This window comes from Myxocyprinus asiaticus, chromosome 4, assembly GCF_019703515.2.
Source record: "Myxocyprinus asiaticus isolate MX2 ecotype Aquarium Trade chromosome 4, UBuf_Myxa_2, whole genome shotgun sequence".
Lineage (NCBI taxonomy): Eukaryota > Metazoa > Chordata > Actinopteri > Cypriniformes > Catostomidae > Myxocyprinus > Myxocyprinus asiaticus.
The window spans coordinates 27045639-27189817 of record NC_059347.1 but is presented as its reverse complement, the minus strand read 5'-3'; the positions used below and the strand labels follow the sequence as shown (position 1 = coordinate 27189817).

General features: G+C 39.7%; 1 protein-coding gene across 7 annotated transcripts; it reads left to right on the top strand.

The window, feature by feature from the left end:
• The first annotated feature begins 50244 nt into the window (after positions 1-50244).
• On the top strand, positions 50245-140216 carry LOC127434769 (probable global transcription activator SNF2L2). Of its 7 annotated transcripts, none has more exons than XM_051687735.1 (34): positions 50245-50355; positions 51854-52096; positions 53593-53722; positions 55280-55615; positions 56418-56516; positions 67979-68246; positions 69317-69443; positions 71776-71949; positions 78862-79035; positions 79669-79836; positions 80087-80137; positions 80284-80414; positions 82545-82602; positions 82848-82948; positions 89373-89520; positions 89976-90139; positions 90810-90876; positions 90998-91108; positions 91421-91663; positions 94135-94248; positions 100704-100811; positions 100910-100996; positions 104135-104181; positions 104367-104533; positions 105006-105169; positions 105851-106078; positions 110605-110682; positions 110898-111110; positions 126257-126474; positions 133954-134059; positions 134435-134536; positions 137138-137261; positions 137584-137726; positions 138885-140216. In XM_051687735.1, the coding sequence occupies exons 2-34, from the start codon at positions 51869-51871 to the stop codon at positions 138918-138920; spliced, it is 4713 nt and encodes a 1570-aa protein (XP_051543695.1). In that variant the 5' UTR covers positions 50245-50355; positions 51854-51868; the 3' UTR covers positions 138921-140216. The 7 variants fall into 7 exon arrangements, 6 of the variants coding, with proteins under 6 accessions (XP_051543695.1, XP_051543702.1, XP_051543713.1 ...); XM_051687742.1 differs by lacking the exon at positions 50245-50355 and adding an exon at positions 52937-53430 and having other exon boundaries at positions 51963-52096; XM_051687753.1 differs by lacking the exons at positions 50245-50355; positions 51854-52096; positions 53593-53722; positions 55280-55615; positions 56418-56516 and adding exons at positions 64754-66967; positions 67681-67821.
• The last annotated feature ends 3963 nt before the right edge of the window (positions 140217-144179 follow it).

The following is a 144179-nucleotide window of genomic DNA, read 5'->3' as shown; positions in this document are numbered from 1 at the left end:
CTCATGCATTTAACATTTTGAATATATTCAAAAGGCTTAAAATATCAAAATATAATTATTTAAGTTATATCCCTCAGATCTAGATGACTAAACAAACCAGGAGAAGCTGCTATCTACCATCTAACTAAATTATACATATTAATATTCATTATCTATTTTTACATAGGTGAAGTTTTGAGTGAAATTTGGAGTTAAAATAATGGTATTTAAAGGTAATTTTTGATTATTTCAAATTTTCTGTACATGTCATTTACTATCATATTACATTGTGTAATATTATATTAATTTGCATTACATCTGCCTATCATCCAAAATTTGTTGAGCGGGTCCTTTTTTGCATGTCGCTGCCCCCTTCGGCATATTGCGGCGCCATTTTGTGGCCTGTTCTGCATAATGCGGCGGCCCATTTCAGCTTATCGCAGCCCATTCGGCCCATTCACTCCCGGTTCTCCTGATGGCCAGTCCGCCCCAGTATGTCCCCTTTAACACAATTATCTTTGTAAAACAACTCCCTTAGGTTAAACATGTTATATTTATACATGTTTTGTACATGTTATATTAATCATATACATATTGAATAAATGGCTTACCGATTGAGATGGGTATGCTAGATATGATGTAACTAACTTGAAAACTTCCCCCTCACTGCATCGCAGTACGCAAGAATAGCGTTCGGTTCTGTACCTGGAATTGCGCATTACAATTTCGAGCATTATGGCTAAGAATCTCTTTGCAATTGCGTGGTCAGCTCAAGGTGCTTTTTTATGTCACATTTTACACTGTTAGCAAGTTTGAGCTCATCTGCTGAAAAAAACATCATGCAACAATGTAAAAACAGGTCTCTAGCATGCGAGCAAATGTGAGTGAAAATTACTGCATGTGAATGTGGAAAATTATTTGGCCGCACCAGATGTCTGACACCTGTCATCAAAGCTTATAAACTTATACCATCAGAATCAAACTCCCTACGCATCTAACCTTAAATACAAATTATGTATTAAACTGCGAAGAATAAAAACAAACAAACTAAAATTGTGGACAACTGACGTGTGAGTCTGGTAAAACAGTGAAGTATCAATTTAACTTAATATCACCAAGGTACATCACCTAGCAGTGTGCTGGGCTGGCAAAAACAATTTTGTGTGCCCCTAGTGTAGAAACACCAAAATGGTTGTGTCAAAGGTCAGATAAATATGCAAAGAAATAACTGCAATGCATCTACTCATGCACCATACATCACTCAAGTACCTTTTTTGCCGCTCCAGTTTAGAGCAGCATTAATTCTCATGCTTGTCCAGGCTGGTTTATACTGGTCAGTGCTAGTTTGATGATGGATGGTCTAGCTGGTGGACAAGCATAACCAAACTTAGCAGGTGAAGCTGGTCATCCAGCATGTTTTTTTTTTTCTGGTGATGCTGGTCTACCAAGGATGTCATGATGGTAAAGCTAGTCAAGAAGCCTTGTGGTCCCATATAAGACCAGTGTCCAAAACACATTATATGCTGGTGACCAGCTCTGCTGTTTATTTCAGCAGGGTGAGGGTGCACCTCAATTGCTCAACCACAACAAGTAGTTTAGCGATGACTAAGCAGACTCTGCACACCCACTTTGTACACAGGTCTGTCAGGCCTTGCCTCAGCACAGGAATAGCTGTGGAAAAGAAATTGGGCATCTGAGATTGACTACTATTGTTAAGGAACTGACAGCTCTTGCTTTCTAAGCAGGAGGTTAAACAAGGATCCTGGTATTGAAATACTCATAAAGTTCTGTGAACGCAAAACACTCAACCTCCCTGTAAAAACCTGCCCTAGGAAAAAGAGAAGTGTGAGGCAGTGTCCCTGACCCTACATAAACACTTTCCATAAACTTAACACAGAGCATTTGAAAAGCCACAGGCCTTGAGCTTTTTGTGAAGATGAACTCGCCAGATCTTCTTTGTTTGAACAAGAGCTGATTCAAACAGACTGCCTGCATTGACTGAAACACCCTGCTCAACAGGGTGATGTGGCTATTTCCGTGAGTGTACAATACCAAAGGAATGCTCAGAAAACCATAAAAGTGAAGTGGATCTGGAATCTAGATTTGAATATATAGAGGAGAACATTAATCTCAGCAAGAGATCTTCCCTTTGTTTCTGGAAGACTCTTTTCAAGCTGGACAATTCTGCCCTTCATTTGTCCACCTCTTGTATTTTTTCCACCTTTCAGGCTTTTGTAAAACATTTCAGGAGGGAAGCAAATCTGTAACGTGTATGGGGTGATGTGATCTACCGAACTGATCTTGTTCTTAGATACACTAACCTTTAAGGATTAGAATAAATCAGTGAAGCTTCAGTCTAAACCCTCCACCCCACCTTCTTCTTTTATTCTTTTCTCTCTCTCTCTGTGCAATCCCACATGTGCTCAATATATCACTTAAAGTATATCACCTTTTCCTTTTGTTTATCATCTCCTAGGATAACCGTGTGGAATCCTCATGCTTTCCATGTCTATTGTATTTCCAAGCATACTTTAAAAAAGATTGGTTACTGAGCATAATGCGTTGCAGCAGCAGAGCTGGTAGCACACATGATATCTTAAATGTAACAATCAAAGAAACATGCATATTTCGGTATTTCCACTGGACTACAGATGTGCCGATGATTCTCCCACCCCACCTTCCAAGAGCTGTATGTCAGTTTTGGGAAAGAAAAAAAACTTCAAACAAACTAACATCTTATCACCATGTGTCAATATGAAGACAGATGAGCTGGGGTTAAAGCTGAATACAGAGCAGATACCTGTTTTTTTGTTTTATTTTTCTGAATTCCATTTAAACAGTTTATTTATATGTTATCATCAAAATGGTGACTAAATAAATGAATTCATTAAAACTTTATTCAAATAAAAATAGAACAATTAATTTTCATCATATTAATTGTATTATTTTTATCAAATGAAGTGGTTTTATACAGAACCTCACAGCACGAATACAACATTGGAGTTATTTTTGTCAAATAAAGTGCGGCATAACAAAGCATCACAAATGTGAGGAATTGCTTAAATATAATACAATTTATATTGATTGATTATTAACATTAATAGTAATAGTTTTATAGTACAAATTACATAACTATACAGTAGTCATATATTTGTTTCATATTTTTTTTGTTTCAGAAAACAGCAACAAAGGGGCCTGGGTAGCTCAGTGGTAAAAGATGCTGGCTACCACCCTGGAGTTCGCTAGTTCACTAGTTCGAACCCCAGGACATGCTGAGTGACTCCAGCCAGGTCTCCTAAGCAACCAAATTGGCCCGGTTGCTAGGGAGGGTAGAGTCACATGCGGTAACATCCTCGTGGTCGTTATAATGTGGTTCGCTCTCAGTGGGGCATGTGGTGAGTTGAGCATGGTTGCCGCGGTGGATGGCGTGAAGCCTCCACACGTGCTATGTCTCTGTGGCAAAGCGCTCAACAAGCCACGTGATAAGATGTGTGGGTTGACAGTCTCAGACGTGGAGGCAACTGGGATTCATTCTCCGCCACCCAGACTGAGGCAAATCAATATGTGACCACAAGGACTTAAAAGCGCACTGGGAATTGGGCATTCCAAATTGGGAGAAAAAAAAAAAAAACAGCAACAAAAATGATTGTCAGGGACTAAATCTGATGTTCCACTATTTTCAGAGTATGGGCATGAACTTTATTACCATCTGCTGGTAGAATCTCCAAACTACAGATGTAGGAACTGAATTTAGACTTTGCGTTGAGATAAGATGTGGTTTTAAAACGTCTTAGCGCAATGGCCTATTACTCAGGAAAATAGCAAATTGCGCTTTGTGCCACTTCATTAACATAAAATACATCCACAGTTTGCGCAAATACTCCCATCCATGGCCACTTGCGCTTTGCGCTGTCACAAAAATTGCACTTAGAATTAGCGCTCTAACAGAAATTGGATAGGACGTTGCGCACAGCCACTGCACATTGCACAATCACGAAAATAGAGCCCTGTATGTGCCTCACACAATTCATGCTACAAAGTGAATTAGAGCTCTGCTCGCTGTCATCTGCTCCAAACAAAGCACGCAATGATGGAGTTTTTCATGTATGAACCAAGGAGCTAGATGTGTGAGCATCCGCCATCAACACAACACTGGCTCCACGCATTCACATGCGTTCACATTTGAAGCGCGCATCACATGCAATCTATAAATTTATCTCATTACATCGCAGCCTTTGCAGTTTAATAAACACACTAGGACAGCATGATTTTACTTTGTGCGCTGAATATCTGAGCATTTTTACGTTTGATCTCTAAATCCTCTAAAGAAACATTTATGAACCATGGCATTTTCTAAAATAGAATCTTTTTTGACTTATGAATGAATGAAGGCTTCCGATGACTCACGCGGCTGTGTGTGCACAAACAGAGCCAAAGAAAATGAAGGAATAAAAAAAGAAGGGAACAGTGACACTGGAGATAAATGAGCTTCCCCTCTCTAGGCTGAGAAATGAATGTAGAGTCATAGTAGAGTAAACTATGCACTGTCAGTTTCTGTAGGCCTGGCTGATGGGACAAATTAGTTTTTGACTGATGACGCTCAAGTGTAAGACACCTTCGCACTGAATCGGCTCCTGTCCAAACTGTGCCTATGCAGTGCACCTTAATACTATTTTAGCTATGCTAAAATCAGCTAGCTGTTCGTCACTGTAGTGACGAATACCTGGATAGTTAAAAAAGAGCATTATATAGCAAGTAGTGAAGTCCTTCACATAGTAAAGGACAGATCTCGTTTTCAAAAGCTGATAACAGAGGAACTCGACATGTTGAAACCAAATGTTCCAGTACCCTGACATCGACCTCATTCTACCGAGTTACTAAATGCCATCCCCCATCAGACATTTTTGCATAATTTCAAAGGTGTTTACCTTTTCCTGTGGTGCTACTAATCACTAAGCAGCCTCAGCATCTTAGGGGTTCTGGCCCCATGAATTCAGTGACGCACGATTCAAATGTTGCATTTTCCCTCAAAGATTACACTTTTATTTCACTGATGGTTAGGTTTAGGGTTAGAGCATATGGGTAATAAACACATTCTGGTTGACGGAATTAGATCACTTACAGCTGTAAACAACTTGCTTTACAATTCGCTTTTGATGCCACTCTGTGGACATTGTACCCAGAAACAATAGCTCACATGTGCTCATACGTTCATAAACACTACCAGCATAGGCCACTGGGGGCAATAGTTAGAATTTCAGTGAGCAAAGACTGATTTTAGCTAAAGAACTTTTGACCTACTGTCGACGAATTTACAGTGAGATCAGTCTGTAACATTCACCTCTGGAGATCCGATTGGTCATCATATATACAGGTGTAAATTAGTTGTGATCAAACCATATTTGAAAGTAATAACACTTTGCATTTGTAGTGTAAATGCTAATCCGTCCTGAGTCAACAGAGAAGGACTCCCAACTCACATGTCAATGAACCACTGTGCTACAACAAAGGTTTTAAACATTGCCAGCTTTGTACAGCTTTAAAAATAAAATAAAATAAATAAATAAATAGCCATCTGATTGAAAAAAAAAACAAAAACAAAAAACAACAACAACAATGATACATGTACATGCACAAGACCTCAAAGAATTTCTATTGGTCTACCTGACTGACACAAACATGCAGTTACTCATATACTGTGAAATTTATTATGATATGGTCTATATTAGATATTTTTTGCCCTATCTGCTAAAATCATATAATTTATGGGTAATGGTGTGTATGTAGTAAGAGAAGCTCATAAAGTATAAAATTTCAATACCTTCTTAAGCACAGAGGAAGGATTTTGTTTTACAAATGCTGTTCAGTGTTTGACCCAGATTTGGGTTACACTTGCACACACTTCAGTAGAAGTGTCTCCTAAGTATTTAGAAAATACAGGGAAAGTTAAGTATTTTTATCTAAAATACCAACAGATCAAGAAGCGGCAGCCAGCTTTGGTGTTAATGTGACCTGGAAAATGGGAATTCGTTTAAATGTTTCACATGCTAATATTTTTATAGTCTCCCACAGTTTTGTGTTACATGACGATGAGGAGAGGGAGAACCTTTCAGATATTGAAACCTTATGAACGCTGCTCTCGGTGTTCCAGTTCTATGAAAGTGCTCCCTCTCTCTCGCTGAATGGTTAGTTTATATCCACATTGCACCCAAGAATGCAAATGTGTTACGTTTGCAGAAAACAAAAGGTTGTTTAAGTGCTGATATGAACTGAAGGCAGTATTAACAGAGAAAAAGTGAATCATTTAGGAAATTTCCATGGGCCAGAAGGATAGGCGTGACATCTTGAGATGGAAAATGCTAGCTTTGTTTAGATGTTAAACAACAAGTTTTGTGTTCCCTCTCTCTTGCTGAATGGTTTCTTAATATCAGCATTCCACCCAAGAAAAAATTTTAATATGATTTTGAATGCAGAAAAAGGAAGAAGGATGCAAATGTGTTTTGTTTGCAGAAAACAAAAGGTTGTTTAAGTGCTGATGTGAACTGAAGGCAGTATTAACAGAGAAAAAGTGAGTCATTTAGGAAATTTCTAAGGGCCAGAAGGATGGGCTTGTCATTTTGAGATGGAAAATGTTAGCTTTGTTTATGTTAATCAACAAGTGCCATATAAGATGGGCTCTTAAGATGTGACATTTTGCATTGAAATATCATCAGTATATAGTCAAATCCTCACAAGCAAATGCATTCAGCTTTTAATGAATTGGTGCAATTCCCTAAGACATCTACTTTGTTGTAGCAGTATACAAAATTGTGTAAGTACTTGAAGGTGAAGTGTGTAATTTCTGCATACCCAAATATAATTACAAGAACAATTACTGTTTTCAAACAGGTTTCCCAAACACCCCCCTCAGCAGTTGGTTGTAGTAAAACAGCTGGTGAGAAAATAAGAAAAACAAAAGAGTGAAAAGGGGAAAGAAAGGTGAGAGAGAGCAAGAGAAATTGGCTAATAACCCATCTATCCTATTCTGAACCTCTTAATGCTCCAGCAGCTCAAGAAAGCAGTCAATCATGTAAACAGATAACTATGCATCAGTGAGGTCTGTGAGAATTATCTTCATGCATACCTTTCTCAGTGAGATAACACAGCAAAGCACAAGACAAGTCCTGTCTGTTAAGTATGATTTGTTTAGAGAAATATATGTAATATATTCAATGACCAGTTATTTAGCTATTCATCTATTCTGGACTTTGAACTTTTTTTGTGTTAGGGTGTGAGGGCAAATTAGAAATGAATTCCATTTATAACATTTTACATTTTACATGACTAAATATTAATTTTATCCTTCTGCACACAGAACACATTAATTTGATTCATTATAAACTGCAATAGCTTACACTGAGAATAAAAGCTTGTGTCCACACTAAGTCCTTAAAAAGCTGATCCATGTTTGAAAGCTACAAAGCAGCTCCAGTTCACCAAACGCTGACCATCAGATTAGACACATGTTGAAGTCATTGCTGTTGACTTCCACTCCATCCAAGAGTTGCATCAAAGAGACACTGACAGTCCTCATATAACATAATCCTTGGCAGGTGGAAATAAAACAACAGATCTGGCTCAGCTGCATGACTCCTTTGGGGTGGAAAATGAAAAAGAGAGGAGAAGAGAAGAAAATAGAGATGGTTTGGAGGGAGAAAGAATAAGATAGTTTAAACAACATGTTTTGTATTCAGGATCCCAATGGAGATGTTAACTGAAATCTAAATGTGCAACCTGATCTAAACTCTTGGGCTCTGGGTTGATGGAGAAAATCAGCTTGGATGTGCAATGCTAAAGAAATTTACATATTATATATTTTTATCTGTTTATTACAGTATATAAAGCTGAAGTTTGTTATTTCTGTAGACAGAATTGCAAAAATAATGACTCATTGTTTGGGCAAACAGATAGTCCGCCAAAGGTCATACTATTGGTTGAGCCAGTTTTGCGATGCCAGGCCTTTTTGTGGGTTAATTAACCTAGAGTACGAATAGCTTACTACTAAGCTGGGACAGGAGAAAAAGTATTTTAACATCCAAAATATTACACACTTCAGCTTTTATTAATTCTGATGGAAATATAATAATACAAATAGTTCTTGGCTCAAAATATTCTCAACAGAATTTCAAATGGATTATCAATATGTAATATTTACCATATAAACTGGGTTGTAGGGGCACATTAGTTTATGATAGATCACATTGCTTTGTGGAGAGTGTCTGAGTATAATCATTGTAAATCTGCATTCATCACATAATAGAAACAGATAAACTGTACAGTCACGAATGTCAGACCCCCTTGTTTATAAACCACATGATAAAGGAGTAGGAAAACTAATTATGAAATGGGAATGAAAGGTTATGTTGAAGTAATTAGGCCTTGCTGGTGGTCCTGGAGTTGCCCCATAAACAAAAGATCTAAACCAGACACACAGGCAGGGCACTGGGTTACAAAAAGGAGGAAAGACAAGTCATTGTTGAATCCCATTATGTTAAGGAGGGTGTCTTGTTATCGCCAAAAAGTGCAGTATTCCTGTCTTGTTGGTGAACATTTAGTACAAAACCAAACCAAACCAAAAACAAAACAAAACCCTTGCTAATCTGTGGAATTTTAGCATTAAATTGTATTAGCCACTGTAATAAAATACAAAATTATTGGTCCAAAACATGTCATGTGCATTTGATTACATGCTAGGTACTTTAGGATTAGAGTATCAAAGTTACTGCCAGTTATCTAGCTTGTAATTGGAAAACCATGTTCCTGGAGGAAGTGAATTGTATCAAAGCTAACTGAACAAAACTACAGAATCAAGACATATCTTGGAGTCCAAAATGACATAATGGCACAGACCTTATAAAATGTTGACATTTGGCAATAACAAAAATTTTTTATGACCATGGTATACAGTGTTTCAACAGGACTGAAGAGCAATAAAAGAATTAAATCATTCATGTCCTTTTCTTGACATAGACATGGTTTCTCAAAATATTGTGTGGAAATCGTGCTTTCCACCATGACATTCATCAATTTTGAGGCATATCCAATATTTTATCTACCCATCCATCCATTTATTTATTTATCTTTTCTTTTTTTTAATCTCATCTCAAAGAGTAAACGGAGTGGAACTTTTAGTCTTAGCGATTTATAAAATACCGCTCAGTTGAAGGAAACAAATGAGACTTGGATGTAGAACTTTAGGGACATGCTCTCAATGGAAAACATTCATCACATCGTTCCATTATATCCTTAATTTGGGTGTAAAACTGACAAAGCTACTTTTGAGATTTATGTGCTTCTTTGTACTGTTGACTCTCATGTCTGTAGCATGTTAAGTTGGTGACTGGACAGGCTAGCTAAGTCTTTTTAACACAGACCACAGACACCTTTAATCTTCCCCACAAAAACCCTTCACACTCACTTGTTTAGATTAGAAGTGGCCTCCACACATGGAGAAAGCATAGAGGGCAATTAGAAACACACTGTATCCCTGACGGTGGCCTTTTGCACTGGCAATGGCTTCCACACTTTTGAGAAGGGCGTGTCTGCTAAAGAGATAAAGAGTCGTTTAGCTCCTGTTACACTTTGCCCACCATCAAGCAGAAGTTACACATCCGTCCACTTTAAGCTGCCCTCTGTTTATTTGCTTATACAGCTTGGTACGAGGCCATACGTTTGGTCGTTAAGACTTTGATTGCCACCTGCACCTGTCTTGGACTACGCAGTTTGTTACAAAGTCTGCTACTTCATTCTGAGCAGCAGGGAAACATGTGATGGGTGGGGAAGCCTATAGGCAGGAATGAATCTGTGTTCCACTGCTTTCGCACATAATGGTCTGTTTGAATCTGCAGTTGGACCAAAGATGGAGTGAGTAGCTAAGAGGTAATTCTATAATGCATATACCTCCAATTAAAGCAGCAGGATAAAGAGTCATTTGGTTCAGATAAACACATTTTCCAATCCTCAGCTCTGCAAGGCTCTAACCTCAAATGTGTCTTACAATGCAGTACAAGTACCATGAGACGACATGTAGTAAACTACTGGTAGATAATCTGGTACTATTTATGTGAAGTATTTTGAGAGAATTATTTACACTGTGCAAACCATTTAAAAGTACTTTTCTTTTTTTTCTTAATTATTTGTGTTTAATCCTTAGTTCTTGGTCCTAATTGTGGTTTCTAATCTTAGTCCAGTTTATGACATACTGTATATGCATATACATAACCTTAATGATACATACAAAAAATAAATAAATAAGATAATCTGGTCTTGAAATGGATTATTTCCAGAAACTCAAAATTATTTTCCTTTTTTGTCCTTTCTTTTTACCTTTTATGTTTACATATTTTTCTACAGTATTTGTTTTTAGCTGTCTGACAACAATGTCAGACAAAATTTGCAGAGGGCCATTTTTTATAGCCAAAATATGTATTGAGGCCGCAAAAAGTGGTTATTTTTCTGCCAACTTATTTTCATATTTTAATGGAATGCATGTAAGAACAGGTCTGTTTTGTTTCTTTCATGGTAAGCCACGCCATACTTGAGTGTGCAAATCATTATGATCTTCCATGAGAGAGCAGCCATCGAGTGTAGGATGAAGTTATAATGACATCTAAATCAGTGATTCTCAATGACTGCTGTTGTTATAGCATTTGACTTGCTTCTGTTTTACTGCCAAGCCGCTTTTGGCTCCAGATCTTCCTCTTCACAGGCCAAAAACATGCACCAAATGTTTCACATTATCGGTGTGAAAATCCCCCGATTATTTTGCTTTTTTTCTTTACAAGTCCATGCATCCGTGGAAACTTGATATTTCATATTTCATTCTGGTTTGCGGATGTCATCACGAGAGATGTTGGTTCACATGCAACCGCCCGCCCGAGTCCTTTGATCAGCCTGACCACGACTAATTACGAATGGAGAACAACTGAGAGAAATATCAAGAGATTTCATGGGAGTTGGCAACACGGCCTGAGCTTCCTAATTCTGACATTAGTAGCAAATGGTCACTGAATGTTCACTGAAGAATATTTTATTTTATTTTAAGACCTAAAATGAAAGTCATCTTACTAAGTTGGTGACCTGTCTAGTGTGACTATTTAAGCTTATAACAAATACCATGTTAAAATATAAAACTTTGACCAGGAGAGGCCAACATATGTGGTTCAGCGTGTTCAAAATAAAGACTTCTAGCTCTGGAAAACAATATCCCTAGGTTGAGATAAAGGGGAAAATGTAAAATGAAATTTAAAGCAGCATAAATGTTCTGAGTGTTTAAGAGTGGTGCAAAGGTCCCAAGGGTCTCATCTGGCAGAGGTCTTTGTTCGCATGGCAGGATGTATCCAGAAAGATAGTTTCCTTTCCATATCTTGTCTCAGATGTGTTCCATATTATGTTTTAGTTTCCTACCAACTTACTAAAAAATTATGTTCTTCATCTTTATCTTAACACATTTGGGATGTCAAGATTCCTTGCAAAAAATTTATGAATGAACAAAAGACAAAACTGCTAAAGCTAAATACAAGAAGCCACTCAAATGGCATTTTGGTCCACATAGTTTCTGTAAGGCATTTCTAAAAGGCTACAGATTTTTTCCCACAAGATATGCCAGGTCAAGCCTGGTCACATCAGCAGGTGACTTAAGTGAGGTCAGTATGTGGTCGTTAGGGTGATTTGAAACCACTGAGCAACTGCTGGGTTCGGAGGTGAGAGCTATCACACATCCTCCAAGAGTGTTTTGTTTTCTTTTTTGTCTTCTTTTTTCCAGGGATGCTGTCTCACACCAGGCTTTTATTTTTCCTAACAAGCGTAAAATGCACATCATCTTCAAAAAGAAAGAAATTAGCTAGACAAAATACTGGACCTCAGGGTAAGCGTCTGGCCCCTTATTGACAACTGTGATTCATGCTGTTTCAAAAACCTCAACTTTGGAAGGGGGATTTTTCACAGACGTCTTAATCTGTGCAGCTCCACTGCTGCTTTTGTCATCAGGGTTTCCGTAATAAATCAGAAAATTACAAATGTATGTCGTAGTTTTGTTTCAGTTGTTCACAAGGCATTTATTGATCCTTGAAACCATTCTCCAGTGTTCTGACTCACTTTCCCAGGCCATATTGTGTTCTGCTTGGATTCATCTTACATCTCTTTCTCCACTCTGCTTGCAACAGGTACACTGCCATAGAAAGCAAAACTGTTTTGCATTAAATCCTCCCAACTACCTGTCTCACAGTATGCCAGCTGCATCCTTCAAGTTCGGACAGTCCTTCCATGCAGGGCTGAAGAGACCATAGAATCTTGGCCTTCATTCATCCTCATAATGATTCTGGAACACAATGGTGTGCTTCTTTCCATCTACAGTTATTATTGTTAGACCAACCTTTGAAGACACAAGTGTTTTTCTTTTCTGTTCTCTGATATAATTGGGTATGATAAAATCCTCAGTGTGTGATCCATTCGATTCCTGTTATAGCTCTCTTGTACTCTGGGGAGGAAGATGAATGGATTTGGTGAGTCTCCTAATTTCTTATGTCTGGGCCTTGAGAACGTTCCACCACCCAAAAATGGCTTTGCTAGGACTTCCTTTGAGCTGAATGTGAAATGAAGAGAAAGATTTGTAATAGCTCATAAGTTACAGTTTTTATGAAATGCCATACTTTGCTGTGGATGTCAGCTCTAAGTGTTTGGAAAAGCCTGAGCCAATGCATTCTCCAAGGACATTATCCTGCAGATGAGGCTGTGTGTTTCCTAAATGGAATGGGGTTTGCTTAAGAAACTGGATTAAAACTTTAGAAATGTAAATTTATATTACTAAATTTGTTTACTTGTAAATGCTAAAGTCTCTTGATATACTTCATAGACTGATTGCAATGGATGCTGCACATCTCTTTGAAAAATCCTACTTGTCTTACATAAAAGGAGGGATCCAATCCATATCCAACATAAGCAATCACCAAGCAACCACCCAGAACACCATAGCAACTACATAGCAAGATGCTAAAAACCACTGAGAACATTTAAGCAACTTCCTAGAAACACCCTTGCAACCACTTACAACACCCCTTGCAACATGGCAGCATGTTTAGTACAGCCAAGCACCAATCACATTTTCTGCAGTAAATGTAAAAGTTTAATGAACAATTAATTTCTGAATTTGTCATTAGAAAAACTAAAACACTAGCAAAACTACATAAAAACAATATAAACAATTTAAACTAAATTTCAGACATAACTGCCATGTATATTCTTCTTGATCATCATGATATCCTTCACGGCATTTTTTAAGCATCAACTTCTTTTGGTTGCTCAGCTTGCTCTATCAAACGGGACACATTGTCCCAGAGTACAACTGACATTGCTCAGACAAACATCTGTAAAAGCTTCTTAAACAAGTACAGCCGTCACATACCAAAAGTATGTAACTATTGAAACCAAGTCAGAACACATGGGCCGATGAGAGCACTCTGGATCTGACAATAGCAAAGCAATAAAGTTTGTCATGCTGGAAGATTATCAGTTGGGGAGCAAAACCACATGTGGACTATGATAGTCAAGGAGAAACAAAAATGTTGATCGATTTATAACACTGCAAGTGATTTATTCAAAGGTAAATTACTTGAAATGCCAAAACCATCTCTTTTTTTTTCTTTCTTTTTCTTTTTTTTTTTTTGTATGTTATATTGCCTTTAGATTTATTTATTTATTTATTTATTTTAAGAAAGTTTGTTGCGATGTCAGAAAAAAGAAAAAAACCCTGCTGTATAGGTGTAGAAAATGAAAGAATGATTTGCCAAGTGCTTCAGACAGATGAGTGAAAAATGCACATCTGTTGACAGTTCACATTAAACGTAGCAGCCATGGTTTGAGGTAAAAAATTACTTGTGTTCAAATTTCCTCAAGCTTGCCTCAAGCATTTCAGTCCACAGACATGCAAACTGATTTAGTTCTACACCGTGTGGTCATATAATGGTGAGCCACTTGGTCTTGGTGCTTTTAATGTGGGAAATTTCAAACTAATTCCACTTCAGTTCCACTAGTATCACCTGATACTAAAAAAAAAAACTTCACAAGACTTTACCGAAAGACAGATAGCTCCCGTGAGGATGAATCTCACTATCCATCTACAATCCACTTCCCCCTATATAATCTCATATGGACAGTTGGCACCTCTTGGATGGACACTCACTTTGTCTCTTCAAAGCTAGGTGGGTTTAGGCACATTATAGATCGAATAGTTGTGCCAATTGTCTACACTCTGGCTCTGTTTCGACTAGTTACGTTTATTCTATTTGGCGACAGCAGGAGGAAAATACTGGATAATGGGGGCAGAGGGTTTCAAAAAGCACACACTGGGATCAGGGTACCTATCTTGGCATGCCTGTGTCAAAATTCACAGTGAACACTGTTTTGAATGTGGTTAATAATGGAGAAATATGGCTGTTGTACTCTCTACACAAGCCGTGTAACTTGAGGAGGGTGCCATTTCTGCCTGGAGACATGTTGAATCGTGGCCATAGGGTACTCGACTCTTTTAGGGCAGTGCACAGAGTCACCATGTAGGTAGCAGCCACCTCCTGGGTCCTTCAATTTCAGTTCTGAACTCAAAATATAATCTTTCATGTGTGGGAGATACCCTGCTCATTTCTGCAACCCTTAACACCTATGAAACCAAACAGCCTGGACACCTCAACAGACCTTTATTACTGCTCAGTTTTACAAAGATTTGACACAAAAGAGTCATAAAGATTACAAGATCTATACACCTTTCCATAAAAAGGTGGCAACCAATCTAAAAGTCAATGCTATTATTTCAGCAGGTCTTGCTCATTCCTGCAGTAACATAACACTCTTTTATACAACTGCTTAGTGGAAATGCAGAGCACCTGCTCACTAACAGAGTGACCAATCTGGGATATGGTCAGCCACAAAGGAACTACAGTGTGTCTTTAATTATACAATACACAGTCACATGCACTCTCACCACATTCTCATGTCTTAGAATTTGCCTGAATATTCAATTTGTGCAATGTAATGATTAAGGAATATCACACAATCAAGAGTGCTGCTGTACTGAATATTAGCACAGCTGTGATGTGACCAAAGGTAATGACAACAGAACAATTGTGAGTGTGCTTCTATAACAGTTCTATAAACAATAGGTTAATACTGAGTAACTTTCAACATTTTAAACAAAATACAGCCAGTTATTTTGTGTAGTTTTTCTCTGACAGTGAAAAAAGTGGCATCAAAAGCTGAATCAACTGTTGAGAGTCAACTAACAGCCTATCTGGATTCTGGAACGATGCAAACACAGACAAGTGGAGTGATACAAACAGTAAAGCTATAAAGTGAAGTCATTATTATCAGCACTCTTGGAACACCGCTTGTCTGATCAGATTAGATGACCCGAACTTACTATTGTATAATTTTATGACTAATGTTATGTTTTGAGTTGAAATAAATGTTTAAAATAAATATGCAATATATAAAGGAAAATAACATTTCTGTGGCAACACTTTTGCAAAATGATATTATGTGGCTCCTTACATGTATCGCTGCAGTACCGAGGTGATATTTCCACTGTGTGGTGCTAAAAGTGAGTTATTTTTTCTCCCAAACAGATCAGGTTTAAAAACTACCTACCTAACCTCACCGATAGTGTCATAAAAAAAAATGTGACATGAAAAAACAATTGCTGAAGCAACCATGTTTTTGGTGCTTCATTGACACTTTCGGTTCATGTTTCAACTCTTTAGCACCCTGGTCCATTGCATCGCCAGTGCAACACTCTATCAGTTGAGTTATACTGCACAATTTTTTCACACTCAAACAAGTTTCTAAATGTATTTGGTTATGTAGTGCAAACGTTAAAATGTATTGGCTTACAAGTCACGCACTATGTAACAAATTGGGTTTACCCTTATCAATAAACTCAATAGTCATCTCAAAGGTTTGGAGAATCTGGGGTAGTGCAAACAGTTCCAAATTGTTCAAACTTAGCAAACACCACACATGAGGCGGCACATAAGAATGAACAAACATGCATTATGATGCTGCAACAAACCTACAAACACACAGCAACATAAACCAAAACAAGGGTATATATTTATAAATATCCCATAGAGTGAGTCCAATTGAGTAATAAATGATTAAATCCCAGAGTCCAACAAAAATCTCAGTTCTTCTCAAATTGCATAATAATAATAATAATAAAAAATAAAAAAATAGTTTCAACAAGGTCCAAATGCAAATGTGTTGGCCAACAACAAAAATAGAAAAATAGAAAAAAAAACAGTCTCACCAAAAATTGTCTTCTCTTGGAAACAGGGTCTGCTTCAAGTAATCCACAAAGCTTAATCCACAAGTCAATTCCAAGAAAGTGAAAAGTTGTTTTTACTGGTAACAGGCCCCAACACAGTTAATCCTCCAGTTTCTTTTGACTCTCTCCTCAAAATGGCTACCCCATGTCCCGATAAGCCATGAGGCTGTTTGAAAATAAGATAAATTAACAGTTTTAACTTGCATAGAGCAACGACTTTAACATGTATTTACACTTTTCTCTCATTGACTCTAGCAAACATTTGTGTGTGCATGTAAGTAAATAGCCCTAATGTAGCAGTGTTTTGATGTCAGAAGATAGCATTGTGTGTGGAACAGGGTGAAACTTAAATGTTTAAGAACTGTTGATCTGCCCTTTTACTCGTGATTTGTGTGAAAGGAAATAAAAATAATTGTTTTAGCACCTCTAGATTTTTTATTTCACCAAGAAAATGCAGCGATATGTACAACGAGTCATGTTAAAAAATGTTTTGCAAAAATCTAGGAATAATAACAAGTTTCTTTGAGACCAGGCTGGTGTAAAGTATAAAGAATAGAATAACAGACCGTAAGGTGCGAGCAAGTATGCCTACTCATGAGTCATGACGCAGTACTGAGGAGGGGGAAGAGCACCATCAACCCATGAATAAAATGCAGATCTTTCACATGTAGAAATACCAGACTATCAGTCACACAGCAGGCAGTCAGGACTCATGTGCTTGTCTTCTAAACCAAATCACACATCCATACAGAACATGTGTTCTCAAAATGTGACATCTTACCCACACTGCTCCTCAAAGGGCACAATTTCAAAGGCGCGCTGCAGCATATATTGTGTCTACCAGGACTGTATATTTTTTGCAAACAGTTTTGTTTTTGTCAGGTTGAAAAGCAGTTTAGATTGTTGCTGTTCATATCACACACAAACTCTTTGTTTAAACTGTAAATGTGTATGTGTTTGCTGTGTCCCGTCACGTTACAGGTGTGTGACACATCTCACACTTCAGCTCTTTTAGATGAAGGTGTGATGATTTAAAGTAGTCAGTGGTATTGAGATAACATCAACATAAGTGAGTCAGTTGCAGACTGTGTCTTTTGGAATCACATCAAAACTACAGAATGTTATAAACTGCAAGATCGTTAGGCAAGATTATGCTGAATTTCCCCAGATGTGAATATGAGTGACCATTGCAATCTCTAAAATATACGGGCATCAACCCACATTGTATGAAACTGGAGATAAGAGTTCATAATATAACAGAGCAAAGATACAGAACAGAGATAATGCAATGTTAGATGGCCACTTTCATTGATCACACAGATCATGGGTGACTGGAATACACTGCAAAAATGTTCATATACACATAGAAAGTCAATGTGTTCAACCAAAATTTCAGATCAAAATGCCACCATCTTGTTAATAGAGGCATGAATGTAATCATTGTCTCTGATAAAAATTCCCTTATGGTCAGAATCTTGCGTTTGATCAACAGTTTCACAGGTATCCTCTTAGATCTGGCAAAATGCAGCAAACAACACCTGCATCAAATACGTATTTTGCCATGCTCCATTGCTGCGACAGGTACACCACCATTGAAAGAATGCAGGGACTTTTTCAAAAAGAAATGACCAATCAGACTCAAGGAAGTACATGGAGACCAGCTCCATCTGTCAAGTCCATGGCCGAGTCATGAACCCTCCACTTACTCGAGCTCTGTGCACTGAATGTAAGATCTTTTAAAGATTGTCTGCTGAACAGCAGCACTGATTAATGGCCCCTGGCCCTCGACAGGCTTTGAAGATCTCTACACCGTAGCATGGGTCAGTGGTGTGGGCAATGTGGTTGTGTGATGTAATTTTGTTTGTGGATGTTATATCTGTCCACATGTCATGTGATTTAGTTTACTTTTGCGATTGCCCCGATAGACGTTCTGGTACAGGTGCTAAATGTTATTCAGGATCAAGGCAGAAAAGACAATTTGAGGATAAATACAGGTGGTATTCTGTAGTGTTCTGTCATCTGTTAGAAAAGACACATTAGAGGTTTACAAGCAAAACATTGAACATTAAGCAACCTCAGCTCTTTGTGGCAATTTCACAAACTGATTCAATCAATAACGAACATACAAAATTTGAAATAAGATAATACGCAATTATATTTCGTGTAAATATTATTACTAATAAAAATAAATGACATGTATGGTTTGAGTAGCACAATGAGAAAAGCTGGTCTGGGATTAATGGTACAAAAAATGTTAACAGAATATCAGCCATAAATGTGACACATATGCTAAAGTACTTGAGGAATTATAGAGCATGCTCTCATTCCTCAGTGGGAGCGCAAACTCTGGGGAATTATTAAGACATCCTAAAATTCATATTTGGGATTGAAATGGCCTATAAAGGGCCACATTATATCAAGCTGTGTTGAGGTGCATTTTGTGGCATTCAAATTGTTGGAATATACAGTATCCATGTAATGCAACTACATGCATGCAAAATGTACTATTATTTTAAGATCCTACAGAACATGGTCAGAATGAAGTCGCAAAGATTTTTTAAATGAGACAAGCATTTGTAGACATTTTTTCCCACAGATTAATGGACAAATTGATGAAATTGATAATTGCATTTTTTAAATGAAACTTCACAATATAGTATGTGAATAGAATAGAAACTTTCACTGCCACAAAGCATGGCTAGTAAAAATTTGTGGAGGTACAGCAATGTAAAGTGCATACTACACTATACTATACTATATTTTACTATACTATACTATATTATCCACAATATTCTCATCGAGTCCACCTTATTTCGCTAGGTGGGCGGAATTCTTGCTTTTTAAATGTTGTAAGATGTCTTATAAATTTCAATGTTATGATCAGAAACAGAAGGATTGACTTAGGAACATCTGTTTGAAAAAGCTTGGAATAATTTTTTTGTGTGCTCTTTTCATTTTATTGGCAAGAAGTCAACAGCGGGGATTACATAAATTATCCACCGTTACGGTCCAGCTACAATAGACGTCCAGAAATGGAGTGCAATGAATTACATATAAATTATAGCATTATTGTGCTAACAGGTGTGTATATGCTGAAAGTTCATTAGATATTTTGAGAGTTCATTCATTTCTATTTAGCATCATTTTTTGTGAATGCTTTACGTGTTTTGAAATGGCATTATTAGTGAGTATAAAAAGGAACTGTGTTCATGCTGTGATGCTAACTGGATAAATTCCACAGTGGAAAAATATAATTATTAAGATGAGACGTACAGTAGTGAGATGTTTTATCACATTTGAATTTAATTGTATTCTGATTTTCCTCTTTTCTGCATTTTTCCTGCCTGAAATTCACTTTCTTTTGCGTGTCTTTGCAGAATGTGCTTGTCTTCCTTTAAGGGGAAAAGGTGATTTGGAAAACAGTGTGGACATTAATTCAGTATCATGTAATTAATTTGTACAGCTAGCGGTTTTAATAATGCATACTGTTTTATAGTTGCTTTACAGAGAACACTGAACTTTTGTGTACAATGTTTATAATGTATGTCCAAATAAATATGTTTATTTGTATTGCATGTACTGTAGTTCTTTTTGTATGGTACAATTTATTGTGTGGCTGCTAATACAACGTTATTTCCTACACAAGAACAATAAAATAAATCTATCAACAGGATTCAGTTGTTCAGTCAACACTAAAACATTTCATGTAGGTTATAGCATTTAGATACAGAGATTATGTATATAAACTAACAATTATAAAGCTAGATTGAGCTTACTACACATTCATCAAAATAATTATATTTTATCCAAAAAACAGGAGCATGACTGTATCATCGCCTGAATCCTGAAATACAAGAGAATCCTGTTGTCTGGACCTCCCATGTATCTGCAGTAAGTACATAATCTCGGTACAACAAACTCTTCAGGTTCTGACTAGACTCAGTATATGCTTTAAAATAACCATAATTATCTACAGTTCTCAAAACATGTCCAACTTCACAGCTGTGAATGCGTTAATAGGCTACATAGCTTTTCAGGTTAGTCTGTTTAGGTTCTTCCATCGATGGATAAAGACTCAACAAAATAACTAAAATGCTTTTATTTATGATATTTGGCCATCATCCTCAAACCCATAATCATTAACAGATAGGTGAGGAAGAACAATATCGCCTTGCTATAATTCTGTGATCATTTGTTCTCAAGTTTCTTTCATTTTTAATGCTGCGGTAGTACATAACAACGATTGTTTACGCTTAACCGGAAGTTCCACCCACATCGCCCGCAAAGCATCATGGGACTCAGGAATATTGTGGATACTATACTATATTATACTACACTACACTATGATATGCTAGGCTATGCTTCACAGACAAAAAGCAAGACTGGTGGAAATTTTTGTAGGAACAGCAATGTAACAAATGGAATAATGTGTGAATGTGCATGCTATTCTGTACTATACTACTGTAACAAGGTAAAAGGGAAAGGAGGAGGCGAGAACCGGCTTGACAATATAAATAATAGTTTAATAATAAACTTATACAAAAAGACACAAACATAAACACATGCAGGGCAGCTGCCTGTAGTTCTCTCTCTCTAGAACTGCCGACTCCGACTATACTAATGTAACAAGGTAAAAGGGAAAGGAGGAGGCGAGGAGGCGAGAACCGGCTTGACAATATAAATAATAGTTTAATAATAAACTTAAACAAAAAGACACAAACATAAACACATGCAGGGCAGCTGCCTGTAGTTCTCTCTCTCTAGAACTGCCGACTCCGGTCGCCTTTATCCCTCTCAGGCTTGATCAGCCCGATTAGGGGCCGGGTGTGCAGCATCATGGCCCAGCCCGGCCGTACAGCATCACGGCCCAGCCCGGCCCTCTGCCCTGCCACAACTACATTATGATATGCTATGCTATGTTACACTTTACAGGCACAAAGCAAGACTGGTGGACATTTTTGGAAGAACAGTAATGCAACATAAATGGAATAATGTGTGAAAGTGCATGCTATACTATACTATACTACAATATACTACATTACACTACACTATAATATGCTATGCTATGCTACACTTTACAGCCACAAAGCAAGACTGGTGGAAATTGTTGGAGGAACAACAATGTAACATAAATGGATTAATGTGTGAAAGTGCATACTATACTATACTATACTCAGTGCTGGGTAGTAACAGATTACATATAATCTGGATTATGTAATCAGTTTATAAAATCAAGTACTTGTAATTGGATTCAATTACATTTTAAAATACTCAGAATCTTATTACAGTTTTACTTTTTATAGATTAAATGATTACATATTAACAAGGCAACGGCAGTAAATTGTTAATAATTTATTGATCATCCTAATCATTCTCTTTTTTTAATCTTTTACATGTTTAATTCTAAATTCAGCACACAGCTGACATACGTTCGGTAAGTCTTTGAGTGTTTTTGGTAGAGAGGGGGAGGGTTGTGTGTATTGCACTCAGAACTGATACTCGCTACTAGCCAGCCAGGTGAAGATGGAGCTGTTTATCTCATTATTTAACCATGGATCTATAGAGATAATTTCATTTTTAAGAATGAAATTACACCAATGGTATGCAGCTCACACACTGAACTTAATTGCTTCAAAGGATCTAGTGGATGCCATCTCTAAGGGTCCTGCTAGCAGGGTACACTATAGTTCAACTGCAAAATGTGCAGAAATATGAAACAAAGCCCATCACTCTACTGTTGCTGCTGGTGCAGCAGAGTCCACTGCATGAAACTTGACACAATTGTTCCTTGTGGGAACTCCGCTGTTTTAAAATATTCTGCTCTTTTAGAACATACTTGCAGTTCAAAATATAACTTGCATCTCAGCTCAGGAAAGGTGTTGGACTATCAGTAAGCAGTAAGGGCAAAAAAGTGTTTGTGTTTTTAGATTTAAGCTTTGATCTAACAACGTCATTGCTGTTGATTTTATGGTCATTAACATTTGTAAAAAGTTAATTTTTTTACGCACTTAAAATTAACTTGATGTCTCAGTGTTTTAAATAACATTTGGCCATGCAGTGTAATTGCTGATAGATTTAATGTTAAACTGATGATCCTACTCAAATACATGTGACATAAAATAATAGAATTAGGTTAAAACTAAACTTCCAGATTATATTACCTCAAAATGTAATCTACAAGATTACATTACTGAATGCATTTTTTGGTCATGTAATTTGTAATCAGTACCTAATAACTCACAAATAATCCACCCAGCACTGACTACACTACACAATAGTAACATTGGGGCAAGGCAGGACAGGCTGAACAGAACAGATGATGAGAGAACCCAAGTTCAGTTTTAATTACAAAGCACTGGTAGCCAAAACTACGACTCCAATGACTCAACTCATAAAAACTAGCACAACATTACACCAACACAATACTAGACAAAGACAAAGGCAAACATGAGGGCTATAAATACTCTGACATGGGTAACAAGTTAACAAGACCACCAATGAAAATACAAGACTGATAACAAGATAACAAGACAATGAAACATGACAAGACAATAATCCAATGAAAACAAGACACGACAATAATCCAATGAAAACAAGACACATGAACATGGAGGGAAACAGGATATCACATGACCTACATTTTCAAAATAAAAGACATGAACACAAAACATGAACAAACACATTTAAATGCTATGCTATGCTGCCACAAAGCAAGACTGGTGGAAATTGTTGGAGGTACAGCAATGTAACAATTCAAATAATGTGTGAAATTGCATACTATACTATAATATAATATACTAAACTATATTATACTACTGTATACTATACAATGTGTGAAAGTGTTACTATCCAACATTATATAAAATGCTATACTGCTTAGTATCATTGTTGCTATAAAAATTTTACTATACTTTAAAAATGTGTGAAATTGCATACTATACTATACTATAAAAAATCTGACATGATTTTAAGAATCTAGAAAAGGGAAAAACACCCACAAATGTTAGACTGGAACCACCTGTTATGCATTGTTTTGTAATCGGTTACAGTTTATCTTTGAAACAAGATTATAAAGTTTGTCTATAGTAATGCAGGTAACCCTTGTTTACGTAACAGACATTTTTTAAGAGGTAGAGTTTCTTTTTATCAGAAATCAGTATTTAACAACAAACACTGTTTAGCTGTTTAGTTCAATGTTCATGCTATTCAGCTTTTGTTATGGATGTTTAAATACAAGGTCAAGGTGTCTGACAGCTTTCTGAGAATTTTACATCTGCTCTATTGGTAGTTGAAATAAACAAAAACAATCAGTAAATAGTTATCATGAAACCAACCTGCTTTAACAGATTAAATCAATGTATTCATTTTCTTAATTCCTAGAAGATTTATCAGATGATCCATTTTAACTACAACTGTCAAAGCTAAAAAAGAAAACATTTATATATAATTTACCCCCAAGAAGTCTGTTCCTGATAACAGTTTAGTGAGCAATTACTTGAAGAAACCCTTACCCCAGTAATGTAACATGAGATTAAGCATTTACAAAATAACACATTTAATGATTTAACAAATAAAGGCAATTACCAATACTGTTAATGTGACGAGTATGTAATTGCACTACACTGGCTGTTTTTAAAACACATTCATTTACTGCAAGATTAAGGTGCTAATAAGGACCTTGAAGATAATTAATGTTTGAACATCTGAGCTGCAGGTTGGATTCCATGTAATGTGGATCCAGGAATTGGCCTTGTGTACTTGAGTAAAGTATGGGACTCCCCCAGTGATTAGTGCCCTTTAAGCCACTTTGAATATATACAAAATAAAACATCACAAAAAATGTCTGCTAAATGGCAAGCAAAACATGTAGCCAACATTATGTCAGTGTTTTTGGGGAAATAGCTATGCTTTCTTCTAATAATATGAAGTGATATTTTGTTGTAGATACTTATTCACACTTGTCAAAGGATTCAGTTTTCATAGAAATTCACTTAGTAATACAAACTATCTTTTTAAACTCAGTTAACTAAGAAATAACTCATGGCAACAACATGGAAGTTGATTGTACACTTACCTTATTTGTGTATGTTTTAATGATTATATGCTCTGTGATTTCTTTAAAATGCATTACAATGGCATAGGTATTATTTATGTAAAAGCAATAAACATTGTGTTCATAAAATTTTGTTATTCAAAGCATTTCTTGATACTGTCTAAAACAATCCACCAACTCACATACTCCTAAAAATAAGTTAACATGCCTTAAAAACAGAAGAAAGTACAGTACACATTTACCACAACATCCACCTCAAGTTTAAGGACAAAAGCTTGTTATGCCTCTTCTAAAAGCAAGTGCATCTAACATAGCTCAGATGTACAGTACATTGTATAGAATTGCTGTTGACATGACAACTTATCTCTTTGACAATGAGCTGAAGAGGCTTGTTACATGCTTCTGTGACACTTCCAATCAGCACTAGTACTAAACTGAGGCAGAGGCCCAGACCAGTCACTTTGCCTGGGCCCATTCATCACAGGCAGCGGGAACTACATCATGCTTTATTCCAATAAAGCCTTGTGCAATGAAAGCTGATTTCTTGCTAAATTCCAACATTGGTCACAGGCCCATATTTCATGATTAGTAAAGTCTTTGGGGAGTAATTGTTGTCAAAGGAACGAATGAGGCCTGCATGGGTTACCGAACCACTCCATTTAAAAGCATTTGTTTAGACATCACTTTGCAAAAAGTTACTGTTATGCTACTGGATCAACTGCCTCAAATTCCAGCCTTTGTAGCTGTCAGTGAAACCTCATGAGTGATGCCTGAGGGACAAAAAAAAAAACAAAAAAAAAACATCAAAACCCTGCAGATCACTGATTGGTCAGAGAGAATCGTCACTGCCAGCATCACTGGATTTGCGACACAGGACATGAACCCGCTAGTTTTAAAGTTAGCAGCAGCGATAGCAGTATCATTTGTTCACGCGACTTTCAAATTGTAAAAAGAAATGGCTGTGCGCAAAACCACGTCATGGTCAATAAACGAAGTGCGGATGTTCCTCTCTTTAGTGACGAACGAAACGGCACGAAACGAAAAAGTCTTTCAGGAAGTGTCTCAGCTGTTGGCCGCACACGGAACACAACAGCCAGAGTGGTTCAAACAGAAGAAAGTGGAAGTGGTTCGACCAAATGAATGCTATCTATGGCAATAGACCGGCGAGCAATGGGAGAGTACCCTGGACTCGGCCATGGTGTTGTTGGAGTCCACGATGGAGGATGGTACGTTTTGTTACGTTAACTTTATATTCTGCTTGAAAGCTTCACTTTATTTAGTTGACGAGCTACTGGAAAGCTTGCTTCTAAAACAACCAGGCCAATTTAACTGTTACACTTGTGTAAAATCACCATGCAACCAAGGCTTTATGCAGCACAATGAGCTAGTAGCTAACAGCTAGCGGTAGTGTTATTGTTTATGGTCAGTAATGTTTGTGTCGCGTTTAAGATGATGTCACGGCAGTAGAGGAGGCGCAACTATGATGATCAGCCTATAATCCCACCCACATTGAGGTGGCACTAAACTGCAGTGGAAAAGCAAGCTCAGAAAAGTAAAGTGAGCAGAGTCGAGTCGAGCCAAACCATAACGTGTAGTGGAAAAGTGCCATTGATGTCCCTCTAGAAGCTGACATTCTTCACAATGCTTATCTAGAATTCCAGTACCATCCACACTCACATGCTTACATTCCCACTGCACAAGAACTTCAGTCCAAAGCATGTTAACCATAATAATTATTCAACCCATCTTTTGTGGTTTAACTGAAAATCAACTCCTGTGGCCCCTGATTCCACTGTTCTTTCTCAGCACAGTGAACTCTGTGTGAAATGATTGTTAATGAATACAATCTACGGGTAAAATGTGAATGTGACTGCTAGAGAAACTCAAAGGGCCTTGTTACGATATTCCACACATTAGAATCTCAAAGGTCCACAAGAATGGAGTCACGTGGCGCCATGCGGTGGTCAGACGTGTGAACGGCGAGCTCTGCGCACTTTGCTAGTTTTTAATTCTTTTTGTGTGAGATTCAATACACCCTACTACATAACTCTTCTATGAAGTCAACATGTCAAAGAATTCAAAATCCTCAGGCTCTGGAGATTTTAAAAGACACTTACGTGCTCAAGCTGATACCCCAGACAGGGCCGCAGACCAGGGACTCAGTTTGGATGGTGAGGCAGGAGAGATACAACGTCAGCTGTCGAGCATGTCTGTAATGCTGGCGAAGGTCGTGGTGGACTTGGAGGATCTTGCTGTAATACGTCGATCGATCACTGCGATGGAGACTAAATTCTCTGAGTTGGTTACAAGAATCGGGGACGTCGAGAAACGGATAGATTATCTGGAGTCATTGGAGAGTGAATTAGCTGCTAACCCGCTAGCGACCAAAGTAGATTTGGAAAAAGCTGGAAGACCTTGAGAATCGTAATCGGTGTAACAAAGTTTACTGACAAATTCCAACATATTGTTGGAATTCCTGAGCATGAGGAAGGCCAAGATATGGCAAAATTCCAAGACGAGCTCTTTCCGAGTCTACTCAACAGGCCATCAGCTGGAAATCAAGTGAGCTCACAGAGTTCCGGCTCAGAGATCCGCGGAAAGAGACAGGCCCCGATCAATTCTAGCCAAATTTCTAAGATCATCCTATAAAGATCTTGTATTATGTGAGGCGAGGAGTAAAGGAAGGCTTTCTTGGAAGAACCACAACATTTTCTTTTTCCCAGACTTTGCGAATTTGACAAGAGAGAAATGTGATCGATTCAAGGAATGCAAGAAACTCTTACATCAATGGAAGGTTGCTTCTGCACTGATGTTTCCAGCAAAATTGAGTATAGATACTAAGGATGGCCGCAAAATATTTACATGCCCACAGCAAGCATTGTCCTTCATAGAGACAATAGGGTGAGTAAGCCGTTTGGTGATTTTCATGTTGCTGCCTAGTGGGCCTGACTCACTAAATTTGTACAGAAGCACCGGACTTGAGCAATCCGATGGCAAAGTTGTCGCAAGGATTCTCGTAGACATACATGGACTGTTTGAGTTTAGAGGGATGGACACCGGTTGGCGCTGTTGTGCACGGGGTTAATGTGCACGTTTTTCTTTTTTCTGTTTGTTTGGTTCGGGGGCAAGTTCGGGGTTTGACTGATGCACTAATGCTGGAATGTGGTCTTTATAATTTTATTTTTGACACACAATCTATTTTTTCTCATATGTCAAAATGTCAGTTGTTAATATGAGTGGATTATCTCTCTCCATGTGGAATGTGAATGGGTTGGGGCACCCCATAAAAAGAAGGAAGGTTATTTATTTTCTTAAACAAAGGAAATATGATATAGTGTTTCTTCAAGAAATGCACCTTTCCCCGCAGGAAGCTGAACAATTTGGGAAGATATGGGGTGGACAATTTTTCTATAGTGCTAGTTCAAGTAAGAGCAGGGGAGTCATTACACTGATAAGTAAACATCTACAATTCAAATGTCTCAAACAGATTAAAGATAAATTAGGTCATTATTGTTTTAGCAGAAATTCAGGGGCAAAGGTTGATTTTGGCTAATATTTATGCACCTTACGCTGATGATCAGGTCTTTTTTATAGATCTTGAAGGGATATTGCAAGCCGCTGGCACCCCTCATGTTATAATACTGGGAGGAGACTTTAATCTTTTGATGGATTCAGTCCTTAATCATAGTCTTAGATCATGCCCTGGTGAGTTTAGACATGTTGCCACATATGGAGAAAAATAAAACATATAGTTGGCACTTTAATGTACCCTTTTGCAAAATCCTGATTTCCAACAAATATTAAAGGCTGAAATCAATGTTTATATGGAGACCAACTGGTCCTCCGTGTCCTCTGTGGGAGTGGCTTGGGAGGCACTTAAGGCAGTTCTTAGGGGTCGGATCATACAGTATGCCTCATTCTCATGGAGTTGGAAGGGAATATTAAATGTACAGAGACAGAGCTGAAGTGCTGAATGTCGTCTGATGGCCTCAGAGAATTGACCAGATTGAAATACAGATATAATACTATTTTGTCACGGAAGGTGGAGTTTTGGTTATTTACGGCAAGACAGTCATACTTTGAGTCGGGGGACAAAGCAGGGAAGATTTTGGCTAGATATATTAAGCAGAGAGAGTCTTTTTCTACCATTCCCTCAGTGTAATCTGATGGTGGTGAAATTTTTACCATCAGCCACTGATATTAATAATGCTTTTAAAGAATTCTATCTTGATCTCTATAGTTCCACATCTTCGTCTACGGATGAAGATATTAGGAATTTTGTGGATCCCTAAACTGATGACTGAGCAAAAAATTATCTTGATTCTGAGATAACCTTGGAGGAGTTTGGCCAGGTAATTAAGGCCTTGCCTACAGGCAAGGCTCCAGGGCCAGTTGGTTTGCTGCTGAGTTTTTTTTTAGATCTTATGCTACAGAATTGGCTCCACTTTTGTTAGAAGTTTATACGGAATCATTCAAGAATGGAAAGCTTCCGCCAACCATGACGCAAGCCCGGATCAGTTTGATTCTTAAAAAAGACAAAGATCCAAGCGAGTGTAGGAGTTATCGTCCAATTTCCCTGATCCAGCTAGATGTAAAAATATTGTCAAAAATTTTGGCTAACCGATTAAGTAAAGTTTGACATCTCCTATACATATAGATCAGGTGGGATTTATTCGGGGCCGCAGCTCTTCTGATAACATTAGGCGTCTCATCAGTATTATGTGGTCAGTGGCGAATGATCAGACTCTGGTCGCGCCCATCTCACTGGACGCTGAAAAGGCATTTGATATGGTAGAATGGGATTAAATTTTTATGATTTTGGATATATACGGGTTCGGGAATACTTTTATTGGATGGATTATGTTACTTTATAGACACCTGGTAGCGGCGGTACAAACAAATGGATTAATTTCAGATTATTTTACTCTGGATAGGGGCACCCGGCAGGGTTGCCCTCTTTCCCCATTATTGTTCTGTCTTTCCCTGGAACCATTAGCAGCCACAATAAGAAGGGAAGAGGATTTTCCAGGGGTGGTGGCGGGAGGTGTGGCGCATAAGCTGTTGCTTTATGCAGATGATATTTTATTATGCGTTTCCGACCTCACTAGATCTATGCCTTGCCTCCACAGAATTATTAATTCCTTGCTAAGTTCTCAGGATACAGAGTTAACTGGTCTAAATCCTAAGCTTTGTCTCTGACAGCGTATTGCCCAGTAATGGCTTTCCAGCCGGGTGCCTTCCAGTTGCCCAAACAAGGCATTAAGTATTTGGGCATTTTATTCCCAGCAAATTTGTCTGATTTAGTAAAAGTTAATTTTGATCCCTTATTAAAAAGATTTTCGAGCGATGTGGGCAGGTGGGCTTCATTACAGTTATCTATGACTGGGAAGGTTAATGTTATTAAAATGAATTGTATTTCAAAATTTAACTACCTGCTACAATCTATCCCTGTAGATGTCCCCCTCTCTTATTTCAAGCAATTTGATAGCATAGCGAAGTCCTTCATTTGGAATGGTAAGCATCCCAGATTTCATTTTAATAAGTAACAGGCCGATTGACAAAGCTAGGCTAGGCCTACCCAAGATTTTGTTTTATTTTTATGCATTCGGTCTCAGACATTTGGCTCATTGGTCACTGAGAGAGCCCCTCCCTGGTTTTGTATTGAACAGGAAGTTCTTGCTCCTATTTCGCCATTGAAAAGCCTTTCTATCAAACGAATCGAAGAAGTTAAGTTACACCCCATTATCTCGCATTTGCACTTGGTATGGACAAAAGTGTCCAGAGTGTTTAATTCTGTAATGAAGCTCAGCAGGCAATGACAGGAACAGATGATGACAATGAAGTGAGAAACCCAAGTGCAGTTTATTTCCATACATGATAACCAGTAACCCTAACACGTGAACAAAACAAAACATAAACATGAAGGACTTAACTAAACTTGACTTGATGTGACATGACTTGACTATAGACTTGACATAAACATAACATGACTTGACTTGATCATAGACTACACTACACCAAACATACAATACTTAACCAAGGACAATGGAAAACGTGAGGGTTTAAATACTTGGATATGGGAGAACAAACCAATGAACAAACAGAACTCTAAACAAGATAACAAGACAATCAATCAATGAAAACAAGACACATGAACATGGAGGGAAAACATGAACAACACATGACAAGGGACACATGACATGAAACAGGAACTAAACTTTTCAAAATAAAAGACATGAAAAACATGAATCAACAAAATACACATGACATATCCCCCCCCACAAAGGGGCGGCTCGCGATGCCCAACACATGAACAAAACACATAAAACATGACATAACTTTCAAAGTTCAATGGGGAGCTGGGGGGTGGTCTTGAGGCATGGCTTGGCAGGGCGTGGAGAATGGGATCAGGGCGGAGCCCATGGGGGGTGGAGCCATGAGGGGCTAGAGGGGCGGTGCCATGGAAGGCGGAGCCGTGAGAGGCTCGAGGGGTGGAGCCATGGAGAACTGGATACCCAGAGAGTAGCCGAAGACTCAAAGGGTCAGGGTGGAGCCGGAGGCAGGGAGGACCAAGGCAGCACCGGAGCAAGGCGGAGCTGGGGGATTGGAAGACTGAGGCGGAGCCGGTGGGACTGAGGACCAAGGTGGAGCCGTAGGGAAGGAGGTCCCCGGTGGAGCTGATGGATCAGCGGGACGAGGTGCAGCCAGAGGATCGGAGAGCCAAGTTGGAGCTAGGTGACCGACAGACCAAGGAGGAGCCGTAGGGATGAGGGACCCCGGCAAAGCCGACAGGCTGAAGGACCGCAGTGGAGCCGAGGGAACGCAGAGCTGAGGCAATGTCAAGGGACCGACAGGCCAAGGCGGAGTCCAGGGCTCGGAGGATCCAGGCGGTGTCGGAGGGTTGAAAGTTCCCCTTGCTAGAACTAAGGGTGGGTACAAGGGTGGGAACCATCTCCAGGTCCAACTGCTCAGATGTGGCCATGACATGGCGTGGAACAGACTCAGGCATGGTTGTGACGTGGCATGGAGCAGGCTCAGGCGTGGCTGTGACATGGCATGGAGCAGGCTGATGCATGGCTGTGACATGGCATGGAGCAGGCTGAGGCATGGCTGTGACATGGCATGGAGCAGGCTGAGGCATTGCTGTGACATGGCATGGAGCAGGCTGAGGCATTGCTGTGACATGGCATGGAGCAGGCTGAGGCGTTACTGTGACATGGCATGAAGCAGGCTGAGGATCCGGGGCAAAAGATGGCGCTAGCTCAGTAACCATGATGAGGAACTCTGGCTCGGCGGCCATGACGTGGGACGCTGGCTCGGCGGCCATATTGTGGAACTCTGGCTCGGCGGCCACGTCATGGAACTCTGGCTCGGCATCCGCCTCCCCCACAGTGAACGTAGAACCGGTGATCTGCAGGGCAAGGTCGATACACTGAGTGAGGCTGAGGGAACTGCGACCGCCAGGCATCAAAGTGGAGATTGGCTCACTTAGTCCAAAACGGAAAATGTCTTTTAGGGCAACCTCATTAAAGTTCACCTGGCAGGCCAGAGTGCATAAGTCCTCGACACAATCCTCTAGGGGACAACTACCCTGACGTAGGCGTAGGAGTAGAACTGCTGGGTTCATGGTTGGGTCAAGTATTTCTGTAACGAAGCTCAGCAGGCAATGACAGGAACAGATGATGACAATGAAGTGAGAAACCCAAGTGCAGTTTATTTCCAAACGTGATAACCAGTAACCCTAACTATAAACATGAACAAAACAAAACATAAACATGAACGACTCAACTAAACTTGACTTGATATGACATGACTTGACTATACACTTGACATAAACATAACATAACATAACATAGCATAGCATAACATGACTTGACTAGATCATAGACTACATTACACCAAACTTACAATACTTGACCAAGGACAATGGAAAACATGAGGGTTTAAATACATGGACATGGGAGAACATACCAATGAACAAACAGAACTCTAAACAAAATAACAAGACAATCAACCAATGAAAACAAGACACATGAACATGGAGGGAAAACATGAAATCACATGACAAGGGACACATGACATGAAACAGGAACTAAACTTTTCAAAATAAAAGACATGAAATACAGGAATCAACAAAATACACATGACAAATTCGGACATTTATTTAAATGTTGCATGATCAGATCTTTTGAAAATTTGGTTCAACATTTTGGAATTCCCAGATCTCAGTTCTATAGGTATATACAGCTGCGCCACCTGCTCTGTATTGTTTTTGGGAGTAGCATACACCCCCCTAACACATCAGGGGTTGGGGATGGGGAGGGGTGGTAGTGGGAGTTAAATGTTGAATTTGTGTATTTATGTTTTGCTTTTCTGTGTTCAAATAAAAAATGTTAATCATAAAAAAAGGAATATTTCACCCCTAAATAAAGATTCTATCATCATTATAAAAAATAAAAAATAAAAAAAAAAGGTCCACAAGAATGATAAACCAAACATAATGACTTTTTTTTTGTCAAATAACCGAGCACAGCTAATTTAAAGCTGTGTAATTTGTTTGATGTAAAAATACTGTTTTCTATCCTAGCTTATACAAATAGTTCACGGTGAAATGAACATTTTGTCATAATTTACCAGCTTGGTCTCAGTTTTTTTTCATAAGTATTAGTATGTAACATTTACACGTACATTTCTGTATGTTTTAACTAATGCTGAAACAAAATATGGACGTCTTTAGAAACGACAACTTTAGAATGTATTTATTTTTAATTTACGAATCCTTTATATTATAAATACAGTATATTTGTACACTTACATTTTTACTATTTAAAGCTGCACTTTGTAAGATTATATTGGTTATATTTAACGAAAGTTTATTATTGAGTGAGTACATGAAAAAAGTCGATGTTCAAAAACCTGTGCTCGTCTTACCTCTATTAACTCCGGAAAGCCTACAATAATGATTTTAATTTAGAACTGTCGTGTCGAGTCCTTGCGTGTTTATGTCATGTCCGTAAACTCAGAAAAAAGGGCAGACTGTATCGTGAGTGTCTGGGAAGCAGGAAGCAAGAGCAACGATTGTTCAGTCGGTCGTGGTTTCAAGACAGCAGGCATGACATTACTCTCCTAATGGATTTTAACTGTTTGGTAAAGTTACCAGCTTTAATGCTGAGATGTGTTTTCTGGTAGGATTGCTAAAGCTAAAATTGGTTGTCATGCTTTTATGAATCAAACATTACTCATGTGTTTACCGATTGAGATGTGTTTAGTTTTCAGGTGAAGATACTGCAAAATGTTTACTAATATTCGTAACTTCTGAGTTTTTTATAGCATAGCTGCACATTCAAGACTCTCTAAGTGTGTCTCTACGTATTTGTGTGCCACTCTTTTCTTAATTATTTTACCTCAGTCACAGAAATGCACAAATTGTTGTCACTTTCCATAAAAGCAACTATAGATACAAGGTAGTTCCCTATGAATGTATGCTCTTCTCATGCTGTTTATAATGTACCAATGTTATAGCACAGTAACAAATATAAAACAAATTTTACTGTGTAAAGCTGGCACCACACTTGCTGACTCCAAACAACTTGATTTTGGCAGGTGGTGTCACACATGCAGACTGTTTTGCTGAGATCTTCCACTCTTTAGTTGGAGGTATGACACACTTGCCGATACGAAATGGTGGAGTGGTGACAAACATACCAACTCACATCAACTCTCTCTCTCTCTGTCTGATTCCCTGTCACGTGAAGCTCACCAAAATAACAACAGGAGTACCATGTGAGAATAAACAATTGTAATAAGAGTGATTTAGGGTGTTTTCAGACCTGCAGACCTTGATTTGTTTCCAAAACGGGTTAAAATAGTTACAGTGATGCATTTTCTTAATTTAGAAGATTTAGCTTATACATTGATATACTGGTTACAATGAAAAGGAAAAATGCTTGGTGACAGAATCACTATGGATTACAATCAGCATTTGTAATGATATGCAGCTGAGTGCGATGAAAATGTTCAAAACAGCTTGACTTCTTGTCAGTTCCTCTGTAAAAGTAGAAACTCATCGGTCACTTTACGAGAACACAAGATCCCAACTCGGCGACAGAATTATTTTTTTTAAGAAATCCGGATGTGTGTTGTTTTTTGTTGTTGTTTTTTTTAGTTTATGAAGCCATTAACTCAGCAGGGATTCCAGACGGTCAAGTGATTATTAACCTCCTATGGAGAGCCGCTAATGCACGCTTCGTCTTTCTCCACCTGGCAGGCGATTATGTTAATAAAGCTCTCACCTGAAAATCACTGGAAAAATCTGCACCGGCTTAAACATCTCTCTTTTATTACTTTACTTTCAAAGAAACAATTAAAAGTTTACTATTGTAATTGTTATATTGCATTTTTATGCATATTTTTTTCATGTTTGATAAAGTATATTTCATCCACATCATTACTGAATCCTTGTTTTGTGTTTATAAATTACTTACTTATTTTACTGTTTATTGTTACTGTTTATTATTTGTCTTATACTTGTCTAACTGTTGCACTGCATAGACCTATTGTAGTATTACAGTTCACTTGCATTGTCCACTGAGGCTGTAGATTATAATATAAAAATGTAGAGGTGAGTTTCACCTCTTAAATTGATAGAACAATACAAACATTAATGTGTATTGTGTGGATACTAACTTGAATAATTATATTAAAATCTGTAATTAAGTGTGTTGTTTATCTTCCTCAAAGTAAGTAATATTTTGGTTGTAAATGTTTAAATGAATAACATGTGCATCTGTGCAGCTACCTGTGCATCTGACCTTAACTTGTAAAACTGTGGCTCTGTGGCACATTACATTTTGTCTTCTTTGTCTGTTTTAGTATCCCAGCCTGACAAAGCAACTTTGATTCGACAAATGGTGTGAGTTTAGGAGTGAGGCTAGCTTTTTTTATTTGTCCAACCAATTCAAATACTTTCAAATCATTATTTGTGCAATTTTGTTTGGAGACGCTAGTGGTGCAGACACTTCAATAAGGTCTTGACAATCTGTATTATTTCATAATTCAGTTTTGGAAGATAACCCATTAAAATCTGTATCTGATATCTGTGGGCTAGAAAATAAGCCAAGTACAACCCTGTTCAGCAGGTGTGGGTGGGTGAACAATATAAAAAATTACAGATGGAGTGTATCTGTTTGTGAGTGCTTTTAAACACCTCTGAGAATTTAACATTTAAAAAAAAAGTGACTTGGATTAGTGATTGGGAAGCAACAAGTCAGCGCAACCCTGAAGTTGCAGCCTGTAATAACTTGTGAATAGGATAGGAAATGAAAGTTATGTGTGTGATGGGCAATATGATTAATGAGAAAAACTTGACAGTGTAAACTCTGCGTGTACGGATTCAAATATCTGTGGAGTGCAGGCCTGTTGTTATCAGACAATCGGGGGAAGTTTCTCTCTGTGTGTCTGTGCACACTTACCAGGTGAAGTTGAGACTTGTAGAGAGCCACAGCCATTGAAAGACAGATGAAAAGCTCATAACTGTGTTTGGAGTTTGGACACGAGATTTTGCTGTTGAGGTTATGTACTGTTTGGTAGGAGAGGAGAGGAGAAGATAATCAGCTTCAGCAAGATAGGGGTGTACGTTTTGCAGTTGGTGACTTTGTGGATTTGACCTTGACCAGTAAACCTGCTGTTTTACCATCAAATTGTTTTAAGCACAGACAACAATTGCTATTGTGTCTTCATATCCTCAATCACAGATTAGTGATTACAACTACTATTGGTCAGTAGAACAGTCTGGTTCAGGAAGTAAAAATCCTTATTTTCAAAGCAAACTTATAAATCTCTATGGACAGACCTTCCGTGAGCTCAAAGGTTTGTTGATCAATGGTATATGCTTCTATTGAAGTCATCAGTCTGTGTTAATTCAACTTAATTTGTTAAAAATAGCTTAATAAGTGTTAAATAGCCAAATTCCAGATAAAGAACTAGAAAAATAAACTTCCGGAACCAAGGTGGCTGAAAAAGTGTGCGGGCACTGTTGCGCTCTATAAATAGATTCAAATGAAAAGCACTAATTGAGAGGTAACACGTTTTAAATGCTTCAAACAGGAATGAAAGTGTGCCAATGAAATAGTTACAATGCCTGTATTTCAAAGAATTAAGTGTTCCAAATCTCCATACAATATAACCAGTTAATTTATTTTTAGGTAATCAACCAACCAATCAGGGAGACACATACTTTAGATTGAGTTGATAATAATAAACTGCACATGTGCGCCCACAGCTTGTATTTAGGTCAACAACTAAAGTAACAACTGTGAACTCTATTTAGATGTGTCAATCAGCAGAGTGTGGTAGAGAAAGTATTAACTTTGTAACACCTTCCATCAAAAAACCCAAATCACTCATATCTGTCATTTTCCATTTGTGTCCAATTTGTTTCAAGAGGGTGTTGTTGATTTAACAGTACGGAAACACCCCTCTTTTTGTATGTAAAGGGTGGACAGGTTACCACTAGTTAGTACATACTTCTCTTTTTAAATGTTTTTATTATTAATATATTTTTTTTTTTTTCAAAAAAAGGAAAATGAATCATAAATAACTAAATACCAGCACTTCATCCTATACATAGCCTGCATAGCAACAACCTGCTGATCCAGTGCGGGTTGTTACAGAGATATTATGCTTGGGTCAATCCTATTTAAAGGGGCATTCAGTAGTTCTCTAGTTAGCCTTAGCATTGCTCTTCCTTGTGTACTTCAAGGGTGTGTTCACACTTGTAGTTCGGTTCTCTTGGTCAGGACCAAAAAAGAAAATGATACATTTAGTATCACTTGGTTCGCTTAGCATTCACACTGGCATTTTTAACACCGAACCTAAAGATACGAAACAAAAGGCATCAAGAAAAAGTCACAACCTGATTGGACAGCTTTTATGATGTATATTTTGCGATGGAACTTGCCGACCATTCAAAACAATGCTGGCTGCTGGGCTAAATGTGCTTGTTGGATTTATATATGTATATATGGTGGTATTTTTACCAGCGGAGAACAAACGAAGAACTAATAAAATGTGTAAAGGAGTCAAAACAGCACCAGGAATTCCTCCGTTGCACACACAAACGAAGATATGCTGCAAGGACGGCTGACGGCAGTTCCGATGCCTGTACCGAACTGTAATGGGCAACATAGCTCCTATGATGAGAAGAACCAGGTATGTTTGAGGTCAGTATTGGGCAAATTTCTTCCTGTTTTTGGTCCATTTAGATGTCTTTGGTCCATGTTGCATTCATATATCAATCGAACCGCACCAGAGTTCGTTTGAAGGCGGACCGAGACCCACTATTCAGGCGGTCTCGGTCCGCTTGTTTGGTGCGCGCCAAGGTTCGGATGGCAGCGTTCACACTTGTTCAAATGAACCGCACTACCAGAGCAATCGCACCAGAATTCGTTTTAATCGAACCAAACCTGCCAAGTGTGAACACACCCTAAATACTGCTGTTAAAGTGGTGTTAGATGCTGTACTGCCATTTTTTGACATGGATCAGTATGATCATCTCTGCTGCCCCCGTCAGCTCTGGAATATCATTTGCATCTGGAAAATGTCTGCGTTTGAGGTAATTTCTAAAGTTAATTATTACTCCTATAATATAATTGCTTTGCCTAAAAACAAATGTCAAAAATGAAGTGAACATGCGTCTACTGTTAAGGACAGATTATTATTGTCCCTCATATCAATAATCTTTGGAGTCTGTCTACATTTCACGTTATTTCTAAAGACAGTTATTACCTTTATTAAAGAACTGCTTAGCGTTAAATAAACCTCAATTATCTAGCAATACAGAATGTTATGGTAAAGGAAAGATTATAATTGTTTTTGATGATCAAATTTAGTATGTCCATGAATACTGTATTTGAAGAACTCATTTTATTTCCAAGCAACCAACATCATGGTTTACACAAAATCCACAACAATCGCTGTACCACGCTACTTTGCACTAAATGAAGACGTAGATGCCTTATCATTACCGTTTTTTTTACTTTTCCGGTCTTTCTGTCTTCTTGCCATGTTTTGCTACTGAAATCGATCACCGAAATTCAAATCACTGCCCCAGTGGCCAAAGCTGGAAGTGCTTTTAAATGTATGTGCATGTGTCAACTCCAGTTTCAGGGTGAAATGTCCACAAAGTAGCACCGAAAGCGAGTTGTGTGAAGTGGGTTTTATTTTTATTTTAGTAGATTATGTAATACAGTCAGCATGAATGCATATCATATTAACAATACAACCTAATCCAAAACCCAACCTAACCGTCAGTTGAGTAAAAATGAAATTTTAGAGTGAAAATGCAACCTCTGAACCATGCTCACCATTGTTTATGTGAATGCAATTACTTTTTGATTACCACAGGACAAAAACACGTCTTTATGGCTGCCCACAACGTGCAATAAGTAGCACCACAGGAACCAAGGTAAACACATTTGAATTGATGCAGAAATGTAGAATGGGAAATTATCAGTAATTCAGCAGAATGAGGTTGACCTCATGGTAGCAATATATCAATTTCCTGTGTGATCATGTTGGCTCAGCCATGGTGTTTAAAAATGTCTACAAATTAATGTTTATAAACAGTACCATCATAATCTGCATTGGCTTCATGTATTGAAATTAACTGAAATGTATGTCACACATAAGTGAAACATTATGTCAGCTGTACAACTGTAACTGATTTACTGATTTTTTGACTTGCCGATGCGTTGGCCCATGGCAAACCCAAAGCCATTTATCTATCAGAACCATACAGCAAACAGAGCCTAACCACAGCACACCATGCTTGAACTCTGTCAGAACCTCCAATGTATTTATGGCAAAGAGTATATGATTACCATTTGTGCCAGAAAGGTTTTATTATTTAGCACAAGTTAGAGACTGGACCACTCGCTTTATTGGAAACAGGTGTCACCTTTTACTGTTACTTTCCATTGAGGGGCAGCTGCCCTGGAAATACTGTTCATCTAACAGATTAAGAACATTCATGTGTTTGATTTATTGACGAGACATTGAGCAATACTGGGAAGCAACACTGAGTACCCTTTACAGAAATGCTGCATTAATTCTGACCCCATCGGATGAACTCAACTATCAACTAGCTTAGTTAATTGTATTAAATGGACAAAATCTCACTCAAATTTATCAGCGAATAAAGAAACAATATGATATTGAGGAAGAAAGAAACATATGATATTCATTAATGATTAAAAAATTTAATGGACACAAACAATTATTCAAGCCCATTTAAACTTAAATAAAAATAAAACAAAATAAAAGTTGAATCGCTACTTTAAATTTTAAAGTAAAATTGTCACGGCTCCGGTGAGTTTGTCAGTTTTTTCTGTGTGTTTTGCTATTTTCTCACCCTCATGTTTCGCAGGCGCTGCCGGCATGCATGATCAGTGTTTCCATGGGAACATTGATTGTTCCCAGGGTAACGCTGATCATGCCACTAATTAGCATGCTAGCAGCACCTGGTTCTCCACTGATTCACTCCCTATTTAATCCCTTTGTGATCTCACTATCTTTGCTAGATTATTGTTTGGTGTGAAGTAATGTACCTCACTCTCTCTGCCTAGTTGGTCCTGTCTTGTGTATCTGTTTGGTTGCCCATGTCGGGAGTGTGGTTGCCTTCCAGTTTTCTGTAGGCGTGTTCTCTGCGCTCACGAATCTTCAAAAGAGGATTCCTCATCTCTGCCTGCATGTCGGGAGAGTGACTGCCTTCCAGTCTGCTGTGCACTGTTCTCTGCACTTCACTACGCTTCAGTGGAGGATTCCTACGAATCTGCTCCTGACTTCCATGATGCGCACACTCCTATGAACCCCCTATTCACGGATTTGCCCCTTGCACAGCCACGGCACTGCAGCCAGTGCCAGGATCATCAGTCTTTGCCAGCACAATTGAAGTGAATATTTATTAATAAATCCTTTGAACTGTTCCTCTGCTCTTTTGTCTCACTCTTACTGTCTAGACATGTGACAAGTAAGGATATGATCAGTTCATCAGACTTTTTTTTTTTTTTTTTTTCCAAGTGGTACATATTTCATACTTTAACAAAGTACAAATAATGTTAATTGGTTACTTAAGCAATATCAAAGGTGTGCTCTTTCACCACTTCATGATTAATCCATTTTTTTTTTACTTTATCCTGAATGGAGAGGCTCAATCATATACTAGTTGTTGCAGGTAAGTGTTTGCTAAGGCCTTGTATCAACTGCCATTTACCTGATGACTTCTCTTCCTGCAAGTCATCAAGAGAATTAAACAAGGTGAAAAAGTTACACACCTGTACAGCGAAACCGAAAATCTCTCATTGTATTACCAGACCTAAAAAATGAAAAAAAAAAAAAAAATAATAAATAAATAAAATTGCCTTCTAAATACCAACGTGAGAGGGCAGGGTGTCTATGTACATAGGAATCAGAAATTAATTACAGATGGGGCAGCTGTCATTCTGCCAGTGGTAGGCTTACAAAGCCCAGCGGAATACCTGAACCATGAGTTTAGAGCAGTAAACACTTCTTATTCATTGTGCCTTCAAATGGCATCTGAACTTCTGTCCGAAAAAGATGAGTGTGCTGTTATGTCTACAGTCAATTGAGAGGCAATTACATAGAACTAATCTGTCATTACTGCTAAAACGTACTAAGCCCAGAGACATTGTATCAAATCACATGGGTTTGACAAAGCATGCCTGTCAGATAAACCTGTTGCATACCGATGATCGCAGAGCTTGTATGCTCAAGCATAGCATGAAAGAGGGAAAAGGTCAATGTTTATTGTATGTGGCATGTGAAAGGCAGAGGAGCTCAAGTTGTCGATGATACAACTGATCTGTAGTCTTCCTTTCAAAGTGGTTTTAGTTTACTCAACTGCTTGTCACCAGAACACAATCATTTATGAATTGTATTTTACTGCCATCCATTTGGTGCCTTGATAATTCAATAGACTCCTTTATGGCTGTAGAAGTCACTGGCCCCTGAGAATATGAGACTGACAAATTAAGATGGAAAGTCAGGCCAAAACAATTTCTCACATACCACAAGCTTAATGTCATGTTAAAGTGTTTTGAAAACTTGAGATCTCTCCTGATATGACTAGCTAATGGATGAAACCCCTCCTCTTCTGCCTGTATACATTACATGGTTAAGAATAGCCAAAGACACTGACCGGTCCTCTACTATCTTACACTCTAAAAACAATATCTTAATCCATCAAAAGTCTTCAGAGTGTCTGACTGGACAAATTGTGTTTGTGTGTGGGAAATGCCCATAAATGTTAGATAAATCTGACAAAACCACCCATTGGGAATATTTGGGGAAGTCCTTTATTCAGAAATAAAGCAAAAAACAGTATATAGCTTTATAAACACAAAAGAAAGATATTCATAAAGATATTCTCAATGTACACAGTCTTATACAGTATGCTTCAATAGAACCCCCCCCCACACACACACACACAACACACACACTTCACACTCTTGAAGAATGAGGGTGAGAGAATAAAGTAGCTCTAACTGCTCCCAGATGTTAGTAGGTCATCGGTGGTAGTCAGGTATTCTGCTGACATCATCCCCCATGAGTTGAAAGTATTCAGTGTGACAAGTTAAAAACACATTGTGAGCTTAAATTGCCAGGCTCATCTTGATTTGAGGCAAGACAGTGAAGCCAACAAACCCTTTTTACTTAAATAGTTTATTATATTATTGTGGCAGACTAGTAAATCATTGAATAGACATTAAATAAAGCTGCTTTAGAAGTCAGTGTATTGTTTGTTTCATTTCAGTAATTCTATAAAGTGTTATTTTTTATATAATTAATTAACCTAACTAACCAATTAATGTGTTAAATTATTATTTCTAATATAATTAATTCACAGACCTATTAACCTGTTTGGTGCTTAACTCCACAGCCCTCAGACCAAATTTTGTTAGTTCTCTATATTTTACTGCAGAGTCTCTTTCCTGATTGTAATGTGCCTTAGCTTAGCAGATGTCATGCAGGTAGAGATGATGAACAGACGGAAGTGGATAACAGTGAATGGCAGAACACCTGCAACAAAGAGAACTACAAAGAGGCCTCACTGACAGCGCTTCCTTCCCCCCAGCCTCCATCTTGACCCCTCTGGAATACTGCACCATATTGGAAAAAGATTTCCAGTGCTGCTCTTTATCAGATGGTGGTCCCAAGAATCTGTTAAAATCCCCAGGTTTGCAAATTGAGATCTGGTGTGGTGAAAATTAAAGGGTCAAGTAATGGAAGGTGTAAACCTGGCCTAGTTCCACTTTCAGGGGGATGACAGAAAAGCAGATAAACACTGACCGGGTTTGCAAGATAAAAAGGGAAAACATAGCCAGCTGGCCAAAATGGATCTTTAAGAAACCGGTTATTGCAATGAGGTGGACAAAATGGACACATAGATTGAAGAAGTCAGATTTAGCGGTGCTTGACAGGTTTTTTTCTTCAGATTTTTATTTTCACAGGAACAGACATATATTACCTGTATCTGTACTACAGTAAGAACTCTGGTTCACAGGGCATAATTTATCCCTGGAAAACAACAGGGCCTGGAACCATGGGGTGTCGTTAATAGAAACATGACCCAACTATATTCAAACTTTTAAAAGTCCTCCACAACTGATATTTGTTCCAAAAGTGCAATGGTTCGTGAGCCTGTCACCCCTGCTGTGTAGCTTCATTTAAATACGAAAGGCTTACTCAGGAAAGTTATCCACCTGGGATGCACAAAATGTCAACAGCACCACTTACAAAACAAACAAGCCCTCGCACAGATGTCACATGTAAAACTAAATATAACGTGCCTTTGGTAGGTCACACCTGGAAAACACAGGCAATTAGCCAAAGTAGCCTATGAAAGCCGCTCCAAGCCATGATATATATAGCTGTGTTCGCTGTGCAAACACAGAACGTGGTGAATGCCAATACTGCCATAGCGACTGCAATAACCGATGAACTAAGGCACAATGCAAAAAAGTTTAAATGGTCTTTTTGTAAATATGTCAGATTTGTAAATAAATAAGGCTAATTGCTATGTATATATAAGATACTTAATCTTACTGCATCATAATGGTATATACAGATTTCAGACAGTTTTAGATTTTTCAGATGGTAGTCTGAAATCAGGTTTGAGATGTAATCCCTTGCCTAAATTGAAGCCAGCATCAAGTTGCTAAGTGTCATTCAGCCTATTTGACTAATTCAAATATGTATATTGACACTGTACTATAGGATGAGTGTAGGTTACGTGACTATGTATGCCCTAATTGGGATGGTGAGCAAATTTCATGGTGGGGAGACTGAGGAGGTAAGGGTTTTAAGGCAAATTGATTTTGAAACCACTGTCCACTGTCATTTTCCATGTCAAATGAACGCTGGTCTGGCCTTTCCTGACCAGTGAATCTGAAGTGGAGGCACAAACCATTCAGGTTATTTGGAGGTTTTATTTGGATGAATTTACATTCAGGAACCTTGCACACATCCTTTCTCAAAATGGCAAGAAAAGAAAGGATTACTGAGGAAAGGAAGCAGAGACGGAACCAAAACCATATACTTTGTTTACCTGTCCAAAGGTTATTCAAATACAGCCTATAGGCTGCACTGTGTAGTCCAACCTGATTTGATTCAATTGATTTATTCATTATTAGAAAACATGTTGATTAGAATAGCTTACCAGGAATTTGGCAATAGTAAAGGATAGTTTATAGTAAATCACAGAAATATAAATATAAATGGAGTTCAGTGGAGTTAAATTAATGGTTTCCTTTTAACAACAATATTTGTCCCACACAAACTAATGTCATACCACATATTTTTGTGATTATTAGGCACTTATCTGTAGCATTAGGCCTATCCCACACTAGTGATAAAAAAAACAAAAAAAAAACAAACTTACTGTATGTGCAGTATATTTGACAATCATATACATTTTACTTTGATGTTTATTTCAAGTTTTCTTCTTGTTCCAAATGTTAATTTAAATGTATTTCTTGTTATTTTATTATTGCTATTATTTAAAGAATATTATATTCCATTTTGTTTATGCGGTTTGGCAAATATTCAAAATCATATCCTGTGCTCAGTGTGAACAGTGGACAAAAAAAAAATAAAATAAAAATCAGTCCACCTGTGTGACAAGGAGTCATTTATTTTACCAAGTGGTTAGAATGGACTTGATAAGAGAAACCACCACAAGAAAACAATCTGTCATTCCAACACTGAGGTCACAATCAACAGCATGCCTATCTGACCTGATAGCATCAGCCAGGTGTCAGAGGAAGCTTACAGGCGATAAGGTTACACTGCAACCCAAATTACATTTTGTCAGGGCTGCATGTGTTACAATTTTGAAATAAGTTATTACAATAATTATTTAAAAAAAAGCTAATATAAAATTTTAGTACATTTCAGGCACTTTTAATTAATTGAATAATTGAAGAGGCAGTTCTTCTTTTAATTCTGTTAATCAAACAATCTGCTGAATTTTTTTCATCTTGATTACTTACTGAATAAAGGTCACACATAGAAGCATGGTAAACAAATCAAAGTTTTGCATTAAACATGATTATGTTTTTTCTGTGTAGAACCTTTTCTGAAATTTGACTTTTTTAAATGCTTCAAGTTTGGACTTCCCAAAAGCATTGCAAGCTTAAGTTGATCGTAGAGACCATTGGAGCCAATGGTTTCAACAATCTATTTAGGCTTACGATGCTTTTTGGGAAATGCAGCCCAGATTAGAATGTTGATGTCATCATATATGAAACCTGTTATAAATGCGCTTTTGTAAACACTCTGGAAGATATAATCATCACTTTTTGGCTTATAAAAACTAACACAACCTTCTATCTTCATTGATATTTACATTTTGTATCAACTAAATATAACTTTATATATGCTAATGCTAGCTATGTTTTTGGGGCACCTAAAACACATAATGTAAGTCTTGAAAAAAGTGAGATAAAGGACAACAACCTCAGTAATAACGCAACAGAACTACTATAGAGCAGATAGCTCACTCAATCTGTGTCCAAATAAAGCCCCTTTAACCTTTCCAAAGTACATATCCCTCTCATTTTATGTTAATTTCACAATTAATAATATTATGAATATAAGAACATGATAATGTACTCAGGTAGTAATCTATAAGTATTTCCCCTTATAGATTAAAACTATTTCCATTCAGAACAATAGAATTCAAACTGTTTTGCATATGTTCCTCAGGGACAATTGAGGGACAATCATGGATTTTTGTGAAAGCATCTTTGTTTTATCTTGGCTTACCTTTGTTGTTGTCGTTTCGAAGGGCAACAGTAGCACAGTTTTCCTCATTTGCTTGTATGAATAACACCTGTGATCAAAACAAAACGAAAACAAAAAGCATAATATTTTATATGTTTGTATATGTAGAAACAATTTCCTAAATGAATCAGAACATTAGTTCTAAAGAGAAAAAGACAGACACCTATATTCAAATCTTTAAAAAAGCTTAACCCTTTATATGTAAGCAGTCCTCTCATTCTTCTAAACAGCAGTGCATTAATATTGTGACAGTGTTGCTTTTAGAAGTCTGTGGTTTAACTGCTATTCTCTCAAGCACCACTCTATACCACTTGTATCTGTAATGTACTTGTACTGATTTCACTTGAAATAACTGTGTTCTTGATGACATTTGAGACTTAATCATATCTCCAGATTTATGTCCAGTACCTGCAAAAGTGCATTCTTGCTGCTTTGGTATAAGAAAGCATCAACCAAGAATATGAATGTCAATACAGATTATTATTAGGCTATTATTTTACATAGTGCTGGTAAGTTAAAATGATGGGCAGTTTGATAGCACCATGGCTATAAATATTCCAATATTCAGTAATTCTGAAAACTACAAATCCTGACAAATAAAAAATAAGTTTTTTTTTAATGATTTTTTAATGCTTTAGTGCAATACATTCGCAACTGAACAGGACCAAAACAGGTTTTTTGCAGGCAGCACAATGTAACCAATGCGTGTAAACAATGTAAAGGCCATTGTTGGAAAACACAAATTTTTAAACAGCAATTTTAAAAAGGATTTAAAATGTTTGTAAAGTTTTGCAATATATTTATGAGTAAATATAGTATATATACACTGGCGGCCAAAAGTTTGGAATAATATACAAATTTTGCTCTTATGGAAAGAAATGGGAACTTTTATTCACCAAAGTGGCATTCAACTGACTATTGTCAGGACATTAATAACATGAAAAATTATTATTACAATTAAGAAAAAATCTTCTTAAAACTACTTAAAAGAGTTCTCATCAAAAAATCCTCCACGTGCAGCAATGACAGCTTTGCAGATCCTTGGCATTCTAGCTGTCAGTTTGTCCAGATACTCAGGTGACATTTCACCCCACACTTCCTGTAGCACTTGCCATAGTTGTGGCTGTCTTTTCGGTCACTTCTCACACACCTTACAGTCTAGCAGATCCCACAAAAGCTCAATGGGGTTAAGATCCATAACACTCTTTTGCAATTATCTGTTGTCCAATTCCTGTTTCTTTGCACACTTTGTTTCAAAAGTGGCTTTTTCTTTGCAATTCTCCCCATAAGGCCTGCACCCCTGAGTCTTCTCTTTACTGTTGTACATGAAACTGGTGTTGAGGGGGTAGAATTCAATGAAGCTGTCAGCTGAGGACATGTGAGGCGTCTATTTCTCAAACTAGAGACTCTTATGTACTTATCCTCTTGTTTAGTTGTACATCTGGCCTTCCACATCTCTTTCTGTCCTTGTTAGAGCCAGTTGTCCTTTATCTAAGAATTTAGTGCAGTGTTTCCTAGCACTGTGCCGCGGCACACTAGTGTGCCATGAAAGATTGTCAGGTGTGCCGTGGAAAATTATCAAATTCCACAAAATAAATAAATGCATGAAAAAATATATAATTTCAGGGATCCAGACTCCTCACCTTTCAGAGAAATTCGCCGTTTTGAAACCATAATCGGTCACTTTTGTGATTGTGAAGAGCAATGATTAATGTGCAAAAGTGACTGATATTTATACAAGTTAAGGGTCTTTCACATGACTCGCATCAGCGCTGCAGAATACACTGAAGTCTATGAAGTCAAAAAGTGTTTTCACACTCACGTTTTTGCTTCACCAATAATGTCTTTGAGAGGACTAAGCAACAAGAAATATTTAAAAACTGTCCAAATTTGTGAAGAGACATTGAATGTCTCATAATTTCTTTTAATTAAATATTACCTTATCGTTTACGAATATCAGAGACCCCAGTTATTGAACTAATTTAAATTCACCAAGAAAATGATTAGACCTAAACATAAACGAGTCCTTTTATTACTTTCTGCTATCAAAGCAACAGCAAGTTTTTTTTTCTCTCTTCCAAATACACGTTTTCAGTGTTTATTGTGCACACCTCCCACTTTTTTACTCCTAAAATCGCCCCTCTGTGACGCTTTCTGCAACTCTTGTCATGTGGAGGGCAATACGCTTTACAATGATGAAAAAACACTATTGAAACTCAATAATGACTTTCTGATAAAAGCCATGCTCAGCAGTTTAAATCTGTAGGAAAATGATACCGTAGATCTGCATGTGTTTATAATTCTTATCCTCAAATCAGTAGATTTGTAGCCATGCAAATTTTAATAAAGGAGAAGGTAAGGACGTTATTGAAACTCATTATTATTAGACTATTATTGTTGTCTTTTTGGATGAAGAATAATGCTCAGAATGAAGACTATAGATCTGCTTTGTTCTTTTAATGCTTAAACACTATAAAGTCTCTTGGTAGATTTCGGTCATGAACGACTCAAAATGATTCACTGACTCACTCATAGCACATAAGACGCTCATTTGTCGCCACCTAGTGACATTTCCAGAAGGGGTCACTGAACTAATCAGTTAATAAATTTGAACAAATGTGTGAAACACAAGCAAGCCTCACCAAAATACTCTTTATTTTGCAGCTAATTCTGCACAATTGTAAACTTGAATAAACTTGAATCACTAAAATAGCTGGAACTGGTGCTTTTAGCTTATTCTTTAAAACAAATATCCCCAGAAAAAATGTTCGTGGACCAGTTATTCTCTTATCTATTGTTATTCGCCCCTCATGAGTTTGCATCCCTGTAATTTGTTGTGGCATTGCAAGAACAAATCTACAAATAGCAAATAGCAAATTTGTTGTTTTTTCATTACCCATTTAGCGCTCTTGCCACCTGTGACCTCACAGAGCGTAGCCTACCTATGTGACTTGTTTTTGTTTTTTTTTTGCATAGCCAAATTTCAAACATTACAAGTAAACACACTACTAAGACGGACAGAAAACATGGTCAAGTTCTTGCAAAGGAAAAATATTGACGATGGTTAGCCTATGTGGGATAGTGGTGTGCCGTAGAATTTATTTGTCGTAAAAAGTGTGCTGTGGCAGAAAAATGGTTGGGAAATACTGATTTAGTGTACACCTTTGTATGAAATCTTAAATTTTTTGGCAATTTTAAGTATTCTTCATTCCTCAAAACAATAATTGACTGACGAGTTTCTTTTTTGCCATTTTTGATCTAATATTGACCTGAAGACATGCCAGTCTATTGCATACTGTGGCAGCTCAAAAACAAACACAAAGACAATGTTAAGCTTCATTTAATGAACCAAATAGCTTTCAGCTGTGTTTGATATAATAGCAAGTGACTTTCTAGTACCAAATTAGCAATTTAGCATGATTACTCAAGGATAAGGTGTTGGAGTGATGGCTGCTGGAAATCAGGCCTGTCTAGATTTGATCAAAAATAATCAAATCTATATAATAGTGATGGTGCTGTTTGTTACATCAGTAATGTCCTGACTATACTTTGTGATCAGTTGAATACCACTTTGGTGAATTAAAGTACCAATTTCCTTCGAAAACAGCAAAATCTGTACATTATTCCAAACTTTTGGCCGCCAGTGTGTGTGTGTGTGTGTGTGTGTGTGTGTGTATGTATGTATATATATATATATATATATATATATATATATATATATATATATATGTACACACACATGCACACACACACACACACACAGCACATGAATATTATTTATATAAATAGATTTTATATCAACTACTAATAACTACTATTATTATTATGCTTATTAACACTACTTACCCTTCACAACTTACAGTTGAGTAACTTATCGATGCATTGCGCTTCATTGAATTCTTTTGCACTGACTCCCCCGTGTGGTGAGATTCCAAAACTACAGTTCTGCCAAAGTGACGCTTCAGAGCTATTTACAAGATAAAATACAATAAATAAATAAATGACAAATAGCATCTATCTATCTATCTATCTATCTATCTATCTATCTATCTATCTATCATGAAGCATCAGCTATATTTGAATTTTTTGTTTTGTTTAATGAGTTAATAGAACGCCTTTACTCAACAAACTAAACATTCTTGTTGTTGTGTATCAGGCATAATATGTCCCTTTGGTTTCGTTTCCATGCTTTTAACTTTTAAAACCTTTTCCCATTCTGTTTAGGCTCATCTCGCCTCTTTCCCACAGATGCTTGTTAACTCATACAGGCATGAAAACAAGACAAAAACAAACAATTCAGTCAACATTTTCAAGCGTGTAACCCCAAACCTCCGGACAGACAAGCGACTGTTCCAACACGTTCGGCGCGACGATTAAAAGCGTTTTGAAAGGCCCCGCCCCCAAATACATTACTACGTGATTGACGTATTCCTCAGCCAATCACACAGCAGGAATGACTGCTTTTCCTGCGCTCTCAACAAATAAGAAAAAAAACACACGAATTTCAACTTGTCAGCAATACAGTGAGGGGAGGGGACCAACATATGGCAGTCATATTTTTGAAGCTGAAATAATGTGTTAGACCTTTTATTGGGGTTTTACCTCGCAGAAGGTAACTAAGTTAAATACGCTTTGCTTGGACATTTATACTAATGTATATATGTCAGTGGGTAGCATTTATGGCGTTTTTTGTTGATAAAATGTAGCGGGCTAGCATGCTAACATAACTGTAACATAACATAGCTGGATTATATTCGACAGGGGGCTTTACTACTTGCTTGCTTTGAACTTTGACAAAAGAGGAAATCAGGTTAATGAACCGCACCTCTATGAAATGGCAAACTTGTTTTCTAATGTCAGGTAACCGAAAAGCAGGTATATTGTACATTAGTTGTTCGCCATGGTCGGTAGGTCCCAGAAAGTTTGTTGAGATTGAAGAAACCTGCAATGGCGTGAGGGGGAGACAGTCAGGACAGCAGATAGAGGAAGCCATGATCCGATCGATCAGCGCAACTCTCTCCAAATGTCATTCCTGCACTTTAAATGCGCGATAAACGCATGTGATTATCGATCAAATGCATTAATCATTTTTAGAAACATTTTTACTTACAGTATTATGGATGACGCCGACTTTCCCAAATAGTTGTCTTTTAAAGTTTCTAGACACCAAACATAGGCCTGCACGGGCGTATTTGTGCACTCAACTGTGAATAAATTGTTTATTCATAGTTCTTCTCTTAACTTCTGTTAATTTTTGCGCGAATGAACTTGTTTACAGTAATTTTACATTGAATGGTTAGATTATTTAATGTTTTATTAAATAGTAACATGCCTTTACATGATAAATGTTTGCTATTCACCCTATGCACATTTTTACCCTTGATCCGATGTCATTGACCTCTTAAATAGTAGGCGTGTCCGAGACAACTTTCGCGGGTAACTTTTATGCAAATGACCCGGGAAGAATTTGCGTAAAAACAAAATCTATTTAAAGGCTCTCTGTCTGTCTTTCCTTTATATATTACTTTGTGGGTGATCAAATGCCTTTCTCCTGTTTATTTTAATAAAATAAGAAACAAACAAATAAAGTAATCAGCCCTTACCATAATAACAATAAAGCAATAAACAGTGTTAGAAAATACATGTAACATAGTAAATAAAAATGGTTTTGAGACAGACTTTTTATTTCCTCATGGTGCTACCTCTTATATCAAGCATTATGCTATTATGCGTATGATACATATTGCATCATTATTCTAACAGGACTTGTCATGTCATTGTCATTGCTTCGGTATGTTGATTTTACCAAGGCCCAAAACTTTGTAAACTGGTAAAATCACTGTAACGTACAACCTCAAGTAGCATATTGCTTTTATAAATTGGTGCAGAATGATTATATAATAATTATTCCAATAAGTAATATAGTTCATTAGCCTGTAGACCAGGGGTGGGGTACCTTTTTTCTATCAAGAGCAATTCGAGTATTTACGAAATGATTTGCGGACCATACAATTGCTTGCAATATCTGATTGTGGGTTGAAATTATCGTACGCATGAACACAAACGCTTTTTGTTATTTTGCTTCTTACTTTTGTCCAACCTTCCCACAGGTTTTCAGTTAATAGATGTCCACCCCCATGGAGCCACCAATTGGAATGTCGCATGCTGGTCCTTCACCAGGCGTTGGCCTGTCCCCTGGGCCCATCCTTGTGCCCAGCCCTGGACCCGGCCCCTCTCCTGGCTCTGTACACAGCATGATGGGCCCCAGCCCAGGGCCCCCAAGTGTCCCACATGTTATGCTGGGCCAAGGACCTGGAGAATATTCTCAGGACAGCATGCACCCAATGCATAAGGTAGAGCAAGGGTCTTCAACAGGGGGTCCGCGGTGGTACCGCAGGGGGTCCGCAAATTATTATTTTATCCACCATTGGCATTTGTAATAATCACTCACTCGCACGCAAGTGACAGCGAGAGAGAGGAGTATGAATTTTAGTCTATCCACATGTTGAAGTCCTTTGCAGCTGCATGCCAAATCTTAAAGTGTGACTAAACAGCACTAGTCAGTAGAAGCACACAGCCTGGACAGACCCTTCACAGGACCACTACTCATCACGAGCTGCTCAGTGCATGACACATGAGGTTTAACAGTGCTGCAGTGGAGGGTCGCGTGAGTAAAGGCATCTGCTTTGCATTGGTCGTGTTGTGCAGTTGAGCAGATGACATCCTACAGTTTCTTTTATTATTAGTTGCCTTTTGTTTTCAGAACAATAGCTTACTTGCCTGATGTAAATAAATAGTTACCGCTGAGATTATCAAGATGGCATACACAGTCCTTAACGTTCCACACACACAAGACGGTGACTCCCAAGTCAACATAATTCAAGGTGCACTCAGTCATTGTTTTCCTCATTACAATTTTTACTCAGTGAAATGAACAGTAATTTTGAAATATATGTATAAAATCGATCACTCAAGACTCCTTTATAATAACCTTATAAAGGTTATTTTATTCTGCATGGACTGTTTCTGTCTGTTTTTCTTTCTTTCTGTCTGTCTTTCTGTCTGTTTGTCTGTCTGTCTGTCTGTGTCTATCTACTGTATCTGTCTGTCATTTTCTTTCTTTTTGGAGGAGGTTTGGCATAGGGACTAACAAGGAAAATTAAAAATGTCACTTCATGTCAAAAATGTTGCAGACCCCTGCTGTACGCCCTTCTGAAAAACCAACCTAAGCTGGTTGGCTGGTTTTAGCTGGTCGCCCAGCCTTGCTAGGCTGGTCAGTTAGCTGGTTTCAGAGGGGGTTCGAACACTTTTTAGCTGGTCAGGCTGGGAGACCAGCTAGCCTCCCATCTTAAACCAGCTTGGCCAGGCTGGGAGACTAGCTAAGACCAGCCTGACCATCCAAGACCACCCTGACCAGCTAAGTCCAGCCTGACCAAGTAAGACCGCCCTGACCAGCCTGATCAGCTATGTCCAGCCTGACCAAGTAAGACCACCCTGACCAGCTAAGTCCAGCCTGACCAAGTAAGACCACCCTGACCAGCTAAGACCAGCCTGACCGGCTAAGATCAGCATAATCAGCCTGACCAGCTAAAAAAAAGTGTTCAAAACCCCTTTAAAACCAGCCTGACCAGCTATGACCAGGCTGGGCGACCAGCTAAAACCAGCCAACCAGCTTATCTCCCATGAGGTAGAGGATTACTTTTGACATTCATTCATTTACAATAGTCCAATAGTTATACAATAAATGCAAAATCAGAAGAAATACATATAAATAAACTTAAAAGCACTTGTAGTGTTTGATGTAACTAGTATGACAGTAGTATAAATTGACTAATCTGCCTCTGTTCAGCCTATGGAAGGAATGCACGAGAAGGGGATGGGTGAAGATATGCACTATGGGCAGATGAAAGGGGTGGGGATGAGATCCCTGCACAGTGGCATGGGTCCTCCACAGAGCCCCATGGATCAACACAATCAAGGTACAATTACATATACACTACAATGTAATAACAAACAAAACAAAACAAAAAACACATTTTAACCTTAATTATAGTTCAGCTCACTAAAAGGTGCTCTTTTCCTTACGCACTTTGAAGGATGGTAGGTTGAACTTGTTCAGAACAGTAAACTAAGAGGTAATTAAAGGTAATTATCTGACAGAGTTTATTTATTGTGCACTTATCATGGGGGTGCCTTTATGTTCTACTAGTAATTATCCTTTTATCCATGATCTTTCATACTCTCTTCATTACTAAGGACATCACATCTATGGCCTTTACAGTTCTATTTGACCTGGAACATCTTACAAAATATTAATAATTAAAGAGATACTTCAACCAAAAATGAAAATTCTCTAATTTTTTACTCACCCTCATGATATCCCAGGTGTGAATGACTTTCTTTCTTCACCATAACACATCTAAAGAAAAATTGAAAAATATCTTAGCTCAGTAGGTGCTTAAAATGCAAGTGGATGGTGATCCGATTTTTAAAGCTCCAAAAATCACAGACAGTCAGCATAAACGTTATCAATACGACTCCAGAGGTTAAATTAATGTCTTCTAAAGAGACATGATCGTTTTTGGTGCGAAAAAGATCAATATTTAAGTACTTTTTTTTAACTCTAAATCATGCTTCCATTCTACAGTGGTATGCACATGTGACGTAATAGCATTAGCATTTGAAACACGTGAGAACTGACGCATGTGAGTCACAGCCGGAAGAGCAGCGCTGTTTACAAGTGAGAAGGAGGAATGCTGTACAGAAACTTGGTTGGTTTTGGTTTAGATCTGTATTTATCTGTTTCTTCACTCACAGTGTTGCATTTGTGTGCTTATCCTGGATGTCTCAACCAAGTGGAAAATGTGAGATTACCTTTGTATCATGGCAACGCAAATAAAAGTTCACTATTTAAAAGACACTTTGCAGAACAGCCAGCTTCAAAACAGGATGTTTCTTCATAACTATGGGCACTTTTGGCACATTTATTTTCTTCATACATCACATCTCGTATTTCATCTCAAGCAGACTCTTCACTGACACTTTTGATAAAAAATTGGTAACCAAGTATACAACTTTTGATAGAAGTGGTGCAGTTGTTGGTCATGAAAAAAATATTGGTCATGAAAAAAATAAAACCACAATTGAGCGACAGTCGTAATATGTGTAAAAAATGCATATGAACAATTATCACACAATAAATATTGAAATGGCTTATTATTTTTTCACTCTGTTTTTAAAAATGAAATAATTAATATTTTTATGATGGATTGAAAGATTGAAAATCTGGGTCAGGGACAATGATAAAACAATAATATCTATACAATAGGGTATTTGAAAGGTGGCAACCATAAATGATGAAGGCATTGTTTTATTGTGACCTTCATATAACAAAAAGAAGAAAAAAAACCTTGAAATGCTGGTTTGAATAAAAATCAATCCCTGTGAAATAAGTACCCATTGTTGAAGAAACACCCAACTACAGAATAAAACTTTTCTTTTCACAATTAATTTAGTGTTTTGTTTATGTCTGTTAGGATACATGTCTCCTCATCCCTCGCCAATGGGTCAGGTTCCTGAGCACGTGCCTAGCCCCATGTCAGGAGGAGGGCCAACACCACCGCAAATGCCTCAGGGTCAGTCGGGCCCCATGATACCCATGGATCCTCAGGGGATGGGACAGCAGGCCAGGGGTCAGTCTGCCTTCAGCCCAGTCCAGCTGCAGCAACTCAGGGCTCAGATTCTGGCTTATAAGATCCTAGGGCGTGGTCAGCCCCTTCCTGAGAATCTTCAATTAGCTGTGCAGGGCAAGAGGAGCCTCCCCACCATGCAGCAGCAGCCCAACAACAGCGGCCTCTACAACAGACCTCCAGGTGAATGCCGGAATTATTTGTAGAATTGCTTACAGGGAAGTGAATGAGTCAGGAATTAGTCTTATGGCTGTAGCAAACTAGTTTTGTTACCCTGAAAGTCAGGCTCAACAATATGGATTTTTAATGCTATGCTGGTTGGGCCAGTGGTTCTGATATTTTTTGTGCCTTGATGACATTTGTATGGACCCCAACACAAAAAAATTATACTATTTATACACAACTTTTTATACAGAAATAATGAGTTTATTTTTTAGCAAAATAAAACATTCTCATTAAATATTAAGTTTTCATTGAAAAAGAAAATGACAACTAATGATTTGTTTTGTTTTTACTCTGGAACAATAGCTAGAACTAATACAGCTGTAATGTACCTAAATGACAGCTATAAATTCATAAACACACTTACTGTGCAAAACATTACTGATTGGTTTATGCAAATTGTAATCAACCCATAAATTATACTTCCAACACTATTACATCTCATTATTGTTATTTCTGTCCTTGCAAAATTTGTGTTAGCCAGCTAGATAATGTTACCTTAGAGACATTTAACAATATTCTGTACAGTAACAATGCAGCAATGGCCTGATTAGGCAAGCGACAGTTCTGTCAACTGGTCTGAAACTTTCTCACACTGGATGTTTGGGCCATTCTTATTGTTTTAGTGTGAAAACTGATTATATTAAACAAATGAATAAATGTAGATATACAGTATTGGTCAGCTGAATATATATATATATATATATATATATATATGTACTATAGCTCTAACTGTTATTTTTAACATATGCTTTTTTGCTAGGTATGCCAATGCCTCATGGAGGGCCTGCAACTGGACCCCGTCCCACTCTAGCCATGCAGACTCACACACATAGTTCTGTGCCAAAACCGTGGCCTGAGGGTGGGATGTATTTATTCTCAAACAGTGGCTTCTATACATTAGGCTGTGGTATCATCAAATAATTTTAAGGAATACAATTTCAGTGTTTCTCCTAGGATTTCTTTCCTGCAGCGGTGCTGTTGTGCGTGGGTCCATGAGCCCGTAACGCCAGACCCGTATTTATGCACATCGTTGAAGGAATTGCTTGAAACGACCTTAGAATCATTGATGGGTTATTCACGTTCGGCTTGTCATGTGTGTGTTTATTTACTGGGAGCTTTTGAAGCTTGAAGGGCTCTGGAAGCCCAGATATCTGTAGTAAATCTGTCAAATAATGAAATGCCTCAATGCAGAAAATGACTTGCACAATTTTTAATAAACATGAATACAGGTAGATAGTGTAAACTTATTTACAGAACATACAAATATAACAACTATCAACACTGCTGAATCACTACATTAGTGGATCTCAACTGGTTTTGCTATGGGACCCAGATTTTACATTCGTGTCCCAACACAGTAAAAAACATTAACTGTATTTACTGTAGCCTGGGTGCAATTTTCTTTGATCTTTTATAGTCTTGTTCATGGTTTTGATTAGTATGTGTGCATCAAGTGCCATTATTTTTGTTGTTGATGTCAACAACAAAAGATACAGGAAGTTTTTCTCTCCCCCTTTTAAAAGTGGATTAGCCTATTTATTTACTGTATATGAGCCTATAATTATTCTGTTTATTTCCTAATATCAAATGTAATTTAAACAGAACATATATTAACAGGAGGAAAACTTTGTCCATATTTTGTCCATAACTCTTGGAGGTCCAGACTTTAAAGCCCTTAATGAACTTGCCCTTATATTTACAGTGCAAAGCCATAGAAGCACTGGTACATAGATGGCTCCTCATTACCATGGTTAGGTCATTGTAGCTAGTCTTTCTAAAATAATAATAATAGTAATAATAAATATAGCTTTAAGCAGCAATACCGTGGTCAAGCCAATTATCGGCAGCATGAGCAGCGAAAGAAGCATCGTGACACATAAGTTAGAATTCTGATGAATGCTGTAGGAGTTAAAGATAAAAAAACAAACCTCTATGGCCATGTTTCTCAAGATACACTACTGTTCTATTTGTGTGTACTAGTTGCACATGAAAATCTCTGTCATCGGCAGAACAAAAGTGCTTGCTCTTTTGGCTGTTATTACATTGATAAATACTTAAGTTTGTGCAGAGGGTGTTAAGTGCAACATTGCACACTATACATTGTTTTGTGTATTCTCAAGCACTTTGTAGGATTTTTTGGAAAAAATTGGAAATGAGTTATGTGCAATACATTTATAGACATCTATGTAATATTTAGTTTAATCCAATTTAAAAAAAAAAAAAAAAAAAAAGTTAATGTTCATGTTGATTGGACAAATGTTATAGGAGTAATAGCAACAACAAAACGTTTACATAAAATCAAATCATGGCCAACCATGGTATCATTGTTCTCTGCATGACCCACACAATCTAACAAGACCAGTCTCACAAAAATGCAAACATACAACCTCAAGTCCATTTTGGTGTGCTCAATGTCAAATTTGTTGATGATTGGCCAATGGCTGCCATGTTTCACAATATATGCAACTGTCCTCATGATCAATGATGGCAACTCCCACAAAGACACTGAATGCAAAGACACTGCATGCAAATTTTGAAATTAATCGGACCAGTGTTTCTATATTTATAGCCACTTTCATATTGTTCCCTGATATAGCGCACCAAATGGCCAAACCCTACAACTTTTTCTGTGTGTTCTCAGGTTGAGCCCTTATATAAGTGTGTCAAGTTTGGTGGATATATCTCATTTTACTTAAGAGTTTAATCAATTTACGTAAAAGCAGAGACCACTTTTAAAATTCATCAGCCTGTTTTTGTCATTTACGAACAAAATTTTGCCATGTTCTCTTTTAACTTAAGAAATTTACTAATGATGCTTCTTATTTTGGTGGTTTCGTTCCAATCGAACGAACAGCTTTGAAGCAGTTCACTAAACTATTTTTGGAACTATTTTCGAAGTGGTAACAGGCCATAAGGCAAACCATAGCAAATATGGTATTGTTGCGCTTGGCAAGTCCTCCTGAACTTAACGAGACCAGTCCTGTGAAAACAGACCAACGCCACTAAAAGTTATAATCTCACAAAGTAAAAAAAAAAAAAAAAAAAGATTTTTTCCACCACTAGGTGGCGCCGGATCCAAACTTTTCAGGCACCTTCAGGGCATGGTCCTGATAACACTTACAAAGTTTCGTAACAATACGCCAATGCGTTCATAAAATACAGTGTTTTGCAACAAAATTTAAAATGGCTGACACCCAAAATGGCCTACATGGGAAAATTGGGTATCATTTGACTCGGAATGTTTCACTGAATATAAAGAGACCAGTTTTATAATTTGTGGCCAAAGCGTTCAAGAGTTATAAACCAAAATAGCAGTTTTTTCTATCTCTTGACCAGTAGGGCGCAGTGTGGCAAAACGCTGCAGGTGACCTAAAGGCATGATGGCGATGACACATACCAAGTATTGTCACAATCCATCAAAGTGTTGCGGAGATACAGCATGAAGTCCATTTTGGCGTGCTAGCCATCAACTTTGTGAAACCATTTCTCAGGAACAATTTCAAACATAGAAGAAAAAGTGCTAACTTTTGTGTAGCTCTATCTCATGATCGCTTTAAAATTTTTTGGTGGAAATCGGACAAAAATTGTAGGAGGAGTAGCGAAGTTATTAGCATAAATGTGTGAAAATTTGACCTGTTGGTGGCGCTAAAGGGTTTGAGTTACAGACTCCAAATTTGCTGTGGTATCAGTTCAGTCCTCTAGCTGTGTGCAAAATTTCATAACTTTCCTGCAAACAGTTCTATGGGCTGCCATTGACTCCCATGGCAGGAAAAAAAACGTCATGGTTACTTTCGTAACCTCCGTTCCCTGATGGAGGGAACGAGACGTTGTGTCGATGTAGTGACACTAGTGGTCACTCTTGGGAGCCCCAAACACCTCTGATCTTTTTTTTAAAGGGCCAGTGAGAATTGGCGAGTGGAATTTGCATGCCGCTCCCCCGGACATACGGGTATAAATGGAGCTGGTATGCAACCACTCATTCAGGTTTTGTGCTGAGGAGCCGAGATAGGGTCCCGGCCATTTCAGCAGGTAGTGCAGCATTGTGGCAAGAGGGACACAATGTCTCGTTCCCTCCATCAAGGAACGGAGGTTACGAAAGTAACCATGATGTTCCCTATCTGTCACTCACTCGACATTGTGTCGATGTAGTGACACTAGGGGTCCCTATACAAAATGCCACAACTAACTGAACGGTATAACGTGAAGTGGCGGTATGTGACGGGCAGACTGCTGTGTGACTCGTGGCCAGCGCACCAGGTTGTCACGTAACCTTCCCCAACGCTCTTTTTGAGCATCGAACAGTCCTTCAGGAACAAGTCGACTGCCCAACGAAGAGGTGGACAGGCTAGCCCAGCCGAGGCCTCTTTTCCTTATCTTTTCTCCCAAAAAGAGTGGAATTTGTTAACTGACTGGGAGCCCTAAGTGTCTATGTTGAGGGGGTGTCACTCCCAAGGGGAAGACACCGCGGAGACCACACCCCGCCCAAAAAAGGGGGTGGGTGTATTTTGAGTGGAAATACGTCACATGGTCTTTACCGAGCCTTGTCGGAAGTATGTCATGTGGAGAGGTCCCATGGTGGGTCCTATCCAATGGGGGAGTTCTACAAAGCATGGTGACCGAGGGCAGAGGGGCCCCTGCCAAAGGAAGACGCAGTTTACCGACAGAGAAACGATTTTGCGGAAAATATCACATGGGGTTGCCTTCGGGGAAACATTGCATGCGGAGCACCTACCTCAGTACAGGGCCTCATTAGCGCACTTAATGAGCCGGCAGCGAGTTTCTCCGCAAACTCGATTGCCACAGAGCTAAGGAGGAAAGTCATCCAGGGATCACAGTCTGTGAACACTACTAGGAGTCAAGAGCGCACGTCTTCCCCTCAAAGGAGGGGAAAGGCGCTATGCGCAAGCGGTACACCAGGCCAGTTGTCCCGGAACTTACCTGCTCGTGCCTGCCACTACTCAGGATGAGACCGGCTCAACCTGGAGATTGTAGAACCTCGCAAAGGTGCTGGGTGCTGCCCAGCCCGCTGCTCTGCAGATGTCTGCCAAAGAGGCCCACTGGCCAGGGCCCAGGAGGCCGCCACACTCCTGGTAGAGTGGGCTCGTAACCCCTCAGGGGGTGGCATGTTCTGAGCCTGATATGCCATCGTGATGGCGTCAATGACCCAGTGGGTGATCCTCTGTTTGCAGACAGCTCTTCCTTTTCGCTGTCCACCAAAGCAAACAAAGAGCTGCTCGGAGCTTCTAAAGCTTTGCATGTGATCCAAATAGATGCGTAAAGCTCGCACTGGACACAGCAACGCCAAGGCTGGGTCTGCCTCCTCCTGGGGCAGCGCTTGCAGGTTCACCACCTGATCCCTAAAAGGGGTCGTAGGAACCTTGGGCACATAGCTCGGTCGGGGTCTCAGTATCACGTGAGAGTAACCCAGACCGAAATCCAGGCACAATTCGCTGACAGAACGCCTGCAGGTTCCCTAGCCTCTTGATGGAAGTGAGCGCAGTCAGGAGGGCAGTCTTCAAAGAGAGCGCCTTAAGCTCAGCTGACTCCAAGGGCTCAAAGGGAGCTCCCCATAGACCCTGAAGGACTACAGAGAGGTCCCACGGGGGGACGAGGCGCGGTCTAGAGGGGTTCAACCTCCTAGCGCCTCTCAGAAACCTGATGATCAAGTCGTGCTTCCCCAAGTACTTACCATCTACCGCATCATGATGAGCCGAAATAGCGGCTACATACACCTTCAAGGTGGAGGGGTATCTCTGGAGGTCTTCGCGTCGGGAAGAACACCACTTAGTGAACAGACGCCACTTCAAGGCATACAGGCGCCTCGTAGAGGGAGCCCTAGCCTGAGTGACCGTGTCTACCACCGTGGGCGGTAGGCCACTTAAGTCCTCCGCATATTGTCCAAGGGCCAGACGTGGAGATTCCAGAGGTTTGGTCATGGGTGCCAGATGGTGCCCCATCCCTGAGAAAGAAGGTCCTTCCTCAGGGGAATTCGCCGGGGGGGGGTCTGTCACAATGAGCGTGAGATCCGAGAACCATGTCTGGGTGGGCCAGTACGGTGCTACTAGGATGGCCTGCTCCCTGTCCTCCCTGACCTTGCACAGGATCTGTGCAAGTAGGCTCACTGGGGGAAATGCATACTTGCGTAGTCCAGGGGGCCAGCTGTGTGCCAACACGTCTATACTGAGAGGTGCCTCGGTCAGGGCGTACCAAAGCAGGCAGTGGGAGGATTCTGGAAGCAAACCGGTCTACCTATGCTCGACCGAATCGACTCCAAATCAGCTGGACCACCTGAGGGTGGAGTCTCCACTCTCCCCTGAGGGTAACCTGACGTGACAGCGCGTCCGCTGCAGTGTTGAGGTCGCCCGGGATGTGAGTGGCTCATAGCGACTTGAGGCGCTGCTGACTCCAGAGGAGGAGACGGCGAGCGAGTTGTGACATGCAATGGGAGTGTAGACCACCTTGGCGGTTGATGTATGCTACCGTCGCTGTGTTGTCCCAAGGCAGTTGATGTGCCAACGCAGCCGTGGGCCAGTCCAAGAGCCGGCAGCTGTGTGCCCGTTGCATACGGTGCCCCAGCCCGTCTTAGAGGGGTCTGTTGTAACCACGATGTACCTGGAGACCTGCCCTAGGGGAATTCCTGCCTGTAGAAATGCCAGGTCGATCCAAAGGCTGAAGAGGCGGCGATAGACCGGCGTGATGATCACGCGATGTGTCCCGCGGCGCCATGCCAATCTCGGGACTCGAGTCCAAAGCTAGTGCTGAAGCGGTCTCATATGCATCAACCCGAGCAGTGTGGCCGCCGCTGAGGTTGCCATATGCCCTAGGAGCCTCTGAAAGTGTTTCAGTGGAACCGCTGTTTTCCATCTGAACGCCTTCAGACAGTTCAGCACCGACTGTGCGTGCTTGTTCATGAGGCACGCTGTCATCGAGACTGAGTCCAACTCCAAACCGAGAAAAGAAATGCTCTGAACCGGGGAGAGCTTGCTCTTTTCCCAGTTGACCTGAAGCCCCAGTCGGCTGAGGTGCCGAAGCACACGGTCCCTGTGTGCGCACAGTGACTCTCGAGAGTGAGCTAGGATCAGCCAGTCGTCGAGATAGTTGAGGATGCGGATGCCCACTTCCCTTAGCAGGGCAAGGGCTGCCTCTGCGACCTTCGTGAAGACGCGAGGGGACAGGCCGAAGGGGAGGACCTTGTACTGGTATGCCTGGTCTTTGAAGGCAAACCACAGGAAGGGTGTGTGTCGAGGTAAAATTTACGCTTTTGCATCAGCATCTCGAGTCTGTGCAAAGCCCGGTTCAGTACTTGCAGGTCCAGGATTGGTCGCAACCCACTGCCTTTCTTTGGTACGATGAAGTAAGGGCTGTAGAACCCTTTCTTCACCTCGGCTGGAGGGACAGGCTCTATCGCGCCCTTGCGCATAATGTTAGCGATCTCCGCACGCAAGGTAGTGGCATTCTCGCCCTTCACCAAGGTGAAGCGGATGCTGCTGAACCTGGGCGGGCGCCTGGCGAACTGAATCATGTAGCTGAATCGGACAGTCCAGGACAGCCATCGCGACGGGTTGGAAAGCGCGAGCCACGCGCCCAGACTCCGGGCGAGGGGGACCAATGGAATGATCACGTCGGACGTACCGGCGGGTGGGGCCTTACGGCGGGGCGGATCTCGAGGTGCCACGTTGAGGGGATTCGAGCCCCGTGGCCGTGCTGAGTCCAGGGACATCGAAGCACTTACCTGGCTCCTGTCGCTCACCATAAGATTGGCCGGGGGGGGGGGGGGAGGAACATCGTCCCTGTAGTCCACCGGAACCAACCCTGTGTGGGCTTGTTTGTGCCACAGCTGGGCGCACAGGGGCGGGGGGTCCGCCGCTGGAGCACCATACCTGCAAAACCAGGATGGTGGATGGTGGTCGTGACGACGGACTTGCGCACCGGATATGTGACCCAGGAAATGAGAAAACCACTCTTTTGTCAAACTTCTGGGTACAGCAGCCTCTGGGGCGTGCAGCGACAAAAGATTCTCCTCCCGGCCCTCCAACGGGGGATGGAGTGGTCTGTTCGCCAACTCTAGAGAAGTGGATCTCCTCGCCCCTGGGTCGCCTGTCTCGGGGGTGCTTCGAAGCCTTTCTCGGGTTCTTGGCCGGCTGCGAGATGGGCGGCGTCTGTTTCCTGCATAGGGCTCCACGCCGGAGCCAGGCCACAGGAGCGGGCTGCGGCGGAGCCGGTGTTATTGCTGCTGCATGATGACGCCCTTGGCGACAAGCAGACGGGGAGCGGGGTCTTAAGCTGCACTGGGGCAGGATATGTTGTAAGGCCTCTGTCTGCTTTTTCACCGCCGAAAACTGCTGGGCAAAGTCCTCAATGGTGTCGCCAAACAGGCCCACCTGGGAAATGGGGGCATCAAGGAACCATGCCTTGTCTGCCTCTCCCATCTCAACCAAGTTGAACCAAAGGTGGCACTCCTGGACCACCAGGGTGGACATCGCATGCCCAAGAGAGTAGCGAGAGCGGGGGAGCTGAAAGATCGGGACCGGGCAGTAAAAGGTGCCTCCCACGATCTTGTCAGCTCCTCATGAACTTCGTGGAGCGGGGTGTGGCTTCGTGGGCGGTGCCCTGAGCCCAGGAACCAATCGTTGAGTCACGAATGCAAGCCGCGACCGCAACGTTGCCATGGTTATGTTCTCGCAATGAGGACATGATCCATTCACGAACGATGTCTCCGCGTGGGCAGCGACCGCAACCTGGAATAACACACATACGGAAAGGCATCTTTAAAAAGACGTTCCGTGTGTGCCACTCTTTTAGAAAGAAAATATACTCTATTAGAATATACTCTTTTAATATGTTCTGCCGAAGCACCCAGGGGCGTTCTCTGCAAACCACAGATGCAGAGGGGGAGAAGCCGCTGAAATGTGCCGTAAAATCCAGCAGAGAGAGGTGAATGAACTCGGCGGATGAATTCAGTTCAATTAATAGAACCGCTCGGCTCCGAAGAGAAAATCTGAATGAGTGGTTGCATACCAGCTCCTTTTATACCCGTATGTCCGGGGGAGTGGCATGCAAATTCCACTTGCCAATTCTCACTGGCCTTTTAAAAAAAAAGATCAGAGGTGTTTGGGGCTCCCAAGAGTGACCCCTAGTGTCACTACATCAACACAACGTCGAGTGAGTGACAGACAGGGAACAGAATAATAAGAACACTAACGATTACAATATCGTAATAAAAATGAGGTCTAATAGATTGTAGCTAATTTATTTTATATGAAGCTGTAACATTTTTGTCAAAATATCACAGTTACTGTAACTACTGTAAAATTGTGATACATTTTAGTAAGGATGATGATGTTTAGCCTAATTTGAAAAACCTTTATTTTAGCGCATAGCACAGTGTTGCTGTTTTCCTCCTCAGTGCTGTTTGGCATGTTGGGGCTGTCTACTGTTTGAGGTGTTTAGCTTCCTCCATAGTGCTTTAAACTAGAAAATTCTCTCTAGAATTCAAATGGGTCGCATCAGTTTTGTGGTCTGCGGCACAATATCAAGGGAAGTCGGAACGCTCGATACGTGCGCTCCAGAGTTATCAGTAGGCTTTAATCGCACCATGAAAATACCGCGCCAAAACTGAGATTATCATTAAGGCAGCCTGAAATTTCGCTTGGGCGGCTGCCGAAAATTTTTCAGTGGAGGGATAACCATGGCATTGTTCTTTCCCTGCTTATGAACCATGTGAAATTTCAGCAGCAGCGCTCATAATTTAGCAGTGGCAGTGTGCTGCTGAATGCATATATAGGGGAAACACTGAATTTTCCTGCTAACTAAACTTGTTTTACATTCTTTGCACATGACAACGGAAGGGTTTATTGTAAAATTCTGCTGTCTGTTGAATAAACTCTTTCAAAGATCTTACTCCAAAAATGCATGCTTGACACTGACCAAAAAATAGCAAATTTGGACTCAATCTTATATTCAGCAAATATATATGTCAGCAAAGTGCTCTTTAATAGAAACTTTTAAAAGAATTACAACTTTTAAATGAAATGTCATGGGTCAACAGAGGTTAAACGACTTCCCCATCTTTATAGATGAAAATTAACTCTTGCATGAACTGCCATATCTCGGCAGGAAGGTCACTTATTTCTTTTCCATTGAGCTTCATTGGTGTGTCAATCTGATTGAATTCCAATGCGCTTTGATTGTCTGTACTTAAAGGTCAATGTTCAGTTGATTGAATTGTAGGATTTTGCTGTTCAGGTGTTGCTGATTTGACTTGTAGTAAACCTCAATAATTGTGCAGTATTCATTATAATTAATTTGGGATTAGTTGTTCATGTGGGAGATAATCCAATAAGGCCAACCAGTGTTTTTAATTCATTTTTGCTTGATATAAATAGACTTGGAATGTTTGCGTGTGCCCTCATTATGTTTACATGCACAAATTTTTGTAAATCCGAATAAATTCAGTCCGATTGCTGATTCCGAATGTACTGTTTATATGTCACCTAAATTTTGCAATCCGATACAAATATCCGTTTACATGTGCATTACATGTATTCCGAACAAAACTTCTGTGTGTGTGAAGAGCGTCAGTCGTTGCGTTCTGGAGAAGCAGAGAAAGGATAAGAAAGTGAGAATGGCACCAAAAGCTGTAATTAGCATTTTTGCTATGTTGAGATATCTAAAAAATATGCCAGAAAAGCTTTCTTCTTATGTTACTCACTCTACTTGGCAAACGAAGAATTAGAAGCAGCGTCTAATGTTGTAACGTTGATGGGAAGGACGAGACGAGAGAGTGTGGACCCCCCCCCCCAAAAAAAAGGGGCGGGTCCTGAAGCCCAAAATTAAGAGGATGACACCGAAGGCCAGGGAGGAGCCAGTGGACGATCAGGAGGCCTGGGAGGGGCCACAAGTCAGGGACAGGGTCAGGAGGCCTGGGAGGCGGCCACAGGGTAGGGACAGGGTCAGGAGGCCTGGGAGGCGGCCACAGAGCCACAGTTGGTTCAGGAGACAGAGCTAAAGATGGAGCGGGCAGAGCCGAAGGAGGAACAGGGAATTGAGTTCCAGGAGGAGGGTCCGGAGGTGGAGCGGGTGGAGCCACAGGAGGAGCAGGGAATTGAGTTCCAGGAGGAGGATCCAGAGGCGGAGCGGGCAGAGCTGCAGGAGGAGCACAGGTTTGTGTTTCAGGAGGAAGATCCGGAGGCGGAGCGGGCAGAGCCACAGGAGAAAGAGGCTCTGGGATAGTGGATGGAACCACTGGAGGAGTTGTCTTTGGAAGAGCGGATGGAAGAAATGCTTTAAATATGGTTTTGACATCAGGAAGTGAGTGAACACAGCAATACAACACAGAACACTGTAAAGCTGCACCTGCTGCTTAAAGTCCCAATAAAGAATGACACAACGTTCTTTTTTGCTTTATGTGATGTCATAAAAGAACATATGTGCCCTACAGAATATTTAGTGCGAGCCCGCATACACTTAATAATGCGTTTTGTCATTGCTTTGCATAAATTAGTTTCCCGCGAAGAGTATCATGTATAAACATACATACGCACCACATCTCTGCGCATGAGCGCAAGGTATTTTAGAGTAACATTGAGAAAGTAGTCGGATTCAAATGTTTACATGGCTAATATTTTTCTTTTAATAAGAATATTTTAGGTCTACACAACCGTCTTCAATCAGACTGAAAATTTCATTTGGATCCAGCTCAATCTGAAAATTTTTGTGTTTACATGAAGGCTTTTCTATCCGATTGAACTATCAGTCGGATTATAAACGGATCATTTGATTGCATGTAAACGTAGCCACTGTAGGTTTGGTAACAGATTGATTGTGCTATACCAGAACAAAAGAGCCAGGGACACCACTGTTCTCTTTCTTTTGAACTGAGCCTCTTGTATCCATCTCTTCTCTGAATGCCCTCATTTAGCTTGAGAATTGACTGCTCTTTCTGAAGTTTGTTTAAAGGTGTTGAACTTAGCTTGAAACAGCTCATACGAGTCCTTGTAAAGTTTTTTTTTTTTTTTTTTCAGGGGTGGACGTCAATTCACACTTCTTTGAACTCTCTCAAAACCTGTCAGCAACAGCTTTGAAGAACTCTTTGAATATGATCAAACATTCTAACGACAATGGGCTACTGATATAGGCAACATTACTTATGCTGTTTCATAATGGTGCATTATATTGATATGTACTGTTACTGTACTAACAATACTGTATTGATTGCTGCAAGCATACTGCTTGTTTGCATTCATGAACATACCATAGGTAGACGTGACATTTTGATAAATCCCTGAAGACTTTCATGAAGTACATATCCTTTCTTTTCAGGTCAAGGGGCAGAGACTCCCAGTGCCTCACAGAAGCTGCCAATTCCAACTCCCAGCGGCAGACCATCTCCAGCTCCCCCACTGGTCCCCGCTGCCACCCAACCTGTCCCCAGCACCTTCCTCACCCCCCAACCTCAACCTCAGTCGCAGTCAGTACCAGGCCAGCCCTCACTCATCATACAGCTCCAGCAGAAACAGAACCGCATCACCCCTATTCAGAAACCTCAGGGTCTGGACCCTGTGGAACTCTTACAAGAGAGGGAGCACCGGTATGTGACAAGTAATCTGCATTGCCTTAAAGGGATTGTTCTGCTTTTTATTATGAATAATTGAAATATTTTGCCAGTAGTTTGGTAGTAACACTTAATTAAATAAAATCAAAGCGAACAAACATTGCTCTCCATTTTTACCATTTGGATTTCGAGCTTTGTTGCCTGGCAACAGTGATAAATAGGTTCCCATGACACTAAATTAATGACAATTGCATTTTATAAACTTATCACAGTTTGAATAAACATTACAATGTGTGAAATCAGACCAATGAGGGCAAGGGAAGGGAGTACAATCAAATTTGGGTTTAAACTTGAGCAAACATTCTGCATGTGTGAAAATATATGTATATGTGTGTAAACCAACCCATTGCTCTGTCATCAGCACTTTCATTGTTTTTGTGTGCTGTAATTAATTTTAGAGGAGGGTGAGGAACTTTAATGTTTCTGGGGTTTGTGAAGTTTTTCAAAAGTTGTTTGATTACATGGTCTTGCACTAAGCAACGAACATGTGTTGATTGTTTGGTGCTGATGTACCTTGAAGACACTCTTTCCTTTGCTGTCGGGGCTATACATTTTTTAAAGAGTGAAAGGTTCAGATCTTTCTGTTAATTTATACTTCTTGAGAGGTTGAGAAGTACTAGAAATTATTAATGCCTGGAAAGTGCATGTCAGTTCACCTTCAGGGGCCTCTGTCCAACAATACCTTATGATCTGTGGTTGATTGACAGTTTTTGGTTTCATTAGTGCACTGAATGTCCATGGTACATCTCTATCATTCTGGGGGGAAAAATAAAACTTTTTTTGGTCTACAAATAGCTAGACAATGCAGGTATCTTGATACATGTTTGAAGTTCTTTTTAAGTTTTTTTTTAAGAAAAAACAGCGAGATGTGATGTAACGGTCAAAGACATCCGTCTAGTACATGTTTACCAAAAAATAAAAACAATTGAAAAACAACACAGATGACGTAAAATGGGTTCAGTGTGAACCTCCTCCAAAAAAGGATTAAATAGTCATGTCCTTGTTGTTTCCTCAGTGATAAACCATGTTTGTCTATCTGTTAAAAGGCTCCAGGCCAGGATTGCTCACAGAATTCAGGAGCTGGAAAATCTTCCAGGGTCATTGCCACCTGATCTACGGACAAAAGCTACCGTGGAACTAAAGGCCTTAAGATTACTCAACTTCCAGCGGCAGGTACAAATTACTTAAAAGAGCCCCTTGCCCAACGAGTACTGAACACGTGGTTTTTCATGGTTTGGATTAGTATATGCATCAAGTGCCATTATTTTTGTTGTAGATGTCAACAACAAAAGATACAGGAAGTTTTTCTCTCACCCCTTTTAAAAGTGGATTAGCCTATTTATTTACTGTATATGAGCCTATAATTATTCTGTTTATTTCCTAATATCAAATGTAATTTAAACAGAACATATATTAACAGGAGGAAATATTTGTCCATAACTCTTGGAGGTCCAGACTTTAAAGCCCTTAATGAACTTGCCTTTTATTTACAGTGCAAAGCCATAGAAGCACTGGTACAAAGATGGCTTCTCATTACCATGGTTAGGTCATTGTAGCTAGCCTTTCTAAAATAATAATTATAATAATAATAATGATAATACATTAAGTATTTGTTCTGAAAAAAATTATATCCTAAACACATTTAGAAACTTTACAACTGTTGCAGTTTGAATAAAAATGAGGTCTAATAGATTGTTGCTAGTTTATTTTATATGAAGCTGTAACATTTTTGTCAAAATATCACAGTTACTGTAACTACTGTAAAATTGTGATACATTTTAGTAAGGATGATGATGTTTAGCCTAATTTGAAAAACCTTAATTTTAGCACATAGCACAGTGTTGCTGTTTTCCTCCTCAGTGCTGTTTGGCAAGTCCAGGCTGTCTACTGTTTGAGGTGTTTAGCTTCCTCCATAGTGCTTTAAACTAGATTCTCTCTAGAATTCAAATGGGTCGCATCAGTTTTGTGGTCTGCGGCACAATATCAAGGGAAGTCGGAGCGCTCAATATGTGCGCTTCAGAGTTACAGAGCAGAACAGATCATTGGCGCGACTTGTTCTGTAATGGCTCATGTGAAAACCAGGCTTTTATCGCACCCCTGAAAATACCAGGCAAAATTGAGATTATCATTAAGGCAGCCTGAAATTTCGCTTTGGCGGCTGCCGAAAATGTTTCAGTGGAGGGAGAACCATGGCATTGTTCTTTCCCTGCTTATGAACCATGTGAAATTTCAGCAGCAGCGCTCATAATTTAGCAGTGGCAGTGTGCTGCTGAATGCATATATAGGGGAAACACTGAATTTTCCTGCTAACTAAACTTGTTTTATAATCGTTACACATGACAACAGAAGGGTTTATTGTAAAATTCTGCTGTCTGTTGAGTAAACTATTTCAAAGATCTTGCTCCAAAAAGTGCAAATTTGGACTCATATTCTTATATTCAGCAAATATATATGTCAGCAAAGTGCTCTATAATAGAAACTTTTAAAAGAATTACAACTTTTAAACGAAATGCCATGGTTCAACAGAGGTTAAACGACTTCCCCATCTTTATAGATGAAAATTAACTCTTGCATGAACTGCCATATCTCAGGAGGAAGGTCACTAAAAGGGTTCACACAAATTAAAGATTGTTGTTCTTGAAGGTTGAGAAGTACTAGAAATTATTTTATGCCTGGAAAGTGCATGTCAATTCACCTTCAGGGGCCTCTGTCCAGCAAAACCTTATGATCTGTGGTTGATTGACAGTTGTTAGTTTCATTATTGCACTGAATGTTCATGGTACATCTCTATTATTCTGAAAAAAAAAAAAAAAAAAAAAAATCTAGACAGTGCAATGAATAGACCACAATGCAGGTATCTTGATACATGTTTGAAGTTCTTTTTAAGTTTTTTAAGAAAAAATAGCGAGATGTGATGCAGCGGTCAAACTAAAGGACTTAAGATTACTCAACTTCCAGCGGCAGGTACAAATTACTTAAAAGAGCCCCTTGCCCAACGAGTACTCAGCACACATAACTGATACTCCAGGTTATCAGAATGGCCTTTTCACAAGCTTATTTCCAGAAATGTATTATGCTCGTAAAACGGGAGACAACTCTTATGAAAATCTCTGACGAATGCCAGTGGTATAAAATAAATTAAATATGAGAATTTACAATAAGCCAAATGAAAATTGCTCCTGCAAAATTTTTGATCTGCAGGATCCATTGAGATATGTCCTATTCACAATTTCATCAATACAGTATGTTGAATGGGATAGAGTTTTGCTAGGAATGTTCAATTTACACAATGTATTGAAAGCCACCATTAGAGGGCGCCCTTGTTGCATTCGTAGTTCACAGTAACCCACAAGCCAGACCCCTTGTTCTGCTATAATTAGCAGTGATTAAAACAAAATATGTGTGAAATTCTTCAGAATATAATTATCATTTGATGAAGATCATTAGCTTAATGCATTTTGTTACAGATAACTTGAATAACTTGATTGATTTTTCTCTCTCTCAGCTAAGGCTGGATGTTGTAGCCTGCATGCGCAGGGACACAGCTGTGGAGACGGCACTAAACTCCAAGGCTTACAAACGTAGCAAGAGACAGACACTGAGAGAAGCTCGCATGACAGAGAAATTAGAGAAGCAACAGAAGATCGAACAGGAGAGGAAGCGCAGACAGAAACACCAGGTAATCAATGCATGATCAGGGTACCAAGTGTGATCAATTCAATGTACACTTAAAAAATAGATGAACTCCCACTGCAAAATGCCTATATAAAAGAACTAGGGTTTTCAATGGATAAAAAATAAATTAAATTGATCATATGATTTGCTGATTAATTAATTGCAAATAAATAATTAGGCCCTGCCTAATAAGTGACATAAGTGGCTGCATAGGGCCCCCGCGACCACCAGTGGGCCCCCTACCATGTGACCAAATAATTATTTTCACCAAGTGTATATAGCACTGGGCACATAGCCCGGCTATATGCATGCCAATAGTTGGATAGTAGAGTTGAACCTGTCAAAACTATGAAACAATATTATATAATCATCAAGGAAAAGACATAAAGATATAAGTATGTAAATTTGACTGATCCTGTTTGTCTAAGAAGTTGTGAGGCGACATTAGTAGCCTACGACAGGTGGTTATCAGTATGGGCGACCGGGGTTCAGATCCATCTTTTGCCAATTTCATTCTTCTCCCCATGTTTATCCCATGTAAGTGAATACAGACAACGTCTGTTCGCCATCGGAGAGTTTATTTTAAATAAAAACAACAAACAACAAAATGTGTAAGTAAAATGTCTATGGGAAGTGTGATATAACTGGAAGTAAACACGATGTCCTCGTGGTGATCGGGGGCTCACTTAACATTGGGCAGCACAGAGAAAGGTTTGGTTTAGGTGGCGCGTGGCTGGTGGGTTTCTTCAGTGGCTCTGCATTTCATGGGCTGGCGGAGGGCGAGGATCATGATGCGCGCACAGGGAATAGATTGATCTCTCTCTCACGCGATAAATCAAGTGCGTTTCCACCCGCTGTCAGCAATGTATTTAGTTCTGTCTGATAATTATATTATTTCTTATTCGTTTGTGCAGTCTAGGAATTTCATTAAAGTTAATTATTAATTTATACAAGTGATTTTTGTGTTTGCTCAGTTTAGAAAATAATATTCATGATTTTTTTTATTTTTATTTTTTTTACTACTGAATATGTTATTCCTGTACCAATAAACAACTATTGATAGTTTTGCATTTTTAAGCTGTATTCCTTTAAAAATAAATTTATGTTTGTTTGCACAGTTTAAGCTTGTTTGGTTATTGATGTGGGTTGTGTTTTGTTAGGTGTAACAGTAGGTGGGGGGCCTCATATTAAAAATCTTCATAGGTCCCTCAAAATGCTAGGGCTGGCCCTGAGAACACTGTAGATGTAGGGGCCGTTCACACATAAAACACATTCTTGCATTCTATCTGCTTTATTTTAATTCATTTTAATTACATTTTTAAATCATTTTAATGTTGTGCAGTGTTTTGTGCACTCAAGGTTTTAAGGTCAAACTCCAATCAAAGAGACATTGATTTATTGGCTTAGGATTGATGCCTTTTCGTGCATTGATTTGCTACCTAATAATATTTCTTTTTCAGATGTAAATAGGGCTACTCGTTGCACAATATTCTTTATCTCTTCATACATATTTCACAACACAACTTTAGTAAAGTTTGAGCAACAAGGTAACTTAAAGAGGGTCACACACCAGACGCATCTGACAGCGCATTCTAAAATTAGAAACAGTTATTTTTTATGAAGGTACGCACACTGCCACCGTGCTCGGCCTCGGCGTCTGTCAGCTACGACTCCGGAGGCTGCTCAAAATTTTGCAGCACCACGGAGCGCAACTCAGATAGTTTTCCATTAAATTCAACCCAAATCATTATCAAAGGACAGATTATTTACTCTAGCCATCACTGGATGATAAATTATGTATATGTACAGGTGCATCTCAATACATTACAATGTCGTGGAAAAGTTCATTTATTTCAGTAATTCAACTCAAATTGTGAAACTCGTATTAAATAAATTCAGTGCACACAGACTGAAGTAGTTTAAGTCTTTGGTTCTTTTAATTGTGATGATTTTGGCTCACATTTAACAAAAACCCACCAATTCACTATCTCAAAAAATTAGAATAAATCATAAGACCAATAAAAAAAAAAAAACATTTTTAGTGAATTGTTGGCCTTCTGGAAAGTATGTTAATTTACTGTATATGTACTCAATACTTGGTAGGGGCTCCTTTTTGCTTTAATTACTGCCTCAATTTGGCGTGGCATGGAGGTGATCAGTTTGTGGCACTGCTGAGGTGGTATGGAAGCCCAGGTTTCTTTGACAGTGGCCTTCAGCTCATCTGCATTTTTTGGTCTCTTGTTTCTCATTATCCTCTTGACAATACCCCATAGATTCTCTATGGGGTTCAGGTCTGGTGAGTTTGCTGGCCAGTCAAGCACACCAACACCATGGTCATTTAACCAACTTTTGGTGCTTTTGGCAGTGTGGGCAGGTGCCAAATCCTGCTGGAAAATGAAATCAGCATCTTTAAAAAGCTGGTCAGCAAAAGGAAGCATGAAGTGCTCCAAAATTTCTTGGTAAACAGGTGCAGCGACTTTGGTTTTCAAAAAACACAATGGACCAACACCAGCAGATGACATTGCACCCCAAATCATCATAGACTGTGGAAACTTAACACTGGACTTCAAGCAACTTGGGCTATGAGCTTCTCCACCCTTCCTCCAGACTCTAGGACCTTGGTTTCCAAATGAAATACAAAACTTGCTCTCATCTGAAAAGAGGACTTTGGACCACTGGGCAACAGTCCAGTTCTTCTTCTCCTTAGCCCAGGTAAGACGCCTCTGACGTTGTCTGTGGTTCAGGAGTGGCTTAACAAGAGGAATACGACAACTGTAGCCAAATTCCTTGACACGTCTGTGTGTGGTGGCTCTTGATGCCTTGACCCCAGCCTCAGTCCATTCCTTGTGAAGTTCACCCAAATTCTTGAATCGATTTTGCTTGACAATCATAAGGCTGTGGTTCTCTCGGTTGGTTGTGCATCTTTTTCTTCCACACTTTTTCCTTCCACTCAACTTTCTGTTAACATGCTTGGATACAGCACTCTGTGAACAGCCAGCTTCTTTGGCAATGAATGTTTGTGACTTACCCTCCTTGTGAAGTGTGTCAATGATTGTCTTCTGGACAACTGTCAGATCAGCAGTCTTCCCCATGATTGTGTAGCCTAGTGAACCAAACTGAGAGGCCATTTTGAAGGCTCAGGAAACCTTTGCAGGTGTTTTGAGTTGATTAGCTGATTGGCATGTCACCATATTCTAATTTTTTGAGATAGTGAATTGGTGGGTTTTTGTTAAATGTGAGCCAAAATCATCACAATTAAAAGAACCAAAGACTTAAACTACTTCAGTCTGTGTGCATTGAATTTATTTAATACACGAGTTTCACAATTTGAGTTGAATTACTGAAATAAATGAACTTTTCCACGACATTCTAATTTATTGAGATGCACCTGTATATAGTCTACACAATGTATTTTCAGTTACAAGGATGTCTTTTTGTGGTTTGATAGCTTGATTGAAACCTATTCAATTCTACATACATAGAAATCTGCATTTCTAATAGTTCAGTTTGCACAGTTACACCAGTTTCACACACGAACCTGCAAACTCATCAATGACACTTTGCTCATTCTTGAAGAAGTACAAAAACCTTTGTAACATTTGTGTGTATAGTGACTAGATTCACAGCTTTGAACTGCCACCTGTACCACATTGATGTGTCATGTGTGTGTTACCTGTGCCTTGTCCTACATACAAAGCTGCACTTCTTGTCCGGTGAGCGACTGGCCTCAGTATTAAGCAGTAAATGTTATATCACCCACATGTAGTCTCAAAAATCTATTACGCCAGATTACATTAAATGGAAAGCAAACTGACAGGGAATTGGAAAGCACACAAATTAGGCTAAATGTAGACTAATGTTAATATATCGATCCCTCAAAAACGTATCAAGATAATAACGTGCCCCTCAATAATCGATGTAATGTATCGATATATTGTGACATTCCTATTGATTGCCTGTGAGTTTACCTAGCTGGCTAGCCTGTAAAATTTCAGCCACAATGGCAGCAAAGTGCTTTTTGAATCCATCATGGGAGGAGTTTTTTGTTCTTGTGAGAGATGACAGGCCCATGCACTGTATGATGTGCGTTTTGACAATGAAGCAACTTAATCATCATCAGCTGTCACAAAGGCGAGACAAAGAGACCCAAGAGCAGAGGAACAGTTCAAAGGATTTATTAACAACAAATGATAACTTCAGCAGATCCAGGTGAAGTGTGGAGATCCCGGCACCGACTGCAGTAGAAGGTGATGGGTGTGTTTGTCGATGAGTGTATGCTGACCACGCAGAGAGCAGATCCATAAGGAAGTGAAGAGTGTGTTCGTAGGCGAGTGTAAGTGTTGTGGTAGTCAGGAGCAGATTCGAGAGGAATCCTCTGTTGAAGAGATGTGGATGAAGAGAACAGGCGAACAGAAAACTGGAAGGCAACCACACTCCCAACACGTGGGCAGAGATGGGCAACCAAAACAAATACACGAGACAGGCCCAACTAGGTAGAGAGAGCGAGGTGAGTTACTTCAACACCAAACAACAATCTAGCAAAGAACATGACACAAAGAAGGGCTTAAATGGGCAGTGAATTAGTGGAGAGACAGGTGCTGCTAGCACGCTAATTAGTGGTGTGATCAGCGTTCCCGTGGAAACAATGATCATGCATGCCGACAGCGTCAGAGGCACACGAGGGAGAGAAATAACAAAACAAACAGAACAGACCGACAAACTCACCGGAACCGTGACATCAGCGAAGGACCATTGTGGAAAGTGGTGCCTAAAGAGAGCAAATATAGGTGGCTGGTCTTCTCTTGAAAAGGAGCTGTTAAAAACGCAAGTAATGCTGATGTCTAGTTTAATCAGTCAACATGAAAATGACCTCACATTAACATTTGGACATTCCGAAGCAAAACAAAAATTTACAGCAGATGTTCCTTTTTGTTTGTTTGTTTGTGTTTGTAACTTTTTATTTAGCTTTTCGATTGAGTTGACAAAAAGTTGACAATCATTTCTAGCCAGTTCTTAGTAATAGTCTTTTTACCAGACACATGGAGTATCTTAACCAAGTATTGGTCACTTTTGTTTCTCGCAGAGGACTCGAGAGATAGGAATAACATGAGTGAAAGAATAGTTTCTCTTGGTGTAAGCCCCGTTTTATGGTTCAGCGTCAGGATTCTCACTAGGACCCTCAGATCCTGCTGAAAGGCGATGACGGCAGGGGAGAGAAGCTTACCCCTTACAGCAGGATAGGACCTAAACTGGTGGTGATGGGGTGGCGGGGTAAAAGAAAAATTGGCATAACGAAGCGATGAAGGACAACTGTGCTTACAAGGGAGAGGCTGGATCATGATTGGATGAGATGCCTGAATTGAATGAATGAATGATGCAATGCTTACTGCGAGTCCTCTGCCAGAAACATCGCAAAGGCTTCCACTTCTACAGTGTTTCCAAGAGATGAAAATTGCATATCCCAGTGTAACGAGGTTCTTAAGATGGGCAAGGAGAAGGTGAGAACTAGCTGAACCTTCAATGTCCTCTGGCGGACGGCAACGGCTCCTCCGTTTCCTGACGGATGGCAGCAGTTCCTCTGACTCCCAGCGGACGGCAGCGACTCCTCTGTCCCCCTGGCGGACGGCAGCGGTGAGGACTCAATGACAGCGCATCCCTTCTCCTTACCAGGTTTCAGCACCAGTGTAACGAGGTTCTTAAGATGGGCAAGGAGGAGGCGGAACCCAGATGAATCGTCAACATAAAACTTTAATCCAACAGAACTCAAACATAACATAAAAGACACACACAAACATAACTCTGTGTCTCTCTTTCTCTCTCTGGTGTCTCTGTTTCATCCTTATCCCCCTCCCGGCTGATTAGGACGATTCAGTGCCGGCCGTGCGTCCTCAAGGCCCGGCCATGCTCTCCTCCTCGTCACACCCAGTACTTCACTCAGAACTGAATGTATGCCATCCCAAAAAGGCTGTAGTTTTTTTACAACTCCAAAAAATAGATGTTATTTGCTTCTATGTGGCCATAATCTTCTCCTTTCAAGAGACTTAATTAATTTACGCACATTTAGTTCACACTTAAGTTATGTGTCTGTGATAAAAAATTTATTTCAACCAAAATGTCTGTCACACACTGACAGGATGATGACTCCAGGGCATAATTAAATGTTTTAGTTTTATTAATTTGCTGTACCTTTTCATAATTTATAGTGTTAAATTAACATTTTAAATTGATAGCTGTAATAAGACAATTTGTTCTAAAATCCTTGGATTTCACTTCTAATGTCAGAAACCTAAAACATTAAAATATGACCACCTACATTAACACCAATCGCTAATCAACAATGCCTAATGAGTGATCAGAAACTTGGTCTGCCCAGGAGAAATAGGATAGATACTATTATTCCTTAACACCAGAAGAACTAAGGAGAGTTAAAAGTGTAAATAGTTCACCAAACCTAGTGCTGTTCCTGTCTGTTTGTAGAACCTACAGCTCTGCCTAAAGTTCTAAAGCATACCAACATTAGAAACAAGCAACTGAAGTTTATTTTTTTCTGGTCGCATCATTTTAGCCTGAACGAACAGTTTCTAGTGCTATTGAACTCGACAGTATACCCTATGCTCATGTATATGCACAGCACTGTTTCTCATTTCACATGCAAAGAAGGCATTTACAAAGAAGTTCAAAAAGCACAGCAGCAAAAATGACCTGTTTAATTCTTAGAGTCAGAGAAAGGGTGAGAATTTGCCATAAAAACTGAATGAAGAGTTCTTGTTTTTGGTACAAGAACTTTGACTAATGATGTAAGTATGCCTCTGGGAGAAGAAAATTAGAAAAAATATATGATAAGACCCCTTTAAGCACAAATAAGTTTTAGACCACTTCAGTTATTGATTCAAGTATCCTATTTTTCTTCTTGTAGGAGTATCTTAACAGCATCCTGCAGCATGCAAAGGATTTCAAAGAGTATCACAGGTCCATCTCTGGAAAAATCCAGAAGCTGTCCAAGGCCATCGCCACCTGGCACACCAACACAGAAAGAGAGCAGAAGAAGGAGACAGAACGCATTGAGAAAGAGAGGATGAGGAGACTGATGGTATGAAGCATTGTTTCCAGCACCGCTTTTCTGGAGAAAGTTATTTCATATATATGAAATAATATATTGGCAGTAATAGTCAGCACAACTTTCTATTGCTTTTTCCTTGCTGACTGCACAAATTTTTTTTTATATACAGTGCAAGGTTCTGTCCAATCTATGAATGAATTGCTTGAGTGGTTTTACCTAATTTTACTCTTAATTAAATACAGGAGTCATTTGTTAGAATCATGGACTGAATTAGTCAGACAACTCACTTCCTTACTGAATCCACTCAGATGACTAACTCACTCACTCACTGAACTGCAAGATAATGTCCGAGCTGTTTGTTGTGTATACTTTTTGAAAGCAATGTTAAAAATGCTATATTGTAAAGTTTGTAAAACTGGTTATTAATAATTTATTTGCTACAGTGTTTCAGATTTCATAGATAATATGGTAGGAAAAAAACAAGCTGTGAAGCACATGACTTGTAAAATGGGCATCCCCTTGGAAAAAGGTTTGGAACTACTACTGTAGGATATACAGGCTACTGGTATGATGCCTTGCATTTCAAAACCACCTTTCACAGCTCCCACTAGAGATGTTCTTTAAAGGTTCTCACAGGTTCTCTGTGTGTATTCCCTGATGTAGGCTGAGGATGAAGAAGGTTACAGGAAGCTGATTGACCAGAAAAAGGACAAGCGTTTGGCTTACCTCCTTCAACAGACAGACGAATACGTGGCCAACCTGACTGAACTTGTCTATGAGCACAAGGCCGCTCAGGCTGCCAAGGAGAAGAAGAGGAAGAGAAAAAAGAAGGTGTGAGGCAACATGACAATGGCAAACAAATGTCATGCTCATGTGGTTCACAAAATAATTTATCCTCAAGTTTGAGGATTGTAAAATATACTGTTATTATGTTGAATTCACTTCAGTTCATTTCAGTTTATCCCACTGTGGTTCTTGTAAATCTAATTTTTCTACGCTCACTTAAGCATGTCAGTTTAGGAAATGCTTACGATCATCAAACATTTAACACTTGTTTATCCCTGTCATGTTTAACCCTCAGAAGGAAGCTGGTGATGTCGAAGGAATGGGAGCTATCGGGCCCGATGGAGAGGTAAGTGAATCGATATGAAAATGAAAGCCAAGTAGATGTGAAATAACCGGTTGATGTGTGTCCCTCTGGTAAAAGCTCACTCTGTCAAAGCTAATTTAGCATCGCTCTTCATAGAAAACCTGCATTATGTTTATTTATTCCTGTAGCCCATAGACGAAAGCAGCCAGATGAGTGAGCTGCCAGTCAAAGTTATTCAGACTGAGACTGGGAAAGTGCTACAGGGGACTGATGCCCCCAAGTCCAGTCAGTTAGAGGCCTGGCTTGAGATGAACCCTGGGTAAGATGTCCTCACATTGCACCTTCTGTGTGCATGTTAATTTAAAATACTTTTTGACAGAAACCCACTAAGATTATGGCCAATCTCTTGGATCGAGCTGTGAAAACTGCTATGAGCCATGTGTTTACAGCCGTGGGTGGTATAAGAAATGACGAAAGGGGTAGAAAGTAATAGAAATCTATGCAACACAGAATGCAACTTTGTGCAAGCCTCCTTTGCAGCATATTTTTAATACTGTTGAGTAGGGGTGGGCATTATGACCGAATTCTCATATTATGTTGTGAGTAATTTTATTTCTCAGTAACCGTATATGTGACGATACAGTTATTTTGGCTGGAAGTTCAATTAAATGAAAGTGAATGGTGACTGAGGCTTACATTTTGTCTAACATCTCCTTTTGTGCTCCATGATAGAAAGAATGTTGTGTGTGGAACTAGGTCTGGGTGATATGCAAAAAATATTTTCACAATATTTTATAGAAAAAATATTGCAAAATCCGATTACATCGTCAACCCCCCTGCCGAGGGTCGGTGATTATTTTTGCTTTATTGATTTTGCTTTAAAAATTTAATTCATTTATTGAAACATGAAAAACTTTAACAAAATACATTTCTGAATTCAAATTGCACTTTAAATTAAATGAAAAAAAAAAAAAACAATTAAAATAACCAGTGATCAAAAATTAAGTGATCAAAAATCTTATATAACCACCTTCCCAAATCCAAACATTTACCGTCTCCAATGGCCCCGTTTGCCATCACGCAAGTAATCGTCAACGACAACTAGTGGAAATTACTAATAGCCTACAAATTAAGAACTAAAGACAATTATAAATGTAAAGATAATAATAATAATAATCATCATAATAAATAAGCCTAATAAATTAACTTGTGTTCCCAAAATAATGCTGCCAAATATGTGTTCTTATCTTGCATATTATCCTACAGTAAATGCTGCCTAAAGAAATTAAAATTGAACTCAATTTAAGGTTCAAGGTGTACGTGTCTTGTATTATTTTATGATTTAATCACTTTCGTCTTTGTTTCTTTAATACAAAGTTATATACTACTGAACCTGCAGAGTTGCGTTCACGATGCATGTTAACCGCAAACTGCTCCGTGGAAATAAAGCGAACTAAACTCACAGCACCTCCTGAGATGACTAGAGATCATTTGTAGCATTCTCATAGACGACAGAGAAAAAAGAGTGATAACTCTTTACATGCGAATGTTCCACGAGACGGGCTTGCTCTGCACACCTCTGAACAAACAGCAAATCAGACATGGGCATTGACGGCTTTTCTTTTGTCTTGCCTTAAAAATATAAGAAAGTGTGTTTCTTCAAGTGCGTGTTTTGCCATGTGTCACTTTGAGACGTCTTACAGGTCGCCCACCTGTTGCGGGTAGATGAGCAAAATTACCCACGCATGAAATACCTGCATTTGGATGAGGAGCTTGCAAGCTCGTCACATTTGGCACCCTGGGCTACTGTTTAATATATTTGCCGACTTCTCAGATCCATGGTTTTGCCATTTCCAGATATCATCGATCATCATCTGACAATGAGTGTCGTAATCGGCATCGGGATATTTGTAAGACATCGTCTATATCTGATTACATCGTCCTATCGCCAGCCCTATTTGGAATGTCATGAGGGGGAGCACATGATGGCAGAATTGTCTTTTTTTTTTTTTACCAAACTATCACTTTTAAAGTTAAAAACAAAAGATGCTAACCAGTAATACATTATATATATATATATATATATATATATATATATATATATATATATATATATATATATATATATACTGCACATCAGTCGAATTCTACTATGTGGCAAGTTGTTACACTTGTGCGCACATTGTGATGCTTCGAAACTAAATCGCTCCAGTTATAATCAATAAAGCTGTCTAGGCTGAAAGCACATGGTATGTTTTCTGCTTGGTGTTGGATAGCAGATTCTCTACCAGTTGATACATTTCTATCATTGGATGGTATATACTGTCATACTGCTTGGCCCCACTGTGGAAAAAGCTTTAATAACAAATAACTTGTTTAAGCTTGTGTTGTCAATAAACTCATAAAAGACTTTCAAGTGTTTACTAGTGAATTATGCCTTTTTAAACAGCTATGAAGTTGCTCCACGGTCAGACAGCGAAGAGAGTGGCTCAGAATTTGAAGAGGAGGTGAGTGTCCTCTTATTTCTGCTCATTAAGCATTGACAGCTTCTTGGAGTGGGAATTAGTCACACATAAGTACACAAACTCACACACATTATCATCCTTTTCTCTGTGTCTGTAAATCCTTTCCCATATGCCTATTCAGCATCAGCCTTAGTGGGTTTTTTCTTCTCAACATATTCCACTATGCCGTTGTCATTGAACAATCACAATGCATTAAATGAGCATAATCCACTAATAATCTCTTTTAGGATGAAGAAGAGGTGGTCTCGAGAGCTGAATCAGAAGAAAAGAAAGTCATCGACCCCAACAGTGATGAAGTGTCGGAAACAGCAGCCAAGCACATCATAGAGTATGTTGCCTGTTCTCACTTCAAAGCAAAAAATGTCTTGTTGAGCTGGAGTGCAAGAAGAGCAGGGTGCCAAGACTTGGGTGTTGATAGCTGTTATGTGTTCTTGTTTCCCCCCCTCCCTTTTTTTCCCTTCTTGTTTCGTCTCACTCTTAACTTTTCTGTTAGCAAGCTCATATAATATATATTATATACAGAGTATAAAATTAACCTTTTGAAACACCTACCAATAGGGCTGGGAACCGAGAACCGGTTCTTGTTCAGAGCTGGTTCCATTCTTTAAAAAATACCAGAATTGTATGATCTTTGTGACTTCCGCTATGGGACATGCCTCTTGCGTGGTCATCAATGAAGCCCTATGCAATCATGCCCAAAATGGCATCCTGCTTCTCTTCTCTTGTGGCATCCAAGCTACGAGCCCTTTTTCAGTGCACCTAGTGTTGAAAACTGTTGGCTAGATTTAACTGTCCATAGACAAGCTACCACTTGTAAGACGTCAGGCCAAGTAAAACAAGACTTATACTGAAGAAATCAGAAAATGCTTTACCAAGCAATATACATTTAAATAAGATCTCAACTTACCAGTTGAAGATGGCTTCTCCCAAGAAGACTGGCAAGACCAAACTGCCGTCTCACTCTTGTCCTGGAGTGTGTGGATTTTATGTGTCAGCCAAAGATCCACACGTTATGTGTCCAGCGTGTCTGGGCCTAGAGCATGCCCGGGCAGCATTACGGACACCGGTCTCCTGCACACAGTGCAGTAAACTCTCACCTGGAGTACTGTGCAGGAGAGCGGTGTTCGTGCAGGATGTTTGTCTTGATCTCTTACAAGGAGGGGACATGATGGCATCCCCTGAAGCGACGGAAACCTCACCTCCGATGTCGAGTTGCGCTGACCTGCTTACTCCATCGGACAAGCTTGAGGAGTCGGTCGGCTTTGAAAAGGAGATCGAACCATCCCCGAAAGTCCTACCGTCACACACACTTATCTCCTGTATGGATCAGTCAAGAGCACAGAGTACTGTCACACACACTTAGCCCCTGTGTGGATCAGTCAAGAGCACAGAGTACTGTCACACACACTTAGCCCCTGTGTGGATCAGTCAATGCAGAACACTGTCACACACACTTATCCCCTGTGTGGATCAGTCAAGCAATAAGAGGAAATTCACTTCCCCCACAACAAGGTTATACACAAGCACCCTGTAAAATCCGTGACAAACATCAATCTATTAATAACCCCCAAAACATAGAAGAGATCCCTGTGTGTTTCCTATTATTGCCATTAGAGGCCACTGTAGCACCAGCTATGGGTGAGATAGAGAATTTAAAGGCCAATCTACACATCTGGCAAAGTGCACAGACTCTCAGTGGGTTCTGAACAAAATAGAAAAGGGGTACAGGTTGCAGTTTGCGAGAAAACCCCCACATTTCTCTGGAATAAAGCAATCAAAACTGCAGAAGAAAAATGCAAAAATTTTGAGAGAAGAAATAAATTCTCTTCTCCTCAAGAGGCAATACAAATAGTACTGACAGAAGAATCACAGAAATATTTGTTCAGCCGGTGTTTTCTTATTTCCTAGAAGTATCTGAGAAAATAAAAGTTCAGAATGTTGACACACAAATTCCTGCCTCATTCTGTACAGAGGAGTGATTGGTTCACTTCACGGGATTTATAATGAACCCAAAGAGGAGTTTTTTAACCCCAACACAATCAGTTATGTTTCTAACTTATGTATGCAAGCCCTTAGGCACCTACCCCAGCGCAGGGAACTTCTCTCTCTAGTGGGTGGGACGATATTCCATCCACATCCGCAGAAACGGAACCTCTGGGTTTGGCCCATGAGAGGTCTAATCTAAGTGCTCTCTGCTTGCTCAAAATGTGATTTTCACTGTTCAAAGCACCAAAGTGAGCTCCACCTTGTCTCTGTAGAAGATGGAGTGGAAAAGATTTGAAAAATGGTGTCAGAGAAAACAGAGTCCCTTTTCTTCCCGCAGTTCCAGATATTCTCACATCCTATCATAAGTAGTTTCATGAAAGGCATATGCCGCCTAAAACCAGTCACTAAACCCATGTTACCATTATGGGATTTATCACTAGTTCTGGAAGCTTAGGGGGAAGCTCCATTGTGAACCTCAGGAGAAAGCCGATATAAAGATTGTTTCATAAAACAACATTGTTACCGGCCTTGGCCACTATGAGGCATGTTAGCGAATAGCATGCTCTCTTGGTTAACCCTGCATTTCTCAGGTTCACACAAAATTTCTCCAGGGTCAGGTTACGCCCTAACCCAGCGGTTGTGCCCAAGGTGATTAAACCTGGATATTTAATGCAAAGAGTTAGAAATCCCAGCTTTTTACCCTCCTCCTTTTGCTTCGCCAGAGGAGGAGAAGATGCATGTTTTGTGTCCTGTTAGGGTATTGCAAGCATATGTGAGTAAAACACAAAGCTTTGGACAGTCCTAGAATCTCTTTGTGTGCTTTGCAAACCCAATGAGGGGTAAGGCATTGTCAAAACAATGATTTTCTCTTTGGATTGTAGAAGCCATTAAATTGGCTTACTTAGTAAAGGGACAGTTATTATCAGGGGGCGTGAGAGCCCGTTCCACGAGGGGAATGGCTGCTTCTTGGACTCTTTTTAAAGGAACCTCCATGGAGGATGTCGGTGCGGCAGACGATTGGGCCTCCCCGCACACATCCGTAAGGTTCTATAAACCGGATATATCAGTGTATTTGATCGAATGAGTCTCGAGCTGGCTCTTTTGAATCTGTAGCGCGAAACATATGCGCTTCCGGTACAGTTCGATCCCAAAAGAATGATTCTAATGAGCCGGTTCTTTTGAATCTACAGCGTGAAACATACAGCGCTTCCATTTATAGTCTGGTATACAAGTTATCTTTTACTGATGTGCAAGTTATGAATGTCCAACTCAAAATTAAATAAGAACTCTTGAAGTCTCGCAAGCCTGAAGTACAGCATTAGGCTACTTAACACAGTCAAAACTGTCTCTGGAATGGTTACTGTTTATTTAATGATGATCTGTATCTCTATTAAATCAAGCAAGGCAGTTACTGACTGTATGTTCATATGAAAATGTATAATTAAAAATACACAAGTTTTGTTATAAGTGGAATTTTATAAAAGAATTAATGAATTAATGAAATATGCATTTCTTGTTGGTTTAGATTTGTATATTTAAAATATAGTTAGGATCTATTATTGGATTGTAAATATGTCTCTAAAAAGTCTGTAAACACACCTTTTACAAAAATTGTATTCAATTTATTTCTGATTTGGTATTTCTGCTCTGTAGAAATCTGAAATGATTTTGTTATTTGGTAACAGACAGCACAGGGTAGTATATACAATATGAATTGCATTTCTCATTTTCAAATAATTCTTTTAAAAAAATGTACTAAAAGAATTACTGGAATTGTTACCGGAACCTTTAAGGAACCGGAATCATTAAGAGGAATCAGAACTGGAATCGTTTAATTCCTTATGATTCCCAGCCCTACCTACCAGTGACGAGTGAACTGAGATAAAAGCCCATTTTTACATGATTTTGGTGCTTGCCAAGTGTTATTTTGGACCCTGATTATTTACATTAACTTTAATAATAATAGCTAGTTTAGCTATTTTTATTTGGGCTGCCAATAGATGGAAGTAATTAATCGAAATTAATCTCAGGATTTTTTTAGTTAATGCAGTTAATCTCACATTTCAATTAGCTGAAATTTGCCTCTAAAAGCACTCATTGGAGACTTCATTAGGTACACATGTACGCCTGCCTGTTAATGCAAATATCTAATCATTCAATCATGTAGCAGCAATAAAAGCATACAGACATGTTCAAGAGGTTCAGTTGTTGTTCAGACCAAACACCAGAATAAAGAAGAAATATGATCTACAGTAAGTGACTTTCAGCCTGCAATGATTGTTGGTGCCAGACGGGGTGGTTACAGTGTCTCAGAAACTGCTGATCTGCTGAGTTTACAGAAAGTGGTGTGAAAAATAAGAAACACTCAGTGAGCAGCAGTTCTGTCGGTGAAAAGGCCTTGTTAATGAGAGAGGTCAGAGGAGAATAGCTAGACTGGTTCATGCTGACAAAAAGATAACAGTCACCAAAGGAACAGCAGTTCTATGCAGAAAAGCATCCCTGAATGCACAGCGTGTTGAACCTAGTGGATGGGCTACAGCAACAGAAGAGCACACCGGCTTCCACTCCTGTTTGCTAAGAGCAGGAAATTGAGGCTTGAGTGGGCACATGCTCACCAAAACTGAATGACTGAAGATTGGAAAACATCCGATGAATCCTAATTTTTGCTGGGATATGCAGATGGTGGAAGCAGAATTTAGCATAAACATAATAAATCCATGGATCCATTCAGCATTGTGTTAAAGGAATGTTCCAGGTTCAATACAAGTTAAGCTCAATCGACAGTATTTGTGACATAATGTTGATTACTACAAAAATTAATTGCAACTCGTTCCTCTTTTTCTTTGAAAAAAGGAAAAATCGAGGTTACAGTGGCACTTAAAATGGAAGTGAATGGGGACAATGAAAGTGAGTGGGGGCCAATTTTTGGAGGGTTTAAACACAGAAATGTGAAGTTTACAATTTTATAAAAGCACTTGCATTAATTCTTCTGTTAAAACTCGTATTATTTGAGCTGTAAAGTTGTTTATATAGTAATTTTTTTTTAAAGTCATTTTAGGGTTTTAGGGTTTGTTGACATTACATTGTCAAGTTGTAAAATTGGCCATAACTTTATACAGAAAAGGTTAGTAAGTGATTTTATCACACTAAGATCATGTTTACATGATTATCCTTTATGTCTTGTGGCTATACTTTTGAAATAGTGAGTACTTTAACGTTCCAAAATTGGCCCCCACTCACTTACATTGTAAGTGCTTCACTGTAACCAAGATTTGTTTATTTTTTTAAAGACAAGGAGGGACGGGTCAAAATAGATTTTTGTGGTAATCAGTATTATGCCACAAATGCTGTCGATTGAGCTTAACTTGTATTGAACCCAGAATATTCCTTTAAGGGTGGAGCTGTGGTGTGGAGAATAATGTCTTAATATTAAATTATATCAACATGGATAAGAATCATTATTAAAATGAACAAAAAATAAAATAAAAATTTCAGTAACTTGTTGAATCTATGCCATGAAGAATTCAGGCTGTACTGTGGGCAAAGAGGTTCTGGGTCCTACCCAGTTCTAGAAAACTACATGTACATGTACATATACAATGACTTAAAAAGACAAAATGTTCTTACATTGTTAAACTGTTCCATTTAAGCCGTAATGGCGGATCCTGGAATAGCCGACATTTGCAACGTTCTCAGGACAGCACAAGGCTTCCCCCATACAACTTTCAGATTTCATTCCACTACCATGCATTTACTGCAGTTTTACAGGGTTGCACCCACTCTGTGTTCTACATTGGGGATGGACATTATGTTCATTACAGTCCTGTACAGAATAAGTCAAGTTAATCAAGTCAGTTATATCACAAAGTAAATGCAATCAAATGCAGCCCTGTCCCTTTATTGTAAATTTAAATGTAATCATTTGAGTTTTGAACACAGGTCTTTTTTACACCATTGCATGATTCTTACCTCTTGACCACTTTGATATTGATCATTGTTGATGATTTTTTATTTTCGTAAAATGCAATGTGAAACTAGGCCTATTTCACTAATACTGTATCAATATACAGTTACAATCAGTATGTTGCTAAAAAAAATAATAATTTTATAATACAGCAGGTAAATTTTTTAATGCATCAAATATACCTGCATCAAATGAATTTAACATTGTTAAACATATCCACTGAAAACTGATGTGTGTACATTTTTCAATGTTAAAATTTGTTTTCGTATCTCAGCTTAATATGCAGATTCAACAATAAGTAAGCCGTGAAAAGGAAGGTTGATTTCACCAAGTGTATCTCTGTGGCTTTGTGGCAATTCCTTAGAAATCCTCTATTTGTTTGAGTGGCCCTCACAGCCTGACACAGCAATACTGGCACGATCAGTGGTGTGAGTTTTGGACGGGACTATCTGTTTGTACAACCAGTGGAATATAGGGGAGTTTTCTGAAATCTGTTTGAAAACAATTATTATTTTTGAAATTCAGCTTGATGACGCTAGTGGCACAGAAATGACACAATTTAGCTTTAATATGACAGGTTACATGAACTTTGGCAGCCCTAATGATTACATATTGTACTATTAATATATATTTTGTAATAGTGTGCTCTGTTTTGGATGATGATTTGTATGCTAGTGTGTCAGCTTTCTTGTACATTTAGTAGACAGAGAGAGTAATTGTATGCTTCATGAGTTTGGAAATCTACCACATTAAATGTACAAACTTGACTGATCCTCATACACTTCCTGGTTTTATTGTGTAGGTCCGCTAAGCAGGATGTGGATGATGAGTACAGTGTTCAGGCAGGCCAGACCAGCTCCCAGTCTTACTATGGAGTAGCCCATGCGGTCATAGAGAAAGTGGAGAAACAGTCCACCCTCCTGATCAATGGAACACTCAAGCAGTACCAGGTAAACCATTTAAAACAAGCTCTGAAAATGTTGAACACATGTTTACATTCTATCTTTTTCACAGATAGGTATGTTGGTTGAAATATTGAAAGGGATTATTTTCTTTAGAACTGGAAGAAAATCAAATATCAACAATTGAGTGCTAGAATTGAATCTGTTATCCCCTTTGGGAGGTAATGTATTTAGCTGTGGATTTCAAAAGAAGAAAACAGGCCTCTTGTCTCCCAATTTTCTTTTCTTTCCCCACCTGATTGCTGGGGTGTTACAAAGAAAATGTCAGGCGGTCTGTTTAAGCCTTTGAAAGAACTATGTTGGCATTAGTGAACCATGCTTTGTAAAACACCAATTGAGTCTTTCGTTGTTCATTGAACAATTGTAGGATCCATGTCTCCTCAGTTATCAATGTGTGATGCTTTTAATACTTTACCACAAAATAACCCAGCCTTTTTGTTCAGATCCAAGGGCTTGAATGGATGGTGTCTCTATACAACAACAACCTGAATGGTATTCTGGCAGATGAGATGGGTCTGGGCAAGACCATTCAAACTATCGGCCTTATCACATATCTGATGGAACACAAGCGGCTCAATGGGCCATACCTCATCATTGTACCACTCTCGTAAGTCCAACAAACAAGCTGTGAATAACGGGATAAGATGTGTAATGAGGTGAGCTGTCTAAGAGGATTTGCAGCTTAATGGCTTCATTAAGTAACTAAACAGTGTTAAACACAGTTCAGTTGATGGCTGTTGACTGAAAACGCTATTGATAGTGATTTGTGATATTACGTTTAAGAGACAACATATGGCACTGTTACAGGTCACTGAACAGATGATCATCAATCATGCATGGTCAGTTGGATGGAGCTTGAATTAATTTGATTCTTTGATGGTAGAACATCATGTAATATTATTTGTGTAGTCAGGCTTGGCGTCTCATTTTCTCAAATGAAATAGCATACTGTACATTTAGATGGTTGTAGCCTGTCATTATCCAGCTGATGTCATTGAAACGTCCTGTTTGTTAAATCCTCCATGGAACACAGTGAATCTTCCACACAATGACCCTCAGCAATACCAGACACCACATTTTAACAAAAGTTATTGTGATTGATTTGTGGATGGGGCAGAAATGTCTTCAAACTGCCTCACCTCACATCCATCATTAGCTCTGGCCCACGGTCACAACATCACATATCATTTAGAGATATAACTTCAATTAGAGGTAAGACATATCAGTGGTTTCTCGTAAAAAATGACAATATTGATTTTTGAAACACTTTTTCACAGGACTTTGTCCAACTGGGTTTATGAGCTGGACAAGTGGGCACCAAGTATTGTGAAAATTGCCTACAAGGTAAGGATTGATTTTTTTCTCAGTGTATTTTGTTATTGTAGACAATATAATTTTATGATGTAATATAGCTTAAAGGTAATGAAATCAGAGGCATTAACTCTTCTGTTCAAATTTGTCAAAGGGCACACCATCAATGCGGAGGTCTTTGGTGCCGCAGCTCCGTAGTGGGAAGTTCAATGTTCTTCTTACCACGTATGAGTACATCATCAAAGATAAGCACATTCTCGCCAAGGTAAAGGCCATTTCCTCACCCTCATGTTGTTCCATCCAAACATGTACTGTATGTCTTTCTTTTGTGGAAGAAAGAGATGTTAGAAAGAATGTTAGTCTCAGTCACTATTCACTTTCATTGTATGGAGAAAAAAAATTAAAGTGAATGGTGACTGAGACTAACATTCTCTCTAACATCTCCTTTTGTGCTCTGAAAGAAAGTGTTTTGAAAGAAAGAAAGTAATTCGGGTTTGGAACAACTTGAGGGATACTAAATGATGACAGAATTTTCACTTTTGGTTAACCTATACTTTTAATTCTCAATTCCACCCAGATTCGCTGGAAGTACATGATTGTGGATGAAGGCCACCGCATGAAGAACCATCACTGCAAGCTCACGCAGGTGTTGAACACTCACTACGTCGCTCCAAGGAGGCTGTTGCTCACTGGGACCCCACTGCAGAATAAGCTACCTGAGCTCTGGGCCCTGCTCAACTTCCTCTTGCCCACCATCTTCAAAAGCTGCAGCACCTTTGAGCAGTGGTTTAATGCTCCCTTTGCTATGACAGGAGAGAGGGTAGACTATTACTCTATCTTTCACACTACCTGGCTGTAGAGTTGGGGTACTCGAGTTCGGACTCGAGTCTGAGTCATGAGTCCAATTGTAATGGACTTGGACTTGTCACGGACTCGGATGCATTTTTACTCAGACTTGACTCGGACTCGAGCCTTTCGGACTCTGGATTCCATGGCATTTGTGATGCAATGACAAACAAACAAGCAAATAACGTAACATAGGGTGACAATACGTCCTCTTTTTCCCGGAAATGTCCTCTTTTTCAGACCTGAAAAAAGCATCCGGCCGGGGATTTCAAAATTGCCTCTAAATGTCCAGGATTTGGCTTTGTCTTCATTAATGATGTGCTCTCTACAGTTAGCACTATCATACATTCTGTGTATTTGATACTGCACATCAGTTTTTACGCGTATATGTTGTGGCGGAATGATCCGCCCCTCCGGCTTGTCATCGTTGCCCCACCTCTTAGGGCCGCCCTTCAGCCAGGCTCACAACGGTAGTTGGGCAGGAGAGCAAGAAGAGGTGCATAATTAATAAGCCTCATTTTGACAGCAGTGAATGAATCGCACCTGTTGTGAATCATGCTTCATCACCGCTGTCTTTAAAAATGCAAAGCGCACCTCTTCTCGGGGAGCCGGCTTCAAATCTCCATGTGTGCATACACTGGCATCCTTGCACGCCCAGGACCAGAGCTCGGAGGGTTCGGAGTTGGATGCGCTGCTGGACCCGTTCCTTGGACCCCCGGACGCATTAATGAGTCGCCGGGGGTGTACAGCTCATGTTGCCGCCGACGGGCTGGATGCCGGACTGCCTTCACCTCACACCTGCTGCAGGCCTGGGAAGATAGGACGTCAAGGACGCCGCCGCCCCTCGTGCCGTGGACCCTGGAGAGGAGCGTGAGCAGCCGACGGTCCCAGCTCATGCCTGGGCCATTCTATGGACACTACCCCGCCCTTCACGGAGCCCCGTCTCACTGCGAGAATGCCAGATTCCCCCTTTATTATGAACACTATACCCCCTTGGACACTTTATTACCCCTTTTGTGGACATTTTACGTTTATTATTTCCAATAAATGCCTCTCCGAGGCTTGATGCCACACCCACTGTGTCTGTCTCTTGCTCACCCCACCACAATGTCCTTATGTGTGATTATTGTGGCTGAGAGTGGCAGCGCGCACTCTTTCAAAGTTCTTTTTTAACTCTCTCGCCCGCCCGTGCTGTTGTGTGTGTGGGAAAGAGATCGCCATTCACCAGACATGCTCTGCCGCTCTCATCCAGAAAGATCAATAACGTACGTTATTTTAAAAAGTATGTTCCCCAACTCTGCAAATTATTAAATAGAACAAATGTTTTATCAGACTCGTGTTACTACGCAAAGTCATTTCTAACTGAAAATGTTGACTATATCGAGACAAAATCAAATATGCTAGGAAATATCAAGGATATTTAAACTAATATGACGGATTAAATAGACCATGGAAATTGTAAAACTTGGTCCATTACATATTTGTAGTGCAACCTCTTTGTGTTACCTGTAGAGCTGGCACTTGCATTTCAATGGCAAAAAAGTCCGAAAATACAATGAAGAACACAAGTGAGGGGAGAAGTCTCTATTCACCTATTATCCATACTAAATATAATGTGAAAAGAACAACACGTCATCTCAAGGAGAGTTTGTCATTAAAAATTGTATCTTGACTTTAGGGAAGTAGGCTACACTTGGACACAGCAGGAGGACTGAAAAGTGTGAAGTGTAGTAGAATAAAATACATTTCTAATGGTATCTGATATTTTCTGATTTATTTTATGTTTATTTTTGTGGGCATTATTAAATCTTTTAATATTACCATTTATTAAATCTATTAAACACATTAAATGTATTTCATTAATTACATTACATGTATTTCACCCATAATTGTAGATAAAACTAAATTGAATGGGCAAATTAAAAAAATTCTAAATAATAACTCTGGTTGTAATGACTAACGCAGCTTTCACTTTCTTTCTTGTATGTTTGAGTGGAGGCGAAAAATCAACAAATAATAATAATAACAGTTTTGTCTTCATACACCTAAAGCATATGCTTTCACTCTGAAACCAATTTGAATTTGTTCAGCAGGATACTAATCATTTGTTTTTTGCATTTATATTGACATTGTTTTTCTTATTTGTGAAGGTTAAAATAAGTTTAAAATATTGATGTTGAGTTTACGGTTACAATTTTAATTCAGATTCATGAACAGATTCATTCGGACTTGACTCAGACTCAGCCTGTTAAGGACATGGTCTTGAGTCCGACTCGGCCCCTTTTGGACTCGGACTTGACTCTGACTCGATTGTTTAAAGACTCGGACTTGACTCGGACTCGACTAAGGTGGACTCGAACCCAACACTACCTGGCTGTTTTACAATTTACGCTGTAGCTTAATGAGCTTAATCTCTCTGTTACGGATTGTGTTTATGTTTGTTAGGTGGATCTAAATGAAGAGGAGACCATCCTTATCATTCGTCGTTTGCATAAGGTATTGCGTCCCTTCCTGCTGCGCAGACTGAAAAAAGAGGTAGAGTCTCAGTTGCCTGAGAAGGTAAGGACTCAACTTGTATACACTTTTAAACAATTTTATTAGATTTCAGAGATGATAGTCAGTAACTAGATTTGTGTTTCCTAAAGGAAATACCAGTGCTTGCAAGGCAGCAAAAAAATTTTGCTATATTTGTGGTTTACTTAGGTGTTTGGGCTTTGGTTCTACTTCAGTGAAATGCTGCATCAAAGCCACTCTGCCACTGTCATGATACACAGCACACATCTTGTTTTCAGTCGGCTGCACAAAAGAATCAACACATTGTCACTGTTGTTATGACCCCATCCTGGGTGAGGCCACGACATTAACTGGAACACAGAAAGAATAATTTTCTTTTTCTTTTATTTACAACACAACAAGGGAAGCACAAATTCAGGGGTGAGCAAAGGACAAAACAACAAACAACACCAAACTAACTCCCAAACATACAATTAAATTAGCTAATAAAGAACAGAGAAAAAACATACTGTCAGAGTTTTTGCTTTAATGTTATATTTTGGCCACTAGAGGCCCTCATTGTGTTTCATTTCAGTTTCCCGCCATTGTATCATGTGTTATTGTTTTCACATGTGCCTCGTTCTGGGCTGTGTATTTAAGCTGATCACTTCCTTTTGTTTCTTTGCTTGGTTATTGATGTTCCTAGCCAGTTGCTGCCTTAAGTCTGCTCTAGTTCTAAGTACTAAACTTTGAAAGCCTTTTGGATTGTTTTTTCCCTGTGTTTATTTTTGCTGTTTTTTGGTGTCTTTTTCCTGAGTTCGTTGGAGATTATTTTTCCTCTTTTTGGATCCTTTTTGGACTAAAGATTTTTCTGTTTTGTGGTTGTCAGTAAGAAATTGCTTTTTGTACCCTTTTTGCTATTTTTGTTAATAAACTCTTCTGAGTTCATTTAAGAATGCGTCTGACTATTGGGTTCAACTCCCTTCTGTGGCTCAGTGGTGGAAATTAAGACTCTTGCGCCAGAGACCCAAGTTCGAATCCTGGCTCTGACAGAATAACCAAGTCACATTATGAACCCAGAGACACCTAATGCTCAGGAACTCCTGGCCACAATTGCTCAGCAGGAGTCCACAATAAAATGCCATGAGTCAGCACTAGTTCAGCAGGAGACTGTGATGGCTGAACACTCACAAGTGCTGTCTGATCTCATGATTTCTGTCCGTCAGATCCTGGACCGGCTGCCCTCTACTTCAGCTACTGCTTCTACTGCTGCCTCGGTACCCCTTCCGGATTCTCGAGTGCTCTCTCCTCTGAGTGAACCTCGCCTACCTCCACCACAACATTTCTCAGGTGATCCCAGTGCATGTGATGGGTTCCTGACTCAATGCTCTCTCACATTTGAATTACAACCATCTTCCTTCCCCTCAGATCAGGCCAAGATCGCATATGTTATCACCCTCCTTTCTGGCAAGGCTCTTTCTTGGGCAACAGCGGTCTGGAAGGCACAGGCACCCTTCTGTTCAAGTTATTCTGTGTTTGAAAAGGAGTTCAAGCGAGTCTTTGACCACCCCCTCAGTGGCCGGCAAGCCTCTAAGAGACTTCTCACCCTCCGACAAGGTAATGGCAGCGCGGCTGAATATGCCATACAGTTTCGGACAGTTGCAGCAGGGAGCGGCTGGAACGACGAGGCCCTCATGGTGTGTTTCCTGAATGGTCTGTCTGAGGCAATCAAGGATGATATGGCTACCAGAGAACCTGCTCGTGATCTCGAGACCCTCATGGATCAAGCAGTCCGGCTGGATAATCGCCTGAGGGAGAGAAGACTGAACCGGCCATCTGTTTCCACATTGTCTGCCAGTCCAGCACTTGCTCAAATGCTACTAGTGCCCCACGAGTCCTTGGAACCCATGCAATTGGGAAGGACTAGGCTTTCCCCATCAGAACGAGACCGTCGCATGAGAGAGAGCGCTGTTGTCTATTTTGTGGATTGTATGGTCATTTTCGCTCCGCCTGCCCCGAGCTTTCGGGAAACGGCCAGTCCCATACAGGCAAGGAAGGACTGCAACGGGAGTTACACGCACAGCTTCACCTTCCAACTCTGGATTGTTCCTTCCCATCACACTCACTTGGGGAGATCAAAAACACCAACTCCAGGCATTGATTGATTCTGGTGCTGCCGGGAATTTCATGGATATTTCCTTTGCCAAAAGTCTCCAGATTCCTATTAATTCCCTTCCTGCCCCCCTAAATGCGACAGCCTTGGATGGAAGACCGTTAGCTCCAGGGAAAATAACCCACCTCACCTCTCTCCTTTGTCTCGTCACTTACCAGCACCAGGAGAGAATATGCTTTCATCTTATACAGACTCCAGAGTTCCCTATTATCCTCGGTCACCCCTGGCTCCTCCAGCGTAACCCAAACTTTGACTGGTCCACTGGCGCTGTTCTCAGTTGGGGTCCCACCTGTCAGACTACATGCTTGGCCCAGAACTCCCCTGATCTTGTTCTCGAGTCCCAAGAAGCCCTAGATCTGTCTCAAGTACCTGCTCAGTACCACCACCTCAAAGCAGTGTTCAGCAAAAGGAAGGCCACCTCCTTACCTCCTCATCGCCCCTATGATTGCGCCATTGAGCTGCTCCCAGGAACCTGTCCCCCCAGAGGTCGTATATTGTCTTTGTCTCCCCCCGAATGAACTGCTATGGACAAATACATTAACGAATCACTTGCGGCAGGTATCATCCAACCATCCACTTCCCCTGCTGGAGCTGGATTTTTTTTCGTTGGGAAGAAGGATGGCAGACTCCGGCCATGTATTGATTACAGGGGCCTTAATAAGATCACTATTCGAAACCGCTATCTCTTGCCGCTAATGGCCACTGCTTTCGAAATTCTGCAAGAAGCCTCCATCTTCACTGAGCTTGACTTGCGCAATGCCTACCATCTTGTGCGCATCAGACAAGGAGATGAATGGAAGACCGCCTTCAACACGCCCACTGGGCACTATGAATATTTAGTTATGCCCTTCGGTCTCACTAATGCTCCTGCAGTATTTCAAGCTCTCATCAATGATGTTCTCAGAGACATGCTCAACCAATTTGTGTTTGTCTACTTAGACGATATCCTCTTCTTCTCGAGTTCCCTCCAAGAGCATGTAAAACACGTCAGTAAGGTTCTCAGATGTCTTCTTGATAACCATCTTTATGTTAAACCTGAGAAATGTGAGTTCCATGTGACCAAAGTTCAGTTCCTGGGGTTCATTATCAAGCCTGGCCAGATACAAACGGACCCTCAAAAGGTTCAAGCAGTTGTGGATTGGCCCTCCCCCTCGTCTGTAAAAGAAGTACAGCGTTTCCTTGGCTTCGCCAATTTTTATCGCAAGTTCATCCGGAACTTCAGTACTGTGGTGGCTCCTTTATCTGCCCTCACCAAGGGGAACACAACCAGCTTTAATTGGGGACATGAAGCAGAGTTGGCCTTCAGCAAACTCAAAAGCCATTTTACCTCTGCACCTATTCTCATTCTCCCTAACCCAGATAAACCCTTCATCGTGGAGGTCGATGCTTCGGACGTAGGGGTTGGAGCTGTGCTGTCCCAAGGGGGGAGGACAACAAGTTGCATCCATGTGCATTCCTTTCCACCGCCTTACACCGACTGAGATGAACTATCATGTAGGGGATCGAGAGTTACTGGCAGTTAAGCTAGCGCTTGAAGAGTGGAGGCATTGGCTTGAGGGGGCCAAACACCCATTCCAAGTATTCACGGAGCACAAAAATCTGGAATACATTCAGCAGGCAAAGCAACTCAACCCCCGCCAGGCACGTTGGTCCTTATACTTCAACCGATTCAAGTTCATCTTATCGTACCGCCCTGGCTCTAAGAACCTAAAACCTGATGCTTTGTCCCGAGTATATGTAAACACTCCTCAGGAAGATTATATTGCATCGATTATCCCCAGTTCCAAGATAATAGCTCCTATCAAGTGGGATCTGGAAAATACTGTAAAACAAGCCCAAGCCCGAGAACCTGACCCAGGAGGGGGGCCAACCCACTGCCTGTTTGTCCCTAAAGCTGTCCGCTCCCAGATCCTCCAGTGGGGACACTCCTCTCGTCTCACTTGTCATCCTGGTACCTCTCGCACTCTTGAGTTCCTCCAAAGACGATTTTGGTGGCCAACTATCAAGGAGGATGTGACAACATTTGTAAACGCATGTCCCACGTGCAACCAAAGTAAGGTCCCTCACTATTCTCCTCAGGGGCTATTGCATCCTCTCTCCATACCTCATAGACCTTGGTCTCATCTTTCCATGGATTTTATCACTGGACTTCCGCTATCACAAGGCAACACCACTATCATGGTCATAGTTGATAGATTCTCCAAGGCCGCCTGATTTATTCCTCTGCCCAAACTACCCACCGCTAAAGAAACTGCTGAATTGGTTATAAACCACGTCTTCCGAGTCTTTGGCATCCCACAAGACATCGTCTCTGATCAAGGACCCCAATTTTCCTCCAGATTCTGGCGGGCATTTTGTCAATCTCTGGGGGCTACAGTGAGTCTATCTTCTGGGTTCCACCCAGAGTCCAATGGGCAAATGGAGAGGCTTAACCAAGATCTTGAGACTACACTGAGGTGTATGGCAGCTAACAACCCATCCTCTTGGTCTTCCTTCATCATGTGGGCAGAATACGCTCACAATACCCTTCGCTCCTCTGCTACAGGCATGTCCCCTTTCGAGTGCCAGTTGGGATACACCCCTCCACTATTCCCTGAGCAAGAAGTGGAGGTTGCAGTTCCCTCTGCTCAACAGTTCGTTAAACGTTGCCGCCAGACATGGAAAAAGCCCGACTCAAGCTCTTGAAGGTCTCTCAGCAGTCTCAGCAGATTTCCTTGCAGGTGGAATCCCGTAAACTTTCCCAGAGGTTCATTGGCCCCTTCAAGATTGCCAGGAAAGTAAACCCAGTTACTTATCGTTTATACTTGCCTAAGTCTTTGAAGATAAATCCCACTTTTCATGTCTCACTGTTAAAACCTGTTTTGTCTTCTCCTTTTTTTGCGACAGGTAAACCTCCCCCTCCTCGTATCATTGGTGGCCAGCCAGCTTACACAGTCCACAGAATACTGGATGCCCGCCGAGTACGTGGGTCCCGGCAGTATCTTGTGGACTGGGAAGGCTATGGCCCTGAGGAGCGCTCCTGAGTTCCTGCCAAGGACATCTTGGACCCCAAACTAATTCAAGAATTTCATGCTCGCAAGTTCAGTCGTCCGGGAGGGAACGTCAGGAGCCGTTCCTAGAGGGAGGGGTCCTGTCAGAGTTTTTGCTTTAATGTTATATTTTGGCCACTAGAGGCCCTCATTGTGTTTCATTTCAGTTTCCCGCCATTGTATCATGTGTTATTGTTTTCACATGTGCCTCGTTCTGGGCTGTGTATTTAAGCTGATCACTTCCTTTTGTTTCTTTGCTTGGTTATTGATGTTCCTAGCCAGTTGCTGCCGTAAGTTTGCTCTAGTTCTAAGTACTAAACTTTGAAAGCCTTCTGGATTGTTTTTTTCCCTGTGTTTATTTTTGCTGTTTTTTGGTGTCTTTTTCCTGAGTTCTTGGAGATTATTTTTTCCTCCTTTTGGATCCTTTTTGGACTAAAGATTTTTCTGTTTTGTGGTTGTCAGTAAGAAATTGCTTTTTGTACCCTTTTTGCTATTTTTGTTAAACTCTTCTGAGTTCATTTAAGAACGCGTCTGATATTTGGGTTCAACTCCCTTCTGTAGCTCAGTGGTGGAAATTAAGACTTTTGCGCCAGAGACCCAAGTTCAAATCCTGGCTCTGACACATACAACAAATACTCTAACTAACAAGCTCTTGAAAAACAAGAGACCCACACCTTTTAGCTTCCCAGAGTGGATTATGGACAAAGTTTTGGAAATTAAAAAGGAAAAAGAGGAAAAGTTCACATAAACATCAACCAACACACACTCAAACATCAATAACAACAACAGTGATAACAACGTGCACAAAAAAAACTAGCAACAACAACAAACTACAACAACCACTCTTAACACAACAATTTTTATCGACAGCAGTGGCAACAACTGAAAGTCAAAATTTATTATGCAAACATATGTAAGAAAGAAGACAAATCACAGTTTAGTATGCAAATATTATGATGTCATCCCTGTCGGTTACATCTTTAAATGCTGAACATTCTATCAATTATGTCAATTAAGGGAGATTTTTACATTTTAATCATAAATGAAGTTTACAAAAAATAAATTTAAAAAAATTATAATATAGCATTCCTATCTAATAAAGTTTGAATGGAGTCTGTAGTTGAAGTGGTTTAGGCTGCATTAATTGGGCAATTCATTAGCAAACCCCAAAATTAATTAAAACAAACCAGAATGTTTGAGGAATGTTAATACAGTGCTGGCTTGAAAGCACCGTAATTATGAACGTTTTCTTTCCATCTACATATTTTAAACTTATGCATCTGGATTATTTTTATGCATTGAGTATTAATTCATTACAGGTGGAGTATGTCATCAAATGTGACATGTCAGCAATTCAGAAGGTGCTTTACAGGCACATGCAGGGCAAAGGCATCCTGCTTACTGACGGCTCAGAGAAAGACAAGAAGGTAAATCCAAAGTCTGTGCACCAACCCAACATTACACTGCTGTTCAGATTAGAGCAGCTGTTCAGAGTTTTACCTTCACAAGTTTATTTTATCCTCAGGGTAAAGGAGGAGCCAAGACCTTAATGAACACCATCATGCAGCTGAAGAAGATCTGTAATCATCCCTACATGTTTCCGCACATCGAGGTATAAACGTGTTTCAGTACACTGAAGTATGACCTACAGGACTCTTTTTTTGTAACACTGTACAACAGTCTTTTATAGGTTACCATAATTTAACACATTAGTTAACATGAACTAACAATTTACAATACTTCAGGACCACTTCCATCTAATAAATATGCCACTTGAATACTTGAATGAATACTTTTTCACTTATTGACAGTTAAAGCAATCTGTTTGTTTTGGCGGTATGGTTCTGTTTTGGGCAAACTCTCCACCCATCCATGCAGCCATGCCTGAACAGAGCAGGGAGTGCAGCAAATAAAACCCCCCTGGTGTAACAGAACAGATCAAGCAGAAATGGACACTTAAAGAATTTCAAATACTGTAAATCAAGTTGATAAATCAAGAACAAGGCCCAATAACTAATTGAAGATAAGAATTCCAAGCTGGCAAACAATTAAAGACTTATCTTTTCTCATAGCATTTCAAGTCCATCACAACCTTTTTTTTTTTTCACTTTGTATTTGTCCCTATGGTGTAATTTTCTTTTAAAGCGATTTTGAGCTCTTGGAAAGGCGCTATAGAAATAAAACATATTATTATTATTATAAACAATTGTAGTCTTAGAGCACAGAACACGAGATAGATGTAGAGAAAACTAAAAAGCAAAGCTGCCATACAAGAATTGGAGCTGTGGATGGTGGAGGGTGTTAAGTGCAGTTTGCATCCATGCAATGAAATGGCAGCTACTGTAAGTCAATGAATAAATAGAGGACTAAAATAGGATTGCTCTGATAAGCATCTCAATTGTAGTGCTAGACAACATGATAAGCTGAGCATCAGCTGATTGCGAGCTTTACTCACGTTGACCTGCCTGAGCTAACGCTATACTTGATTTTTACAGCATTTATTTTTTAATCTTGGTTAATATTAATATCTACAAATACCAATACAATTTCAACATTAAAAGTTGTATACATTAACAATATTTACGAAAAATTACAATATGCATTATGAACTAACATAAACATAGTATAGTATATATTAACATTAACCAAAAGTAAAACAATGCTGTAAAAAAAGTATTTTTTTTCATTGTTAGTACATGATACCTAATGCATTAAGCAAGGGATAATCTATAGTCAACAATATGATCAGGTCTTGTATCACCCTCAAGGGGTTTATTTAGTAATAATGACTGACTGCCTTTAGATTATCCCACTTATTACACAGCTATTTACCAGATAAATAAGTAAATAGAGATAATGATTTGACTTTGATGATTTTAGTTAAAATTACATTATTTTATGAGAAGAATGAGACCAAAGAGTCTCCAAAAACAGCTCAAATCCACCTCAGGTTTCTGTCCAAGTTCTGTTGGTGATTATTTTGTTAGAATGACCGTCTGACTGCTCATTATCCCGCTAATTAAAGCTTATTACACAATTATGTTTAAATGACGTATATAAGCCACCTCGGACTATAAGTCGCAGGACCTTTTAGATGATGAAAAAAAACATTAATTATATTCCAGAAAATGCGTTACATGCCATGCAAAAAAACCCCCCAAAAAAAACACTTTACATGAAATATTGAATTGAGTTAAAATAATTTTATTAGCTTGTAGAGATCATATAGTGATATGAGAAGTAGGAAAGATGACTTGCAAAAATTGGTTGACTGGTGAAAAATCACTTTATCCTCTGATGTTTAGTCATGATTAAAAAATATCAGATCACTGGATGTCACTCTTGACCAATCGGAATTGAGTATTCCAGATAGTCCTGTAATAAAATGTAATTATGTCAATGTTTTAATAAAGTGTTACTGGGAAAATCTAGCTTTTTTATTTATTTAGCCTACTATAATCTCAAAAATATAGCAAGAATTAGATATTTTGTATCCAGTCAAGACTTGTTTATGCATTCGTCACCAGTAGGGTCGACTACTGCAATGGACTCCTCACCATTAGACAGCTGCAGCTCATTTTGAATGCTACTGCCAGGATTCTGACCCAAATCAAAAGATCTGAGCATGTAACTCCAGTCCTCAGGCCTTTACACTGGCTTCCAGTTACATTTACTTTGAGTTACATTTGATTTTAAGGTAATATTACTTGTTTATAAATCACTCAATGGTCTAGGACCTAAATACATTTCAGATATGCAGACCTCTCAGATCATTAGGATCAAGTCAGTTAGAAAAACCAAGGGTTTACTCAGAACAAGATGAAACCGCTTTTATGCCACCCCCAGCTACCAGAAAAGGTGAGATGTGCCACATTCTACTCCAGACTTCAGACTCTTTTTAGCTGTGCATTTACTGACTGAGCACTGTGCTGCACTTACTGATTGCACTGTATAATTTTATTTTGTACTTTTTATTTTCATTTCTTGTTCTTAATCAGTTTTAAAACTTGATTTTTATGTATCTTGTATATCTTTTTTCTTTTTTATTCTGATTTTCTCCCCTTTTTCTCCCCAATTTGGAATGCCCAATTCCCAATGAACTCTAAGTCCTCGTGGTGGCGTAGTGCCTCAATCCGGGTAGCGGAGGATGAATCTCAGTTGCCTCCGCGTCTGAGACCATCAATCCGCACATTTTATCACGTGGCTTGTTGAGTGAATTACCATGGAGACATAGCGCGTGTGGAGGCTTCACGCCATCCACCGCAGCATCCACGCACAACTCACCACGCGCCCCACCGAGAGCGAACGACATTATAGTGACCACGAGGAGGTTACACCATGTGACTCTACCCTCCCTAGCAACCGGGACAATTTGGTTGCTTAGGAGACTTGGCTGGAGTCACTCAGCGTGCCCTGGGATTCGAACTTGCGAACTCCAGGGGTGGTAGTCAGCGTCTTTACTCGCTGAGCTACCCAGGCCCCTGTATCTTGTATTTCTTAATCATTGTTATGTTTTTAACCATTGTGTATTGTGCATTGTGTACCAATTACCATTGTGAATGAAATGTGCTTTATAAATAAACTTGCCTTGCCTTATTTGGGGGGTTCCAGGGTTGTGTGAGTGGAGGGTCCCTGGGCCTGTAAAGATTGCAAATAATAGTCATTAATGTGAATGATTGAAATGAGACTGTTCTATTTATAATTGTATGGCATCAGCTGTAATGCACATATCTATTTTGTACCTATTTAGGAATCCTTTGCTGAGCACTTGGAGTATCCAAATGGCATTATCAGTGGGTGAGTAGAGATCAAATCGAGCGTTACATAACCTTAAGTGTTAGCATGATGTGTTATTACATGTCATAACTCATGTCCTATATGGATCACTAAACTCACCGCAGGCCTCCTACACTACATGACCCAGACAGAGGAACATCATGATGGAGTTGACATTATAAGTATGCTTTTTGTTGTCTACCTAGCGCTGACCTGTATCGTGCCTCGGGCAAGTTTGAGTTACTGGACCGGATCCTGCCCAAGCTAAAGGCCACCAATCATCGAGTGCTTCTCTTCTGTCAGATGACCTCCCTCATGACCATCATGGAGGATTATTTTGCCTACCGTAACTTCCTCTATCTGCGTCTGGATGGTCAGTAATCAGTGCATTCATTCTTTTAAAGGCTCCATGAAATCAAAATTGGAGTTTTGTAGCTTTTAGTCCATGTGTGTTATGTCTGCTATGCTTCCCTACAAAGGCAAAATGCCATAACTATGCCGACAGTGTAGAAAAGTGGCTTCAAAGTTACTTGGTTTTTGTGGGAATTTTGTAGTTACTGCAATTTTCACACTCTGTTTTCTCTGAATGTGAGCATAGTTGAGCCAAACCTGTCAATCACAAAGCAGATCACAGTCTAAGAGACCCAATATAATTTTTACTCTGTTTTGACTTTGTAGGACAGTATATGCTAAAACTGGGTTCATGAAGTGACTTTAATGTTATGACATAACTGCTGTCCTTTAGGATCTTCATATAGAGTTCACCATTGTTTTAATGAGTGTGATCACAAAAATAGGCTGCCCTTCCTGTTTAACATGTGGTTGGTTCCGGTCGTGTCTTCCAGGATCCACAAAGTCTGAGGACCGAGCAATGCTTTTAAAGAAATTCAATGATGAAGGCTCACAGTATTTCATCTTCCTACTGAGCACCAGGGCAGGAGGTCTTGGCCTAAACTTGCAGGCAGCAGACACCGTTGTGATCTTTGACAGCGACTGGAACCCCCACCAGGTCTGTGTGACTGCTGCTGTGATTGGAGAGGAATTAGACACTCTGATCTCTAGTTAAAGCTCAGCAGTGATGTATCATCTTTAGCTCAGACTTTAGCTCCAAAAATCTCACAGTATGCATGATACATCTTGAATGAGATAGGTGGTTGAATCATACCTTGTCCATGAACTTTTTACTTTAAGTCAACATCAAGATTTTATGTTACAGTTTATATGAATGTATGAGGGAAAGTGTATATTTTAGGTGCTGTGATTGGTCAAAAACTGTTTAAAATAATTTTAAACGGTTTGCATGAACTGTAGCGGATCATACTGCAGGACATTTTAACTACCTACATTCCAGTATGGATTTTGATGTCATGTTTGAAATGTATGTATGTATTATTGATTTATGCGTTAATGTATTTAATTGAAGTTAATTGAAGATTGAAGTTCATGCCTTATTTTCCCCCCAATACGTTTTCTGCAAAAGATATTACAATTACACCTCCATCCACCTCCACATACTGTATAGCACACACTATAGCGATCTTCTGCCAATTTGAAACATGCTTATTTTTCCTTCTCTAAAGATCAACTCAAGACAACAAAAAGTTGCACTATACCTCTTCTTAATAATAGTAATTTATGGTTGTAATTGATATAAATATGTTCATCACACAACTGTAATTTATTTCACCAGGACTTGCAGGCCCAGGACCGAGCCCACCGTATCGGCCAGCAGAACGAAGTACGTGTACTGCGGCTTTGTACCGTGAACAGCGTGGAGGAGAAGATTCTAGCAGCGGCCAAGTATAAACTGAATGTGGATCAGAAGGTCATTCAGGCAGGCATGTTTGATCAGAAGTCCTCCAGCCATGAGCGCAGAGCCTTCCTGCAAGCTATTCTGGAGCATGAGGAACAGAATGAGGTGAGTCACTTTAACAGGCACAGATGGCAGAAGTTTCACTCTCACTAGTTTTATTGATAGACAGGCCAATTACAGCTAGTGATCCGCTGAAATGAAAATTGTTGGCCTATACTGAAAATCTGGAAATACTGGGCCAACAACAAAGTGCCAGATCTTTTTCCGCATTTATTTGCCACTATGAATGCATTATGTGATAATTATATATGCATTAGGTGAAAATTTATCTTTTGCATTTTATTTACGCTTTTCTTTTTTGTAAAACAATAATGTAATGCATATTTCATTAACAATGGAAATTATATGTAAAGTGTAACAAAAGCTGGATAATATTTAGTTTCTAGTATCTATACACAAAGATAACCACACCCAACCTAAACGCACTATTCCAAATGAAGCACATTAATGTTTAAACTAGTGTTGGGTTCGAGTCCACCTTAATTGAGTCCGACTCAAGTCTGAGTCTTTATACAATCGAGTCCGAGTCCAAAAGGGGCCGAGTCGGACTCAATACTTAGTCCATATCAGGCCGAGTCTGAATGAATCTGTTCAAGAATCTGAATTAAAATTGTAACCGTAAACTCAACATCAATATTTTAAGCTTATTTTAACCTTCACAACTAAGAAAAACAATTTGTCAATATAAATACAAAAAAACAAATGATTAGTATCCTGCTGAACAAATTTCAAAGTGGTTTCAGAATGAAAGCATATGCTTTAGGTGTATGAAGACAAAACACAGTCCTTCAACACACTTCTTATTGCGTTCTGTTTGACATTTCAATTATTTGTTGCTTTCACCTCTGCTCAAACATACACCAAGTTAATCAGTAAATTAAATTTTAATTTAGTTTTTATTTCTACTTAATTTTCAATTTGTCCATTCAATTTAGTTTATTAAAATTAAGGGTGAAATATGTATGTAATTAATTAAATAAATACATTTAATGTGTTTAATACATTTAATAAATGGTAATATTAAAACATTTAATAATGCCCATAAAATTAAATACAACAACATAAAATAAAAACAGAAAAGATCAGATACCATTAAAAAATATTTATATACTTGTGGCGAGCAGGGCGGGGCAGAGTGGCGTCTGGGCAGAGCGAGGCTGGGAAGATAAGTGGTGAATGAGTTCCACCAGTGTGCCACACTGGTCTCGCATTCCAGTGAGGGGTGGTGGGAGTATTTAAGGAGAGGAGACAGCGGCAAATGAGAGAGAGAGATGCACAAAGCTGACTGTGTGTAGTGTTGAGCTGAAAAGCCAACAGAATTTATGTGTAGTGAAGCTGAAAAGCATAACGTAGTGTGAAGCAGTGTGTTATTGTGTGCGACTGAAAAGTGCAATAATAAGTGTCTATGTGTTTTGTCAAGCCGGCCCCAGCTTCCTCCTTTCCACAAACTGTTACAATACTACAGTACTACACTTCACACTTTTCAGTCCTCCTGCTTTGTCCAGGTGTAGCCTACTTCCCTAAAGTCAAGATCAAACTCAACTTGGGCTGATGTTTCTTTTCACATTATATTTAGTATGGATAATAGGTGAATAGAGACTTCTCCCCTTACTTGTGTTCATTCATTTTCTGACTTTTTTGCCATTGAAACGCAAGTGACAGCTTTACAGGTAACACACAGTTATATCAGAAAGACTCGGAACAGCATAGCATAAAAGGAATGGCAATTTATTGATGAACAATAAAAAGTAAAGTCTTTTGGCGTAAGCCCCCGTCTGACGGTCCGGTGAATATTTTAGTGAACCATCAAATCCTTCAAGTCCGAACTCAAGTATCCCAACTCCAGTTTAAACATGAATAATATAGATACAGTTGAAGTCAGAAGTTTACATACACTTAGGTTGAAGTCATTAAAACTTATTTTTTAACCACTCCACAGATTTCATATTAGCAAACTATAGTCTTGGCAAGTAGTTTAGGACATCTACTTTGTGCATGACATGAGTAATTTTTCCAAACAATTGTTTACAGACAGATTGTCTCACTTTTAATTGACTATATCACAATTCCAGTGGGTCAGAAGTTTACATTCACTAAGTTAACTGTGCCTTTAAGCTGCTTGGAAAATTCCAGAAAATGATGTCAAGACTTTAGGCAATTAGCCAATTAGCTTCTGACTGGCTAATTGGAGTCAATTGGAGGTGTACCTGTGGATGTATTTTAAGGCCTACCTTCAAACTCAGTGCCTCTTTGCTTGACATCATGGGAAAATTCAAAAGAAATCAACCAAGATCTCCACAAGTCTGGTTCATCCTTGGGTGCAATTTCCAAATGCTTGAATGTACCACGTTCATCTGTACAAACAATAGTATACAATTATAAACACCATGCGACCACACAGCTATCATACCGCTCAGGAAGGAGATGCATTCTGTCTCCTAGAGATGAATGTAGTTTGGTTCGAAAAGTGCAAATCAATCCCAGAACAACAGCAAAGGACCTTGTGAAGATAATGGAGGAAACAGGTAGACATGTTTCTATATCCACAGTAAAACAAGTCCTATATCGACATAACCTGAAAGGCTGCTCAGCAAGGAAGAAGCCACTGCTCCAAAACTGCCATAAAAAAGCCAGACTACAGTTTGCAAGTGCACATGGGGACAAAGACCTTGCTTTTTGGAGAAATGTAATCTGGTCTGATGAAACAAAAATATAACTTTTTGGCCATAATGACCATTGTTATGTTTGGAGGAAAAAGGGTGAGGCTTGCAAGCTGAAGAACACCATCCCAACCGTGAAGCATGGGGGTGGCAGCATCATGTTGCGGGGGTACTTTGCTGCAGGAGGGACTGGTGCACTTCACAAAACAGATGGCATCATGAGGAAGGAAAATTATGTGGATATATTGAAGCAACATCTTAAGACATCAGCCATGAAGTTAAAACTCGGTTGCAAATGGGTCTTCCAAATGGACAATAACCCCAAGAATACCTCCAAAGTTGTGGCAAAATGGCTTAAGGACAACAAAGTCAAGATATTTGAGTGGCCATCACAAAGCCCTGACCTCAATCCGATAGAAAAGGTGTGGGCAGAACTGAAAAAGTGAGCAAGGAGGCCTACAAACCTGACTCAGTTACACCAGTTCTGTCTGGAGGAATGGGCCAAAATTCCAGCAATTTATTGTGAGAAGCTTGTGGAAGGCTACCCAAAATATTTGACCCAAGTTAAACAATATAAAGGCAATGCTACCAAATACTAACAAAGTGTATGTAAACTTCTTACCCTCTGGGAATGTGATGAAAGAAATAAAAGCTGAAATAAATCATTCTCTCTATTATTATTCTGATATATCATATTCTTAAAATAAAGTAGTGATCCTAACTGGCCAGAGGCAGGGAATTATTTCTACAATTAAATGTCAGGACTTGTGAAAAACTGAGTTTAAATGTATTTGGCTAAGGTGTATATAAACTTCTGACTTCAACTGTAGGTACTGACATGACACACATTTTTCCCTTTCAAATCTCTAAGGGCATGTAAAAGTATAAATTTCCATTTTAAAGACCGATTTGGAACGCTGAAATTGCTTGGTGCTTATAAAACTAACTGCCTCTGTTTCAAATATAAAGTGATTTGAAAGAAAACTTTGAAGAAACAGCCAAGTAATTATGTGTTCAGGGGGTTTCTCAAAGCTGAGCATCCCACACTTAAGCAAGTAATTATTTCAGATTTAACCACTAGCTCCAAAATTTCTCCTTTAGAACAGCTTGTGAATGTTTCACCCTGAACAGTTATGCTGACGTGTTAAGAAGTGGAGTATAATTGTGGGAAATAAAATGGTGATTTGTAAATGAATTGATTTTTTTTCCCTGGTACAACTCAGTTGATCGCCATCCTAATTATAATGTCACAGCAATTTGTTCAACAAATTACAGTTTATCACCGCCATTAATTATTATGCCCTTGCCCATAAAGGAATGCAGTTCAACTGAGACCAAAATCTGTTTTTCTATAGATATTGAGTGTACCAAAGGATTGACATGCTACTTTGTTGCAGTTAAGTTGAACTGGAATACTTACAGGAATAGTACAGGAGCATTTCTCAGGTGTTTGATTTTGCCTATACTGCTATAATGCTTTTTTAGCAATATGAAAAGCAAAAGTGTTCAAGGTGCCCATGTTGTGTTTTAGAGGGATAGTTCACCCAAAAATGAAAACAAATTCTGTCATCACATACCCTCATGTTGTTCCAAACCCATATGACTCTCTTTCTTCTATGGAGCACAAGATGTTATGCAGAATGACAGCCTCAGTCACCGTTCACTTTCATTGCACCTTTTTTGTCTTACAATGAAGTCGAATGAAGACTGAGGCTATCATTCTGCCTAATGTCTTCTTTTGGGCGCTGCAGATCCATGGCCCAGATTTATAAAATGCTGGCCGCTGACAAACATCCGTCCCTTTAACAGTAGATTTTGCCATTGACAAGTTGTTTTCCAGCTGACGGTGCAAATTTTCTACTTGTCTTTGTTGGTGTGTGTGTGTGTGTGTGTGTGTCTGTGTAATACCAGGAGGAAGATGAAGTTCCAGATGATGAAACTCTCAATCAAATGATTGCCCGTAATGAGGATGAATTTGAGCTCTTCATGGTAGGACTGAAATTGCACAAAATTTGCTACTTGCACAGATAGTTCATTGCATGATCATTGACAGTAATTGTTGTCTTTTTGAAAAGTAAACCTTGTCTTTAAGTTCTGTGTATTCTCGACTCTGTGAATCTGTGCAATTTGAAACCATTTAAGACTAGAGAGGGAAACTTACCACTTACTTTGAAACTTACATTATCCATTAATGTCACTTTAAGCGCATGGATTTAGACCGTCGTCGAGAGGACGCACGCAACCCAAAGCGTAAACCTCGGCTAATGGAAGAGGATGAGTTGCCATCATGGATCCTGAAAGATGATACAGAGGTGGAGCGACTCACCTGTGAGGAAGAAAAAATCTTCGGACGAGGATCTCGTCATCGCAGAGATGTTGACTACGGCGACACATTGACAGAGAAGCAGTGGCTAAGGGTATGCTGCTTGTGTTACTTTGCTTTCAATTCATTATTATAGTCATTCCAATGACAAACATGTAAAATGACAGATAATTTATTATGGCATAGGTGTACAGTAATTCAATCAGCATGATGAGATCTCATTACCGTAGCAACAAGGAGCCAGCAGGTGGTCTTCTACTCTTTTTAATGGTCTCTTTTCATGGTAAATATTTCCATTCTGTCATGTTCAAGTGACCTCGTGACTTCACTTCATCAGGTAGCAAAGGATACAAAAGTACTTCACTAAACCTCAGAAACATTAAAGACTGAAGTAGGTCCATAAATGACATGAAGCAATAATCCAGTGCTACCAGTGGTCTGGTAGGTCTGTTATATACTGTATGCATTTCAGTCATGACAAATCTCATAATAAATGGCAATTAAAAAGTTAGACAAAGAGAGAGTACACAAACTGATTGGCTCACAGATAACATGTTCAAAGGACCTACCAGCTTGCTCCATGTAGAGTTTCATGAATGAAGTTATATATACATATTTAAAATATTTTATACACAGTAGATATGTATAAAAATGACATTAAATTCATTTTTTAAGTGCCACTTAAAGTAATAGTTCACCCAAAAATTATAATTTTCTCATCATTTACTTACCTTACTGTCCTCTCAAACTCTTTGACTTTCTATGACTTTTTTCTGCGGAACTCAAACAGAGATGTTTAAATGGAGATATGATGTCTGTTTGTCCATACAATGCAAGTGAATGGTAACCACATTTTCAAACTCTAAAAGGACATAAAGGCAGCATAAATGTTATCCATACGACTCCAGTGGTTTAATTCATGTCTTCTGAATTAATCCAATTGGTTTTGGTGGGAAGAGACCAAAATGTAATTCCTTTTTCACTATAAATCTTGACATCAGCAGTCTCACTGGCCATCATTTCAAGCTTGATTACATGGTACCCGCGGGTCCTTAAAAAGTCTTAAATTTACTTTTTAAAATTTAAGGCCATAAAAAGTCTTAAATAAATTACAATAAGTCTTAAATTTCATCTGCTGAGGTCTTACATTTTGGGGCATGAATAGAGGAGACGCTTAAAACAGCAGAATCTGCATGAGTCAAAATCATCTCTCTCTCTCGCTCTCTCTCTCGTGCAGCCAGCATTTAGCAGCTGACGCTTGAGGTTTAGTGTGAGCGTGCGCAGGGAAGCACAAGCGCATTTTTTCTGAACTTACGATTTTACACATGTATGCTTCATAAACCTGTTAATCCGAAATGCAAATGCCGTTATTCTGCATCTCTGTAGCAGTGACAGTGAATGGTGACTGAGACTAAACGTTTTGCTTAACATCTCCTTTTTTGTTCCATGGCAGAGAAAAAAATCATACAGACTCAAGGGTGAGCAGTGATGACAGAAATTTCATTTTTAAATGAACTGCCCTTTAACTACCTGTTAAAGTATTTGTTAAAGGTATCTGCCAAGAAAAAAATATAGAAATGTTATTCAGCACATGACCTTATTCACAGCAGCGGCATCTTTGATTTTTAATGGGAATGACAACGAGGCTGTGTGGGATAGACATACAGTCTCTTCAATGAGCTGCACTGCAGTTTAATGGGTTTTTGAAAAAAACAGCTTTTCAAGAACACTTGGTAGACAAAAAACTCCAGACAACATGAGTTGTGGAAAATCAGATGGGATCTAGGAGATTTTTACAGCTTCATACCGTATGTGCCATTGAAGAGATGGCAAGTCTATCCCTCACAGCCTTGTTTTCATTCCCATTAAAAATCAAACATAGACCAATCCTCTTGTTTACAAAAATCTTAGTGCATGCGCAGTAAGATTTGACAGATTAGATGATTAAAGGGAAGTATGACACAAAACCATCATAAATACAAACACATTCTCAGCTATACAATTACTATAATGATATTAAGTTAATAACAAATATGTAATCATGTTCACTATACATTTTTGCTGCAAAGTTGTGAGTTGAAATGATCTCCTCAGTCCACTTAGCTCTGTTGATGGCTTGAAGCTACAGCAGTCAATGAGAGCCCTCTGAGTCATTTTTCAACAATGTAAACCGATAAAAGTTTACTTTTTGCGCACGGTTTTTGCCACAACTTCCGTGTTTGACATAAACGGTGACGTTGCCAAAGGATTGGTCTATTGCGTCATGTCTTGCTGGAAAGCAAGTGACTAAAGAGATGGTTCACAATATAGGCTACATACTTTAGGCTACATGCATTCATAATTAATTCATGTAGAGTTTTAATGTTGTATTAACTTATTTTAAAAAGAAAACACATACACTGGCGGCCAAAAGTTTGGAATAATGTACAGATTTTGCTTTTGGAAAGAATTTGGTACTTTTATTCACCAAAGTGCCATTCAACTGATCACAATGTATAGTCAGGACATTAATAACGTGAAAAATTACTATTACAATTTTAATTTTTTTTTTTTTTTTCAGAACTTCTTAAACTATTTCAAAGAGTTCTCATCAAAAAATCCTCCATGTGCAGCAATGACAGCTTTGCAGATCCTTGGCATTCTAGCTGTCAGTTTGTCCAGATACTCATGTGACATTTCACCCCACACTTCCTGTAGCACTTACCATAGATGTGGCTGTCTTGTCAGGCACTTCTCAAGCACTTTACAGTCTAGCGGATCCCACAAAAGCTCAATGGGTTTAAGATCCATAATACTCTTTTCCAATTATCTGTTGTCCAATGTCTGTTTCTTTGTCCACTCTAACCTTTTCTTTTTCTTTTTCTGTTTCAAAAGTGGCTTTTTCTTTGCAATTCTTCCCATAAGGCCTGCACCCCTGAGTCTTCTCTTTACTGTTGTACATGAAACTGGTATTGAGCGGGTAGAATTCAATGAAGCTGTCAGCTGAGGACATGTGAGGCATCTATTTCTCAAACTAGGGACTCTGATGTACTTATCCTCTTGTTTAGTTGTACATATGGGCCTTCCACATCTCTTTTTGTCCTTGTTAGAGCCAGGTGTCCATTGTCTTTGAAGACTGTAGTGTACACCTTTGCATGAAATCTTCGGTTTTTGGCAATTTCAAGCATTGTATGGCCTTCATTCCTCAAAACAATGATTGACTGACGAGTTTCTAGAGAAAGCTGTTTCTTTTTTGCCATTTTTGACCTAATATTGACATTAAGACATGCCAGTCTATTGCATACTGTGGCAACTCAAAAACAAACACAAAGACAATGTTAAGCTTCATTTAATGAACCAAATAGCTTTCAGCAGTGTTTGATATAATGGTAGGTGATTTTCTAGTACCAAATTAGCAATTTAACATGATTACTCAAGGTTCAGGTGTTGGAGTGATGGCTGCTGGAAATGGGGCCTGTCTAGATTTGATCAAATATGACTTTTTCCAAATAGTGATGGTGCTGTTTTTTACATCAGTAATGTCCTGACTATACTTTGTGATCAGTTGAATGCCACTTTGGTGAATTAAAGTACCAATTTCCTTCCAAAACAGCAAAATCTGTACATTATTCCAAACTTTTGGCCGCCAGTGTAAATGCACAATAAAATATAAAAAACATGTCCAGAGACATCCAAGTAGCCACAGTGGTTTTGTATTTACCTGCTAATTAATTATTTAATGTGGTCTTAAATTTTTCTTTTATTTGGCCTTAAAAAGTCCTAAAAAGTCTTAAATTTCATTCCTTCAAACCTGCAGATACCCTGTTGATTACACTTCCTAGCGTTTGACGCATGCGAAGAGTGCTAGATGCCGCTAGGAAGTGTAATCAAGCTTGAAATAATTATTCACAGTCTTATGGATTACCTTTATGCTGCCTTTATATCCTTTTTGGAGTTTGAAAACTTGGTCACCATTCACTTGGACATCGTATGCCCATTAAAATATTTTTTTGTGTTTCGCGGAAGAAATTGTTTTTATTAAATATTTTGCCTAATTTGATGATAATGTCAGCTACCAATAAGACTGTAGTACTCTCAGCTCCATTTAACATTTCACCATGTTTCCATGGATTTTGTCTGCATAATCTGTCTAGGCCTAGTCATAAGTCTGTATCAAGAATGTTATTGTAAATCTGCAGTTGTGATTGTAATTGGGTGAATGCTCCACCTTTGAGGAGCATCAGTGGGAAAAAAAATACTGTGATTTGCCAAAATCATTGTTCAGAATCTAGAAAATACAGGAATCATTTTCAGACCTGTGATGGTTGACAATGTTTTTTCTTTTTTTTTTTTTAGACCAGCAGGCATTTTTCAAAGTAAAAGGTTTGATCATAAGTCACGACTTGATCATGACAAACTGCAAAATGTTGGGTGTGAAAGCCGTTTAAGTGAGAGAGTGAATGACCGAAATCAGTAGTGTGTGTGTTTTTTTGGAATAAGGCCATCACTTTTACAACAGCAATGGTTGGCATGCTGATAACAATTGCAGCCTTTTGGCATATCATTGCTGCTTTAGAACAAAGTAATATTAGCAACCGGAGACATATTATTGTCTAGTAATTTAGAGTAAACCACCTTTGACAGAGGTGCTGTTTGTGTTTGTTTGTTAAGCCTCTGTTTTTGCTGTCTCTGAACTGCAATGCATGACCAACTACTGTATGGTGGCGAGAGACGAACTGGAGTCAAAATTTGCAAATGAGTCAAGACATGTATCTTTGTCTCTGTGATTGGCTTGTATCACACCAGATGCTTTTGACCAGATGTGCTTTAATTTACATCATTAACAACTAGTTGTTCAGTTCAGTTCTGCAAAAAGTACAGCATCAAGATTTTATGTAAACTGTGGAGAATATATTTTTTTCTAGTTCTGCTCAGCTCTATTTTTATTTATTTTGATCAGCTTCAAAGATGATAAATGTCATCTTTGTGAGTATTTTCTTTTCCCCATCAAGAGTGACTGAAAAGTTTTGGAAAAATCATGGAAAGTGATTGGTCAAAAGGAACCCTGACTCTGTGTGTGACCTATAAGCTAAAAGATTTCCAGGCCGCCAATTACTTTTTTGTAATACCATCTTGAATTTAATTCTAGCAGCTGTGAGTAAATATTTTAAGAACTTCTGGAGGTAGAGAAATAGTCATGCAGCAGCATTTTAGAGGGTTGTCTTGCATATGCTGGTACAGTAGATGAGATTGGGCAGAGAACGGGCCCAGAGAGTTGCTACAGTGTGATCGGTGAAGGTCAGTTGGTGATCCTTGTTAGCTCACTGGTGTTACACAATAGAGGCAATGACTCGATTGGCCATATGGATGTGTGACCAACTGAGATAAGACAATTAGTGAGGTAGATCATGGCTGGAACACACCGTAGTCATGGTTGAGTTTGAAGTGATGAATAGCCATCCAACTCAAACTGTCAGAGAGGAAAACTGAGATGTTCTGGGTGACTGCAGCATTGGTGACTGAATGTGGTTTGAAGGTGAATCTTTCCAACTCACTTGTGGGATTTGTCATAAAATTTGGACAAAAACAATAAGGCAGAGATCCAGCTCTTCCACGTTTGCAGTGCACAAGTCGGTACAGTAGGAACACCAGCAAAGGTGTTTACATTGAGCGTGAAATTGGGGTAATGGGCAAAAATCTATGTGTGCCAATCGTTTTTTGCTTCAACCGTTTATGACCATACCTTGATAAAGGAAAGCTGTTACAAGTGTTTACCTGACCACACACATTGTCAACTAATTAAGCATGATCATGCAAGATTGTGCATGTAAACATGCTCATTGGCTGAAATAACAGCTTCACTCACAGCCAGGAAAGCAGATTCATTTTCAACACCAGATTGGTAAAATCAAGCAGCTTGTTCTCAGAGGTTTGACATCACTGCAGTTATAATGGGAAGATGAAATAAATCTGTGTTTGATGTATTGAGTTACAGATTTGTACTATAAAGGTGGGACAGATTTGAATAGGGCTGCAACTAACAACTATTTTGATAATCGATTAATCTAACGATTATTAGAACAATTATTGGACTATTCGGCGATTATTGCAATGATTAATCATTAGCTCTTAAACGACTATTCAGCTTGTGCCTGACTTAAAAGTCTGTATTAAACATGCTTACTAACAATAAAGAGGACAAATCATCTTTTAAAAATACCTCTAAATGACATTCACTGAATTAAAGGGGAAAAATACTTTTTATTAAGTTTAATTCAGAAAAAGAAATTCACTGCAAAAATCCTATTGTTATCAAGTGTTTTTGTCTTGTTTTCCATTTAAAATGGTCTGAAATTCCTTAAAACAGTATACATTTACTTGAGAAGCAACATATAAGATATTTAGACTTGCTTTAAGAGAATGTATCTTAAATGTAAGTGTATTTTGTATATAAGTGTATTTTTTCACTTGGTTATACTTCTGCGAGTGTAGTAAAGACAAAATTTACTTATATTCAAGATCTATTCTCTAAAAGCAAGTCAAAATATCTTATATGCTGCTTCTCAGGTGAATGCATCTTTTTTTAAAGGATTTTTAGATATTTTAAAATATTTGTATTATTAATATTATATTCAACATTCTCAGATAACAGTGTTTTCTTCTGCAGTATAGCTGCTAAAGTAAATGTACGTTGTTTTAAAGGAGTTTTAGATATTTATATTGGAAAACAAGCCAAAACAAATCAAAAACTTAATTTTGTTGCAGTGTATAATGGGGTGAAGACTACCTCTCTCACCTTTCTGTTCACTTCAATCCATCTTTAACTCCCAAAAAAACAAACTGTCTCTTATTAATAAAGCTGCGTATTGCCAGTTTTCTTCACGATAAGAAATGCACAGTGACATATATTATGATTCAATAAGTCACGAGCCATCACGTTATAATCTAGCTGCATTAAGCGTGCTCGCTCGAGGGTTGTGCGTCCCCGAGACATAGTGTACATCAGCGGGGTGCAGTTTCAATCTCTCCTCCTCAGATTGGGACATTCACGCAACTCATAGAAGAGGCGCTGACCGCACAGAGAGATGCCAGTTTCAGAGTTTGTAGTTATTTACATGATCTGCTTTCCTATTATTTGAACTTCAATAAAGCTATAACGCATTAAATATAACTGCATTTAAGATGTAATGATGGGGTGTTTCCTTTAAAGAGCTCCGGCTCCGCTTATTCCACAATGAGAGTGCTTCTATATTTACTTATTTTGTATTTTCGTATAATTCCCTCATACTTTGCGATCTACATCACCTGAAGCTGTGAAAGTTTAGAGTGCATCTGGACTGTGAGCTGTGTAATTCTTCCTCTCCTCAGTCAGGCGCGAGCTGCAGTGCAGCTATCGCGCATCGTTATTAAGAGTTTAATGTGATCTCATGTTACATTAAATGAGATCAAACGACTATTCGACAGCGAAAAATTTTGTCAACAATTTTTTTATTGTCGATGTTGTCGATAACGTAATTTCAGCCCTAGATTTGAAAAGAAAACACTTTAAAAAGATTTCACATGAATTATGGCTATGCAAAATTAAACAAATACATCTCATTTACATATCTCAAGAACCATTTGTATATCTCGCCATTTCTAAAGATCTCACATTCATGATAGTTGACTTAAAATCAGACAAGTTTCCTATCTACTGCTGGATTTTAGGTCTTGGTGTCTGTTTAGGTTCTGAAAATACAAAAAGTGTTAAAGGGATAGTTCACACCAAAATGAAAATTCTCTCATAATTTACTCACCCTCATTAGATCCCTGATGTGTATACATTTCTTTCTTCTTCTGAACACAAATTAAGATTTTTAAAAGAGTATCTGTTCTGTTCTCACCCAAAAAATGATAAGATCACTTCAGAAGACATGGATTACTTTTATGCTGCATTTATGTGCTTTTGGAGCTTCAACATTTTGGTCCCCATTCACTTGCATTTTATGAACCTACAGAGCTGAGATATTCTTCTAAATAGCTTTGTTTGTGTTCAGCAGAAGAAAGAAATTTATACACATCAGGGATGGCATGAGGGTGAGTAAATGATGAGAGAATTTTCATTTTTGGGTGAACTATTTCTTTAAGTATGTTGGAAAAGGTTTGAAAATACTGACTTGAGGGTAGCGAATAGTGCCTATTACTTTGTCTGTCTTGCTTCCACAATTTACCTACCATAATATGATAGATAAACCATTGCAACAATACAAAATAAACAAGACAAATCTAGCTCTGTGAGATGGATAACAAATCAGCACTCTTCTGACTACACTCGATCAATGAACCCAATTTTATTACAGCAAGCCCAAATAGTTTATTTTCTTATTCCCCATCTAGGCACAAATTGACTGTCCTCTCTCTAACAAGCTTTCTCCATTTTCTCTGTCATTTTCTTACACAATCTGACTCTGTGGTACAGACATCCTATACCATTTGAAAGATAATATCTAAGCTGAGATCGGCCCAGTGGATGGTGCTGGTCAATAATGAGTGCCAATACTGTTTCTGTAGGGCATCGCGGTTGTTCTTTGGTGAGGGTTCGTCTACTTCAGGGTTTGGCTGGAAGGTAACAAGAGCAAAATTGTGCATGAATACAGAGGCTGAAGGTGTAAAGTAGGAAGGGAGGTAATTAAATGTGGAGCCAGCTCCTGATAAACAGAGACCCACTGAGGGGCAAAAGTATACAGGAAGAGGAAGGAAGTTTGACACATGGCAATTGGAGTTTTTTTGAGAAACAATGTGGGGTCTGTTAGTTTTTATGAGGTGGATAAAGACCATTTTGATTAAAGGAATAGTACACTCAAAAATATGAATTTTGTCATCATTTACTCACGCTCATGTTATTTCAAGCCCATATGACTTTCTTATGTGAAACACAAAAGGAGATGTTAGCAGAATGTTAGGGACTGAAAGCATCTTTTTTGTACAATGTAAGTGAATAGTGACTGAGGCTGTTAGTCGTTTACATTCCACCTGAAGTCTTACTTTGTGTTCCACAGAAGAGAGAGAGTCATGTTTTGAACTACAGTATATGAGTAAATGATGACAAAAATGTTATTTTTGGTTGGACTACTGTATCTCTTTAAAGCTTTTTGGACCTTGCTTTGGAAGTAAACTTATTTAGTGCCTCACTGGTACTCAAGATGTATTTTGTTTTGTTTTGTTTTTTGTACTTTTTTGTTGGTGCTTTACAGAAATGCACCATGAAAGTGTGAGAAAATGCTCAGTGTTACTGTGTGATTGCAAAGTCTTTTTTGCAAGTCAGTCCACTCGGTGACCATCTTTGGAACTCTCCCGGGCAGCTATTTTCAATGTAAACAAGTGGCATAAAAGTACAACTCCTATCTACTCGAATGAGGAAAGACAGAAATCTCCAAAATGATTGGTCAAGATTACAATCAAATAACATTTCAAATCAGCAGTAAAATCTGACAACACTGTTATCATAAATTGTGCTTCTTTTCCTCAGATTATGCCAAAACAAAAACAAAATTCTGGCTTGTATAGCTAATGCGTATGCACGTTCTCGAGTTGATTGACAGGTGATGTCTGTATCTAAAAGGAGATTGGCTCATTCCAGTTTCTCCCATTCATTTTAAAAGAAGTGGCCTGTCTCTGCTAAATAGTCTTTGGTGATAGTCTCTCAAAAACTTTAAAAAAAATATTTTGTAACTTATGCTTCAAGTTGACTTATGCTCAAGGTAACTTATGCTTCAAGTTGAGTGGTGTTGGCATAGTGGGCTAAAGCACATAACTGGTAACCAGAAGGTTGCTGGTTCGAAGCAATGGTTCCACCCCAATCCGACGCTCGCGACTGCCCGGGCAAGCATGTCGGCCAGCTCCGCGTCGGCCTGCAACTGGGTGACCGTACCCGAGGGAGGAAGCCCAGCTGAAGCCTCCGCGTCAGACTGAACGAGCCCGCTCTCCGATGCTGCTCTCGAGAGCTCATCATCTTCCCGGGCCCCGAATAAGAGGTCGAACTCGCCCTGAGACGAGCCGGCGGACTCATCTGAGAGCCCGACCAGGGCAAGCGAGCGTGCTGAGGAATGGAAGGTCCGTGGGGGGATACCCGGCAGAGGTGCTCCCATTGAGGTCCCCAAATCGCCCCCAGTGCTAACCGCCATGGCCTCATACCCATAGGTAGATAGACCGAGGCGGGGAGCCGCTGGGGTGGCTTACTTTCTTACGAAGGCAAGCCGCAACCGCAACATTGCCATGGTCATGTTCTCGCAATGAGGAAAAGACCCATCCATGAACGATGTCTCCGTGTGGGCAGCGCCCAGACACATAAGACAACGATCGTGGCCGTCAGAAGCCGAGAGATAACGACCGCAATAACACACAAACGGAAAGCCATCTATAAAAAGACGTTCTGTGTGTGCCGCTCTTTTAGTGAAGAAAATATACTCTTTTAGAATATACTCTTTTTGTTGTTTGTTTTTTTTCTGCTGAAGCGCCCAGGGGCGTTCTCTGCACTGCGCCAGTGCAGAGGGGGAGAAGCCGCTGAAATGCGGCGTAAGAATCCAGCAGAGGAGGTGAATGAAAAGCACGGAGAATTCAGCTCAATGAATAGAACCGCTCGGCTCCGAAGAGAAAATCTGAATGAGTGGTTGCATACCAGCTCCTTTTATTCCCGTATGTCCAGGGGGGTGGCATGCAAATTCCACTTGCCAATTCCCATTGGCCTTTTTTCAAAGATCAGAGGTTTGGGGCTCCCAAGAGTGACCCCTAGTGTCACTACATCAACACAACATTGAGTGAGTGACAGATAGGGAACTACTCATCTACACAGCTCAGTGGTGCAACAAATTGATTTGGACGGTCGAGTTTAACAAACAGTCAATGATGTTGGGAAAATTAAGTCTGTTACAGGGAGAGAGAAAACCCTGCCTGTGTACGTTTCTGTGAGAAAGAAATACTCTTCTTGACAAGGACTGTCTGCCTGAAATCTGTATGCATGTGTATGCATGAATGTGTGTGTCATCTTGGGAAAGGCCAGAGAGAGGTCACTCACCTGGAAAGGCTGTTTTACTCCCTCTGTCACGGTGACTTTTCTACCGCTGAAGGGGCATTCACACTGACCTAACCCTTTTCAGTGAGAATCAAGATCTGAGGCGATATGAGTGACAGCGACCATTGCCGATGCAATCTGGGCATCACCAGCGAAGCAACAAACTTGAGAAAAGTTTACGTGAATGATGCAACGACTACCAATGGCAGTAAAGACATTGGTGTGCCAGTGTAACAATTATGGAAAGGAGGAAGCTGGGGCCGGCTTGACAAAACACGTAGACATTTATTGTTGCACTTTTCAGTCGCACACAATAAGGCCGCTTTTCAGCAGTACACAAAAGGTTTGCTTTTCAGCAACACCACATTGACACACAGACACACACAGACAGCTTCATGCATCTCTCTCTCCCCGCCTGCTGCTGTCTCCTCTCCTTAAATACTCCCACTGCCCCTCACTGGAACGCAAGACTGGTGTGGCACACAGGTGGACCTCATTCACCACTTATCTTCCCGGCCTAACTCTGCCCAGACACCGCTCGCCACAGCCAGTAATCTGCCTCTTGTGAGATACTGTACTGTAGTTGACTGTAGGCAAGACGGAGGAGAAGTTCATGTTACGATGAGCAATGTTTTCTGTTTTGTCTATGCCCACGTACAGAGATATAATAAGAAAATTCATTATGCATTCAAATACTGGTCAGAAGTGATCAGTTCATGCAATAATAATCGTTCATCAGATTCATGATATGATACATACATATTAAAATTCTAAAAATAATTTTTTTGTGGCAACAAAATCACTGTCACTGTGAACAGGCCTAGATATACACAATGCTGCCTTTGAATTGATCCAATGATTGAATTGATCTTGGTGATAGCACAGTTAAGTTGCCTACCTTTTGGAACAGCCTTCATGTTAGGAGCAGCTGGAGCACGCCTATGATGTCTTAAAATGCTGCCCACGTTAGCAGCTCACTAGGTTTTGGAACAGTAAATTATCCTATAATGGTGGGTGTGTAGAGATTAATACCTCTAGAAATAATGACCAAGTTTGTGATGGATCACAACAATGAAGTAGCAAGTTTTCATTAATGTGTAATTTCCTCTCTTGTTTGGGCTACATTTACCCACACAGCACCCCCAACATCAATGACATCAAGAGTGCACTCCTTTTCATAGGTGCTGCTTACCAACAGGTGCGACCTCACCATGACAATGGTCGAGGGTGATGGTGCAGAGGTTACCTGTTATTGGCTTACTATTTCTAAAACACAGCCAGAAGCGTCCACATAGACAGCCAGAACCCAGGATCACAGCCGTGGGATGCATCATTTGAGCACTCCAGACACTGCATTTTAATGGATGATGTGTCTGCCACTGGTCTGACCTGATGTATAATGAGTTGATGTGGTGCTAGATAGCATACATAATAATTCCATAAATTTAGAGGTACACCATAAAACACCATACATTTATGTACATAAGATCAGCATGTCAAAACTAAAGTACACTTAATTTAGCTATTGGTAAATGGATGTAAGTAAGCATATGTGGCAGGGCGGAGGGCGGGGCCGGGTCGTGATTCCGCACACCCGGCCCCTAATTAGGCTGATTAAGCCTGAGAGGGATAAGGCCGACCGGAGACGGCAGTGCGACAGAGAGAGAGTTACGGACAGCTGTCTGACACCTGTGTGTGTGTTTGTGCTTTTGGTTACATTTATCATTAAACTATTATTTATATTGTAAAGTCGGTTCTCGCCGCCTCCTATCCATTTACCTTGTTACACTGGTGCCGAAATCCGGGAAGGAGGAGGGATGCACTGTAGTAGAGTCCTCGCCACTACCATCCACCCCAATGAAGCAGCCACGGCCATCTGCCGAGGGACAGAGGAGCCCGACTGCCTGAGAGCGGAGGAACGGCCGCCGACTGCGAGGGGAGGAGGGGCTCCTAACCGACTGCCTGGAGCAGTCAGGGCCGCTGCCAGGGGCGGAGGAGACCCCTACCAGCCGCTGAAATGCGGTGGGGTCTGTGACCGCTGACTGCGAGCGGGGAGGGGCTCCTGGAGCAGGAGAACCACTGCCAGGGGCGGGGGAGACCCCTTCCATCCACAGAAAACTCCAGGGGCCAGAGGACTGCCTCCGATCCGCCCGGGGAGGCACGGCTGTCGTCCACTGGAGGGTGGAGGAGTGGCCAAGGACCAGGCTACGGTGTATCGGAGAACCGGCGAGTAAATTATTATTTTTTTCCTCTCTCTCTCTTCTATCTCTCTCCCGCTGCCGCTCCGCGTAGGCCTTTCCCTCTCGTTTTAATTTTAAGGTGGTATCATCACCGTTACGGTGTGTATGTACCGTGTTTTGTTGTTATTTTTTCCCTCCCCTTGTACCCTCCCAGTTCCAGGAAGGCGGGGATGACCTGCCGGCAGATGGGGCCGGAAGAGCACGCCTCCTCCCAGGGAAGGGGGGTGGGGTGTACGTCATGCAGGGGGCTTCCCGGCCTTAGAGAATGAGGGAGGAATGTGGCAGGGCGGAGGGTGGGGCCGGGTCGTGATTCCACACACTGGGCCCCTAATTAGGCTGATTAAGCCTGAGAGGGATAAGGCCGACCGGAGATGCCAGTGCGACACCTGTGTGTGTGTTTGTGATTTTGGTTACGTTTATCATTAAACTATTATTTATATTATAAATCCGGTTCTCACCTCCTCCTTTCCATTTACCTTGTTACAGCATATAATCAGTTTATGGCTTTTCAAACAGGACAAGAACATATAAATTGGCTTAGTTGTTATTGTGGAATGGCAACAACAAACTAACTACAATTGCCTGGTTGTTTAAGTTGTTGGTTTAATTAGGGAATTCACCAAAATCATGCTCTTTATGTTCGGATACAGGCCTAGACCCTCATTCATACCATCTTGGTTGAATGTCAAAATAGTAACTGCATGCTAGAAAGTCTCACATTGATTCATTTTCATAAATTAGTTTTAGTTTCAAAATCAGACAACACTATGGCAGTTTGGAAAATATGTAACTTTAAGGTCCATTTGTTTGTTCATTGTTCATTTAAGGTATTTCCACTTTCTGGCTCTGTTCATTAACATTATGCTCGAAAGAGGGCTTTGGCTCAGCTGAATAACAGGTGTGTTGATTTACTGTGTGCATAAAATCAAGCCTTCTGTATTATCATAACCTATCCTTGCACTGCAATTCTAGAGCTAATGTTACAAAAGAACCTAAAACAAAGTCAGATTTCCATGTTTCCTACCCTTCAAAGAGAGCGGATTCAAAAGGCATCTCTAGGATTTAGTAGACTTACTGTGGATTTCTTACCTTTGGCAAAGTCTTGCTCAATTTGTTGTGGAATTACATGTGTTTTGGGGTATATTCTGAGATTTTAAGCCTGCTATGCAGGCCTGGGCACAAGACTAACCCAGCAGAATCCCTTGTATACTCCCGCTTTACAATGGAGGCAGGCGTTAGGCCAAACTCAACAGAACAAACACAGTGCACAACACTACATTTATTTGGAGGAGAATGACTCATTCCTTGTAAATATTCATGCAAAATGTGTGTTCAGAGAGGACCGGAAATATGAGAGGATGCTCCATATCCATCTGTGTAACAAAAGGAAGGGCAGAATGGAGACAAGATGCAAGACAGATGGATTAAATTAAGGGCAGCTCGGCACAAATGCTTATCTTAATCATGTCAGATTGTAAGTCTGATGAAACTCCAAATGGCTGCATAATTAAGGCCCATAGTCATGTTCTCTCTAGTCAATAGTTTCTTTAAATTCTGGACGTAGTGTATGCTAATGAGGCTGGCTTTTATGACTGCCCACTGGTGAAGTCCTCACATGAAATTCTCACTGTCATACATAGTGGTCTAATCAGTGAAATTTGCATTTGCAGAATTACAGCGACGGCATTTATCTGTTTGGCTTGATCACCTGGATGAAAAGGCTTTAAGGCTCAGTCACACATACATTCTCATGGCAAAATTCCACGGGTGAAGATGGCGTGGGCAGACGTTGAACGAGCGTGAAACCAGCAAAAATATAATTGTCAAACAGAAAAAATCTACAACGCAATTTTTGGGTCACAACCCACTAGTAATCAGTATCATTGCAAAGTAATGACTAGATCTTTTGATCAGTTGCTTTTAACTTTGTCACCCAACCTGACCTTAACCGCTGAGCTTGTTTTCTGGCAGGCCATAGAAGATGGCAACCTTGAGGAAATTGAGGAGGAGATACGCCTGAAGAAGCGCAAGCGTCGGAGACATGTGGACAAAGACAGAAGACGTGAGGATGTAGAGAAGGCCAAGAAAAGGAGAGGACGCCCTCCAGCAGAGAAGCTCTCCCCAAACCCACTCAAACTCACAAAACAGATGAATGTCATCATCGATACTGTGATCAATTACAGAGACGTGTAAGTGCGGTTAAATCCATTGTCATATTTTCCCTTGTCAATTTCATCCCGTGATTAAGAATGACTTATTATTACCAGCCCATTCCTTTGATAAATAATTTAACTACACTGTACTGTTGCAACTGACTCAAGTCTAAACCAGTCCTCCTTAATCACAGGATAATCAGCTGATCATTCATTACGAGTGCAGGTGATCTTATATACCTGGAATGCCAAAATGTGAGGTGGCCATGGCAGCAGCAGGAGAAAATGGAGACATTATAAAACACAATGGCAGCAGTCAGAAAAGTTTCTCTGTTGTTGTATTTGAGCATAATTTTTAATTACTGCAATTAGGGATTTCACTTTTTAGGCATTTAAATAATCGATTGTTATGTAAATTATCTTTACAAGTTAATTAATCAATAATGTTAAAATGTCAAAACACGTGTAAGACTCATTGATGTACAAAAAGCCCTTTTTAATTAATGTAATATTTTGGGAGGTCTTTTTGCCACATTTTATTGATAGACACAGTAGTAGGGAGGGACAGAAATTCAAGGGGAGGAAGAGAGGAATAAAATGATCCAGGCTAGACTCGAACCTGGGTCTCCCATAAGCACCAAAGTTAAACTTTCACAAACTACAGTCAAGCTACTCTTTAAAAGAATAGTTAGCTACACTACAAGTTACTAACAAAAAGTAGCTAACTACATTGAAGCTATTCAAAGAAGAAAATATTTAAAATATAACATTACATGATATTATTTAATTAGGGTGACTAAATAATTAGGGTGAGAAAATTAATTTAAATTTGTTCTAAATATAAACAAATAAAACTAGAAAAACTATTTTAGACCCTATTTTATCAAAATATGACATCCATATACATGAACTGATGAAAGAATAATTCCCTTAAATGATTTGTACTTCCCAGCAGTATATATATGTGGGAATATGGTTTAGGTGGTTGACGAGCGTGTTTGGTTATACCCTCGGCTCTATTGCTGCTGGTGTAATGCAATGTGACAAAAGTAGCGTTTTGTGATGCTATATGGATACTCATTGGATACTATAGCTCGTTTCTGAAAAAGTTTTTCTGGTGCACATGGCTGCATGTCTGTGTCATGGCTGTTACAGTGTGTGCTTTAGCTTCGGATGCCTGTGTGTTTTCCTGCACTGCCGTCTGCCATGATTATTAATAAACACATATGCACTAAAATTGATTGCTTGTTGATTAATCATTAATATCCGGAACTGCAATGACTTACAACTGTTCTTACTTGTGATGAGCTGGACTTAAAGGGGTAGTTCACCCAAAAAACCTCCATTCCCTGATGGAGGGAACGAGACGTTGTGTCGATATAGTGACACTAGAGGTCACTCTTGGGAGCCCCAAACACCTCTGCTTTTTGAAAAAAGGCCAATGGAAATTGGCGAGTGGTATTTGCATGCCACTCCCCCGGACATAAAAGGAGCTGGTATGCAACCACTCATTCAGGTTTTGTGCTGAGGAGCTGAGACAGGGTCCCGGCCATTTCAGCGGGTAGTTCAGCATTGTGGCAAGAGGGACACAACGTCTCGTTCCCTCCATCAGGGAACGGAGGTTATGAAAGTAACCAGGACATTCCCTATCTGTCACTCACTCAATGTTGTGTCGGTGTAGTGACACTAGGGGTCCCTATACAAAACACCACAACTAGCTGAACTGTGTTATGTGGACTGGCATTGCGAGACGGGCAGACTGCTGTGTGCCTCGTAGCCAGTGCACCAGGCCGTCACGTAACCTCCCCCAACACTCTTATGAGCGTCAAACGGTCCTTCGGGAACAAGTCGACTGCCCAAAAAATAGGGACAGGCCTCTTTTCCTCTTTTTTTTCTCCCCAAAAAGAGTGGAATTTGTTATCTGACTGGGGCCATAAATGTCTACGTCGGGGGGGGGGGGGGGTTGTCACTCCGAAGGGGAAGACACTGTGAAGACCAGTGGGGGGGGGGGGGGATGGTATTTTTTGTGGAAATACGTCACATGGTCTTACCGAGTCTTGTTGGAAGTTTGTCATGTGGAGAAGTCCCATGGTAGGTCCTACCCGAGGGGGAGGAGTTTCTACAAACATGGTGACCGGGGGCAGAGGGGCCCCTGCCCAAGGAAGATGCAGTTTACCGACAGAGAAACAATTTAGTGGAAGATATCACATGGGTTCACCTACGGGGAACCACCACATGTGGAGCACATACCTCAGTACAGGGCCTAGTTAGCACATGTACTGGGCAGGCAGCGAGTTTCTCCACAAACTGTGGAGGGGAATGGCTGTCGCAAGGAGCGTGAGGTCCGAGAACCACGTCTGGGTGGGCCAGTAGGGTGCTACTAGGACGATCTGCTCCTTGTCCTCCACAGGGTCTGTGCAAGTAGGCTCACTGGGGGACATGCGTATTTGCGTAGTCCTGGGGGCCAGCTGTGTGCCAGCGCGTCTATACCGAGGGGTGCCTCGGTCAGGGCGTACCAAAGCGGGCAGTGGGAGGATTCCTGGGAAGCAAACAGGTCTACCTGTGCTCGACCGAATCGACTCCAAATCAGCTGGACCACCTGAGGGTTGAGTCTCCACTCTCCCCTGAGCGTAACCTATCGTAACAGCGTGTCCGCTGCGGTGTTGAGGTCGCCCGGCATGTGAGTGGCTCGTAGCGACTTAGACGGCAGGCAAGTTGTGACATGCAACGAGAGCGTAGACTGCCTTGGCGGTGGATGTACGCTACTGTCGCCATGTTGTCTGTTTGGACCAACACGTGCTTGCCCTGGATCAATGGCCAGAACCTCCGCAGGGCGAGCAGTGCTGCCAACAACTCGAGGCAGTTTATGTGCCAATGCAGCCGCGGGCCAGTCCAGGAGCCGGCGGCTGTGTGCCTGTTGCATACGGCACCCCAGCCCGTCTTGGAGGCGTCCGACGTAACCACGACGCCTCTGGAGACCTGCTCTAGGGGAACTCCTGCCCGTAGAAATGCAAGGTCGGTCCAAAGGCTGAAGAGGTGGTGACAGATCGGCATGATGACCACGCGATGTGTCCCGTGGCGCCATGCCCATCTCGGGACTCGAGTCTGAAGCCAGTGCTGAAGTGGTCTCATATGCATCAACCTGAGCGGTGTGGCAACCGCTGAGGATGCCATATGCCCCAGGAGCCTCTGAAAAAGTTTCATTGGAACCACTGTCTTCTGTCAGAACGCCTTTAGACAGTTCATCACCGACTGTGCGTGCTCGTTCGTGAGGCGCACCATCATCGAGGCTGAGTCCAACTCCAAGCTGAGAAAAGAGATGCTCTGAACCGGGGAGAGCTTGCTCTTTTCCCAGTTGACCCGAAGCCCTAGACGGCTGAGGTGCCTGAGCACCAGGTCCCTGTGTGCGCACAGTAACTCGAGAGTGAGCTAGGATCAGCCAGTCGTCGAGGTAGTTGAGTATGCGGATGCCCACTTCCCTTAGCGGGGCAAGGGCTGCCTCTGCGACCTTCGTGAAGATGCGAGGGGACAAGGACAGGCCGAAGGGTAGGACCTTCTACTGGTATGCCCGGCCCTTGAAAGCAAACCGCAGTAAGGGTCTGTGTCGAGGTTAAATTGAGACATGGAAGTACGCGTCCTTCAGGTCTACCGCCGCAAACCAATCTTGATGCCAGATGCTTGCTAAAATGCATTTTTGCGTCAGCATCTTGAACGGGAGTCTGTGCAAGGTCGGTTCAGTACTCGCAGGTCCAAGATTGGCTGCAACCCACCGCCTTTCTTTGGTACAATGAAGTAGGGGCTGTAAAACCCTTTCTTCATCTCGGCTGGAGGGACAGGCTCTATCGCACCCTTCCATAGAAGGGTAGCGATCTCTGCACGCAAGGTAGCGGCGTTCTCGCCTTTCACCGAGGTGAAGCAGACGCCGCTGAACCCGGGCGGGCACCTGGTGAACTGAATTGCGTAGCCGATGGGTTGGAAAGCGCGAGCCACGCATCCAAACTCCGGGCGAGGGGGACCAAGAGGATAATCACGTCGGACGTACCGGCGAGTGGGGCCTCACGGCGGGGCGGAGCCTGAGGCGCCACGTCGAGGGGGCCATGCTTAGTCCAGGGACATCGAAGCACTTACCTGGCTCCTTATACCCACCATAAGATTGGCCGGGGAGGGGGGAGGAGGATATCATCCCCGCAGTCCATCTGAACCAACCCGGTGTGGGCATGTTTGTGCATGTTTTGCTGTTCTACCGAAGCGCCCAGGGGCGTTCTCTGCAGTCCACAGGTGTAGAGGGGGAGAAGCTGCTGAAATGCACCATAAATCCCGCAGACGAGGTGAATGAACTCAGTGAATTCAGCTCAATGAATAGAACCGATCGGCTCGAAGAGAAAATCTGAATGAGTGGTTGCATACCAGCTCCATTTATACCCGTATGTCCAGGGGAGTGGCATGTAAATTCCACTCGCCAATTTCCATTGGCCTTTTTTCAAAAAGCAGAGGTGTTTGGGGCTCCCAAGAGTGACCCCTAGTGTCACTGCATCGACACAACATCGAGTGAGTGACAGATAGGGAATTAAAATTCTCTCATCATTTACTCCCCCTCATGCCACCCCAGATGTGTATGACTTTATTTCTACAGCAGAATACAAAGATTTTTAGAAGAATATCTCAGCTCTGTAGGTCCATACAATGCAACTGGATGGTGATCAGCGCTTTAAAGCTCCAAAAAGCACAGACAATTGTAGTAAAAGTAATCCTTGCGACTCCAGTGGTTAAATTATTGTCTTCTAAAGCGATACGATCGCTTTGGGTGAGAAACAGATAAATATTTAAGTCCTTTTCACTATAATTGTTTACTTCCGTTCACTCTCCAATGCTCATTCATGAGGGGAATCAGTTCACGCTGCCTCTCGTGTGATGTAAGCGTGCTGCATGTTCATATGAAAGCAAAACCAATGAAGCTTGTTAAAAGCGTTCTGTTGTAAAAAAAACAACAACAAAAAAATCAAGCTGCACTTACGGTTGTATCGCGCACTCATCAGTTCTCGCATGAACATGCCAGCGTGCTTACATCACGCGAGAGGCTGCATGAATTGCATCCCCTCATGGACGCGCATTGGAGAGTGACCGGAAGTAAACAATTACAGTGAAAAGGACTTAAATATTAAACTGTTTCTCACCCAAATCTATCATATCGCTTAATACATTAATTTAACCACTGGAGATGGATTACTTTTTCTACGACTGTCTGTGCTTTTTGGAGCTTTAAAGTGCTGATCACCATCCACTTGCATTGTATGGACCTACAGAGCTGAGATATTCTTCTAAAAATCTTTGTTTGTGTTCAGCAGATGAAAGAAAGTCATACACATCTGGGATGGCATGAGGGTGAGTAAATTTTTGGGTGAACTCTCCCTTTAACCCAGTCTCATATTGCTGGCATGGCAACGTGCTAGGGTGTTAGAATGTAATGGTATGCTGACTGTCATGCTCCCCTGAGAATTTCAAACCAGTTTCAGAGAGACACTCAAACTCTAGTGCAACAGAGAAAGTTTCGTCACATTTGCCATGGTGTGATTTCAGCAGAATATAGGGCTTGGGACTGCATGAACGCCACTTATCAGGAAAAAACACAAAGCCTGACTTTAAATGTGTCGCTCAATTAAGATGCAATCCCACAAATTGAAGGGTAGGATTGATCATACACTCAATGTCTCTCTTGGTGGTCACCATGGCAACATACAAGTTAACAGCATAGGCCTACATCAATTGCTGAATAACAATTTTGGTGTCTAGATATGGCAGTAATTTTACATGATACACTAATCTCTGTAATCTGTATTTAAACCAAGACATCTAGACATGTCAGTTAAGTAGTATTAAGTGTCACGCAAACAGACATCCTTCTCTTTGAATCTTGATAAGTTACATAATCTAAATACTGAACAAAGCTGCAAGTCCCCTTAGTACATTCTGCAGAATTCCTTACAATGATTGTGCTACTTATTGAGTGGCATTTCTAATAATTGCTAATCATAATGATGGCATAGTTGGCAAGGTGAGTCATATGACTATTTCAGAAATGTTAAACTATAGTGAAATAATAAAATATGTATTAATGTCTTTCCCTTATATAACAAAATATCATACCATGTTGCTTTTTTTTTTTTTTTTAAAGAAATAAAGCACAAGCACACTTTTCAAGCAAATGAAGGTTGGAAATAATAAACATTTTATAAGGTAGTTTAGAGAAAAGCTTTAGCATAATTTGTTTGTAGATGCCACTTAGTTTGATGTTTTGTTATCTAATGAAATTAAATTCATTACATGCTAAAAGTTATAAGTTTGCAATGAGCAGAGTCTAGCCTTCAGCTTTGTTGAAAGCTGTTTAGTATTGTAGTGGAGTCTGAGCCCTGAGACTAATGCTAAGCATGCATCTGCAGCAAAAAAAAAAAAATTGGAGTGTGTATGAAGATCAACACACCGTAATTGCACCAGTATGAGTGCTGATTTAATCATGGATTGGGTAATGAATCATTTGTGCTGTATCATGAATATTTAGAGCAAATGTTACAGACAGATATAGGCTGAAGACAGGATCCCATGAGGTACAAAAAAATTTATAATAATAATTCCAGCCCATATGACTTACACTAACCAGCCACAACATTAAAATCACCTGCCTAATATTGTGTAGGTCCCCCTCGTGCCGCCAAAACAGCACCAACCCTCATCTCAGAATAGCATTCTGAGATGATATTCTTCTCACCAGAAGTGTACAGAGCGGTTATCTGAGTTACTGTAGACTTTGTCAGTTTGAACCAGTTTGGCTATTCTCTGTTTTTTTCAGAATCTCCTGGTCACTCTTCATATAATTCAAGTGCGTGAAGACTGGGAATGTCAAGCTCTAAAATGACAAAAAAGCACCATAAATGTATCCTAAAAGGATTATAAAAACGAAGCCATATGATAGTGATTGTGTAAGGAACAGACTGTTCGACTCAGCAGTTAACAGCTTTCTGGAGGGGAAGATTATCGGTGAATAACAGCTTAAATTTCAGTCTGTTACTCACACAGTTTTCTTCGTAGGGCTTCAGAAGACTTGGAATATAGTGCATGAGTTGTATAGACTACTTTTATGATATTTTGTCATTGGGGAGCTTGACAGTCCCAGTCTCCATTTACATCCATTATATGAAAAAGAGTGGCCAGGATATTCATCAAAAATGCACCTTTTGTGTCCTACAGAAAAGAGAAATCATACAGATTTGAAAGACATGAGGGTATGTAAATGATGACAGAATTTAAATTTTTTTTGTTCAACTATTCCTTTAATGAAAAGAACTTGAGGGTGGTTGTTTTTTCTGTAATGGTCTGTAAAGCTCCATTATGAGGCTAATGTGAACATTTTGCACAATATTCTACTTAAGTTGGAATCCGCCCAGGCACATCACTTAGTAAAGTATCTCTCACTGGGCAGATGAACCCAGGATAAGTTTCAATCTCTGTCTCCAATCACAGATCAGGCCGTCAGCTCAGTGAGGTCTTTGTGCAGCTGCCCTCCAGGAAAGAGCTCCCTGAATACTATGAGCTGATAAAGAAGCCAGTGGACTTCAAGAAGATTAAGGTAAATGCACAGTGAGCTACAGTAACTCTTATTTCAGTGTGGCCCCACATCTAAACATCTCATTTTACATCTTCCTCTTTGACGTACTATCTTACGATCAGGAGTGGCAAACTCATTACTCCAGCTGAGCGATAACAGGATTACCCTGCCGTAGAAAATTGCTTTTTGATGCACGATCCAAGATGAGATAAAGTGATGTTTTTGCCCTTGTAATATACCGTCTTACTCACCTTATGCACATTTCGTGTTAATTTGAAGACGTTGAAGGCTCTTATTTTCTGTTGCAATTCTAATTGCCAATTTCCTCAATCGCTAAACTTGCACCCTACAGGTGAAGGATGTTTTTGTGTTAGAAGTGTTTGCTTGTTTTTGCAGGAGCGTGTGCGTAGCCACAAGTACAGAAGTGTGAGCGATCTGGAGAAAGACGTCATGCTTCTTTGTCACAATGCTCAGACTTACAATCTGGAGGGCTCTCAGGTGAGTAAATAAATTGATTGAACTACCTACATCATTGTCTTTGAGCGGTAACAACCTCCTTGAAACACTACACACCATTTTGCAGTGATTAGCCTATTTGTTGTAAACAATGGAAGAGTGTCTGACAAGTTTTCAGATATCTTGAGAGCAATTCTTCAATATGAATAAGTAATGTTAGCTCAAGTGTTATAAATAATAAATGTGAAAGTTTCTTTGGATCATCTTACATGGATCATATTTTTTATTAAGCTTCGGCTTTATGCTGATCTGTCTACACTTCATATCAGTTATATTTAGTTCTGAAGATCCCTTGACATTTAATTTTTATGGTGGATTTGTGCATTTTAGTAGTTTGCAAAGTAGTATGGAAAGTAGTTTCTTTGAAAGAGAGACTGGGATTACTGAACAGGTGTCAGAAACCAACATTTTATCTGTTCAGAAATGAGCACAATCTGGAGACAGACTCCAGACTCCACACAAAAATATATATAAAAAAATAATATATAAAAAGTATTTTTCCATTCATAGAAACTTTAAACAGTTCTCAGCATCAGCTTCCACTCTTTCATTGGAAAGGAGTGCTGCATTTGTTTTTTTTTTTTGTTTTTTTTACCTTTCCAGTTTTTCCAAAAGTTTATATACAGTATACATTCATATGCAGTTTGCTGTAACCTGGCATTTTAAATGATTTGTTTCTGTTTTGTGTTGGGCCTCATGTATTCAAATAGTAGACAAGGCAGGCCTAACACAGTCATAAAAACATAACTCAAGCCCCCACCTTCTAAGTCGTAAATCTTACTGATAAAAATTGTGCCAAAATCAAACAATGGGAGTCCTTTGAAGCCTTGCTCACTAAAGGATCGAACTCTCAACTCCTATTGGATGAGGCACACAACAGAATGTCCCTCAAACATGACATCATCAGGAGTTGAAATACCTCTGAAAGTTTTTCGAGATTTACTTCCAGCGACTTTGTAGCTCTTTGCTGCTCTCAGGTGCAACCTCGTGGCACAAGGAAGTAACGTCCGACTTGAAACTGTGGCCATACAATCTCCATCTCGCTGGACGATTACTCTGTGTTCAACCGAACACTCTAACAGATCCGAAGGAGACCGCCGAGCAATCTGCATCTTCATCCGTTTGCCTACAGAAGTGAAGAGATTAAAGATTTCTCTTCCATCTTCAATCAAGTCGACATTTCTGAGTTTTCCGCCAGCCCGCCGAGAATCAACAGTCGTACCGCCCGCTGACAGAGCGAGGAAACGGCTTCCCGTCATCACCCAAGCCTCAAGGAACCGGGTCAGAGTTAAAGGACGGAGGAAAACACATTATACCTGTGTCCTCATGCGATTCAAGTAAGAGGTTTACGTCTGGGCAGAGATAGAATATTATAGTGTGTTATTCTTGTGTTTCAAGGTTTTTGCTTGTACAGTTTACGGACCGCCATGTCCGCTCATTATTAATACTCAGGGTATTAATTATCACGATTTTGTTTTGCTGTATTGTGGTCCAACCAAATTGGATTGTTGTGCAGTTTCGCCATCGCAGGTGAGACAGCAACTGAGTTCATCCATTAAAGAGTCAAATAAAGCGGGACTTTTACGAGCCGTCCACCGCGTCTCTGAGTGATAAACTGACAGCTGTTTTCTCTCCCACTATCGCGAAATCGGCTTTAGAGCTGTCACTTCTCTCTCTCTCTCTCTCTCTCCCTCATATTAACCACACACCCACACCCACACACACACACACACACACCTTATGTGATAGAATTATTTTTATTTCCATATCTAATCATATCACATGTTTAGTTTGTAGTTGTAAGTCGGAAGTTTATTGACTGCATTGTATTAATTATTAATTGATATTACTGCATAAATAAACTTTGTTATATTACAAAGAGAAGTGTTTTGGTTTGTTTTGCATACGCCTGTGTCATGCTGATGGGATGTCAGTGCTCGGATTCAAACCTTCATTCATTGTTTTTTTCCGGAAAATCGATATTCTTCGGATGTCGATTTTCCTAAGAAAACAATCTAATGTTGAGACTGTTTTAATATTTGGTTATTAGTCCCTGATTCCAGGGTGGTGCCCCGTCAATGTTAATCCTTATTAATATTCTATTGATTTTTGATAATTGATAATTATCTTTGATGATTGAATTTGAATGATCAATAAGCTAGTGTTAATTTTAATTAATGTTTCATCGATGTTAACAATTAACAATTATCTTTGATAATTTTTGATTTAAAGGATTTAAAAAAGCTAACATTGATTCTCATCAATGTTCTATTGATTTTAATAATTAATAATTATCTTTGATAATTATTAATTATTGCTAATAACCAAACTTGCTCCTAAACGTAGCACACTACATTTACTGGAGCCCCATATGAGGTTTTAATGAGTTAGATTTAATTGATTAATTTAAATATTAATTAATAACTACAGAAATAATTATTAATTATTTCTGATAGTAACACTGATCTAAACAACCAGTAAAGCCCTACATTTGTATGTTCAGGTTGCAGATGATACAAGTAATGGGGAATCACATGAGGAAATGTTTAATTTTCATTAACCCTTTTTTTTTGTTTTTTGTAGATCTATGAGGACTCCATTGTTCTCCAGTCAGTATTCAAGAGTGCCAGACAAAAGATTGCTAAGGAAGAAAGCGAAGATGACAGCGACGAGGATGACGATGACGAGGAAGAATCAGAGGCAGAGTGTAAGATTGTTAACATTTCTAATTAACAAACAACCAGATTTCTGATACTGAAGGTAAGCTTTAATGTTCAGTTTGCAATAAATAAAGCTTTGTCACAGTTAATGACAAAGTATAGTGCTAAGATAAAGATAAAGGTGGAGTTTGAAACAGTATGGGTGGAGTTTGTTTTCAAAAATGACTTTATTCAGACTTTAACAGTTTCTTCCAAGTATTTTCTTGTAAAAATTTCTAAAAGCTAATTTGTATCTATATCTCTTCTTTGTTGTAGAGTTGTGTGATTTTTATTTGAATTCTCTTTTATTATGGTTATGAATTTTTTCAGTCCAAGCTAAGTCAGTGAGGGTGAAAATTAGGCTGAGCAAACGGGAGGAGAGACGTCAGGACAAAGGCAAGAAGAGACGGAGCCGTGGAAAGGCTAAGCCCATGGTCAGCGATGATGACAGCGAGGAAGACCAGGAGGAGAACGTAGGTCCACCTCAACAGAACACTTCACTCATCAATTAGGCCTATCATACTTATTTTTTCAGACAGCTGACATTTACCCTAATTGCATGTCTTATAATCAAAAACCTCTGGTGCATCAATTGACATTTTGATAGAATATGCTTGAGAGGATATTATTTCCTAAAAACAAACAGGCTTTGATTGAGCACTTGTGGGACGATTAACCGCAAAGAGGTGATGTTACTCAAAATGCAGCCCACAGCCAGCCACTATCAACTTATAAACAAAGAGAATTATAGATGCTTAGCCACATGTCCTTATCTTTCATCATCCAAAAGCCATTTGAGGTGTTGTTACACAGTTCCCAGAGGAAATCATTCATCTGAAAAAGATATGTTTTTGTGCCCTTATTTGCTCTTGAACTCTCGCTGATTCCTCACTCTTTATCCCATCTGCTGCAGTTCAAGAGGAAATTGTAAGTCAGTCTCTTGCTTTTGAAACCTCCTTTCCAACAAAGTCTCATGACAAAATCGTCAGGATTCGTACGACTTTTCTAAATTTGGCTAATTCGTATGATATCGTGCGACTGCACTCGTTTGAATTCCTACGACTTTCACTACAGCCAATGACATCGCTGGACATTGTTTCCATCTAATACGTGACAATTACTTGCTTCTGTCACACACAACATCTTCCTATCATGTTTACACACTCTACTGATTGGTTAAGTTTAGATAAGGGGTTTGGGTTAGGGCATAATATGAATAAGTATGTTCTTAACGCCTCGTGCGTGGAACTCTCGCTTACTTCTGTATTAGACATCCGGGAATTTGCATGTGATTAAGTCGTACAAGTTTTTTGCGAACAACATCTTGCATGACCACATGAAATAGCCAACTCGTAAATTATGTACGAATTTTCATGAGATTGGGTTGTCCTTTCGTATGCACTGTCTTTCTTTGTGTCATCGCTAAATATTTGAACATCAGTAAATTGCAGGGGCTGCTCTTACAAAGCATATATCAGGGCCGTGTGGCCAAAGCCCATGTGGGAGAGTCAGTGTTAGATTTTCTCAATATCCAGAAATAAGCTGCATCAGCAATCAGTCAGAGAGCCCTCTGCCATGGGGCGCGCTACGATGTGCATATGAGTGGGATGTCATCGCATGTTTGTTTGCAGGAGCAGTCAGAGGGGAGCCACAGTGACGATGAGTGAGGAGTCAAGCTGATGTTCAGCATTCCTTTCACATGTTTATATCCTTTACCTTTCCGCTGTCATCCAACTGAATTATTCTGTACTTCACCTAAGGCTTGTTATAAGAGTGATTGTTTTTGTGTCTTTTATTTTATTGTATGGATACACATTTTGTCTTGTTTTGCTGTCACACATTTTTGAATGCAGTCAACTAAGAACGAATCTACAGTGAGAAAACATATTTTTTGAAAACCAGTGGCTGAATTTTGCACCTTTAGAATATTACTTAGTCATTCTGAAATTTCATTACACACAGTTATGAATTTTAGGAATGACTTCTGTGTGCTTGTACTGTATATAATTAACATTTATGAAATGTTTTAAAAAAGCAAGCAAAATATGTTTGATTAAAACCAACCAAAGAACTTAATTTATAAGCTTTTAAAGCCTTTATTTTAAACTGAACATTGCAGAGACTTAAGGTTAAACCAGGCGTTTATGATTTATTTGCAAAGCATATCTTCAAGACTTCAAGTGTTACTTAAAGTGAAGTCCTCATTACATGAGCATTTTGTATCGGCTTTAATAAACCACATACTTTATTGATGTCTGTATTGTATTGCATGCTGCACAAAAGACAGAAGGGATTACGAATGTGTTTGAGAACAGACTGCTGATCAGCCCTATACTGTTTCAGTGATACGTGAAAGGATTTAGCAAGCATTGTACGATATCTGCAGACATGACAAACTCTTCGCAATCTGACCTCCCACTGGTTACAAGGACAAATGCAGACTGAATTGTTGCAATGTTATTTACCTCGCTTCTCAAAATTGTTGTGCTTCATATTTACAACTGAGATGAGTGTTACTCACGTGGATTCTGCAACCAATATTTTACAGCAAATTGTATGTCGGACTATAAACCAGCTCTAAATTGCTGTCGTTGCCTAAATTGATATTTTTCTATTTTCTTTTTTTATAAAGAAATGGTGTTATTAAGGAGTGAGATTTTTTTTTATCATTCTTTGCCCTTCTTATGTATTGATAGAAATACATATTTTATTTTGTTTTATTTTATCATTGAGTGATATTGCTTTAGCATTTACTCATCAATACACTTGCTTCATTGACAGTGAGAACTCTTTTTGGTCTATTCTCCTGTGTGTCATTGGTCATTTCTAGCATCTCTTTATGTGCATTGTGCTTGAAAACTATTCTAAAGTGTCATAATCTTTGCTCTTCTTGCACACTTGTCTTTGTGGTTGTAACTCATAGCCCAAAATAAATAAATATCACCAGTGGTGAACCTTCTCTTGCCAGTATTTGATTCTTTTTGGTAGAATGTCATGCAAGATTGCTGATTGTCTTAATTAAATAATTGTGATTATGTACTGCGCATCTCTGCTGATTAATAGAATTATACATTCTAACGCTCAGTAGTTTTTGGATTAATTTTCACTTTGCAGATGTTGTTTACCCTGAAGCCAGTTAACTACAGTAATTGCTGCAACCATTTCCCTGCTGCTAACAACTCTTAAGTGCCTTATTCAAGGGCACAATGGTAATAAGAGAGGACTTGGTAACACTTCTTAGATTGCTGACACAAAGTAACAAATCTGCAACCTCTAGATAATTTTGCGGCTACCATATAAAGGCAAAATGCAGTGACTACACTGAAACTGGCTTGAAAGTTTTGGATTGTCCACTCAAATGTGTTGCTGCAATTTTTACACTTAGTTTTCTTTGAATCTTAGCATAGTTGAGACAAGTCTGACAGATAATATACAGTAGTTTAAAGGGATAGTTCACCCAAAAATGAAAATCCTGTCATCATGTACCCATCCTCATGTTGCTCCAGACCCTTTCCCCAGTCACTTTCATTGTGGAAAAAAAAGGTGAGAGTGAGTAAATGATGACAGGATTTTCATTTTTGTTTGAACTATACCTTTAAGAGGTAAAAGACATTTCTTTGCTAATTTTTTACTAGATATGTAGTTACTGTGTTTTGCCTTTGAACACCAGTTATAATGAGACTGTACCTCTGTAGTTTAACATATTTTATGTGTGATTTACAGTGTTTTACTGACTTCAAGAACAAGCATTTGGCAAGCTGTTTAGATAGCCGTAAGTGATAAATTGGACAGTAATCCGTGTCTCTGTGTCAGAGATGACAGCTGAAAATAGGCTGGTGCCTGTTCAATCCCTGCTATTCCTCTTTTGTGAGCCCTTTCCCGCTCATCAGAGTGCACGATGTGGTGAAAACCAAGGCTTTTTCTCAAAGAAACTCTCAGACATGTAGAGAAATTAGTCATATCTGACTAAATGAAAAGGCCAGGTGCTCCCTATTATTAGAAGTCCTGCTTCTAATCACATCTTGTGTCATTTTTAGTTTAGCCAGGTCTCAGCAGGGCCTGTGAATACCCAAAATGCCTCACTTAAAAGGACTTGGAGAGAATGCATTGATCCCACTGGGATTCCAGAGTTTGTGATCGGTTAACTGCATGACTGAGGAAGCCTCTTCATTGCATACCATCTTCATACCAACAGAACATCTAATATGAATAGAACCTTATGGCATAGGCCCCAGGCAATTTATATCAGCACCACCATAATCTGTCCACTGAAACAGCATTTATATAACTTGACCGAAGCATTTCTACAACTGAGGAGCAAGATCAAAGCTGAAATTATGGTCAGCAGAATTTCCATCATACTGTACGTTCATGAAGAGCTGCAGTTGTATTGTATCATCTTATTGGCCATTTTACCAGAGGCAACTACAGCCTGAGATTAGAAAGTGCTTTTCTAGGGGAATCTATAGTGTAATTTATTTTATAATAGAGTCTTATCTGGGTCTGGTATATCTAATTGGTCCAGAAAACTGCCTCTAAGATAGCAAATATAATTTAAAAGCACAACATCTAAAAAATAAGTATGGAACTGAAGAAAATTCCATATATTCAGGGGCAAAATCAGTCATAGGAACTTGGGAAGTTAAACAGCACTTAAGGGCCTGTCTAAATCTACTGCCTTTTTACTCTCCCCTCTGTTTGAAACCAGCCGAAAGACATGCTTTAGTCAAATAGGATCTTTTTGAGATGCCAGTACATCCATACCAACAAAGAGGATGAGACGCTTCACGCGAGTAGGACAGATGATGGCTGAACCATCACATTCACTTTCACTTGCTGCCGTACAAAAACCAGCAGAAAACCTTGAAGCGCTTCAATTGGTATTTTATGGGCTCATGAGGATTATATATTAATTTTAGAGCTGCCTGTCCAGTCACACTGAGTCTAAATCAAGGATGTCTATAATACCTGGAGAAAACTATCCATTAGCATTCCTATTCATCTCAGTGGCAGCTGCTCAGCTTGCTCAAGACCCAGCAGAAGTATGCTAGAAGTATGCTAATTATATAATCTTTGCTTGTAGGCACTCAGTTCTGGACCAATTTATTTTCTAGCCAGTATCTTGAACCATAAATGCCATGTGACCAATTACTGTTTTAAACAACTGTGACATTCTGACAACGCTGATTGGATGATGGCACCTCAAGAACACTCACGGTTCCTAGCCGTTCACTAGTCTATTTTACGCTTTTAAGAGTGCTCTAACAATAAGGCACTAATAAAACTCCTTCTTTACTGTAATGAAATACTGTAATGTTGCAACTTATTTTGTCTCATTACATTTTAAATAGCCATCAATGGAGATGTTCAGAAAATGTCGGGCTTCCTGGATCATTGATATATTTTTTGACATACAGCTGAATCCATCATACAAGCTAGAACCACCACTGGCTATATATACTGATATATATATATATATATATATATATATATATATATATATATATATATATATATATACAGGTGCATCTCAATAAATTAGAATGTCGTGGAAAAGTTCATTTATTTCAGTAATTCAACTCAAATTGTGAAACTCGTGTATTAAATAAATTCAATGCACACAGACTGAAGTAGTTTAAGTCTTTGGTTCTTTTAATTGTGATGATTTTGGCTCACATTTAACAAAAACCCAACAATTCACTATCTCAAAAAATTAGAATATGGTGACATGCCAATCAGCTAATCAACTCAAAACACCTGCAAAGGTTTCCTGAGCCTTCAAAATGGTCTCTCAGTTTGGTTCACTAGGCTACACAATCATGGGGAAGACTGCTGATCTGACAGTTGTCCAGAAGACAATCACTGACACCCTTCACAAGGAGGGTAAGCCACAAACATTCATTGCCAAAGAAGCTGGCTGTTCACAGAGTGCTGTATGCAAGCATGTTAACAGAAAGTTGAGTGGAAGGAAAAAATGTGGAAGAAAAAGATGCACAACCAACTGAGAGAACCGCAGCCTTATGATTGTCAAGCAAAATCGATTCAAGAATTTGGGTGAACTTCACAAGGAATGGACTGAGGCTGGGGTCAAGGCATCAAGAGCCACCACACACAGACACTACAGTTGTCGTATTCCTCTTGTTAAGCCACTCCTGAAACACAGACAATGTCAGAGGCGTCTTACCTGGGCTAAGGAGAAGAACTGGACTGTTGCCCAGTGTTCCAAAGTCCTCTTTTCAGATGAGAGCAAGTTTTGAATTTCATTTGGAAACCAAGGTCCTAGAGTCTGGAGGAAGGGTGGAGAAGCTCATAGCCCAAGTTGCTTGAAGTCCAGTGTGAAGTTTCCACAGTCTGTGATGATTTGAGGTGCAATGTCATCTGCTGGTGTTGGTCCATTGTGTTTTTTGAAAACCAAAGTCACTGCACCCGTTTACCAAGAAATTTTGGAGCACTTCAGGCTTCCTTCTGCTGACCAGCTTTTTAAAGATGCTGATTTCATTTTCCAGCAGGATTTGGCACCTGCCCACACTGCCAAAAGCACCAAAAGTTGGTTAAATGACCATGGTGTTGGTGTGCTTGACTGGCCAGCAAACTCACCAGACCTGAACCCCATAGAGAATCTATGGGGTATTGTCAAGAGGAAAATGAGAAACAAGAGACCAAAAAATGCAGATGAGCTGAAGGCCACTGTCAAAGAAACCTGGGCTTCCATACCACCTCAGCAGTGCCACAAACTGATCACCTCCATGCCACGCCAAATTGAGGCAGTAATTAAAGCAAAAGGAGCCCCTATCAAGTACTGAGTACATATATAGTAAATGAACATACTTTCCAGACGGCCAACAATTCACTAAAAATGTTTTTTTATTGATCTTATGATGTATTCTAATTTTTTGAGATAGTGAATTGGTGGGTTTTTGTTAAAT

Bases quoted from the DNA above. Each gene is read 5' to 3' on its own strand.
- LOC127434769 (XM_051687735.1), top strand. From the start codon at position 51,869: ATGTCCACCCCCATGGAGCCACCAATTGGAATGTCGCATGCTGGTCCT. The intron at 90,140-90,809 runs GTAAGTCCAACA...ACTTTTTCACAG, and splicing joins CTCATCATTGTACCACTCTC to GACTTTGTCCAACTGGGTTT. The intron at 137,727-138,884 runs GTAGGTCCACCT...GTTTGTTTGCAG, and splicing joins AGGAAGACCAGGAGGAGAAC to GAGCAGTCAGAGGGGAGCCA.